Below are 144,179 nucleotides of genomic sequence, written 5' to 3'. Positions count from 1 at the left end.
ATGAATGGGTTCTTATAACACTCTTTTTTAAAGGGTTTTAGAACCTCAATCCACTGTACGTGGTTCATTGCATTTTTAACCAATTTAGGGCCGCATAACAGGTAGGAAGGTGTGGTAAAAACGAGCGCTTACATAGCAGTAAGTCTGTTACTATCACATTATACCACCTCCGTACTACAGATTTAATGGGAGATGGAAGATTTTACTCCAGCTAACGGTTGGAGGAAAATCCACTGCTTTACCGCCATAAAATCAGTAACATTGGCAAAATTACCACTGGCGTAATAAACACTAGTAGTAATGCCATCGAAATCACCATGGAGTCCTATGTACTCCAAAAAATAGGGACTTACACTGCCTACCACCACTTGCAATACAGTGGTAAATCCGCCGGACCAAGTGATGGTAACAGTAATTCCGTTTGGCGGTATTTCAGCAGATTTGCTACCAGATTCCGAACAAATTTGTAATGTGGCCCTTTGTAGTGCTATTTCATACAGCATATCTATTAAATTTGATAAATGTCGTCGCAACGGGGCGTGGCTTGTGCAGCCATGGAGTAGGATGTGCTTTCCTGCAGGGCTCCGGAGGATACGACGAACAATCTGTGGAAGCTACCTTTAAAAAGCTTTAAAGGATTCAAAATTAGCACTACAGGCGTCAGAACATGGGCTCTGCACGCAGCGTGAGGATCGAGTGAATCAGAAGCTTCACGGCGAAAGTATCACTTAATTAAGAATGCGGCTGTGAAGATATATTGAATCCAAAATGGCCGACCACAAAGGAAATATTACGGAAGCCATCGGTGCAGCTTCATGAAGCAGGCAGCGGGGAGCAGAGACGGACGCCGGCGTGCGGGATCCACCGGGAGTCCCTCGGGTGTTGGACAGTCTCCGAGCGCATGTAGGCTGTGCTGAAGCGGGCGGGCCGCCCCCGACAACAAGACGGTGGAAGTGTGTTGCGGGAGACTGGCACACAGTGTTGTGCAGTCCCCGAGTACACGCAGAGCGTGCTGGAGCGGGCCGGCCGGCCCCAGCAGCAAAACAATAGGAGAGCAGGGCGGGAGACTGGCACACAGTGTTGTGCAGTCCCCGAGCGCACGCAGACTGTGCTGGGGCGGCGCACAAACGAAAGAGCGGTGAGCGATCTCGCCAATAAGCAGGCGGTGAGCATCGCGAAACATTTGAGGAGCGAGGTGCGCACCCATACACTAAATAAATGAAAGGCACCCCACGCAGCGCCACTATCATGGAAGGGCCGTGCTGAATTCGTAACATACGGTCCCCAGACACGGATCAATGAACAAATGCCCACAGAGAAAGGTAGTGTGTAACGAAAGCTTGCTGCTCGTGAAGCACATAGTGGCTAGCAAAGGTGGAAGAGGACACATGGAAGCGACGACCACGTGAAGGCACAGGGCAGGAACTTGGAGCTGGCTCTGGTGTGATGCTCTGGTGTTCCGGGCAGCAAAAGATAATACAACATTGGAAGCTGGTGGCGCTCTGGGGGGCTGAAAATATATAGATGACCTCCGAGAAACTAAGGAAGTAATCAGTGGATGCCACCACAAAAGGGCACGGCATGTGGGGCAAACTTAAGTGGATGGGCATACAGACGGTGATGTGCAGAATATAAAGGGCCTGGAAGCAGGAGATCACATTGAATGAGAGCGAGGTTTCTAGGGCATGACAAGACGCTCTGAAACGTGGGAGGACACAGCCCACTTGGAATGAGAGCCCAGCACATACAAACTCATATTGGGGCTGCTCTGGGACAATTGCCCTAGACCCCTATGGACACGCAGGTACCGGGCTAATATAGATAAGCATGGCTGCCACGTCGCAGGCCAAGCAACCCCGGGCACATAACTGAAGTCGCGAGATGACGGGCGAGGGGCCATGAGCAAGAACAAGAACAAGCAGCCTACGATGGAGGCATTCGCCAAAACGCTACAATCTCCTGTGGCCATAGCGTCCAAAGGCTCGACAGCATCAGTGGAGAGCACCGCAGCGTCTGAAAATCATCAAATATTAGCTGCCATCACCAAGCTAAAGGACTCGTGGGGGATGGCAATGTCGGATCTGCACACTTCCCTGGAGGCCAAAATAGACGCAGTAGGCATAGAAGTCACCCTGCTGAGGCAAGATGTCAGGGGGTTGGCGGAGAGAACGAGCAGCCTGGAAAGTTCGGACACTAGTACAAACAACGCAAAGGAGGTTCATGTACTGAAACAACAGGTGGCTAACCTGGAGAATCGGGTGGAGGAAGCGGAAGGGAGTGCTAGGAGAAACACCATCCACGTTGTAGGTGTGCCGGAGGGGGAAGAAGGACAAGACCCGACGGACTACGTTGAGAACCTACTCTTACAAGAAATAGGGGCTGAAAAACTCTTGCAGGGATTTGCAGTGGAACGCGCACACAGGGCCCTCATGAGAAAGCCAAGGCCTGGGGCCCCTCCCCGGGCAATAATCGCAAAAATACTGAACTATAGAGACCGTGAGAAGATTCTGGAGTACTTTCGGAAAGGAGGAACGATCGAAAGGGCCTCAAGCACCATCACAGCGTACCCTGACTATACAATGCTAGTCCAGAGGCAACGGTATAGCTACGTGGCAATTAAAAGGAGGCTTCGCATAACTGGGATTAAATACATGCTTCTGTACCCCGCGAAATTGAAGGTGGTGCACAAGAGCAAAATGTTTTTCTTTGATACTCCGGAGGAAGCAACGACATGGCTGGACCTGCAGGGCTGCCCGGAAAGAGACACGGAGCAGGCTCAAGAGGAACACGATAAGTGACTAGTACATTGTATCCATATTGATATGGCGCAAAGCGAGCACCCCAGCGGTGCCTAGGATAGAGATTGAGATTAAGAAATGCGGCTAAGTAAGGTTGATAGCTGGCTGGGATATTACTGACTGTAACAAACTTTAAGAACTGGAATATAGACATATAACTAAATATATAGCAATGTGTAGCTGAACTGTAGTAAAACAGGAGCGACAGTGCGAAAGTACCTTACCCTCCAAATTATAGTTGTAACTAAATATGGCTAACATTTTGATAGGATACCACTGTCTCGTACGAATCTTAAGGACTGGAATATAGCAATAAGTGAACATGCGTAAATTGTGTAGCAATGTGTAGTTAAACTGAAGCGAATAGGAGCGGCAGGGCAAAGCACCCTACCCCCCAAAGTATAGTTGTAGTAGTAGTAGGTTAGCCACTAGGGCGTACGCACCCTGCGGAGCTTCGAGTACAGGCAAAGGCTGGAAAGTGCTAGATGCGGGGGAGCCTGAGATCCAGGGATGGAGCTGGGCAACAGTTAAGGGGAGTGATGTTGGGGCAGGGACGGGAAGTGGAGGGGGGGATATGCGGAGTTTGGGGCGTTTTTGGTTAAGGAGAGTTTAAAATTGAGTAACGAGTCTATACAGATTGGATTGGAACTTAGAGACAGACTGCACCTGTGGGAGGTGGAATGGAATTCAAATAGACCATGGGAGACCTTAAAATAGTCACATGGAATGTACGGGGGCTCAACAGCTACTTAAAGAGGAACAAAGTTATGCTGTACCTGCGTAGGCAAAAAATAGATGTTGCACTGCTGCAGGAAACTCACCTCACACGAGAGAGAATGGATAAGATAGCTGGGAAATGGAAGGGAGTGATGGTGGGCTCTCATATTCTGCATATGCGAGAGGAGTGCTTATTTGGGTGGCACCACATGTCCCTTTTCAGCGATTGCAAGTGTTAGCTGAGACAGATGGGAGATTGGTTATATTGAGGGGACTGGTCGAAAACAGGGAAATAAGTATAGTCAATACGTACGCCCCGAACCAGAACACAGCGGCGTACTTTAGAACATTGTGTAATAAGTTGAGCGCATGTGTGGGAAGTGCGATGATCTGGGGTGGGGACTTTAACTGCGTACTGAATCCAAGGGTGGACAGATCGGATGGGAAGAGGGACAGACCGGCCCCGGCAGCCAAGGAGCTGCAGGCATTGCTGGTGGACTTCGGCCTGGAAGATGCATGGAGAGTCAGACACCCCCATGAGAGACAATACTCACATTACTCTACCCCACAGCAGTTATCCACGCGGTTAGACTATGTCTTTACCTCGCCTGAAATGATAGCGGAGATCAGGCAAATAGAGTACAAGGCTAGGGTCCTCTCGGACCACTCACCCCTGATTCTTGAATGGCAATACTGCCCCCCGAGAGCGAGGATCCCGACATGGCGTCTACGAGCGAAAGCGCTGAGAGACCCCTTCTTTAGGGAAGACTTGAGGGAGGAGATTGTGAATTATTTTGAAACAAACACTGGGAGTGTGTACTCGGCGGGAACACTATGGGAGGCCTTCAAAGTAGTGATGAAGAGGAGTAGCCATAGCAAAATCCAGGGGCCTACAAGGTGGGATTTTAACTGAACTACGGGAGACTGAGGAGAAACTGGAGGAGACTTTGAGGGGCGGGGATGATACAGCAGAGAAGGTGGAATTGACACTCAAGCTACAGCAAAAATGTGTGGAATACTGGGACAGATTATGTAACCTCAATTATAAAAAATATGTAGAAAGACAGCATACGGATGGTGATAAACCGGGGAGACTTTTGGCGTGGTTATATAAAGGTGAGACTCCCAGAGTCACAATCAGGTCCATAGAGAAGGAGGACGGTAGTGTAGCAGACACCCAAGAGGGAGTCAATCAAGCATTTATGGACTATTATAGGGTATTATATGGAGATGATGGTGGAAGTAGTCGGGCTATGATCATAGAAGCGCTGGAGGACATAGGATTGCCAAAGATAAGTGAGGAAGAGAGAGAGGAACTAGATGCACCAATTACCCTAGAAGAGCTAGGGGAGGTGGTGAGGCAGCTGCCTACTAGCAAGACCCCTGGGACTGATGGACTCCCAAGTGAGTTTTATAAAGTGTACATAGAGGAGGTCCATCCCCCATTGCTAGAAATGCTAAACGAATCATTTGAGACGGGATGCTTACCCGAATCATTGAGAGAAGCCGTCAGAATACCGCTACCCAAGCCCATCAAGCCTGGGCAGAGCTGCGGCTCCTACAGACTCTTGTCGATGCTGAATCAAGACAGCAAGATACTGACTGCTGTCCTAGCAAAGAGACTGAAGAAGGTCATTAACAAACTAATACACCCGGATCAGACGGGCTATGTCCCAAACAGAAATATTACCAATAATCATAGACGGCTCCATAGAATTGTTGAGAGTGGTGGCGAAAATGATGAGGATATGGCGATTGTGTCTTTGGACGCAATAAAGACCTTTGATTCAGTTAAATGGCCATGGCTGCTTGCGTCCCTGGAGTGTTATGGGTTAGGGTCTGGATATGTAAGGTGGGCAAAGATATTGTATAGCGAACCACTGGCCAGGGTTAAGACGGGATCTGTGATATCGGGAAGATGGCAATTTAGCAGAGGTACCAGGCAGGGATGCCCGTGATCCCCAATGCTCTACATATTGGCCCTGGAACCTCTCGCAATATACTTGAGACAGCAATATGACACCATAGGCATTAAGGTAAATGGGAGAGACATTTGATTTCCCTGTACGCTGATGACATGTTACTCTATTTACGATACCCGGAAGAAAATCTCCAGTACATTTTGGAAGTGATGGAGAGATTCGCTGGGTTATCCGGCATAGCGGTGAACCTCCAGAAGTCCAGCATGTTCCCAATGGGAAGGTACATAGGGATCCCAGCGGAGCGATTGCCTGTATTGCGGGTGCCATGGGCGGTCAGTACATTTCGGTATTTAGGGATCAACATATACCATAATGTGGAAGAGGAGCATAGGTGCAACACAGAAGTAGCTATTACAAAAATTGAGAAGTGCATGCAATTCTGGGCCAGGTTACCCTTAGCAATGATGGGCCGGGGAGCAATGCTAAAGATGGTGGTTCTGCCAAAGCTTTTGCACTATTTTGCGAATATACCGTACCTGATCCCTATGAAGTTTTTTACCAAACTGAATAGCATGTATAGAGATTTTTTGTGGCATGGAACACGGAATAGAGTGGCGTTATGGAAGTTACAGAATTTCCACGACAAAGGTGGGATAAAGCTGCCCAATTATGAGGTGTATTATGTGGCAAGCCAATTACAATATGTCGCCAAATGGCTCTCTGATGAGGAAACCTCGGAATCTAGGCTGTTTGGGCGAGACTGTTGATGATGGGGCACCCTAAAATGCTGCTATTAGGTTGGAAAATATGGCGCAGAGCATGCCAGATGATGGAGAATCCGTCCCCGTGCTCACCGCAGGTGCCACTGGTTGTATTAACGGGGGCAGATGTGCAGCTAAGAATGACCATCAGGAGCCACTGGGAACCGGTCAGGGTGGCAACTATGGGAGACATCTGACGGGAGGGCTCTAGTATTACTTTCAAGGAGCTGCAAGAAGGAACTGGGTTGCATAAGGGCCAGTACATTACATATCACAGAATGGTGCAGCGAATTAAGAGAATATGGCCTGAAACAGTGCTGGAGGAGGAACCAGATGCCACCATAGATACGATATATGATATAGCAGAAGGGGGTCACGATATTTCCAGAATATATGAAATGTTGATGTCTAAAGTGGGGAAGGAAGTCACGCAGTTGAGGACGGACTGGGAAATAGAAGTGGGTGCCCCGATGGAGGATGGGATGTGGGAACGGTCGCAGGGGTATCATAAGAAGGTGTCTAGGAATGCGAGACTGAAACAGTTACAACTATATGTCACGCATAGGGCATACATGACCCCTTGTAGGATATCAAGGTTTGAGAATGCAGGACGACAGGCATGCCCCAAATGCGATGAGGAGAACGCAGGCATGGTTCATATGTTCTGGTCATGTCCGGTCATAGAACCACAGCCTAGCCCAGGTCACACTTCGCCGCATCCACGCTGGAGCAGGAGCTCCTCAGCGCCATCGCACACCCATCCAGAAAGCCTATGAGGTAATTTAGCAGGCTCATGGCTAAATGGCCCTGCAGCCCCTCTGTGCCCCTCCGATGATCGCCTTGCACAGCAGCTGTGCCCAAAGATCTGCAGCGGACGCACAAGTCCTCGCATGAATAGCATCTCATGCTATTTTATTAATTAAAATGCCTCTACGAGCGATTCTCCCACGAGGATTACTATATTAAGATGGCCGCCGCCCTGTCACCCACTGCTGCCTGACTTTGTCCCTCGTGCGCCTGACCCTCAGCTCTGCCGATTGGCTGACCACCAACACTCATTTCCACCCACCAATCGCCGGCAGGCATTGCCGGCCAATGAAGTAAGGCCAAGGAAAGAAGGCCATCAGCTGACTGAGCTAACAGAGCGCCACAGGCGCTTAGGAGCCGCCATGCTGCCCGCGCACGCTCCTCCAATTGTTAAAAAACGTAGGTGAGTCTTCTGGACACCATGCCAAAAAATCCTTTCCCTTGCAGCCCCCTGCTAGCTAGCCAACGGCCCCCCTGACCCTTTCTCATCCCAGGCATAGCGCATCACGCCACCTCTCCCACGCTATCCCCAAGCACAAGTCTTACTCTTTAACAACCTTACAAAGATAATGGACCACCATGTTACGCAGCCCTGAGCCATTGTGTACTGCCTGCCCCTAGCGGCCCTGATCTGTTGTGTACTGCCTGTCCCTAGCGGCTATTGTGTACTGCCTGCCCCTAGCGGCTCTGATCTGTTGTGTACTGCCTGCCCCTAGCGGCTATTGTGTACTACCTGCCCCTAGCGGCTATTGAGAGAAGCCGTGTACTGCCTGCCCCTAGCAGCCCTGATCTGTTGTGTACTGCCTGCCCCTAGCGGCCCTGATCTGTTGTGTACTGTCTGCCCCTAGCGGCCCTGATCTGTTGTGTACTGCCTGCCCCGAGCGGCTATTGTGTACTGCCAGCCCCTAGCGGCCCTGATCTGTTGTGTACTGCCTGCCCCTAGCGGCCCTGATCTGTTGTGTACTGCCTGCCCCTAGCGGCTATTGTGTACTGCCTGCCCCTAGCGACCCTGATCTGTTGTGTACTGCCTGCCCCTAGCGGCCCTGATCTGTTGTGTACTGCCTGCCCCTAGCGGCTATTGTGTACTGCCTGCCCCTAGCGACCCTGATCTGTTGTGTACTGCCTGCCCCTAGTGGCTATTGAGTACTGCCTGCTCCTAGCAGCCCTGATCAACAGCGTAATTGCCTACCTGCCTGTACATCTGTTGCCTACAAATGCAGCTCCTTGGCACACACCCCACAGCGCTTACGCATCTCCTTTTCTCATCCTCATCATATCCCTCTCCCTTCTGGCCATCTGCAGCATGCCGCATGCGTATCCAGACCAGCATGCACACCCTTGCCCCACTCCACTACCTGACCTCATACACACCACACCATCGTCTGCACTCCAATCCACACTCAACTACCGCACCAATCCCTCCGGACATCACCCATTCCACCTCAGGCTCTGCAGACTAAGAACATGCACCAAACCCCTCCTAGCTCTCCACAGCACTCCACCTTCCACACTCCTTAGGAACAACAGACTCAACTCTCGCACCCATACGTCTGTCACCCAGCTTCACCTCTCCGACCATGCTCACTACCCTAGCACCCATCACGCCGCATCTATCATGCCCCAGCCTCCCACACCCAAACACGCACCTACCACCTCCAACATCCCCAATGCTAATACACACACTCCTCTACCAGATTTAAAATGCGCACTCATCAATGCGCGTTCTGTCCATGCCCATGCCATCGAAATCAATGACCTTATCACCACCCACAATCTTGACCTACTGGCCATATCTGAAACTGGCTCCATGAAGCTTCCAGCCCTTCCATCCACCTCGCCCTCCCACAGAACTATACCATCATCAGACAGGACCGAAAAAACTATAAAAGTGGCGGCGGCGTTGCCCTCATCTTTAAAGACACCCTTGCAGTGAGAATGTGTAATCAACAATGGGACAACAACGCTGATCTCCTCACCGCTAAACTATCCCTTTCCCCTAATTGCACCATAAACCTCTTCATCACCTACAGTCCACCAGGATCATCTCCCCCCGACTACCAAAAGCAACTCCTCCAAAACATAGGCAACAACCTCAAAAACACCACATAAAGCATCCTTCTAGGGGATATTAACCTTGGCTTATCTGACCCGAAGGACAAAGCAGCCACTAATTTAGCCAAAGAACTATCACACATGGGGTTCGAACACAAAATGACTGCACCCACTCATAACAAAGGCAGATCCATTGACTGGCTAGCGGATCACAACTGCTCATCTACGATCACCTCCATCTCAGCCCTCCCTTGGACGGACCACTCCTTCATTCAATTCTCCATTCCTACCACGCCCACCCATAAAACCTTAATTCATGCCCCCCTGCAAAAGTAAGAAGCTCCAAAACACTCACTGCTTCCAATCTCACCCCTCTCCTCGATATCCCCGAACTCAAGACTCCATTTACCCATGACCCTACCTCCCTCGCCAACACCTACTCCAGTGCTCTCACTCAAGCCATCGAACTCATTGCCCCTCTAGAAGATAAAAAAGGGGAAAAATTCATGCACTGCAACTCTTAGTTCACTGAAGAACTATCTGACCTTTGCACCAAGAAACGCAAAGCTCTATCCAGATGGCAATCAGCGCCCAACCAATCCTCTCTTAACGACATTAAAAAGAGATCTCATTGACCTACAAAAAAGCCATATTTCACGCTAAATCCGAATCTTATAACCGGAAAATCACCAACGCTAGCTCCAAATCTAGAGAAATATTCTCCATATTCAAGGAACCCACCACACCTGCCTCCAGCCCAGATGAAATCATCAAGGATGAAGCATGGTGCACTGACATTCAGTCTGCGCTCCTCAATAAAGTCAACACACTCCAAAACAAAATAGCCTCCCAACGCACAGCTCTCAACACCCCCACCTACTCGCCCACACCTCCTACTAACATCTCTCTCCCACAAACACCCCGTTTTGCCTTCAGAGAAGTCTCAGAGATGGAAGTCAAGGACCTCCTCAAAAAAATCAAACCCTCCAATTGCAAAGGGGATATCTGCACACCCTCCTTAATCAATGAGTGCTCAGAATCCCTCGCCCCCATCATCACGGCTTTCATAAATGCTTCATTCGCATCTGGAACCGTACCACAATGTCTAATAGAAGCTTGGGTTTGCCCGCTCCTGAAAAAACCCTCTCTCGATCCTTCCTCCCCTAATAACTATCGACCCATCACCAGCGTCCCCTTCCTCCTCAAAGTCCCCGACAAAGCAGCGCACAACCAAATCCAACACTACCTGGAAACCAACTCCATACTAGGCAAAAGACAATCAGGTTTCCGCAAAGGCCATGGGAATGAAACTGCCCTTCTAGATCTAAAGAATCAAATTAGCAAGATAATGGACAGAGGCAAACCTGCTCTCCTCCTACTGCTAGACCTCTCTGCAGCATTTGACCTGGTCGACCACAGCATTCTCACATCTCACCTCTCCAATGCTGCACACTTCTCTCACAAGGCAGCCACTTGGATCACATCCTTCCTTGAAGGCAGGGCCATGAAAGTGTACTCAGACCAGGCCAGCGCCCCCCCCCCACCACTATAAGTTGTGGAGTCCCACAAGGGTCCTGCACTGCACCGACCCTTTACAACCTATTCACTAAACCCCTCTTTGACTTACTGGACTCCCTCAACATAGCCTACACAAACTACGTCAATGACACGCGAGTTCTCCTCCCCCTCTCCGGAGACTACGACCTAGACTCAGAAGCCCTCCTCAAAATCTACTCCACTATCCAAACCTGGATGGCGATCAATGGTCTTTGTTTAAACGGAGACAAAACCGAAATCATCATCCTAGCCCCCAGCGAAACACTAACAAAACTCAGCCCTGATTACTCTCACATGATCATTGACAGTATTAGCATACCTGTCACCTCTGCCGTCAAGACCCTAGGAGTCTACTTAGACGCCACACTATCCATGAACAAACTAGCACTATCGCCTCAGCATCTGCTCTGACCACCAAACTCATCTATGCCATAAAACCATACCTTACCACGCCTAACTGCCTCTCCATAGCCAGAGCCACCATAGGAGCCAAATTGGACTACTGCAACGCCCTCTTGGCAAGTACATCAATTAAAAACCTAAGTCGGCTCCAAATAGTACAAAATAATGCACTCCACGCTGCACTACACATCCCCAAAACTGACCATATTTCACAGGCCAGAAGACTCGTCCATTGGCTCCCAGTCAAGGAAAGAATCAACTTTAAATTCTCACTCTCACACACAAGTGCATCAATCACACAGCACCCCCCTACTTATCTGAAATTATAACTAAGAACTCCTCCACCCGTCCTAGAAGAAGCCATCACGCCAAGCAACTCCGAGAACCCACTGTAAGAAGAGCCAAAGCCGGTGGCATTGGCTTCCCACACATAGCACCTAAGCTCTGGAATGCCCTCCCCAATTCACTCAGAGCTGAACCTTTGCTGTACTCCTTTCGCAAATCACTCAAAACTACACTATTCAACTAACATCCTCCCTCCTTCGCCTACACTTGCTCGCATACGTATGCTACGAAATGTGTCCTCTACTGTAAGAAAAATTGCTTTGTAACCATCTTCCTTCCATTGTAACCAGATTATGTATTCATGTAACAGCGCCACGATGCCACCGGGCTGACGTGCGCTTTAAATAAATCAGAATAAATAAATAAATAAATAAATAAACGGTTCTGGAGTGCAGTAAAAGAGAAACTGGAGAGAAAAGGGGTTAAGATCGTAGTGGACACAGCGTGGGCCTGTTTGCTGGGGGGGGTTCCCCAGACCACGTAAGCTCAAGCATGTGACTAAATTGAAGGACCTGGCTTATGTGCTTGCAAAAAGGAGAATTGCCATGGGATGGAAGACCTGCCATATGCCAAATGTGGAGGTGTGGTGGAGAGATTTACAAAAATGGGCCGAGGCAGAAACCATAGTGTGGCAAAAGGCTAGTAACGCTGGGGGGGGGGGGGGGAGACGGAGTCCCTGATAGCCTGGAAACTATTGATAGCCGAGCTGTTTGGATCAATTGAAGTCCTGGCAGACGCTATAGAAGGGGAGACTGTACCACAGGATGCACTAATGGAAGGCTGAAAGAAATAGACTCGTAAAGGGGGGAGGGAAAGGGAAGCAGTGAATAGAAATTATGGATGCATAATGAAGCGGTTGAAGGTTGTACTGCTTGTTTGGTTTGTATTGTTTTGTTGTGTGAATAAATTAATAATTTATTTTTTTTAATAAAAAAATAAAAAAATACAAATGTCATCGCAACCTTCGCTTCTGTATTACTGAACTGTTTTATATTGTTTTTATATCCCTAGATCCTTTGCAGGGCTGAGATTTGAACTTGGCCCCGCTATCCATAGCCCCACATACAAACATGTGCCACGTAGGCGGCCAGTGGCCAATTTGGGCAAGGTTGTGAATGTGAGTGGATGCCAATTGGGAAAGGGACTGCAAGCGTCAAATGACAACAGATCTGGACAGAGACGCAGAGATGCTCACGCAAACCCACCTGAAGAGAACATAGAAGTTTAGAGCCTTGCTTCCAGACAGGGAGGCCAATTAACCAATTGACCAACCCACTAACAAATTCCCCCCTCTGCATACACCCCTCACACTCTAAACAAACACAACCACAAGTCTACAACACAACAATCCGCACAAACCTCACTACACTGCAACAACAAAACAAACCACACAACAGCACATGACGGCTACCGACTGTAAAACACCCCAAGCCCAGCCAACGAACTTCCGGGCCGAGTCCACCAACAGCACATCACTGCTCCCTTGCACTTTTCCAGCCTATTCCCACTAACTCACCTCCCACCCCTCCCTTTTTTTTAGAGCCGGCAGAGCACTAGGGGACCACTGCGGTGATGATAGTGCGCGGTACAAGTATCCTTTCACATTAACATAACATTAACATATTGAAAGGAGACCCCACGGTACTTTAGAAGAGTCTTTGCTCACTGCTCTGAGTAGCTGAGATTGGATGTCGTGGATGCTCTGGCAGCATGCAGGCTTCTCCATCTTCTCCTGCTCCTTTCGCATCTAGGAAGTCCTGACTTCATGACATTTTGCAGACGAATAATGGGAAGCTGCTTCCCTTTTGTCAACCTGCGCTGGTGCTCTAATTGACCATTTCAGTAAGATCATCTTTGGGCGCCATATTTAGTAAGGGCGCCGTACTTGCTTATTGCTAACCACCAATCTGATCAGGCATTTGATCTGCTAAATGTGTGTCAGATCAATGGGGGAATGAGGTTCACTGGTGTACATGTCGGCTCTGAAAACAGAACATTTTAACTGTAATCCCACCTTCCCTATTCAACTAAATCTATGATGACTCAAGGCAAGTGTTGCCCTGACTCTCAGTGCTTTAGCTTCATCATCTGCCAACATCGGAAATGCTTGGAAGCAGGCCAGCCCCCAGCGTGGTGTGCTACGCACATTCACAACAATCATTGCTGGCTTAGTCTATGACATAGTGAACCTATAGGAACTGGCTACATCACATTTCAATGCATGTTACGTTCATTTCAATGGTTGTCAATTTAGGAATTTGGCATTTTAGGGGGGCCGGCTTCCCATACGTTTCCCCCTGTTTAAAAAAGGGCTACATGTACTGATGCCAAAAATAGGCACGTGTAAACACACGCATTAGTACAACAGGAGCAGAGTGCCATTAGCTGTACTTCTTGTTTTTCCCCAGTGGAAGCTGCAAAAACCTATAATGTGGTTTTCCTTACGAGGAATTATGCCGCTGAAATGGGACGGAAATGTATTCTGTTATTGATATTTGAATTTGCTTCGCATCATTTCTTTAATTCCCCAGTAATTTTCCTCTTATGTTTTGTGTAATGTGGCCAAAACGGTTGGGAACTGAGCAGAGTTTTGGACGGCACTACGTTCCTTCTCAGTCACCTCTTTAAGTGGCCTGTGCTGGGGCCTGTTATCACCTCACACTTATCTTCATTGTTTTGAGACCGGGTGTACGAAGGGTCAAGGACAGCGTTATTTGTGTCACGTGCAATGCTGTGCTCTCACAGCTTCAAGGGCGAAATGACCCGGGGAATTGTACGTGCTAAACGTCCTGCATAGTACAAGGCTCCAGCCCGGTCATGTTTAGATTATTGTGTTGAATTCCGGCCAGTGCCTGTGAAAGGGGGTATCAGTTAACTGGAAAATGCTCAAAGACCAGCCACCAAATTAAGTAAGGGATTGAAAGTTATGTCAAGGGGTTGAACTAGTTTTGTTTATTTCCTTTAGAGAAGCGCACTTGATTTAAGAAATAAACCCAGAGGCAGGGTGCTTTCAGTCTGGTAACGGCCTGGCGGCCATGTTGCGCAGGCTTTTAAGAAGGCTCCAAATGCTTAACCAGCAGGTAAAGCTGACACCCACCGTCATCAAGGCGCTTAGAGCTATTAGTTCAACAGGATAACCGGCGTTGGGCGCAGTAGTTTACTTCCCCAAAATTACATCATGAAATGTTCTTTTATTTGGTGGGGGCATAAAACCTTTAGCTACCACCAACCTATCCATCCCCTACCTTTACCCTCTAGCCATCAACATACAATTGCCTATTTTACTGCTGTGAGGTAATTTCGGCAATTACCACAAAGTAATTTACCTCGATGAGACCACGTGTCAGCATTGAATTGACTGATCTGGTACTTAAACTCATACTCAGGCTTGGCCATAGTAAACAGCGACTGTGTCAGCACCCCCCCATCCCTGGTTTGTTTTTGGCAGAAATGTCAATCCTTGCCCGGCTTGCAGCCCATAAGTTAAGTTTGCAGTGTGTATACCTTTGTCGTGTTCAGACCTGACGGGTGAGACCCGCTGTCATTAAATGTGTGCTACATCCCATTGAGGCAGAGAACCTATGAAAGATCCTGAATCCCAGAGTTTTTCTCCGGATGTGTGACAAGGATCTGAAACTCACTTCTGCCAGCACTACACTTCACCCTCCTTCTCCCTCAGGAAAGAACCGAAGGCCGTTCCTGTTGTGTCCTGTCCTGCGCGTCAGTGAAGCGAGGACATGCTCTGTCTTGTCATACGTGTAGTGGAGATGGATGCCTGTGATGAGTGCTGTGCTGTGGTATAATGTTTGGCGGAGTGTGAGGGAGTGTTCCTGGTGTGGATCCCCAAGCTGATTCCTGGAGTGTTTTCTCTCTGTCTACCCGGACTGAGTGGAGAACCCTCACCACTACTACAAAACCTCACTTCAGACGTGGAGTGTCGCGGAGTGTGAGGGAGTGTTCCTGGTATTCCTGGTGGTTGTGGCTGGTTGTTGGCCGTGCACTCTATGGTGCTGAGAGTTATAAACTCGGCTGAAGCACAGAAAGAGACTGAAATGACAGCTGGGACCCGCTCACGGGTGCGCCTTTGGAACTCTGTGACTGGAGAAGGTAACGCATCCTGTAGTACAGAATTATGGCCTGACACAATCACAAAAACTCAAGTAAGTGAGCCGCTCCCCCAAATGACTTTACATGCTGAAAATACTGTAAATGCTACTAATGAAGAAGTGTGCCAACAAATATGCAGAATGCCAGCTTCTGCAGGGCCTGCAAGTGACACGAGAGCCATGGTGGTGGAGCCTAAGGGCATTAACTGTATGAGGGGGAGGAGTGGAGCTGAGGGGGGTGATCTGGCCTCCCGCCACCTATGCAACATGGAGGATCAAAGGAACATTACAACCGAAGTTTTCAGGGGACAAGAGGGTGATGTACACCCAAGTGGCATGTGGCTGCAGCCAAGGCAGAAGGAAGTGCTGCCGTGTGCTAGGCAGCTGGAGGTGGAGGACCAACATTCTGTCGGTGGAAGCGAGGGCCCAGCGAAGAAAGGTCAGCTTACCTCACATTCTGGTCCCCCGTCGCCGAGATTTTTCTCTTGCAGTGAGAGCCTGCCAGGGGCGTCCGGCCGTGTCTCCTCCCCGGCCGCTCTGTTTCTCAGCATGGACGGCAGGGACGGTGTGGAGGCGGAGGCGGAGGCTGGCGTCCTGCCAGGGGCGCATGGCTGCGTTTCCTCCCCGCCCGAGCGACGTCTCGGCGGGGGGGCGCAGAAGCAGGAGCGGGCAGCCCGCCTAGGTCCCCAGGCTGTGTCTCCGCACAGCCTCGGCGGTCTCACGCCAGGGGTGACGTGGGGGCGGGAAGGGGAGGGGAGGAGGCGGTGTCTAATTCGGCCTCCGAGAGGAGAGATGGCCTCGGTGCAGGCTGCTTTGTGACAATGGGCAGAGATCCCTGTCGGCAAGGCAGAGATCCTCCGTATCAACAGGGCAGTGCACTGTGGAGTGAGGAGAGGACAAATGATGAAAGTAATGGCCAAAAAGACGCAATGGGCAAAAATAAAGCAAATGATAACAAAAGGGTTGAGCTAAGAGACAAAGTTTTTAGCCCTTTTGATGTGGAAAGGGATGAATTGGCAATTGTTGAGAAGGAGAAGGAATGGCTAAATACTATCCCAATTAACAGTGAGGCCTTTGCAATACCTGGGAAAAGAAGAGACTCCTTAGCGGTAGCGAACCAACTAATAAAAGACCTTGCTGTAATGAATGGGAAATTAAACTCCCAAAAAAAAATGGGAGAAATAATGGGAGTGTTAAATAAAAGCCAAGAGTGGGGTGAAAAAGGATTAATGAAAATGAAGTTAAAAAGATCTGGAAAAACACAGGAAGTGGAGTCAAGGGAGGCTCAAAAAAGTTTCTGGGAAAGGGAAAAACCACAAAAAAGAAGGAGAGTGGAGTCAAGTCCTCAAAATATAGTGGTGTGTTCCCAAAAAAGAGCCTTGCATAAGGAAACAGAGGAGCTTCTGAGAGACAGAAGTGGAAACAGGATAAGGAGATATTCTCCCGATAGTTCTGACTCCACTGAGTCCTCGGAAGACATTACAACAGACACTTCAACAGACTTCTCCTTTGTTCAAAGAGAGTTTCCGAAGGTTCGGAGACTGAGGCAAAAACAGAAAAAGAGATCTCTTAAGCCCGATGGAGTTGGTGTAAGAGAAACTGAGGAGCTGTTCATTGCTGAAAATGGCCGAAAATATAGCAAAAGAGCCACTGCCTCAAATAATGTCTGTCATTGGTATAACAACGGCCCCCCTAATGAAGCTCTATGAGCAATTTCACGAGACGCATAAGGATCAAAACACAATGTTGGCTCTCATGATAGCCAAAATGGCCAAGATGGAGATAGACCTGAGAGTGTGGGAGCAAGAAGGAAAAAATGAGAAGCAAAAAAATGTCAAGTTAAATAAAATAATAATGGAGCAGCTAAGAAATAACGCAGAGGAAAAGAAACTATTTGCGGAGCTTGCGAGAGAAGCAATGGTGCTACTGAAACAAGCCCACAATAGGGAGGAGGCTTCAAAAAATGATGATGTAGTATCAAAAAGGAAAAGAAGAGGAAAGCAAGCAAACTGAAATCTCGACGGTCCGACTGGACGGAGTAGTAAAGAAGGGAGCACCTGGAGCCAGAAGTGAGGAACAAAGACTTGGAACCCCCCCCTCAAAACAGTCTGAAAATGATTGAAGTAACTACTAGTGAGGTGGTGGATTTAACAAAAGCTCAGGTGAAACAAATATCTCAAAAGAGGCAAACTGAGCTCACCCCTGAAGGAACCAAAAAGGCTGGAGTAGACTTAAACCCAATAGCCTCAAAAGGCGATGTTGAAAAAGAAGATGTAAATAAACTGAGAGATACCAACATAGAAGTGGTGGAAGGGGACCCCCCTAATGGGGCACGGCAAAAGAGTACAACGAACAAGGATGAAATCGCTACGACCTCGAAAGATGCCGAGGGCTTGGATCGAGACCCCAATCAAGAAACGAAGGCGAATGCTCCGGAAAAGAAACCGACAAATGAATTGTACGGAATCTTCAAAAAAGGAAAGATGAGAGAACAAACCTCATTAATAAAGGAAGGACAAAAGAATCAAAAGTGCAGGAAAAAAACAAAGAATATGATACAAAACAAAAACAAAATGACGAGGGGCTCGTGTCAGTTTCTGAGAAACATGAAAGCGCTGAACGTGACCATCTGCACAGGAAAAGCCAATGACGTGATTGTGACAAAAAAAGATGAAAAGAGTACCAAAAATACCATGGAGACAAAATCTCCGGAGGAACCATCAATGGCAACGATGTGGAAGATGAAGAAGAAATAACAACGGAGGAACTACTGGACTTCTCAACCTACGAAAATGAGGAAGCCAGCGAATTAGATCAAAGTGTGCCCAGTGAACAGGGTCACGAGGATAGAAAGATAATACTCCTAGAGTCTGAGATTGAAAATAAGCTAACCTTGGATGAAAAGACGGCAAAAAGAAACCGTAATGAACCAACCAGACGAGTCTTTTTACTCGAATCACCCCAATGGAAGGAGTGGAAGAAGGCAATGCAAATCTTGAGAGGAAAGGAAAACAAAGAAAAACGTGGGACAGTTGGAAATAGAAGGGAAAAAGGGAGGGTGGAGCAGGAATTGATCAAGGACGATTAAAGACAAAAAAACTCTATCTTTGACTTCCACAATAATGAAGGAAGATCGATTAAGGATCAAGAAACTTCAAATGGTAAACGAGAAAACAAAATGACACAGGAAAAACCGAGGACCAAGAATCTCAAAGAAGGAGGCTCGAAGCTAGATGGCATAAGAATAATGCTCAACAGATGTAGCCCAAACAACGAGAGTCTAATCTTGAATAGAAACAATGTGATGAACCTGCTGCACCATATTCCCCATTTAAAAGCAATATCTTCGGATGACCTGAAAATTATCGAATTTGTGGAGGAAGACTCATTTGATAGAGTTCGAATACATCTCCACTCCAAGATTATTAAGGAAATCCTCATGGAATTTAGAAGAGAGATGAATGCCTTAGGGTTTGATGTAAACGAGGATTCAGGGTTTTGTAAAAACAACGCAGAAAAGAGACCGAAAGACAGAAAAGAAACCATCATACCGACATTTGAGAGGGAGAAGGATGGGGAGAAGAGGAAAAATGGAGAACGCTCTAAGGAAAGAGTAGTTGGAAAAAATGAGATGCTAGAAGATGACACTGTCAAAATAGAAGAAGAAAGTGAAAAAAAAAGAATAAGAATTACATTTGCCAGGAGTTTCCAAGATCCAGACCAGAAAAAGATGAAAAAATCAAATGAAGAAGAAGAAAGAAAAGCTGAAGACAGGTCTTGGATTTCGAGAGCTCTGATTGCCCCAAACCAAAGCTAATGCCAAAACAAGGAATCACAGAAAATGGAGTGCGGGTCGTGGAATACAAGAGGGCAGGCACATCTTTTTTCGTGGATAACCTGGAAACACTTTGGAGTCTGGACTTAATTTGTCTGCAGGAAACATGGCTTGCAGATCCCCCGTGTGTGGAAGAGTTTGAGATGGCTTTTAATCCAGCTATCACAAATAAAAAGGGCCGCCCAATGACTGGCTTAATGACCGTAGTAAGAAAAAATAGAGGCATGCGGATTAAAAAAGCCTGGAACATTGACGCATATAGCCAATTTACATATATTTCGTATAGAGAGGATAGTGGCAAGGAAATCCTCAGTCTCCATATACTCAATATATATTGGCAACATCAGAAAGCCAGAGAAACAGCTTTCTTGGACAAAGTCTGTGACACTTTGGACAAAATAAGAATACTGAATCCAAATGACGAGTTAATCGTATGTGGCGATCTGAATATGGAATTGATTACCCTGAGTGGGAAAACCTCACTCAAGAATTCTCGAGTGAAAAAGACACAAGAACTGGCCAAATTGTGGATAGAGGAAATGGATCTGAGACAAATGAGCATGCTGAATGGTGGTCTAAATGGGGACATACCGCCAAAAGTGACTTCCAAAAATCCATTCTGGACTACTTCTTTGTTTGTGAAACCCTATAAAAAAATGCTAAGCCTGGAGGTGATAAGTATGAAGGAAAGTGATCACAACTTAGTTAAAGTTGCATGGGAAGCAAAAGAAAGAATACATTCCAAAATGTGGAAGGAGGAAATTGAGAGTGAGCCTGGTTAAAAAAGAGTGAGGCTGAAAAAAATAAACATCGAGGAGGTCATAAAACGATTGAAAACTGATACTAGAATAAATGACTATAAAGATTACGACACACTGCTACAGAAGTATGCAAAAAAGTCTGGCGGAGGAGCAAAGAACGAATTCAAACGCCACGCGTATGACCGTGGGATAGTGCAGAGAAAGAGGTAACTGAGACAACAAATAAGAGCCCTTGGAGACCTGAAACAAACATCAGCCAGGGAGGCAAAGAAGAAACTAAAATCTCAATATAAGAAGTGGATTCGGGGTCATAAATATAACATGCAGCAACAAGATGCAGAAAAGATGCTAGCAGCATTAAATAGTAAAAACTTGAGAGAGTTCTGGGCATTTATTAACAACGAATGTACACCACAAGGAGCGCTGATGACGAATATGGTCTCTGAACAACAATGGACTGAGCATTACTTGAAGCTCTTCGAAAAGCAAGGAAAAATGACAAAAAATCCAGAGTTAACACCTACTGGTTGGGATATTGAAATTTCAAAAGACGATATTTTGGAAACAATAAAAAACAATAGTTCATCGCGAGCTCCGGGACTCGATGGCATAACAAATGCAATGCTAAAGGAGTATCCGAACGAATGGGCGGAGCTATGTAAAACCTTATTCGACAAAATAATAAAGGAAGATTCCATCCCAACATCATGGAAATCCGCAATAATAGTGCCAATTTTTTAAAAAGGGGAAAGGTCTGACCCCAAAAATTACAGGCCTATTGCCCTGTTTGATGTGATAGGAAAAGTGTTTGCAACCCAGATTCTTTCAAAGCTAACATCATGGATCACTCAAGCAGGGGCCTTTGACAGGCGACAGACGGGCTAAGCAAAAGGAGTTGGCTGCGGGTTGAACTTATTAATAATAAATATATTAAAGATGGAAGCCCTAAGAAAAGTAACAAAAGTTTACGCAGCATTCGTGGATTTAGGCCACGCTTTCAATGGAGTGGATAAGGAGCTCCTATGGGAAAAGATGACAAAGCTAGGATGCCCCCAGAATCTGATGATGACTATAAAAGAATTACATTCTGAGACAAACGTAAGAATCCGCCTGTATGAACGAGGGACCCTGACCAAAAGAATAAAAACCACTAGAAGCGTAAAACAGGGTTGCCCGCTAGGCTCCACCCTATTCAAGCTATTCATCGCGGATGTGGGAGAAACCCAAAAAAAAAATCGCAGCATTCCCCCCAAAAATAAACGGAAATAAGATAAGCTGGTTAATATACGCTGACGACATTGTCTTGCTGGATTTAACTCCAGTGGGTCTTCAAAGGAAACTAAGTGCACTTGCAAACTACATTAAGAACAATGGGCTGGAAATAAATGCAAAAAAAACTGAGATTGTGCAGTTCTCCAACCTAAAAAGTCAAAGAACAAAGAAAAAACTACCAAGTTGGAGCCTGGGGAAAGTGACCCTTAGAAGATCTTTACAAGTCACCTACTTAGGTGTTCAACTAAGTGCTAGTATCTCAGATGATCCAATGATAAAAAGAATAAAAACCAAATGCAAAGCACTAGCAAGGGGCGACGCTTCATAAGAAATTTGGAAAATGTTCATACCAACCAGTGGTAAATTTCTATAAAGCGAAGGTTATACCAGCCTTGAAACACATAGCTGAGGCAATGCTAGGATGCCCTTTCCGCTTGTGGGCCGTATGTGAAAACATATTCTGGAAGAGGATTCTGAATGTGCCTCAAAGCACACCAAATGCATGCATAAAATATGAGTTAGGTCTGTTGTCGATTAATGCCAGAATGACATGGAACACATTGTCCATCTATAGAAAGATCACAGAAACGGATGGTGCGCCTCAATTTGAAATACTAAAACCAGCACAAATGAGCAATCTGAATGAGGTGCTGGAGACTTGGAAAAAAAATTGTGAACAAATCCTGTATCAACTGTCAACGACGAAAGAGATCTTGGAAAAAAATTCCAATGCAGTAAAAAACAAACTTTGGCTGATGGATTGGATCGAAACAGTGGAACAGCGTGACCAACATGTGTGCATGAAAGATTGCACATATGGAAGCAAGGGTCTGAACGTCTTACCAAGGTATCTTAAAAAATGTCCTTGCCCAAGAAGAAGACAAATCTTTCTAAAACTAAGACTAAACCTATACCACACGATGGAGGTAAAACGTATGAGGAATAAACATAATGATAATATCGACACCAAATGCCATTTCTGTAAGAGCGAAACATAGACTTTAAAACATCTGTTGACGGTATGTCCAGACTTGAAAGGCCCAAAAATTCTGGGAACAGAATTAAAGAAATTCTCTACCTATAACGCCGAAGAATGGTGGATTAAGATGCAAGAAGGGGAAGACGAGAAACTAACTGTAGCTTTAACGTTCTTTTTAGAGGACTTGGATAAAAAATTGAAAGAACATGAGGAATAAGTCTAAGTAAGGAAAGGAATGAAGGAGAAATGTGATGTTTTATAAAGTTTGTAAAAAAACTGTAATACATTTTTAAAAAAAATAAAATAAAAATAATGTTTGGAGTCAAGCTTGGTTGAGTGTGACATGTGTATCTCTGCTGCCTGTATCTGAAAGGTGGTGGCTTAACCGGTTGATGTTCCCTTGTGTATCTCCTTCTGTGTAACCTGCACTCTAAAGAACTGAAGAAAGCATGTGAGCTTGAGCATGGTGCTCGAGCATGCTTGCAGCCTTGCTGCTAGGACTTGGGTAGCACACTTCCCTTCAACTAACAGCTCCCATACATGACCTCGTCTAGCATAACACATAGCAATGCGAGAAGCTCTTGCTGCAGAAACCGATAGATGGCTTCATGTACCTATCTGTCTTCTAATACTTGATTGCCTGCTTGTATCTTTATTGCATCCTCCCCACACCCAGTCCTATGCACACTCTTGCTACTTCCTTCTTCTCTCTCACTCCCAACCCAAATTTCCCTACTGCATCCTTTGGGCATAGACTTTTGTTTTAACTTCTAGTCCATGGTGCTACAAATTCAAGCTTGTTTTGCACCTGGCTTAGTTCATGTTGTCTCTTGGGATCCTCATTTGCCCAATCCACTTATTTTGCTAGTGCGTTCACTTGCTGTTTCATTTTGCTTGCACCTCACTCTTCCCACTGGACACCTTGAACCCTCCGGCACCTCACTCTTCTCACTGGACACCTTGAACCCTCCAGGTTTAGGCTGTAGAGTCCACTCCTTTTCTTTGATACCAAATGCACAGTATTAATCTGCCTCTTCCATAATTGTTGTAGGCCCCTTGGAGAGCCCAATGTATCCCCGCATTGCCTTCTGTCAGTCATGGCTGCACTTGTGCCTTCCTCTTGAATGTCTTTGGACCCTTCCCTTCATCAGATGATGCTCGCCCAGCCCACTGAACCATCTACCCAAGGTTTAGTCTCTGCAATCATTCTGTAGAGTTGGGCTTTCAGTCGGTATTTTGAAAAGTGTATTGTGTTTCTTTATTTGAGTATTTTCACTCAAGTATGCTCAATGCAGCTGTAATAGGTTCACTGTAAGTGTGGAATATTTTCAGATGTTGTTATGTTACTGCTGCTCTCCCTGATACACATTTCTGACCTGTGTCATGGCCTGGGCCACTCTGTATATCTTGCTACCTACAGTACTCTTATGTAGTGTATGTTGTTACATTTATGTTCTAGGTGGAGCACCCCATTATGCCCTGAGGGTAGAGTTGCACCTTATAAATACCCAAATATTAAAATAATGATTTGGGAGGGGTGGATCAAGGACAGAGAAGTATATCTATCCTCTCCTTGACAGTTAACTATTGCAACACCTTCTGAATGAACAGATCACATTTGGGGCACAAAGGAAGACAGGGTGAGATTGCTCACACTTCCATGGAGGGCTTAAGACCCTACTCCGTGAACACATCACCTTCCACAAGCACTAAAGCCCAAACTCATGAGGCCAGTTGAATTTGCAGTCACACAGGTTGTAACATGAACACTATTATATGTCACAGTACTTACTCAAACCATACCATGGACTGAGTCAGCCCCCTTCAGGAATCCATGCACAAGAAATCCTGATTCTGACATACATGTTGGGCTCACCACGGGATGGGGCTCACAGAAATACAGACTTTCAAAAACACACAATAATGAAGAGAAGAGGTGATCCTCTGTAGGTGAGGGTGGAGAGATCTGGTCTGGAGGAGGAGAGGAGCCACTGACCCACTTTGACCCGACGAGAGTCTGTAAGACCAGAATTGTCGTAGTAATGAGCTTAGTGAGGGTGCCGAGCAGAAGAGTCTAATGATGGCAGAACAACATAGTAAAAGAAGTGCTTACCGAGAATGCAGACGAGAAGTTGACAAGCACCAGAGTGAGTAGGTAACAAAGAATGGGAGCGGTGTGGAGAAGCTGACATTGGCCAGAGAAGCAAAGCGGCTGTCTGGCACAGAGGAGAGAGAAAGGAATGAGTGAGTAGTGAAAATTCTGGTCTTAGTGCAGATGAAAAGGGAATAATGAAGCAAAAGCTAAGAGGAGGAAGGTAGGAAGGCTTAAGGGGAGGCACACAGAAACAGGCCCAATAGGATCAGGGGAATGATCTGGATTAGTACTGTGAAAAAGCAGTAACACATTGACGTATGGTAAAATTGCCAACGTTCTGAAGCTTGTGAGTGCCAAAAACTGTCAGAGACAGAGATAAATAATACATGCTCAGTCTTCAGTCCAATACCTAGTTGTAAACTAATAGGGAGTAGAAGGAAGAGTTTTGAAAATGTATTCCATGCTGGGAAACAAAGTCCAACAGCCCTAACCAAGACTAACAAGTAGCCGATGAGGGAACATTGTGGCATTCTTGGACATCAAATCAAACACCCAGTGCACAGCAAAAAGGGCATAAGAAAGAGACTAGAACAAATGTTGAATGCTGAAATAAAGTACACTATCTCAGGCGACGTCTAAGAAAAGTTGTGATTGCAAAGTCCAAGGTATGTTAGAACATAAGGTCTATTCAAAGTTCAAGAATAATTGTGTCATAAAAGTCTAAATGCATGTAAGGAAATTAAATCTAAGAATCAATGGCAGAAGAATGTCTAAATTCATGTTGGGAAACTGTTATTTAAAGGCATGGTCTAGTAAAAAATGTTATTGTCCCTACGGGTCGGCCATGTTTTTTTAAGCCTAAGTGGCTCGATTTTAGTAAACTTTCCTATGGACCTTATCCGAGTTTTCGTCCATTAAACGCACGCGAAAACAGGCACCAGGGAGCCGCCATTTTGTGATAATCCTATCACTTGCCGCATCGCCCTGGCTGACCTGCTTCTGCGGCACTAGATCAATTCCCCCGCCCCTGAGCCTTACATTATCCAAACATTCATATTCCCCGCCTCTCTCCGTGACGTTACTGTGCTGCGTAGGCAAAAGCACCCAGTCGTCTTCTACGCGACTCCACACAGAACCCGGAAACGAACACAGACCATCTCACAACACAGCGCGCCACAATTCGGAATATGAAACTGTACTTTAAAATCAAACAGCAACACAGTACATTTGGTAAAGTACATTTATTTGACATTAAATGTTTAGAGAATATTCAGCAATTGCCATATGAACTTCGAAAGCCATTTATTTTCTTTTATCTGTATCCGCAATGGTACACAGGGTGTTGATTTTTGTTAAAAGAAGCACTTTGGAAGCACGGTGAACCGCAAGGCTGTTCCATCAACTAGGCACTAGTCCATCGTAAAGGTTGATATGTTGCTTCTAGCCACTAGTACAGCGTAAGGGCATGTGGGCCCTTGGCGATCGTCCCATAAAATTGTCAGTGTGCTCCAGTTGTTCACACGATGCTGCAGGTGTCTCACGAAGAAACCGTCTGTTGGTGTCTCAAACCGATGGCAGTAGCAGAAGGGGAGCAAATACCTGTTATGAAAACAAAAAAATTATAATTAGTCTCACCAGCCGATCTTCATTAATATTACTCATTTTATTTATTACAGCCGATCAGAAACTATTTGCTTGCAAGGATAGTTCAATGGAGTATGTTCGGCTCTAAAATCAATGCGAAAAGTAATGAAATAAATCGAGGCCAACACACAATGAAAAACGACAGTTAGTCTACATGCGTGAGGAATGATATGATATATGATATTTGTAACGTGCCTATACTCATTTGTAACGTGCCTATACTCAAGTGTTTCAAGGAGCTACGAGGCAGATGGGGAACAAGGGCAGACAGACAATGATCCTACTAGGCCAGGTGTCTTTCTGATCGCGCATGGGGAAGGGGGGAAGGGGGGTAAAAGTGCTGTACATGGTTAGTTGAATACAAATTAAATAATAGGGCCAGCAGGTGGCAAGTGCAATGAAATGCCGGGAGAAGGGGCTGAAGGATACAGAGACAGTCCCGTAGTGCAGGTAGGCAGTGCAGGGAAAAGTGGCTGGGCCAAGGACCGAGATCGGTGAGACCAGTGGACCTGCATGCCCATGTGCCCACTACGAACACATTTTCCTTTCCTAGCTCTTCATTCATTCATTTATTCATGCATCCATTCATTAAATCTTCATTCCGGTATAAAAGCATGTAAAGATTTACTTACATTATATTTGAAATTTCCATTGTGTCTCTTCGTAATGCAGTCTGTAAAATGCACCGTGCTCTTGACAACGATTTTTCGTATACTGAACTAAAATGAAACTCGGTCTAGTTTCTGAATTTTCTGCCTTATCGTCTCTTACGTTATTGCGCACCCCCTTCAAATGTAGTTCTTTTGGCATGGTCCCTGTCTCAAGGTCAAAAAACAATAGACCCTTATACTTCCAGTGCGACTTGTGGGCCTCATCTGGGCGCGAGCTGAAAATCAAAGCCGCTGTCCTTCGCATTCTTTATTTGCAACATCACGTAGTATAGGCATCTGTGAGAACTTGAAGTTTAGAATCCCTCTATGTAGTGCGCCTCAATGTGCAAATGCGAACTGGCTTCTCTCCCAAATGCCACAGCCCGCTTGGCGTGTTCTAAGTGCCCCAATTTTGTCCCCGTTGTCTGCGAGCTTTTCAGCCCAAATTGAGACATTTAATTTTTGGCGGAAGGTCAGGGAAAGTATAAAGTACCACAGGAGTTGAGTTACAAGTGAGATTTATTGTTTGTTTGTTTGTTTTATTATTTGCAATACGCAAGCCTCCCCTCCGTTAACAGTGCGCAACAGTGCGCAGCATTTACATTTACATGAGATGAGACATGAGAAAAATATATACATACACATATATGAGGTGAATAGAGAGAATTCAAAGATGACACCCAGCTTGTTCGCCACCCATGATGGTGAAGGTAGGGGTTAGGGTTACAGGCAATGTTCCCTCTAAGCTGTGCGCATGTGCGCTTGCCCAGCTTCCTTCTGGGTGCCGCTCAGAAGATTTTTAGCAGCGCACTCAGACAATGCTCACCTATTCAAAAAGATTTAATAAGGCACAAGCCACAGCAATTACCTGAAATGTTCTTCCTCTTAAAATAAGCAACTATTCTTGATATTCTGCTCATTTGCATTACACTACTATGGACCTAAAATCTCTAACAGCAAAATACAACACAAGAGGTCAAAAACTGATATGAAAAACTGGATCCATGAACAGGAGAATCTAACCAAGATATGCTTGCACATATTAACCACACATTTTCCCTCCCCATCCATGGCTCCTAAACCTGACTATACCACACTTGCACCTTATGACTAACTTCTGCCATGGAGTACATTAAGATGCTACCGGACAACCTTGACTCTTCCTCTCTTGGTTCTGCAAAAGGTTAGCAGACGTGTAACTACATCCACTTGTTTTATGTTTGTTGTAACATGAATAACGTTCATGCGCCATAATTTCTGTTATTCATTGTGCCTTACCAAAAGCGTCACCCATACTATATAATCTAATGGTATCAGGTAATATTATCCCCACCAATAATATCGCCATAGATATCGTCGTTGGGAACGGCCATAGGTGATATTATTAGTGGGGATAATTTTGGGGGAAAATGGGAGTGGGGGTTGCGGGGGTATGCCCAGCACCCTTTAAAATAATATGGGGGTTGTGGGGGTGTCCCCTGCAGGTTTAATGGGTTAATGTTGCTGCAAAAATATGGCTCCATTCTTGTATGGCAATATTTTTGCAGGGATATTAACACATGGAACCAATCTAACTACCAGCTCAAATATCGGATATTGACTAAGCAGGCTACTTGGATGTGTAACCAAATCCCATACTTTCTCTTCTTTGTACATATGTCACGCAAGTGCTTTGAATGGCCCACTTGTAAGTGAACGCATTATGAAACTCAAATATTAATTTGCCCTCTAAAGATTTTGAAAAGACAAATTTGATGTTCAGCGTCTCCTACTTTAGCATTACTAACATAACCCTATAAGTAGAGCGCAACATTGCAATATCATTTACTTAGCTTACAAGGGATAATGGGTATGGACTATGCCTAGGATTACTCGTCCATAGTATCAGGGCACCGGATATTCAGACAGGAGAAGGCTTTTCACACAATCTGCATCATTTCCAAATGTTGAGAGTTCCTTTGGGCATAGACCTTCACAAATTAACTTGCTTCTATACAAAAACAGTTTCACTGAGCATTTGTGTAATCCTACACAATGATATAAGGGTGGGGAATGTTGCAAACAATCCTGCATTCACTGCAAAAGAATTGTGTACATGCACAGTCATGACATTTTTAAAATGCACATCATATGTTGAGGCATTTAAATATGCCTTGTTTACAAAGTATTGTGGGTCTGCAAGTATCCCAGTGAGTGTTTACTGCTACAATCTCTCACTTTTTACAGTGCTCTATCAACTAGTATTGGAGGCAAACACAGGGGCCGGGGAAGAGTATGGGTGGAAGTATCACTCCTTGCGGGTGATGAACAAAGCAGCACATTTCAAAGACTAAGTCAGACGATTCGCCAGTACACTGAAGGAAATGTGTTGCCTGTTTGCTAAAGGATAGGAAATGCTAGTACCCATCTAGACAACCGCACGTTCCTTTTCTTTCTATGCTCAACTGCTGAGCACTTTTCAATATAACCATGTGTTCTGTGTGTGCAGTCTCTCGCATCTCCCTGCATCTTATTTAACTGATCACAAAGAATTACAGAAGAGTGATCCATAGTTATAGAAGAATGCACTAAATCATTTGTAACTCTTATTAATTGATGCAATTAAATTAAAAAGCATATATGTGTGATTGTCTTCAACAGGGCTCCATAATAAACCTCAGTAAGGCTCTTGTTTAATTTTATCTAGGCTGTGGTGCAGAAGGGTGGGCAAAACTATACACTTTAGTATGTGCCCTGTCATTTCACTCCCTATGTCAGGGATACCAGCAGGGCTCTAATCAGATTTTGCTCCCTACTTGGAGTCAAGTGATTTTTCAGGGATTAAAAAAGTAATTAGCTTTGCCAATAGGGATACTTTCTGCTTATTAAAAGATGTTCTTTCCCCATAGAATTCCTTTTGAGATCAGGCATTAATATTATTAGAGTTCCTTCCTTCCTATGCCACTGTTCTCCTGGTAACTAATTCGAAAAAATATCAATGGAGATTTTTGGGTTGAACCAATGATATGTTCATTGTTTCTCGTTTTTGTTAGGCACATTTTCCTTTTTTAGGGAGTAAAAATGCATGGTGCATATGTCTAAGGCTGGTGTTATCACTACCCCCAGGGGAACGTAATGTGGATAGTAAGCAGAGGCACAAGAATTTTGGATCATGAGATTCTAAGGTGCAGTTAGTCTGATGCAATTATCATCCTTACACAAATTATTAGAAGCATGTTCTCCTGGCCCTTGAATTACTTCATTAAAGTGGCACTTGAACTCCTTTCAGCATGTTTTTGACACATCGCTTTTAATTGCCATTGATCCATCGACAAATGTATTCTGTGTGAATTTCTTGACAGCCACATCAGTTATGGCAAGAGATATTTGAGGGCCACAAACGCCCTGCACGTCGTTCGCAGCAGTAAAAGGCTGACAAGCCATCCTATTCAAGGAGTGGAACCCACCTACATCAACCCATCACCAAGAGCCAACCTACCTAACTGTCAATGAACATTGAACAATAATGCACCATCCTTGCTAAAGACCCCTTGGGTCGAAACACGTGCTGGCTGACCACAAGAGTATCGCATCAAGAATAAAATTCCCTTTTTTTGAAAAACCAGAATACAAAGACACATTTCTTTTAGAATAAATATTGTTTGCATGTTACGCTCACCTGGCTCCCACAGGGGCGTCGATCTGAACTGGACAGCTGCGGTCTCCACCAATGTGACACGTAGTGCCGAGATGACGGACTGGACTGGCCCACCTAGCTTCGTTTGCTTGGCCCGTAGGAATATTCTTCTGCAAATGGAGAAAGGGAATTAACCACCCGTGGAGTTGAGCGTTAACCCCCCCACTCCCGCTGTTCTCCCCACTGATCACCTTTGATGTCCCCTCTTATAGTCTCACCTGATGGTTTGGAAAGATTAGCTCTCCATCCTGCATTGAGCACAGGGGCGCGTAGATAACCAGTTGCTTCACTGGCTCGAAGGAATTGGTGGCTTCCTGACAATATTGACTCTGAGATTCCCAGCAAGACGCCGTAAGTATGTAGTGTGTAGTTCGTAAGCGTTCAAATATCTGACTTTCACTCTGTCCGATTCCTTGCAGGTTGCAACTTGACCCTAGTGAAGAGTTCCTCGTGGCAACCGGTAATATTCAGGTAAGGATTTGTATTATCCAACACAGTTCGATAAAATAATGTCAATATGTAACCTGTTGCTTTCTCCCTTATTCAGGCGCTGAGAGAAAGTATGAAGTCTCGGGGAAGAATGCCTCCGGCGGTAAAATCAGGTAAGCGTATTGTGGTGAGGAGGTTTCCCCTTGTTTGTCCCTTTGTTTCACCTTGCTGTCCTTTTGTTTCCCCTTAGGGGCCGGGGTTCGGCGAGGATGCAGTGGAAGCTGCGCCGACCCGTGAAGAGGAATAGTACCCTTGGTGGTAAAATCAGGTAAATCTATGGGGGGTAACTAATGTTGCCTCTGTGCATTCCCTTGGCTCACCTTGCTGTTCTTGTCTTCCCCTTAGGTGCCGGAGTGCGGCGGGAACATGCAGAAGGATGCGGTGGAATGTGAAGATGCTGCGAAGGCCGGTGAATTCAGCGCGGCGCTGCAGCAGGCGAGGCGACGCGCATAAAATAACTTCTTTCTTCCAGCTCGAAGGCGCGATGGATCGGGAATTCAGGTAAGGATCAAAGGTATTGCTCTTGTTCTAACCTTTTCCCCTTCTTTCTCCCTTTTTCTAGGAGCTCCAGACTCGAGGCGGGCGTGGCAGATGACTGGATGCAGACTTGCAGGCACGGTGAGCGTTACGCTGCTGGATGCAGAAGAATGCGAAGCGTGTGCTGCTCTTCGGGCGTGGTTTAAATAGCCTCCAAAGTAGTCCCCGGTAAGTATTCCTCCCCAGCCCCACCCGAGTAAAAAAATAGTCCCTAGGTAAAGTAGTCCCTTCCAAGCCTCTTTTGGCTTGGAGCTCTTGCAGCATGGTCTGCATCAGGTAAGTTTTAATCTGTGAGCCTGGTGCCTATGGCGCCAGGACTGACTCTCCATATGAGCCTGGCGCCATAGACGCCAGGTCTGCACCCAAATAGCCCCTAGCAGGGGTTGTTGGGCTTGCTTGGAATAACTTGATGCCTGCTTCCGGGGTTGTTGGACTTGGTCTGGGTCCCCGGGGGTAGGCATCATGACATTGCGCGAGATATCTGGGAACACAATTAAGAGATATTTGTGTTTTGTAATACAAATGAGTGAAAACATACAGGGCCTCATTAAGAATTGGGGTGGTATCCTGGCGTAAATCCGCCAGAATACCGCTCAAACAAATTACTGTCACCGCCACTTGGTCCGGAGGAATTTCTGCTGGATTACAACTGGTGTTGGCTGTGTAATTCCCCATTCATATTGACTCTATATTGAGTCCATTGGACTAAATGTGGCTTTATGGCAGAATTACCGCAGTGGACATTCCGATGATTTCGGTGTTGAGTTGGAGGATTTACCTCCAGTATTTTCCTGGAGGCAATCTTCCACTCCAGACATGAAATAGTAATTTGGTGTAGTGGTAAAGTTGGCGGCAATGGAGTTACTTCCAACTTTACCACTTACCACCAAACCCGTAATGAGGCTGACATTTTTCCCTGCGCAGAAGTATGTTTGCAAGGTACTGTTCAGATATTGAAGTCTTGGACTGGTTGATGAGTTTTCTGTATAATCACATATGACACATTTTATTTTAGCCCTTGTTATTTGGAAAAAGTATTGTAAGATTTTAAAAGAATTGTGGTGGCCGGGAAGAGGAAATTCCTTTCCAAACTCTCTTCTGTAACGGTAGCTCACAAAGTGGCTTACCTCATTAGTCAGTGGCGCACATGGAAAATAATGTGCGCACAACAGCCAACCGGTTCTGCACATAGAGAAAAATAATTACAGGGAACATTGGTTACAGGTACACTGTACAATAACATTTATTTACAAAAAGACAATCGTATTGCAATTATTTAAACCGGGATTTGTACTTCACAACCAGCTGTGCTTCGGGTGGGCATGGCACAGTCGCAATGTTCGATGGCAATGGATCACTGCTCTGCACAGAAACGTCAAAAATTCCATATCTGTGCTTCTCTAACACAGCAACAATAAGGCCTTTCACAAAGTCGAACTGCATTTCATCATAGACTGGTTTGATCACCCATTGCTTACTTCGTTTTGAAAACATCTTAGTGTAGCGAGGCATCCTTACTTTACCCCTAGTCCTAGATTGTTCACGTCCGACATTGCTGTTATGGGCCAAAACCGCTAGTAGAGTGTGATGTTTCATGCCCCGAAAGCTAAAATGCAAGCGCTTTGGCCTGTACTTTAGGCACATATTGTGGAACACCTCCAAATCTCCTCTGTGACAGAATTCTGTCAGTCCTCTCAAATCTCTTGATAGAGTTTTGTCAAAAAAAATCTTCTCAAAGGCTTTGTGTGTCGGTGAAGATGGAATCAACCACTTCTTCTTCCGTGCCTCCTCTGGGGACAAAGGGCCATGTTCACATTGGTGGAAATGTTGATTTGCTGTCCAGCGGTGAACGTTGGTACAGTGGTGCATCAGTGACCGCCATTTTTCAAGTAGTATTTCCACTGACCCTTCACAAGTTTTTGAGCTCCACCAAAGATGGTTGGTGATAGAATGGGACCACTGCAAAATACTTTCAAAACCATTTTTTTTTCCTGCAGCCGAGATTTTCCTACTGATTGATTTAGCAGGATGCCATACGTCAAATTGATGATTAATATGTGGGAACTGCTCTCTCATTGTCTTGGCAATTGAAATGTGTCTGTCCGTGGCTATGAGGTCGATGTGCATTCCCCTTGATTTTAGATATCCACTGATTTTATAAATCCTAGTTTCTCCATGGCCACTGACGATGTACATGTGCTACCTGCACGACCACCAAACTCACAATTTTCTTACTATCCATGTCCTGAAAGTGGTAGGTGCAGTACTTGGCAGAAAATCCAGGGCTGTCGCACTGTCCATCGCCGGCTAGCCTGAATCGTTTGCCTTAGAATGTAGTTGCTAGAGACAATTGTTCAATTTTCCAAGCATCACTAATGGCCGGAAACAGATAATCACGTTGGTATATGTAGTACAGCGCTTTAGAAATGAAATGGAGTCCCACAAACTGAAAGAAAGCCTCTAACTTTCTAAAACTGGAGCCACTAAAAAGTGATGCAGCTGCACACAGTAGATTGCCTGCTGGCAGTTTCCCCAGCATCGGTTGTGCAGACCATGAGAACCTATGATTTAATCTACAGGCGGCATTTATTTTGACGTTACTGCCTTTTATTTGACGAGTCACATTAATCAATGGCTTCCCACATACTTTCCCTCTAATGGAATGCACACATTTCAGCATACTTATAATTTCCATCAAACAACTGTCGAATACAATGTATTTGCTCTCTTTCATTAGTCTGTCATCCTGCGTCCACGTTGTTTCGGCCTGTAACGTTGTGGAGATTTCAACACATTGGAAAGTAATATTGCTGATATCAAGTTCTGATGCATCTATGGATGCTGCGGCTGGTTCATTCTCTGTCATTTCGACATCTATTACTTCAACATTGATGGGAGAACACAACAATGTCGACAGGTTTTTGGGTGGCAAATTTTTGGCGGGTGTAGATTGTGTGAATTGATCTGCAACTACTTCAGAGCTATCTTCAATACATTCAATAACATCTTCTTGTGGTGGTGCGGTCGCACTGTAGCAATGGTCCAATGCAACTTTGCTGTAGTCTCCAAACACAGTTAATTCATGTTCTGGCCATTGGACATGAGTATCTCGAGCCTGAACACGCCTCGCCTCAATTAATAGTTCCTCCATAGTGTACATGGTCTGGCAAGCAACATCTCTCATTCGCTTCACTGTCTGTGTATGTATAGTTCTGACACCCACGGGTAACTGGAGGAGAGATTGGAAAAGGGATGTTCAGTTTAAACACAAGATAAAGTGTAGTCCAATTGACTGGAAAAAAACATAAAATAGTCCCCAGCACAAACATTTTTTTAAAATTATGAACTGTTTGTAACTAACCTTTTTTTGTTTTTTTTTCTTTGCAACTTTTTTGACTTGACCTTCAACATCGGCATGCTGTAGATCTGATTCGTTTCCGCATGTCCTCCCTTCCTCTTGCGCTGCAACGACTATATTTTCTGTATCCGCATAGACAGTACGGAATGAGGCTCCATCGTCTCCCTGAAACATAGTACTTTCATTACTATGTATCAAAATATTGTTAGCATAAAACACACGTGAGGGCGAACAGACAGGTACATCTCAATAGCCAAACACGATTTAAACATTGTGTGCAATAATCAAACGACAAGTATTCGACCAGTGATGATCTATTTCGATGGAGCTGTCAGTATCCATACCTCTGGCTCTGCATGGACTGCCATGAATGGTTGTAGTGGAGAGGAGGCATCCGCATCTCCCTGAAACACAGTACTTGCATTAGTATGGTTTTCAATATTGGAAACATAAAACACACACTTGGGGTCGACGGCACAGGTACATATAAAGAGATAACCGCAAATGATGCATTGTCTAAAACAATCAAGGAAAATATAAGTATGCAGATTTAATCGACTTATTTCTCTGATTCCTTTACATCTGCATCATCAAAAGGGGATGTTGTGATCGTAGTGGAAGCTCCGTCGTCTCCCTGAAACACAGTACTTGCATTAGTATGGTTTTCAATATTGGAAACATAACAAACACTTGGGGTCGACGGCACAGGTACATATAAAGAGATAACCACAAATGATGCATTGTCTAAAAGAATCAAGGAAAATCTAAATATGATCACATTTCATCGACTTATTTCTCCGATTTATTTACATCTGCATCATCTAAATTGGATGTTGTGATTGTAGTGGAAGCTTCGTTGTCTCCCTGAAACACAGCACTTGCGTTAATAGGGAAGAAAGTATAGCAAATGGAATCACGTTATATGATCACGCATGATGGAGCTGTCAGTATCCATACCTCGTGCTGCTGAAGAATATCTATGGATGTTGCGAATGTAGTGCGCACTTCCGAAAGCTGTTGCGCCGATTCGTATACGCATGGTCCCGCTTCCACTTCCCCTGGAATTACTTGAATGTCAGGCTCTGCATCAAGTGCAGGGGTTGACACTCCATCAACTGCCTGAAACATAGTATTTGCATTAGTGAGGATTACAATAGTGAAAACATAACACACACCTGGGGTCGACAGCACAGGTACATATCAACGGCTAACCACGAATGAAACATTGTGTAGAACAATCAAACGACAAGAATTCCAGCTCTGATGATGACGCTCGATGGAGCTGTCAGTATCCATACCTCCTGCTGGTGAAGAACATCTAGAAATGTTGTAGATGTGGCAGACGCTTCAGCATCTCCCTCAAAGACAGTACTTGCATTAGTATGGATAACACTAATTATAACTGTAAACAAACACCAGTGGACGATAACTAAGGTGTATATCAATTGGAAAGCACTAACCAAACATTCGGTAAAATAATTAGACGATAGAATAAAACTATTACTTGACATGCATAAAACAAGTATGTAGCGGATTAGCCTAGTAAGATTACCTGATACACGCTAGAAGTGGTTGATAACTGCGACCACGTGATTGGATGTAGAATGTTCTTGCTTCAGATTCAAGGGATAGTCAAGAAGTTGTAAAGGAAAATTAATGATTGATAATGAAATGCCAATATTAAAAATAGCCATGTAAGGCGACAGAATACTTGAAAAATGCTCAATACAGCACAGTTCCCTGTTCCCATATATATATATATACATTGCGTTTGTGGGTTATGAAATCGAAAAAGAATATATGATAAATGTCATTATTCAAAAAACTATACACTCATATCAATATCGAAATTATTACAAGGGATAGAACACCTACAATATCAATTAATCCATTCGGCTACCTACACATTACCGCAAGGCCTAAAGCTAAATCCGGACACTTGACTCACCAGTGGCGGAATGTGGACGAATAGAGTGGGAATAGCGTTTTCGATCAATTTCCGTGTCGTTCACCGTTTATTCTTCTTTGTTACCCAAGATGTTGTGTACATGTCCAAGGAAAAGTGCCGGCTGCAGATGCGGTATCGATCACCCCTCTTGTCCTGTAAGACTTGTTGGACTCTACTTTCCAGCTCATCCAGTGGATATCCGCAATGTCTGACCCATTCTCTTATTCGATCAACAGTTTTTGGGAATACATGCATTGTAGTGCCTTCAGATTTCGCATGGGTCTTCGAAGGGCAACCGCTAATCGAACAGGCAGGCATTGTTGATAAATCTGAAAAGTAAATATCGACATTATTATACAATCTTCATGAATAAAGATTTGATACAAAAGTAAATGAATCATACAATGATCAATGCAAGGTTTGTTTTGGTCGCAGGAACTATACCAGTTCATTATGTGCGGCTAAGTATTTGCATAAATTGCAGAAATGTATAAATGATGTGACTAAAATCTGAACATGTGACTCGTCCCTTGGATGTTCTGTCTTGCACGAGAAGGAAACATGCTTACATTATAGACTGGACCCCCGAAGGATGCAATTCGATGGCAATAGACAAAGATGAAAATAAATAGATCTATTGATAGCATAGCAATGGAAACTCAAGTCAATAGCAATGAGACCAATGAACATAGCACTATTGTGTACTCTACTCGCAAATAGATAGAAATTTAAAAATCTGCGAAATATGACTAGGATACATGGCCTTACCTTGACCAACAAACAGTTGGATTCAGCAAGCAGAGCAGTATGTTGCAGGAGAATAGGTGGGTGGCCGCAGGTAGCACACTGATGGGTTTGCTCTAAGCAGTCACAGAAGTTCACGGATAGCGCGACGACGAGTAGATTAGCGTAGATCTCAGTGGTTGCCAGGTAGCACGTTCAGGAGTTGACTTGCAAAGCACAAAGATGTTCTCATGAGACATATCAAGTGGTTTATAAAGTATTAGAAACAGGGGTGTGTTTGTGAATGAATGACGTATGTATGTCGTGGTATTAGGGGGGTGGCCTGCTTCAAGGGGAGGCCTGGCTGGAGACACGGGGTCTGAGGAGGCCATGTGACCGATGGCCCCTTGGCGTGGGATACCTTTTGAAGTGTACATGTAGTTTGGCACCCTGGCCTTTTGCGCCCCTGACAGCGCGCATCCACTGGCGCAAACCGCCTTTGATAGAGGGGGGTGGGCTGGATGGGCCTGGGGCGTGCAGATAAGGCACAGGAAGACTGCTGAATGGAGACACACTTATGTGGATTGCAGGGGGGCAGCCTGCCTCAGGGGAGGCATGCATGGAGACACGGGGTCTGAGGAGACCATGTGAACGATGGCCCCTGGGCGTAAGATACCTTTTGAAGTGTACATGTTGTTTGGCACCTTGTCCTTTCGCGCCCCTGACAGCGCGCATCCACTGGCGCAAACCGCCTTTGATAGAGGGGGGTGGGCTGGATGGGCCTGGGGCGTGCAGATAAGGCACAGGAAGACTGCTGAATGGAGACACACTTATGTGGATTGCAGGGGGGCGGCCTGCCTCAGGGGAGGCATGCATGGAGACACGGGGTGTGAGGAGACTATGTGAACGATGGCCCCTGGGGGTTAGATACCTTTTGCAGTGTACATGTTGTTTGGCACCTTGGCCTTTCGCGCCCCTGACAGCGCGCATCCACTGGCGCGAACCGCCTTTGATAGAGGGGGGTGGGCTGGATGGGCCTGGGGCGTGCAGATAAGGCACAGGAAGACTGCTGAATGGAGACACACTTATGTGGATTGCAGGGGGGCGGCCTGCCTCAGGGGAGACATGCATGGAGACACGGGGTCTGAGGAGACCATGTGAACGATGGCCCCTGGGCGTAAGATACCTTTTGAAGTGTACATGTTGTTTGGCACCTTGGCCTTTCACGCCCCTGACAGCGTGCATCCACTGGCGCAAACCGCCTTTGATAGAGGAGGGTGGGCTGGATGGGCCTGGATCGTGCAGATAAGGCAGAGGAAGACTGCTGAATGGAGACACACTTATGTGGATTGCAGGGGGGCGGCCTACCTCGGGGGAGGCCTGCCTGGAGACACAGGGTCTGAGGATACCATGTGAACGATGGCCCCTTGGCGTGGGATACCTTTTGAAGTGTACATGTAGTTTGGCCTTTCGCGCCCCAGACAGCCCCACATGCCAGCGCTCATCCACTAGTGCGAACTGCCTTTGATGGGGGGGGGGGTGGATGGATGGGCCGGTGGGCGTGCAGATAAGTGTGTGGGAACAAGGGGCCACCAGGCCCCTCTCGATGGCCCCTCTCATGCTTTACTTCTCAGTAGAAACTCGGACCAAGTGCCACCAGTAGTGGGTTCACCCCTTGCCCTTATGTGATAACTTTGGTTTACAATTGCGTAGATGGGACCACTGAGTATGACTCTTCCTCTGAGATCACTGTCCTGCATGTGAACCAGCCTGAACTAAGCACTTCGCTCGTTCATCTCCATAAACGTGTCCTTGCCCACACACCCTCGCCAGTGGAAACTTACTGCCATTGTGACCCTGTGTACCTGCAAGGTATTCTCTTCAAGTGCCAGACCACTGACCACGACATGAGGCCCACCTAGCAGATCCCCAATTAACATTAGACCCCTACTGCAGTATATCGTTGCTTATCAATTACAAATGCCACATACCAGAGATTCTTGTGAGCACAGACCCACACTTCAACCGGTGTATTACAGTCGTCAAGACCCTTAACCTAAGGCCTGTATAATCCAATGTTAATTGTTAGTATAGATATATGTGTGACTTTTATAGAGACATAACCTACTGAAAGACTTTGAACAAGTGTTATTTAGTGCATGCATTATCGAGAATATTTTATGTTAGCTTAGATAGTGACCACCCTGCTTCACAGCGACCAGACCTTCACCCATTCGGAGCACAGATGTCTGACGTCCATCCTTGAATGGAGACACACTTGATTCATTTAAAAAATCGAAACAACCATTGTTAAAATATATGTGGTGTTTTATTTTGTATCTTATTTTCATGACACAAACATACAAGACTTTAAAGATTATACAGGTCAGGTTGCAGCACAGCGAGAGAAAATCCCCTGTACTGACCGCTGTGACTCGGGAAGGTTTCTCTTATAGCACAAACGGCACAGGCGGGTATCACTCTTCGAACACGGTGTCCAAGCCTCCCGTGGAGCCACCATGTAAAGGAATGATAGGCCACCAGCCTGTACCACCTGTGAAAAGGAATGAAACAAACTGTTTTTAAATGACCAAGATAAGTTTAATAAGCGTTTGTTGTCAATGACAATTCTTGTAACTAATGGCATTCTGCACAGACAAATGCTATCTAGACAATGCACACTATTGAACGACTTACATGCGTTACAATGATATGTAGATGTAATTTTGGATATAGTAGAAGAACATGAAATAGGAGTGGCATGACAAGCAGAGTATACTTACTCATTACTCGGATTACGAGGACAAACAGTTGAGCGAAGTTTGTGCATAAGCACCATCATTATTCTCAACACGGCCCGTGTGAGGCAGGCTGCCCTGAAGTCTGGCAGCTCGGTGATGCATTGCGGTCGTGGCTCGCCTTCCGAAATGTAGGCCAGGCATCCCGAGTTTTCTCGGCAGCAGCAGTTCTCCTCCTCGGTTGGCATTAGCTCGCACCGATTGCATGTGCACCAGGTGGAGACGCCGTCCGTGCGACTAGGCCCAGGCTCTTCATCTGTTGATTCGTCCTGCCAACTGCCATCCGAATCCCCATCGTTTTCGCGTGCTTCCATTTCCAGTAGTTCCTCCTCAGTATACTCGGGCTCGTACATGTAGGGCATTATTGTAGCCATTGTGTGGTAAACAAAGTAAAATAATTTACTGAGATGGTACAGGTGTTCACACGGGCTACAAGCGGCAAAGGTAGCTGACCAGAGCACAGAAACAAGTCACAAAATACTCTAAGTAACACAGAGAGAGGAATGTAATCGGAAATCTGCTGCTGTGTGTTGTGAAACGGTCTGTTTATACTTATTGAGGAAAGAGGCGTCCTGCCATTTCCAAGCCGACACGTCATTAACTGAAGCGCAGCGAATGTTGACACAAGACGTGCTTTGGCGTTAGGAAATGGGCAGTACGAGTCTGCTGATGACAGGCTCAGGGGCGGGGGAATTGATTTAGTGCCGCAGAAGCAGGTCAGCCAAAGCGATTCGGCAAGTGATAGGATTATCACAAGATGGCGGCTCCCTGGTGCCTGTTTTCGCGTGCGTTTAATGGACGAAAACTTGGGTAAGGTCCATAGGAAAGTTTTCTAAAATCGAGCCACTTATGCTTAAAAAAACATGGCCGACCCGTAGGGACAATAACATTTTTTACTAGACCATGCCTTTAAATTCTAAGAATAATTTTGAGAGCAAAGTGTGAAAGCATGTTGGTCAAATAAGTCTAATCACAGACTAAGAGTCAATGAGAACATAGTATAATACATTATGCAAACCAAAGACTAATACAGGTCTAAGAATCATTGTGACATCAAAGCTTAAAACATGTTGGAAAACAAAAGTCTATTCAAGGACCAAAAATAATTAATATGATTCAAGCTTGATATATGCTGAGCAGGGGAACCAAATAACTCAGCTAAATTCCAATACACATTGAATGAACCATTGTTTGTGGAGATTGTTCGAGAAAGAGATATTTGTTTCTAAATTCTGCAAGAAAAATATAACAGTACATCACAATCTATGAGCAGGCTAAACAAATAACTTAGTGAGTCAGGCACGTGCTGTGAATCAGCTCTACTGGAAGTACTACTTCTTACCCGTCATCATGTTCTACCGTGCAAAAGTCATACCTATACTATCCTATGGTTCAGAAGCGATGCCACACATACCAGAAAAAATGTGGACCCTATTTGAGGTTCTCTTCTGGAAAAAAGTCTTAGATCTCCCGCAATCTGTTCCAATCTCAGTCATACGGCGACAGTTAGGTCTATCTTCACTCACATCGATTGTTTTATGGAAGAGTTTCTCCTTGTTCAACAAATGCTTCATGCCTAATCACCCAGAGATTCTTGAAATGTTGCAAAAAGAATTAATGGCATCATCCCCTCCGATGCTACAACAATGGCGAGCGAAAATGTGTTTTACCTTGAAAGAAATCGGTATGCTCGCTTGAAATTTTGTCCACTAACCCTAATCAGTGCAAAATGAAATGAAGAGAATCGGATTGGATCCATACTCTCCAATCTGCGAGAGGGTATCTATCGGTGGCACACATCTTTGAAGAACCACGTCGATTGGACACCACATGTGAGAACCTGAAGCAATGTCCTGACAAGAAAATAAGAGAACAATTGCTGAGAATTCTCTTCAACCGACGAATGAAATAAAGTACATGCATTGCTTATGTCCGAACAATTGTTGTTGTTTCTGTAAAAAGCCTTCTGAGACAGAAAATCTGAAGCATTGGTTTATGTCTTGCCCAGCTCTCATTGAGAGACACACTACTTTTTTTCATCATCCATTCACCGATTTTCTAAAACTGGATATGGATGCATGCTGGGCAGCATTGATTGCAGGGCACAACCGAGCCATGTGATCGCAACAACATTTATAGACCCCTTGTTTGTTGAGGTGTAATGGTGCTCATGCCACACTAGTAATGAATTGAATGTGCAAAAAGACTTGAGCACTTCAGAGAATAAGAATAAGGCATATCACATGCACATTACATCTTGTTTTTCTTCCTCTTACCTTGCTAAAAAAATGTCTATCAATTTGAATGCATATAAAAAAATTAAAAATGATAAACCGGAGGCCACCAGGGGGCGCACAGGCAATGGCAGCCTGAAACTCATGCTCCGCCAACGGCCAGGTCGAACTGGGGATTGATCACCCCCCGAGACCCCCCTGCAGAGAACGAAGGAGCCGACACGAGCAGTTAACTCCCGGGGCCCCCACCGAGAAAAACAGCGGCTTCGGTAGGCCCCGGAAGGCTGAGATCCAGAGCTGCGGCCTCGGCGGCGAAACCGCCTCCGGAGAGTTGGGCGGGGGAGGAGCAGTAGGCCGTCTAATCCAGAGGCCTACCTCCGCGCCGGGACTGGAGCCCCACGCGAGAGACCAGAAGAACAGCAAAGCTGTCTCCCACCGCTGACCGAGTTCAACACCTGCAGGCGCGGCGACGACCCTCTCCTGCGGCCCCCGATCGGGCGGGGTGAACTGCTGCGGATCCGTGGAGGAGGGGTCCCTCCCGCCTTTCCCCGGGCCCGATGACCACCACCACCATAGGCGGATCAGAGCATCGTCCCCCCCGGGGTGAACGAGGTACCCCCCCTGGAGTGCGCAGTGGACCCCGAAGACCCCCGCTCTGGGTGTGAGGCCCCCGCCTGAGGCTGGCGGGGCGTGTGCCCACCCGACAGCATCTGCTCGAGCACCCGGGAGGCCCGGGAAGGGGAGAGTGAGTTATCAGTGGACCCGCCAGGTGCCTCTGTAGCCCCTGCAGGAGCGAGGCACACTTAACGGTAAGCCGGGCAAACGGATGGGCTGGCAGAAGAAGCTACAAAAATACAGTTACCAAGAATCCAGGCCCCGCGCTCTCAGCCCGCCCCACTACAGTGCGATGGCACAGTCTGAAGCCTCGGCGCCCTCGGCGGAGGCAATGGAAAGGAGCTTTGCCTCCATTTTGCAGGAGATAAGAGACATGCGCTCGGACTTTGCCCAAAAGTTCGATAAAATGGGCCAAAGAATAGACAAAGTGGAGGATAGGCTCCTTCAGGTGGAATCCAGCCAGTCATCCTCAGCGACTCTGGAGGTGGAGATGGACATGAGGTTATCTGCCCTTGAAAGACGGGAGGAGGAGAGGTCGAGACAAATGGACGACTTTGAAAACAGGGAACGGAGAAACAACCTCAGATTCTTTGGGGTTCCTGAGGCAGAGGGGGAAACGGAGCGAGAGGTCACTCGTGTGGTGCGAGACATTATAGCCCTCCTCTTCGAAGAGGAGATGACCACCACACTCATATCTGACCGGGTGCACATGGCGGGAGGACGGGCGGGTGGACCTCGATCGATTCTGGTCCGGTTCCACTATTACGCCAACAAGACTCGGGTGCTGGAGGCCGCCAGAAAAGCTCAGGAAGTCACATATAATAATTCCCAGGTCTCCATCTTCCAGGACCTCTCCGCATATACGTTAGCCAAGCGCAGGATGTGCCGCCCCCTTACACACCTGTTAAAAGAGAAGGGGGTACGATACAGATGGGGCTACCCCTTCTCTCTAACCTTCGAATACCTGGGCCAGAGGACGACGTTGACCACCGAAGAGGATATCAGGGGTGCCATCCAGGACTACGTGACGGACCCGGCCCCTCGAGGGGGCCAACGGGTCCCGACCTGGGTAGAGCAAATGGCCAGGTCCCGTCGAGTGAAAGGAGGAAGAAATCCGGCCCAAGGAAATTCAGGAAGATGAACACTCCCTCCCCGGCAAAGGAGGGAGAATGGAATGACTCCGAGGGATGAGCGCAGGGAATCCCAGCCGAGTTCGGCACGGGAGCTCAGACCATGGGGCGTGAAATGGGGCATGACCACCTGGTGGTCTGGAAACGAGAAACTGCAGTCTAAGTAGTGCCCTGAATCCCCGGGCAATGCAAGAAAGGCGGGGCCAACCGGGGGGACGAAGGGAGGGCAGGGCTGAAGAAAATAGGTGCTTGTGAAAAGATTGCCTGGCCGTAGAAGGCGGGCTGGTGGTCTGGCCAAAATGCCAGAAATGGCGGAACTATCTGGCTGAACGCCGGGGTGGGCGGAGGTGGAGTACGAATCAGTTGGGGTTTGTTTGTTGCGGAAAGGGTCTAGGGGGCAGTTGGTGGAAGGCCCCGAAAGTGTCCAAAAGATGAAACAAGGGGAGCAGGAAGGGAGCAATGATGCAATGACAGTGGCAAATAGAGAGGAAAACACAGATCATGGTTGATGTCCGGCCGGCCCTGGGTGTGGGCACCCTCAACGTGCGGGGGCTGAATACCCCCACAAAGAGATCCCTGGTCCATAGGGAGTTCAGGAGGGCGAATCTTGACCTGCTCTTTCTGCAGGAGACACACTGGGCAAAAGGAAAAGACCCAGAATGCGTGGGGGCAGAATTGGAGAAGTCTTTCATGCCTCCCACAAGTCCAACAAAAGAGGGGTGGCCATATTGGTGGCAAGGGATACAGTCTTTGAAAAGGAGGCCATCCAGAGAGACCCCGAGGGTCGGTACTTGATGGTGCGGGGTTCCTTGCAGGGGTCCCCCTTCACACTAGCAGTAGTGTATTGTCCTAACGAAGGCCAGGCCCAATTCTGGGAGGAGATAGGGGACAAATTGAGACTGTTCGTTCAGGGCCCACTGGTGATGGGGGGAGACTTCAACATGGTCCTAGACCCGACTATTGATAGAAGACGGATTGGCCACCAGCACTTCAGACACACTGATGAGGTCATGGCGCAACACCTCCAAAGGGTTAACAGAGACCTGGGACTGACGGATACGATCCCATCTCCCAGGGTGGGGACCCCCTCCTTCTCCTACCACTCAACTATCCACAACTTGTTCTCGAGAATAGACCACATCTTGGTAGACGAGGTCCTCACCCCATATGTAGCGGGCTACCGGATAGACCCAGTCCCCTGGTCGGACCACGACATAGTCCGAATCACCTTAGCGTTGGGTTGGGGTGAAGAACGTAGGGGGCGCTGGAGATGCAATGATGCCCTGTTAAGAGACGAGGCACTGGCCCAGGAAATCCTCGACTCCATAACAGAGTTTTTCGAGTTCAACGACAACGGGGAGGTGGCCATGCACACACTTTGGGACGCCTTTAAGGCAACCCTACGGGGAGTCCTCATAAAAATAGGCTCCATGAAGAAGAAGGAGAGGGAAGCTCAGGAGAAAGCCCTGTGGGGTAAAATAGCCTGTCTCCAGCCAGGGGGCTCCCCGGACCAAGCTGTAGAGCGGGCCCGGGTGGCTGCACTGGAGGACTACAGGCTTCAACTTAAAGATCTGCTCCTACACAAAACCGAGAGGAGCCTCTTAATGGTGAAACAAAAATACTTTGAGAAAGGGGACAAAGCTGATAAAATCCTAGCCTGGAAGCTAAGGGAAGTCCAGAGAAGTAGAAGGGTGAAAGAGGTGAGGGATACCCAGGGACATCTCAGCCGCGACTCCTCCCACATAGGAGAGGCCTTTCGCCAATACTACAAAACCCTCTACTCCTCGGAGTACGAGGGGGACGACTCCCAGATAGAGGATTTCCTAAACTCCATACAAATCCCATCCCTCTCGCGGGAGATGGCAGAGGGGTTAGAGGGCCCAGTGACAGAGGATGAGATTGATAAGGTGATAGGCGGGATGAGGGTGGGAACCTCCCCTTGGGATGACGGCTTCACTGTCTATTTCTATAAAAGATTTCGCTGTACCCAGGCCCCGTTCTTGGCGAGAGTCTTCAATGCTGTCCTGGTAGACGGCATCCTCCCAGAGTCCATGATGGGGGCCATAATAACAGTCCTGCCCAAGGAGGGGAGGCACCCCGCGGAATGCTCCTCGTACCGCCCCATATCTTTGTTAAATATTGACGTTAAGATTCTGGCCAAGGTGGTGGGGAGGCAGATGGAGGGAATTATGCCAAAGCTAATCCGTGGTGACCAAGTGGGCTTTATTACGGGTAGGCAAGGGTCGGATAATATTCGCAAGCCAATAGACCTCCTCCACTTTGCCCAGAGGTCGGGGCTGAACGCGAGTGTCCTCTCCCTGGCCTGGACTCGGAGAAGGCCTTTGACAGGGTTGAGTGGCGATACATGGGGCTCCTCCTCCTCCAGAGGATGGGCTTCGGGCCCCACATTATGAGCTGGATATCCGCCCTCTACAGGGCACCCACGGCAATGGTACAGGTGAATGGGAGCCTGTCCGAACCATTTCCCCTCTCCCGAGGGACAAGGCAGGGCTGCCCTCTCTCCCCCCTGATATACGTCCTCACGATAGAGGCTTTGGCAATAGCAATTAGAGCTCACCCGGACATCAAGGGGATCAGAAGGGGGGACGTTGAGTTCAAACTGTCCCTGTTTGCAGATGACATCCTGGCATACCTGGTGGATCCTGGCGCATCACTTCCCCCCTTCCTGGCGTTGGTAGCTGCGTTTGGTCACTTCTCAGGCTTGAAGATAAACGCCGCTAAATCCGTCCTGCTCCCTATGAGGACAATAGACCCGGGGCTCGACCCTCTAGACTGGTTTCATGGGATCAAAGTGGAGAAGGCCGCTGTACGGTATCTGGGTGTTCTCCTCACCAGAGACATTTCGAAATTGAGCTCTGCAAACTATGACCCCATGATGGCAGAAATCAAGTCAGACTTGAGGAGATGGGACAAGATGACCCTATCGTGGTATGGCCGGATGACTTCAGTAGAAATGAATATTTTACCACGGCTTCTCTACCTTTTCACGGCTCTCCCAACCAACATCCCCGCTCAGACTTTTAGAGAACTACAAAAGGGGGTCCAAGACTTTGTGTGGCAGGGCAAAACCCCGAGAATAAGGAGGACCACTCTGTCTCTGCCTAGGGAGGAGGGGGGATTTGGGCTCCCGGATTTCTACCTCTACTTTTGCGCCGCCCAACTGCGTGTCCTTCTGGAGCATGTGAAAGAGGGAATGTGAACGTATTGGACATACCTGGAAGACATGGACGCCCATCCCCTGAAGGTACGAGACCTCTTGTGGGCCCCTCGCGGGTCGATCCCTCAACACTTAAGGTCCCACCCGACCCTGGGAGTCCTCTGGGACATCTGGAGAGAGGGCCCCTGGACCGCTCACCTCACCACCTGGCCGTCTCCAATGACCTCTCTCTGGGGCCACCCCCTTAGACTGGGAAGCAGGGGGTTCCGGCACTCTCAGGGATGGTCGGACAAGGGAATGGAATGGGCAGGGCAGCTGTTCAGAGAAGGGGAATTCCTAACATATGAGGACCTCAGGGAGGCTCGCGGAAGAGACTCGCTGTCCATCTTCAAATACCTCCGCCTGAAGGGCATCCTCTGCAACCCATCATGGGGCCCGAACTTGAGGAGACAGCTGACCCCCTTCGAAAAACTCCTCGATCTGGCGACCTCAAGGAAAGGGGCGGTGTCCAAAATGTACAAGATCTTAAACACCTTTGACCTTCAAGGCAGAAGAAACTTTCGTACATTTTGGAACAACCTAGCAGGTGAGGAGATCTCCGAGGACGCCTGGGCCAGAATCTTCAAAATAGCATTTCATGGAAATTTGTTCACCTCGGACATGGAGCACAACTTTAAGGTGCTACGGGGGTGGCACAGGGACCCCGAGAAGTTGTCGAGGATGTTCACGGGGGTCTCGCCTAGGTGTCGGAGAGGTTGTGGACAACTGGGCACCAGAGGACACATGTGGTTGCTCTGCCCAAAAATTCAGGACTACTGGGGCTCAGTGCGGGATTGGATGGCAGAGGTAATAGAAGAGCGCTTGCCACTGAATCCCTTAACAATGTTGTTGGGTCTCCCCCCAGAGGAAACAGAGCTATATCGATACCCTAGGATGTGGGAAACCATGCTGAGGGCGGGCAGAGTGGCCCTTGCCCAGAAGTGGAAAAGCCCCGAGCCCCCCTCCAAAGAGGACTGGCAGCTAAAAGTGAAAAACATGTTCTTGATGGACAAACTAACTGCGATGGTGAACAAAGAAAGCAGCATGTTCCTCACAAACTGGTATGGTGTTCAGCAGTCTTGGGGCTGGGACGTTCATTGATATTGACGCCAGGCCTCTGGCCTGAATGAACCAAGACGGACCCCAAAAGGTGAGACTACGTGCCAGGGAGCCCACGACCTAGGGAAAAGCGCCATCTGACCGTCAAATGAAAGGACACAACTTGCATCATCTCCACGGTATAGACGATGGACTGATCATTGACATTCTCCCAAGGCAAATATAGGTTTTTTGGACACAGGGTAAGGGGGAGGGCAGGGGGTTGGGGTAGGGGGCTGGAGGGCTAGGGGGGGGTTTTCTCTTGGGTTCTTGAAAGTGTTTGTTATTTCTAAAAATGCTAATAAAAACTAAAGTTTTAAAAAAAAATGATAAACCACTGGTTACAAACTGCAAAAGACCAATGTACCCATTATTTTTCCACATTCAAGAAATAGTATAAGAAAGAATCAATCATCTGACAAAAGTACTAATGATGAGGCCAAGGAGAACAGTATCCTTGTTTTTAAGTCTGTTGCAGACGAATAGGAAAATGTTCGGCTACAAATCCATGACACCATCAGCCACACAACTTTAATGAAAAGATTTCTAGAATCTCACATTCACAACACTGCAATACAATAGATACAATCCTTCCCCTCTGATAGGTTGTTTTGGTTAAATCAACCTCTTTTTTCCTCAAGAACAAGAATCCACAAACGCAGCATCCCCCAAAGATCAAGTCTCTCACCACTTCTTTTCAACATCTATATGGCCCCTTTCATGAAAGTAATTAAAAAGAACAAGCCAACATGTTTGGACTATGCAGATGACACCCAAATTATTTTCAATATGACAATGGATATCGACTCAAACAAGTCCCTCACTTCCTTCCTTAATGAGATAAACGTCTGAGTGATCAATAACAACTTGAAACTAAATCCAAATGAAACAGAAATCATGGTCGACTTGGACCTCTAATCTTCTAACCCGTGGAAATGGGACTGAGATTGGAAAACTCAAAAGTGATAACATTGTTGGAATTCTCATGAACAGTGGGCTCATGTAAGGACCACAAGTCAACAGCATAGTATGGAAATGCGTCCATCACCCAAAAACCACCAGAATGTGCATAACAACCACATTTTCAGTAAGGATCAACACAACAAAAAATAAATATTGCAGTAACCCAATCGCATTGGGTATGCATGCCATATAGGCAGAGCCTTCTTACACCACCAGCACCAGGAGACCCGGCAACTACACATTGGACTAATTAGACAAAGCTACAGGAAAACCCAAGTCGCAGCCACTCAAAAGCTTTGGATTAATTTATATTTCTATAGAAATAGAAATCTACAGGAACACCCAAATGTCAGCCACTTGAAAGCTTTGGACTAGTATATCCCACACATCAGGATAAAGAACAATTCACAGCCACGCGACAAACGAAACAATTAAAGTGCACAGCCACCCAACACCGGTTCTACCAGAATGAACAAAACGAAAAAACCCTGAAGAAGGAACAACCCTGAAAAAAAATTCCATTAACTCCAATCATTTCGGGATGACATGCCATAAAGGCGCAGCCCATTCAGCATCGCCACCATTGGAAAACCTGACATCCTCCCAACAGGAGAATATCTCTGGTAAGTAAACAAGGAACAACTAGGAATAAACCTGAAGGACTATTCAAATAGAACTTACTCAAAACACCTTTGGACTAGAACACCACTCAGGAACAGTTCATTAAAGCTAAACAAATCATACAATATTCTTTGAAACATGACCCAAAACAAGATCAAAAGGTAAGAACTAAAAGTCTCCCTGAAAATGCTCTCCATCACCGAGACCCAAGAAAAAGATCCATGCATGGCAAAACAAACTTTTTAAAAACATTATAGTCTACATATACTCACAATTACTTTATATGCAACCATATCATCCCTTAAAATACATAACTTATAATTCCTTAATCACATAAATAAATGTCACCACACACTCATATGCTTATCCATTTGATAACTCATTGAACATCCCCATCACGTAATCACACATCTTAACCATATAGAAAATCAAGTAACAATCATATCCATCTAACAAATCCCTCCAGAGCTCTTGACTATTTGAACTTACCGCTATTTGACAATATTAATTCATGAAGCCTTGTTGTATCAAATTTAAACAAAGGCATTCCACTTAGAGGTGCTTAGCGGGTTTAATAACCACCTCACCACATAGGCAGCAGAATCTCATGTGCCATAGAACTTGCTGCCAAGCCCCAACTATTTCAAAAGTCTTCATGCTGTTAAATTTAATTTTCAAATATCTTCTGACAACATCCCTTTGGGGATAGGCTCAAATAAACGTTGGTTCGCCACACTGATTACTTATATAGTCCATAAACAACCCACTATTCACCTTGGTTGCGATCTCAACTTTTGCTCTCTCCAAATCACACAATTTGAAGGTCTGCTTAATAGGTGCTTTATAAACAGAATACATCTTTACAGGGTTAAAATCACCAATTATACCAATGCTTACAGTTGTGACAGAGTTGACCTAAGCAGCAGTTTGTCATGTGAACTGCCGTGCTCAAATAATTGTGTAGTAGATATAAATAATAGAGTTTTGTTCAGTCTCCATAAGCTTCCTATACAAGACCAGACCTTTTATCATCACTGTTGTCTCAATGCTGGGTAATCAAAAAGGAAGCCATAGCAAGCATTAGCAAGCATTTCAATAACCTGCTCTCTAGTCTACTCAATGCTATCAAATGCTTCCATCCCCCTACCTCTACACCATAGAGTAGCCCAGGCAATATGTTAGCGTTAAATATTGTAATCAGGTAGAGCCAGCATTTCTAGCTATGAATTTACTAAGGCACCCTGTCTGTTGCTCTGCTTTTGCACTTGTATAGTTCCAATCATGATTCCATATCAATTTATCATCTACCATAATCCATAGAAACTTGTAAGAACTAACCTGCTCCAACACTTGTTTACTAATGGACCAGCTAAAGCCCTGTGACTTAGATCTCGGGTGGGTGAAAGCCATTACTTTAGTTTTTCCAATATTAACAGTTAAACCATTATGGATAGCATAGTCCCCTAATGCATTTAGCTTTAGCTGTAATGCCCTGGAAGTGTAGTGTACTATTAATAAGGTGCCAGCATAAACAAGGCAAGACAAAAGTGTGTTCCCAAACCCTTGTATTTGAGTGCAGGTTGATTAACATGAGATCTTTAATGCAGCAAATTTCCCCCATAATCGATCCCTCAACACCCTATTGAATGCAGTGCTGAAATCAATGTAAGCCGCATATATAGGCAATGTATACTTGTTCCAAAAGTATGGCACTAGCTGGGTCAAGGTAATCCAGGGACATCATTTGGGGGTCGCAACCCATGGGGACCACCTTGCGAACCCAATTATTTCAAACAATAAAATAACAGAAGCTCCTGATGTAGCGTGGGGGTCCCTGACCCAGTCCTCACCCATCAGAGAGAAGGCACTCAGTAGAGGTTGGCGTTGGAGCTGTCTGTGACATGTGGCACATGTCACGGTCAGCTCCAACCTCTTCTCCCTCGGCTTCCTCGTAGTAAAAAGGATTCCGATAAATTCCTAACTTTCCCTAATCTAAGAGAGAGTTCCCTGCCTAGCAAACTAAGACTAAAGAAAAATTACCTAGTGTCCAAAATACCTCTGGCCCTCACACTAATACATGCAATCACATTATACAAAGAAAATATGGCTGACTTTTGATTCAACAAAAACAGTTCATTAATTCAAACTAAAATGGTTGTGAAAGTACTCCATGTGACTAGGGTTGTATTCCCTTCCCCTGGATGAATTCAGGAATACTTAAATAAAAGTTATGTTTCAACAAAGCTCTGTTCAAGAAAAATAGAAAAGTCTTTTCCAATCACAGTGTCCTTTTTGGAGAAACAACAAAGGTCTTTTTTTTACCACACCTAGTTGACAAATCAATGTCTTCCACAATATTCCTCTTGCAAGGATGACTGAGGTTCTCCCCAAGACACAGGTTCCATAAACTAAATGCAATTTTCCTGTTATCATGTAACACTTTTTCAAAAGAAACTACTTTTTGTCAAGATTGCATATCACTCTTTCTCAATACTTCTTGAAATAGAACACTTTTGTCAGGATAGCAAAAAGCAGCCTGTCTCATTAATTCTATTGCTTGTCTACAAATTATAAAATACCTGAATTTGCTTCATTCATCAGCAGTTCTTTTCATATATCTTTCTGTTACAAAGCTATCAAACCATCATCTTCTTTCCTGGTCCACTCTCCTGCCAGGACTATTACAAGACTCTCCCAACAAATCTCACTTGGAAGGAGGTTTAGCCAACAACTGCCTCTTGTTACATTCTCTGGACTATTGACCTCTTGGGTTCCAGTTTTTCCTAAACTGAGACTGTAAAGTACCAGAGTTATTCTTAAAAGGTTTCTTAATGACTACTTGACAGCCTTCTGACTGATAGCAGTTTGGGTAACAAGATTCCTCCAATTGATATCCTAAAAAGGAAGAGTTGCGCCTTGGTTGCCTTAATCTAGTTTCACAGTTGCTTGGCTGTTGGCAAACTGAGACATATGCTTTCCAAAATGTATATCTCTCGAAAGGGGATTCATGGTTCAACTGCTTTCTTAGGGTTTTCTCACAACTTCTTGGCTGATGGTAATGTTGGTTGTGAGCTTTTACCAGTGGTTGTCTTAATATGGACTTCTCATAGCTTCTTGGCTGTGGGTAGTATGGGTTAGAGGCTTTCCCCAGTAGTAGTTTTCACAAAGTCTTTTTCCAGCATCCTGGCTGTGGGTAGTGTTATTTATCAACTTTCCCCTCTGGTATTTCCTTATGAGGGAATCTTCCTCTTTCCACTTAGTTTTGTTTTCTTTAACTAATTGGTATTCATTAAAGAAGTTCTGCTTTAATTTGTCAATAGTTCGGTATTCAAAATTATGGTTTTGTGTCAGCCTTCATGCATGGACCACTCCAGGTCAGCATTCACTCCCTGCCAACTCACCGGTTCTCTGTGGCAGCTCCCGCTGGCTGTCAAGCTCCTAAGCAATGCTTCTACATTCAGTCAGCTTTCTTTGCTGCCTCTGTGAGCCTCGGGTAAGTTTGCACGGTGGTCTCTGATGGCTACAACAGCTTTGTTGATCTTCCGCTGATGTACCCGTCTGCCACACACTATTCTTGAAGCTGTCTCCTTCTCAGCTGGGCTTATTTTTAGTACGCTGCCTTCCGCTGTGCGTACTCTGCATTTCTTTTTGTTTTCACCTCTCGGCGTGACTCCTGAAAGCGGGCTTCTCTCCAAGTCTGCCTCTGTACCTCTAATGATGGTAGCTTCCTTAGCTACGTCTGCCGCATGGCCATTAACTGATCCATGGCCTTCTTCCGCCGCTTCACCTTCATAACACAGCTGTGTCTCATGTTGGGTTTTAAATATCCCGCTCAGGTGTTTCAATTGGTAACGACTAGACCGCACCTTTAAATATTCACGATTCTTAGTCCTTATTACCTCTGAGTGCCTCTTCATCGTCCCAGTACTTTTAGCATCAAGGGAAACTGAAGTCCATAGCAGAATACATAACATTAAGTTGTTCCATTTTATTAATTCAGATTGTTCTATAAACTGAGAGTTGCTAGAGTAAGGGGAACTTGTGGAAAGAGTTTGCAATTTCACATTAGAGGGAGGACTTCCCATTAAGACAGAATTATGGCAACTCAAGGTTTTCATTTGTAATTTCTGAGTTTCTGATGCACCAACATTGTTCTGTTTAACTGACATTTTATAACAGGTTTTTTGCTCATTGATATTAGAGGGCTTGGTACATTGATAGTAAGCCATTAAATATCTGGGAAGGATTTCATCTTCATCCTCAGAAGAATGTGAATACTGTGTCTATCCTAGTGGAGTCACCACTTCCCTTTGGTAGCCATCTCCTTCCATGTGATCCTTCCCCCTGATACCACCCGGAGAGGTTAGGATCAGGTAGCAGCTGCCTTCCGCTGGCCACATGGGCGGAGACTTTAGGCTAGGGTTTGGTGATGACTCCACAGAGTTCATCACATACCCTTCCATCTAAAGACCTGGCCTCCCACTCCATGTTCTTTCACATGACCTGCCCCATTAGCTTCCCCCATATTAAAAGAAGATTTTTGGGTTTCCCAATCCCAAAGAGAATCTCTTGGTGGAATGTCCTCCTTTTCCCTTGAATGGATTAGGGAACAAGGAGTTTGCCAAAATATGGAACTTCACTACCCAATACCAACTGAGTTGGAAGATCACTAATAATGATACTTCCTTTCCTAATATGGTAACATTTATATGGGTTAATGGATGTCCTTTGGTTCGACCGCGAACACAGCCTACTGTTCTCTGGGTTTCCAATCTGGAGGAAGAAGATCTGCCTTAATGGCACAACCCCTACAGTATCTAATTGGGCCCAGGTTGTTCTTCCCTGTATTACCAATGGATTTGATCCCTACTCTTCTCTCCTGTACACAGCATAACATTGGTTTCGTCAAAAGACATAGATTCTTTAGAATTTTAAGAGATAGTGCTTTCACAAGATGCTCTAACCTCTAGCTTTTACCTTCTTTCTTTATGCGGTTGAGGATAGTGTAGGGGACATTGATGTATTAAATGCTTATAGCTTCCACAACAAAAAAAAGAAAACATGCCTATCGGAGAAAGTTTCTTGCAGGGTCTAGGACTTCTCAGTGAAATTTCTAATTCCTCAAAATATGAATCCTCAAAGTGGTTATAGTCTGTTTTAGGGGGTTATATGATGCTCCATCTATTGGATGTATTATACCAAGGTATGTAGTCTTTGATTCTGAAAGATGATTTTTAGGTATATGACATGTTTCTTCCACCTTTCCAGGAAGTGAATCTTTTTCCATGGCATAACTCCTGGCCACATAGGAGTCTTTAAGCTGGGGTTTGGTGTTGACTCCACAAGATTCATCATCATTCCCATCTATCCATGTCCTCACTATTAACTGAATTCTCAATACTTAGAGACCCTAGATTTTCGCTTATGAAATGCTGCCAGTTCACAGAGGAGATCCCATTGTTTGCCATATTTACACCCCTACTAGAATTCATAATGCCCCAAAATCTCCTAGAATAACTTTTAAGAGCACTGTCTGGCAGAGCCATCCATTAAGTCTGGCAGAGCCATCCATATCTCTCTGTCCTTAGAATTAAAGAATAGAAAATAATCCCATAACCACCATTGATATGCACCATTCCTACATTCTAATGCCAGCACACGCTCTGGATTACATAACTTAACATCACCCTTACCCCCATATGTGTGGGAATTGGAGTTTTGATATCATCCCTCAAGATTATTTTTGCCATATTAATGTTCTTAGCAGAGAAGTACCTTCCCTTCTTCTCAGTATTTCTCCTTTGGCTAAAACCTGCCTGCCTCCTAGGAATTGTAATTTGAATCTGTATATCCTCCAAAATATTTATACTTTTCTCAATCAATCCTGCCCACTCATAACTGCCACCTGTATACAATAATCGCACATACGTCTCCAATTCACGTTTGGCAATATTGTTTGCTTGTTCTAGGTTCAGGCGCGTGGGGGGTCCATTTTATTCTATTATACGTTGAGTTCCTCTCAAGCTCACCACAGTTATCATACGTCCTTGGAGGAGTTCAAAGATTCAATGGGGTATAAAGTGACAGATGGTCACTTTCCTAGCGCACACCAATAGCCATATCAATGACCAATGGACCAGCCTTTTTATTCACAAAGATATAATCAATCGTTGATGAACTTCTATTGGTGATTCTTGTGAGACCGCCCACCGCGTCTCCCATACAAAGGACGTTAAGCATATGAATTCCATTTTGATGGAGAAGTTTAGCCCAGGAAAGGCCCTTCCAATCTGACTGAAAAATCCCTGTTGGCGCGTAACCTCTATCCTCAACAATGGCCGCTGTACATGAGGGGATCCTTGCATTAAAGTCAGCCCCAATTACTAACAGTAATATCTTGCCTCATCTAGTTAGAAGCCCCTGCATAACCGCTGTAATCTCTCTGTGGCCAGTCCTATATAGTAGGTCATATATAGTCAATATCAAGATCCTGTTGTCAACATCACCCTTTTGTTTTTATAATTCCTGATAAAACATTTTCGGTTGAACAATCAAGCTTCTGGACTGACTGTATATCAATAGCGGATATATGTAGCCCGCTCTTCGGTCTGCCCTTTGCCCCGTTCAGAGCAAGGAAGTATATGGTACCCTTCCATCCAGTAGTATTGGATACGTACAACATGTATCTTGGAGCAACAAAAGTGAAAATAAATGGCTATATTCAAATAGCCTTCCTTCTGCAGTATAATGCTCAAAGCACCTCGTGTTGCAGGAGCAGACCGTGAAGCAGTCATTAGGGTTTTTTAAAAAGTGGGGCAAAAAGGTCCACGGTAACCATTGCCAGAAACCATCCAGATCACCCTTTCCATCCACCCAATATGGGGGGCACCCTTCCCCACCCTGGTTTGATCATTCATAGTTGTAGGGTCTTCACTGCACACATTGCCCATCCTAGGTTTGCCATTTGCCACATTGCCATAACCTTCTCCCTGGATGTTAGCATATGTAATTATGGGAATTTTAACCGTGCTACATACATCACCTCTTTTGTACAGATCATTCTCATATTCCATTACAATATCCATGCATTCTTTTGTTTGGAAAACCACCTTAGATGAGGGCAGCCTTGACTCTTCCACTATACACACAAGTACAACATCATCACTAGTGACTCCTCGTAATGGTAAGATACTATGAATGATATTCAAACAATTTGCCCAATTAATCAAGGGTCGAGTGCCCTGTGACAACACACTAGATTATTTAAGGGCACATTGCTTGTCATCATCACTTCCTATGATGTTATTAGTCATTGTGCCAACAGAGGCTTGACTTATTCCATGCCTGCTCTCTTTTATGGAGTGATCGTATGACTTATCGACATTAGTGGTTGATATTTGCATTTGGTGATTCAGTGTTTTCACCGTCAAAGAGCCGTTCCAAACCAATAATCACAGTTTGCTATTCAGCATTCACTGAGACTTTCTTACCCTTTTCAACCTGTCTAGGTTTCAGGTTTGACCTTGTTGATCTAACATGAGATGGCTTGTCAATTACTTGCTATATAAAGAACTCCCTTGTATGTTTACCCTTCGAGCCCTGTGTATCATCATCGTTACCCAAAGATGTGCCTCCCTCATTATTTAGAGTTTTCACTCCAAGCCCAGTTGTCTCCTTTGCATGCTTTTGTTGCCCTTGTTACAATTCTTATAACCATATTTAGGCTGCGGGTCCATCAGCACAAACATTCCCTTATCAGTTTTAATCAATGTAACAGTTTCTGAGTCAGATAATATGATGATCCTCTTTTGTCGGCCCTTTGTCTTAGGTATGTAGCCGCTTCACGAAGCAGTGTGTGTTTGTTCTTCCTTCCCCTCCTTTTCCTACTATCATACCCATCTAGAGTCACTACACTATCATCAATCACACACTCCACATTATCATGTGCCACAGCACTCAGCTCCTCCTGAGACAGATTATTAGTGTGGTATGACCTCTCCTCGCCCAAACCCTGCACACCTAAACTGGAGCCCACATTCATATTAGTGAGAATGAGTGGCTCTACAGTGTTTACTTCCTCCATATTCTGTATCGCCATATTGATATCACACACAACATTCGTTTTCTTACTTGCTACTGCGCTGTTAGTCAGCACCTGTTTAAATAATAGTGTGTGGCCCTCTAGTTGTCTTTCAATTGCCTCACACTGCTTGATTATCAACATAACCATATTGTGTGTATGAGCAGACACTGACCTCCTGGACCATGCAGGGAGAAGGAGGCTGCAGGCCCTCTGTGTCCACTGTTCCCCCATCAGCTAAACCAGACAGATGGGCCATCTGGTCTTGGTCCAAAGCGATTAACCTCCGATAATTCGGTAGCCAGAGGCCCTATGTATGTCAATTGGTAATACTTTTCTAATATTGTAGTTTTCTCCATTGGTAGCGTGTGTCTCCTCGATGCTTGTGAGAGGTACTATGAAGTCTGTATTACCACCAATGCGATGATCCAAGGAAATGCCTTACACAAGGCTCACCTCTTGAAGGAGTCTCTCCTCCTCAACACCTAGGCCATCACGTCCCCCACTGCCATACCACCTGACTCACGAGATGCCGTCCGCCCCTCTCCTCCCCTCCACCCTGTACAGCTGTACCCCTCCTCTGAGCCTCTTGGTATCCTACCCCCCACGGAATGTGTTGGTGTTACCTCTGAAAAGTGCTCTGTTATGCATCTGTACTATTGTACACCTCCGTAAAGCTCTCTGTTTCTTCTCAAAGCTCGATCTGTGCTCAATAAATACAGCAATAATAACAATAACTATGGCAGGTGTTGACGCCATCTCTATATGGACAATTTGATTGCTAGTAGCTTTATGGGCGAGTAGGTCCGAATTCACTATATACTTGCTGAATGTCGACATGATGCTGGTCGTTAGCTTAGGGCTGAAGCAAGCCAATGGTGCTGTAAGATCGAAGCTCTGTGAGGGTGGCACACAGTTACGTGACGATTCGCACACAGTAAAGAAAACTAGTAATTTCCGTCATCACACCAGTTTTAGACTCATTAGGAACTTCTATCGAGGCTTTAATTACTTTTAATGGGCATGCACATAGATTTCTTAAACAGTAGGTGCAGCTCAATAAGGGGTGTTCTGGTCCTTTACTTACCCCAGTCTCCATTACTGTCTCCTGGGGATCGAGGATCACCAGTCCATCTGGCACAGATTATATTCCATCCATCATTGGAACGCCACCCGCCTCCATTGCCTGCATGCCTTACGGCATGACGGCGATGCGTGCATCGCTGTCGTGCTGCTCACATGCCTCTTGCCTCCCGCTAAAGCACCGGTGTCTTGATTATATAGCCCAGCAGAGTTTTTAAAGGGCAAAGAGCCCTCAGTGACCCTCAGAAATGCTGGTTAGTGTAGTCTTCACAATGCAGTTTTACTCCGACTAACCAGGATGCAGTAATTCACCACAAAGGATTGCCGAAACGCACTGCTTTAGCACAGATGTCTTGATCATATAGCCGAGCTGAGGTGTCTAAGGGCAGAGCGCACCGCAGTCGCCCTCAGATATGCTGGTAAGTGTAGTCTTCACAATGCAGTTTGTACCCTGAGTAACTGATGCACTAATTCGCCACCACTGATTGTAGACTTTCCTCAAAACGAACTTCTTGCACACAGAACATAACCTACTAAATACCTCAGGTTGTATCCACTGTGTTAGGCAGAATCCTGTGCAGTTCCCTTAGGGAGCACTACAGAAGATTAAGACTACAGGTATGAGCAATAAATCCCCTTTGGTATCAGTCTGTACCACAAAGATTTAGTTGGTAGCTGTGGCTAAGCAGTCAGACTTATCTCAAGAGGGAGATTAGCAGTATTCAGGGTTTACACAATAGGGTTACAGCACTATGCCACAAGGAAACACTGACCAAAGTTTTGTATTAAAAAGAATATATATTTTTATTTTACACACTTCAAGTTCAACACATTAATCACAGTTAATAAAGCAAGTTAAAATCAGTGAAGAAAAGTATACACAACTCCCTAGTTAAATTGTAGACAAGTTTGAGCAAGAGTGAAAACTGAGCAAAATGGCACAGTGAAAACCAAACACAAATGGCAGTCTAGCAATTTCTCACAAGGGAGGGGAAGCACAAGTTATACAGAAATAGATTCTTAGGCACCCTAGCAACCCTTCCCAATAAGTGTGTGAACAAGTTAGGCAAGGCAGTACTTTAGCATATAGAATACTTAAATGAAAACCGAGCAAAATGGCACTTCACAAGTTTTAAAAGTGGTAAGGAAAGGGTGGTTATAAGAATTAGGTGCGCCAACACAGTTCTAGTTGAGAAGCAATCTAGAGAAGGCAGTTCTAACAAATTCAGCCAGAGTCAATAGGCCTGTGCCAGAGTCAGTGGTACAGAGCAAAGAGCCCAGGAGCAAAATGTTCTTGTAGCTGCAGTCAAGTCTTTGGTTAACGATTTCGAAAAGGTGGATGCAGAAGGTGAAAGACAATCTTAGACGATAAGGGCGGCCAATCCAACAGGTAGGTAAAGGATTTAAAACACCTTTAGCACAACTGCACGAAAAGGGAGGCCTGGCGGAACAAAGTACCTTAAAATGAAGAAGAGGCTCCTGCGGTGGCGGTTGTTCCTGGTAGTTCCTGCAGTTTGGGGATCCAGCAGAGGAAGAGAGGCTCTCGTCGTGGAGGAAGGTTCGAGTTACTGCACTACCCAGGGATGAAACCAGCCAAACGTAATAAAAGTTACGCTCCTTTAAGTCGCGATCCGGGTGGATGGCTGCCTGGCTATCCGGCCTCCAAGTGCAGGGCACTGGCGATTCGACAAAGGCAGGTCCGGGAAGGCGATTGGCAAACTGGTTGGCCCCACCAGCTCAAGGGAAGAAGGCTCTTGTAGATGAAGATCTCCTCTCGTCGTGTGGAGAAAAGTGGTGAGACGCTGCAGCAGGGCTTCACCGGTGGTTCAGTCGTTGCAGATGTCTTTGGCTTCTCTCCTCTTCGGCTTCTTAGTTCCAGTGACAACGTCTTGCTCTTCCAGTCCTCAGGACCCTGCTTTTATGCAAAAAGGTCCCCATTCATACAGCCTAGCTGTCACTCACACAGTGGAGTGGTCAACTTGGCGGGAGACCATCCAGCCTATCAGGGCAGAGTGCGACATGGGTTGCGGAAGCAACCCTGTCCAGGGGTCCTACTCCCCCTCCCACACAATGGATCCACCCCAGACTCAGTGGTGCCGAAAGGAGGGCTTCTTGGCAGAAGCCCGCCAAAAGGACGAACAAAGGATCCCCAACCTGGGTTAGGAGTTAAAATAAAACCTACCGGAGTAAAGTTAATAATAAAATAAACCAGCGGTATGTTAGAGGCTGTCAGTAAAAGTGGTAGCCTCGAACAATGGGAAAATCCCATAGGGAAATATTTGCGTCGAATATTTTTGGTAGTAACCACTGCCACCAGCCAGAAACTTTTGAGAGAGGGACTGTACGGTACCCTCTCGAAAATGAACACCACGGAAAAACTATTAACCCTTCCCAGTACCTCCATAGTAAGATGGGTTGTACTGGTTTAGTTCATAAAAATGTGCTAGTGAAGTCAATGGGGACTTTACATACCCTGGGAGACAGTAGTCAGTCCCAAGGTATGGAGTCTATGGGCCTCATTACACGGATGGTGGTAAGGGTTTACTGGTACTGGTATTTTACCAGTACCGGTAAATCCTTACCGCCTTACTACGAGTTCCCTTTGCGGGTTGGGGAATTTAACGCCTGCTTTTTGCAGGCATTAAAAACCAACCCGCAAAGGGACCAAGGAGCTAATTACGGTACCGCAATTTGCGGTACCGTAATTAGCGCCTTCCCCATTCCCATAGAGCCCTATGGGGCAAAAATGGGAATGGGGAAGGGCAATGGTGGAAGGGGGAATTACCGCCCCGCCAACCTTGGAATAGGGTGGTAATTCCCCTTTCCACCAAGGCGGTGCCGGTATTTTACCGGCATGAACCATGGCGCTAATTTTAGTTAGCGCCATGGTTCATTGTAGGGCCTCATTACACCACCATTCGTGTAATGAGGCCCTATGTTTGGGGGTCACTACGACACCCCTGTGTCACTGCACTGAGGGTGCTATGTAACACATGTGCATAAAGATGGTTCCTATGAGGGTGAGATAAACCCCATAGACATTAAACACAAAAAATAGCCTAGAACGCGCATAGCAATTATGCCCAAGAGTGGGAAAAAGAGTCACCCCCTTAGCAGGAGAAGAAAAAAAAACTTCAAATCCAGCAAAGCTGCTGGGGGACTCTATAGATAAGGGAAATTAGCCATAAAATGAGAATTCTCCCTAACACTCGCCCCCCACCCCCAGACTAAGGGACAGGAGGATCTAATCCACTCCTGGATGAGTCTCTTACCTCTAGTCGGTTATAAACATCCTAGAGAGACCATCAGCATTTTGGTGGTGACATCCTGACCTGTGCTCAATGGTAAAATCAAATCCTTGGAGGCAGATTGACCATTTTAGCAGATTTGGGTTTTACCCTTTCATTTGCATCAACCATCTCAAGGGTTGGTGGTCTGTTTGAATAATGAAAGTAGATCCATACAAGTATGGTCTTAACTTCTTCAAAGACCACACAATGGCAAAACATTCTCTCTCAATAGTTTCCCACCTTGTTTCAGGTTCCTTCCGTTTCCTACTGATGAAGCAAATGGGGTGCTCCCTACCTTTCACATCCAGTTGACTGAGGACTGCACCTATACCTATATTAGAAGCATCTGTCTTCACAATGAAGGGTTGGTGATAGTCAGGAGCTCTGAGACCTGGAGCTTGACAAAGGGCTTTCTTCAGGCTTTCAAAGGCCTGATTGCACTCTTCATTCCATTTGACCTTTTTAGGGAATTTTGGAGAGGAGATTACATTCAGAGGAGAAGCCATAGATCCATAGTTCTCAATGAAATTCCTGTAGTACCCAGTGAGGCCTAGGAAGGTTCTCACTTGGGTTTGAGTAGAAGGGGTTGTCCAATTTTGTACAGCTTCAATCTTGCTGAGCAAAGGCCTTATTTCACCTCCTCCTACCTCATGCCCAAGGTAGACCACTTTACTCTGACCAATTTGACATTTGCTTGCCTTTATGGTCAGGTGGGCCTGTGCAAGAGCCTGCAAAACATATCCTAAGTGGTCAACATGTTCTTTCCAAGTAGGGCTGAGCACTGCAATGTCATCCAAGTATGCCATGCAAAAGTCCTCCATTCCATTCAGAACCTGATTAACCATTCTTTGGAATGTAGCAGGTGCATTATTTAGTCCAAAAGGCATAACCTTAAACTGGTATAAACCAATGGGGGTGGAGAATGCAGTTTTCTCCTTGGCATGATCAGTCAGGGCTATTTGCCAATAGCCTGACGTGAGATCAAATGTGCTGAGGAACTTGGCTGAACCAAGTCTATCCACCAGCTCATCTGTCCTTGGCAAAGGATGGGCATCAGTCTTAGTGACTGCATTTAGAGCTCTATAGTCCACACGGAATCTCAACTCCTTGGATCCTGCCTTTGGTACTAACACAACTGGGCTAGACCATGGACTAGTAGAGGGCTCTATGACTCCGAGATCAAGCATCTTGTTGACCTCTCCTTTGATGTGAGTTGGGTTCTTACATTCTCGGACATCCTGTAACCCCTGCTTTTGACAAGTAAACAGTCATCAGTATTGATATCATGCTGGCCCCAAGGGGTCAAGCCTGGTGCTAGAGAAAACAGAGGGGCAAATTGATTTAACAAAACTTTGCACTCCTCCTGTTGCTCAGGTGTCAGATTAGAAGAGAGATTAACTCCTTCTACTTTCTCATCTAAAGATTTGCCTCTGAGGAGGTCAGGTAGAGGTTCACTCTCCTCCTCCTCTTGAGCTGAAGCTTGAAGCAAAGCTCCCAGTTCTGGTCTCGAGACATAAGCTTTTAGACGGTTGGTGTGAAAGACTCTAGGCTACTCCTTAGGATTGCCTAAGTCCACCAGATAGTTCACCTCTCGAAGTTTTCCCACAATCTTGAAGGGTCCCATCCATTTGTCCTGCAAGGCCCTCTGCCTTGTTGGTACCATAACAGGAACTAGCTTGTCTTGAGCGAACTCAACCATGTTGGGCTTCTGGTCATGCCATTGCTTCACCAGAGCCTGTGTAACGCTCACCTGATTCCCGCAGAGGCGCCGGTCTTGACTATGTGAATGCCGTATCTTCAAAGGTGATGTGTAACACACGGTTGGCTCTTTGGGCTGGACCTCTGTGCACTGTATGTCTGACTCGAAGAGTAAGATGTCTGCAGATAGAAAATATGGGATTAATGAACTGGGGTTATTGGGTGCCTCTCTCCTCTTCCCTTTCTCTTCTCCTGTAGAACCCCAAAGGTTAACACCCTCACCTTAGGTAAGTGAACGCCGAGCTCTCCATCTGCCTCGGGACAGGGTGCCGTAACCAGTTTCTTCACTGGATAAGGGTGCAGGCCTCTTGACCTCAGAGGACTGCTGTCCGTCGTTAACTGCACGAACGGTAAGTTCTGGGCACTTCAAATGTCTTAAAAGTCTTTTGTAATGATATCTCTTGTTTTGCAGGGTTCCGGTGATGGCGGATGGCGGGCTGATGAGAGTTGAGGATCGAACCCGCGTGAGGAATAGAAGCGCCTGGAAGCACGTAAGTAAGCGTTTGTAGCCTGCTTCACGATGCGCACTAACTGTCCCTTTTAGCTTGCAGGTACAAGTTCGGAGCTTTAGAGAAGCTGAAGGGTGCTGGAATACCCACTGGATTCGGCGTGGGAAGGAGTAATGGCACGTGAGTAATAAAGTTGCCCAATGTCTTTAAACGCACCTTCTTTTGTCTTTCAGATGCGGGATGCAGCGCCGAAGGCCTCCGGAGCGTGCAAAGAGCTGGTAAGCTTTTGTCTTTCAGATGCCGGAATGCAGTGCGAAGACCTCCGGAGCATGCGAAGAGTAGGTAAGCCTTTGTCTTTCAGATGCCGGAATGCAGCGCGAGGCGTTGGTGACAGCCGATGGACCAGGTAAGAGATGCGCTGCCACTGAAGACCGTAGTGCTAACCTGTTCTTTCTTTGTCTTTACAGGTGCTGCTGAAGACTGGATTCCAGGATGGTAAGCCTTTGTTCCCTTAGGCCCAGGATCAGAAGCAGAAGACACGATGAGCGTTCTGCTGCAGAGAATGCAGAATAACGCAAAGCAAGATTCATCCATCGGGTGTGGTTTAAATAGCCTCCTGTAGTGCTTAGATGTCTCCTTCCACAGCCACGCCTAAGAAAAGAGTTCCTGCTTTCCAGAAGAGTTCCAGTGTTCTGAACCTAGGGAGTGGCTCCTGCCCCACCCAACAGGAAAAGTAGTCCAAAACAGAAGAGGATCAGGGGTTCAACTGGCAGGTAAGTAAGCAGCATGGTCTGCTGCAGGTAAGTCCACCCAAGCATTATGAGCCCGGCGCTTCCAGCGCTGGGACTGGGCATCTTTATGAGCCTGGTGCCACTGGCGCCAGGACAGGGTCCAAAAGGTCCCAATTGGGACTGGCTGGCATTCGGAACCGGGGTTATGGGTCTGCTTCCAAGGGAGTCGGGCAAGTCCTGATCTTTTGGAAGCAGAGATCATGACAGCCTGACCTGCTTTCAAGTAATCACTTGCTTCAGCCATCATGTGTGACATTTTCCTCCAGAGTCCTATCACATAGTCAGTAACTCTGACTGGTGTGGGGGAAGGAGCACTCTCCAACCCCTCCTTGATCAGGGCCAATGGAACTCTGACCGGATGGCCATAGAGAAGTTTGAAGGGACTGTAACCCACTCCCTCCTGAGGGACTTCTCTATATGCAAAGAGAAGGCATGGCAGTAGGAGATCCCACTTTTTCTTAAGGGGATCCTCTAAAGCTCCTATCATGCTCTGAATGGTTCTGTTAAACCTTTCTACCAACCCATTTGTCTGTGGGTGGTATGCTGTTGAGAACGTGTAGGTAACTCCACAGTTTTTCCACATGGCCTTCATGTAGTGGGACATAAAATGTGACCCCCTGTCGGATATTACCTCCTTAGGAAACCCAACCCTGGTAAAAATGCCAAGGAGGCCCTTAGCTACAGCCTGAGCTGTAACAGTTCTCATAGGAATTGCTTCAGGGTACCTAGTAGCATGGTCTACTACAACAAGGATAAACCTGTTGCCTGAAGATGTTGGAGGATCAAGGGGACCAACAATGTTGATTCCTACCCTCTCAAATGGTACTCCCACCACAGGGAGAGGCACTAAGGGTGCCACGTTCTTGGAAGCACTTTTACCAGAGTGTTGGCAAGTGTGGCAACTCTTGCAATACTTATCTTCTTCAGCCCCTATTTTAGGCCAATACAAGTAGAAAGAGAGCCTTTCCTTGGTCTTCCTGAAACTCAAGTGACCAGCCAAAGGTATCTCATGGGCTAGTTGCAAGAATTGGAGTCTGTTTTCTTTGGGCACTACAAGTCTTTTGCAGTCTCCAGGGATTGACTCTGTCGGTTCACTATAGAAGAGGCCATCTTCCCAGTGTAACCAATACTTCCCAGGCTCTTGCCCTTCAAGCTGAGAATCTGCCTGATGGTGAGGACCTTCCAGAGTTGGACATTATCTTTGTCCCCTACTGAAGTCTGCCCTGTTGGGGCAACCTTCTGCCAGTAAAGACTGCAGCTCAGGATGTTCCACAGGGTCAAGATCTCCAATGAGTTCCTGGCCTTCTACTAGATCTGAGTCCTCAGGCTCTAGTTCAACCACACAGGGTTGTACCTCACTCTCAGCCTCAGCTTGAGGAGGAATCACAGGTGTGATTTTTGACAACCTAGGAAATTTCCTGGTTGGAATCACTGGAGTGCTTTCTGCTGGTTTCTGCTTTGAAGTTTTGGGTTTCCCCTTGCAGCTCTGGTGAGCTCCTGCAATCTCTTGCTGGGAGGCCTGGGAGCACTTGATACTACCCCCAGTTCCTTAAGGTCATTCCCTAAAAGAACCCTTCCAGGCACTTCAGATTGCACACTAACAGGTATCCTCACAGTCATGTCATTGCACTGGATGAGAGCTGGTAATTGGGGAAGCATCTGCACAGGCACTCCAGCTAACTTGGTGAGGCATTTGGGTGCCCTAGCAACATCCTCCACCTTGAAAAAAGATTCATCCACCACAGTTATGCTGGCTCCAGTGTCTCTAATGGCAGGGGTCTACTGACCATTTACTAGGACACTGTCTTTACAATACTCTTTAGTATTAGGAGGGATAGAAATATACACATCTAAATTCTGTTGTTCCCACAACCCTAGGGATACTAAAGATACACTAGCTGAGACTCGGATGGGGTCTTCAGCTAGTAGTTGAAAGATTCCACTGGCCATATGTACTTCCTCCTCTGGAGCGAAGGCTAAGGAGACAGTGTGGACCCCTGAAGGTTTACCCTTACATCTGGGATCCCGTTTCACATGATCAGTAGATCCACAAACATAACATTTCCCAAATGTCTTTATGAATGGTGGCTTGTTCTGACCTCCTTCTGGTCTGGGACCAGAAGGCACACTGGCCTGATTAGGTTTCCCTTGGGGCTTACCCTTAGAATTTTGTTTGGGGGCCTCTTTGGAATTAGAATTATTTGAATTCTCTATGTTGTCTTTCTTAGGCTGCTTTCCCTCATCCTTTTTCTGAGTGACCCCTGAATCCTTGTGAGTAGCCCTGTTGGCCACCCACAGTCAGCAGCCTTAGCCAGTTTCTTAGAATCTAGTTCTTCTGAATCAGCCAAGTGCTGTCTAAGCTCAGTAGAGCAGGCATCATAGATAGACTCCAACATTACAAGATTTCTCATTCCTTCATAAGTGTTAACTCTGTAACCCTTAATCCATCCCTCTAAGTTCTTCAAACACTCATTCACCCAAGTAGCCTACGGGGTACTATCATGCTTTTTGAGGGTCCTAAACCTCTTAAGGTACTGGGAAGGAGTCTTCCCAAATCTAGCTATTAAAGCTAGTTTCACACATTCATAACCCATCCTATCCACCTCCCCCAACTCCATTACCACATCAGATGCAACAGGGGTGAGCCTAGAGAATAACATGGGGATCAACTGATTCCCTGTGATATCCTGGAGCCCATGATTGTATTCAAACATAGCTAACCAATCTAATACATCCAACATAGGTTCATACATACCCACAATCTCTTTAGGCATCCGGGGTCTTTTTGGACTGGAAGATCTAGAGGATTCAGGGAGAGAAGCATTTTCCAAAGGCAATTTCGTCTTCTCAAGCTCATGATTGAGCTCTAATTCTTTAAGCCTTATTTCTTGATGTCTCTGTTCAGTTTGAGCTATAATTCTTTTGAATTCTAGGTCAAGTCTCATTTTTTCTAGAGTGTTAAATTCAGGACTTAATGTGGGACCTGACAATGGTCCAGTAGCCACAGGTAGAGGCCTTTGAGCAGGCAGCGGGCCAAAGGGTGTGACATTGTTATACTCCTCTTCCTCATCTGTTTCAACAATAACATTTTCAACATTATCATCCTCAATGTTTGCTACATTTGCTGGAGTAGTAGGCACTACAGCACCACTATCCAGACTTGGTTTTTCTAACAGTCTATCAATCATTTCTGATTTCTTGCCTTTGTCAGGAAGACCTTTCTGTCTACACAGATCCCTTAAATAATCAGCACTATCAGTAAGGAGGGACTCCTGGCTGTAACTTTCCATACTTTGACTTAGTTTAAAATAAACTTTTTGTGATTGTTAGCCTTGTGGTTAATTGAACCAAGGTACTAGCAGCACACTAAAATGTAAATCCAATACTTTTATCCTCACCGCTGTACACCAGTGTTAGGCAGAATCCTGTGCAGTTCCCTTAGGGAGCACTACAGAAGATTAAGACTACATGTATGAGCAATAAATCCCCTTTGGCATCAGTCTGTACCACAAAGATTTAGTTGGTAGCCGTGGCTAAACAGTCAGACTTATCTCAAGAGGGAGATGAGCAGTATTCTGGGTTTACACAATAGGGTTACTGCACTATGCCACAAGGAAACACTGACCAAAGCTTTTATTAAAAAGAAAATATATTTTTATTTTACACACTTCTAGTTCAACACATTAATCACAGTTAATAAAGAAAGTTAAAATCAGTCAAGAAAAGTATACACAACTCCCTATTTAAATTGTAGACAAGTTTGAGCAAGAGTGAAAACTGAGGAAAATGGCACAGTGAAAACCAAACACAAATGGCACTTTAGCAATTTCTCACAAGGGAGGGAAAGCACAAGTTATACAGGAATAGATTCTTAGGCACCCTAGCAACCCTTCCCAATAAGTTTGTGAACAAGTTAGGCAAGGCAGTACTTTAGCATATAGAATACATAAATGGAAACCGAGCAAAATGGCACTTCACAAGTTTTAAAAGTGGGAAGGAAAGTGTGGTTATAAGAATTAGGTGCACCAACACAGTTCTAGTTTTGAAGCAATCTAGAGAAGGCAGTTCTAACAAATTCAGCCAGAGTCAATAGGCCTGTGCCAGAGTCAGTGGTACAGGGCAAAGAGCCCAGGAGCAAAATGTTCTTGTAGCTGCAGTCAAGTCTTTGGTTAACGATTTCGAAAAGGTGGATGCAGAAGGTGAAAGACAATGTTAGACGATAGGGGCGGCCAACCCAACAGGTAGGTAAAGGATTTAAAACACCTTCAGCACTACCGCACGAAAAGGGAGACCTGGCGGAACAAAGTACCTTAAAATGAAGAAGAGGCTCCTGCGGTGGAAGTTGTTCCTGGTAGTTCCTGCAGTTCGGAGATCCAGCAGCGGAAGAGAGGCTCTCGTCGTGAAGGAAGGTTGGAGTTACTGCACTACCCAGGGATGAAACCAGCCGCGGTGCTGCCAAACAAAATAAAAGGTACCCTCCTTTAAATCGCGGTCCGGGTGGATGGCTGCCTGGCTATCCGGCCTCTAAGTGCAGGGCAATGGGGATTCGACCAAGGCAGGTCCGGGAAGGCGATTGGCAAACTGGTTGGCCCCACCAGCTCAAGGGAAGAAGGTTCTTGCAGATGAAGATCTCCTCTCATCGTGTGGAGAAAAGTGGTGAGACACTGCAGCAGTGGTGAGGCACTGGTTCAGTCATTGCAGATGTCTTTGGCTTCTCTCCTCTTCGGCTTCTTAGTTTCAGTGGCGACGTCTTGCTCTTCCAGTCCTCAGGACCCTGCTTTTATGCAAAAAGATCCCCATTCATACAGCCTAGCTGTCACTCAGACAGTGGAGTGGTCATCTTGGCGGGAGACCCTCCAGCCTATCAGAGCAGAGTGCGACATGGGTTGCTGAGGCAACCCTGTCCAGGGGTCCTACTCCCCCCCCACACAATGGATCCACCCCAGACTCAGTGGCGCCAAAAGGAGGGCTTCTTTGCAGAAGCCCGCCAAAAGGATGAACAAAGGATCCCCGACCTGGGTTAGGAGTTTAGAGAAAGACACGAGAAAGAATTTATATTGAAGTTCTGGCAAATAAAACCTACCGGAGTAAAGTTAATAATAAAATAAACCGGCGGTATGTTAGAGGTTGTCAGTAAAAGTGATAGCCTCGAACAATGGGAAAATCCCATAGGGAAATATTTGCGGTCGAATATTTTTGGTAGTAACCACTGCCACCAGCCAGAAACATTTGAGAGAGGGACTGTACGCTACCCTCTCGAAAATGAACACCAGGGAAAAACTATTAACCCCTCCCAGTACCTCCATAGTAAGATGGGTTGTACTGGTTTAGTTCATAAAAATGTACTAGTGAAGTCAATGGGGACTTTACATGCCCTGAGAGACAGTAGTCAGTCCCAGGGTATGGAGTCTATGTTTGGGGGTCACTACGACATCCCTGTGTCACTGCATTGAGGGTGCTGCGTAACACATGTGTATAAAGATGGTTCCTATGAGGGTGAGACAAACCCCATAGACATTAAACACAAAAAATTGCCTAGAACACACATAGCAATTATGCCTAAGAGTGGGAAAAAGAGTCACTCATTAGCAGGAGAAAAAAAAAAACTTTAAAATCCAGCAAAGCTGCTGGGGGAATCTATAGGTAAGGGAAATTAGCCATAAGATGAGAATGCTCCCTAACACACTGTCACTCATCACATGCTCACCCAACTTGCCAGCACAACTAGCTAAACAAAACCCTTAACCCACACCAAAACAGTCCCAACTCTACACCTCTCAAATAAACTTCCAAAATCACCCACTGGCATGGCGGTAACGCCGGTGGTATTACCGCCGGTGGTATTAGCCCTACCGCTGAACTCCCCGGTGCTAATAGCGCCGGATCACAAGTTTGGCGGTAATGTAATTCCCCATTGCCCATTGAGCCCATTCCCCATTGGGCTCAATGGGGAAAATTTGCGCTCTTACCGCCGGCGGATTTCCCGCCGGCGGTAATAGCGCGAATTTTCGGCAGATTTCCCCCCAGCCAAGAGCTGGGGTGAAATCCACCGAAGTCCTGATTTGGCGGACCCTTAAATCCGGCGGTAATAGCGCGACCGCCGGATTTAAGTGTTACTGCCAAAGTTATGATGAGGCCCACAGACACTTGAGGTCTCTCATCTGGAAACAAAAAGCCTTCAGTGTACAAATCACAATGCGCCTACAAAATACATCCACACAAATGCCAGATGTTCTTGGTTCTACACGCACCAGCACTTAAGCACTACATCCTGCCTTTTCCTTCTCCAAGTGAGTATTGTCTGGCAGGGGTTGTTCACAGCTGAATTATACGCTCTCACTGTCTGTAATTTCCACGAGGTTATATTTTCAACACAATAGAATCAGGTAATGCTCTACTGGAGCAGAAAGCACTCCAATCGCCACGTCTTAGTGCAGCCCACACTCCCAACATAAATCCTGTGATACTTGTGAAGATTGTCCTTCATTGTCTGTTATGTCTAAGCAAAATTCACAGGAACATCTATCTACTTCCAGCTTCTTTACTAGCCAAATTGTAGAGCATGCTATGTTGCATTTGGGGCTGCTAAGCCGTTTGTATGACCCCCTCCACACCCCCCGGCCCCCTTCCCGCACATGTATAATTATTGCATAGCCATAAAGGTGAGGTTACATAATATATTTGATTCAGAGGTATTAACTCTCCAAACTAAGTGCCAAATATTGCCAGAGGGTGAATCATCCTTATGTGTGTCAATGAGAGCACTGTAATGCGGGTCTTGATGCTCAAGGTGGCAGGCCACTTAGATCCCAGCACGAGCCTGTTACAGTGCGATGCATCATTTGGTGAGAGGAGGATGAAAATGCAGCCTATGGAGAGAGAGTGTTCCTCATCCAGATACAGCCTAAGACAAATTTAGACCTGATGCTGTATGCCCTTCTAATACCAGACTAAGGTTTCAAGTAAGTGTGTGTGTGGGGCAGGGGGAGTGTGTCTGTGTATTGGGGTAGTATGGGAGGAGGGTTGGGGTAAGGGGATAGAACCGAGTGTATGAGGGGCAACACCCATTTTAAAACAAAGTTGACGTTCAAGTGTCAAACTAGTAGAACACAAACTAACTGGTCGATGGAAACACATAGCACCTCCAAGGTCTATTATACATGGCGTAACAATGTCACTTATTCTGTGTCGAAATGTGCTTGGTTGTAAGGTTATCTATTTGTTTTATGTTCCACTGGTGTTTCAAATAGCCGGTGTTCCAAGTAGGCAATGCCAAAGTGAGTGAAAGCTGGGGGTCTAGCCTGAATTCATGAGGTAGGTAGCATTAGTACCCTGCGAGAGTCAAGCAGAATGCAACACACATTCTGATTAGCTCTCGCCGGGTCATTACCCTCGATTCTCGGCTGGGATTCCAGCCGCCTTGTCCACAGCGGGGGGCGTGTCAGCCCCTCAGCCATGTGGAGGCTCGAAGCGGGGCCATCCCCACTCCGCGCCTCCACACGGCTGGAGGCTACCATCGTCCCGCGCCGGGGAAACTGGTGCGTCTTTTCTTTTTTTTCTTTTCCCTCCCCCACCCCCGAATCCCACTTACCTTCTTCTCTGTCTTCTTTTGGGAGCGGAAGCGCTAGGAACAATTCTGTTCCCAGTGCGTCTGCTCCCGATGGCTGCCATAGAAAGGGAAAACGTACTCCGTTTTCCCTTTCCCGGTGGCCATTTTCTTGGTAATTTTTGTTTTCTGTCTCGAAAAGATGCAGCGTTTCGGGGCAGAAAAAAATGCTTTTCGTGCCCCGGTCACGCAGATCTTGCGAGCCGGGGTACTAATAGCAATATGCCCCTTGCGGCGGGGGCATTACCAAGTCAGGTAATGCCCTGGGGCCTCCGTTATAACCATGGGCCCCGCATTACCTGACTCAGTAATGCCCCCACCACTTGGGGCATATTGCTTAAATAATGATTCGTTTTTATCCTCTCTCTATTGCTGCTTACTGGTTTTAAACTCACTTATTTCCTTTAAGGTGTCAGTTGTTTGGATGAGTGGAACGCAGGAGGGAATGGAGGGGCAATATGCTTCTGATAAAAATGGTCGGAGCATCCAGGTAAGTCGGAACGAAGGTTGGCTCTCATAGACGGTCCTGAAGATGAGCGCATCTGGTACTTCAACGCTGAGTAACTTGAATCTTTTCGGCATGGTTTACATAGTGCTGCTGAGATTTCCTGAGTCTCGCAAGAACATGCAGACTCGTAGGAGTTGTAGTTCCAGTCTCCTTTTCTTACAAAGCCACTTCATTACCCCTTAGAGGAGCCCAGAAAGATGCATCAAGACCAGATAGTAATGGGAGCTCTAATGATAAGGAGCAGGAAGTGCTTCAGAGCGATTAGAGCTCGACAGTTCCATGACATAATCTAGGAACATCTGGTCCAACTCTGGGTGGCATCTCTCAGGAGCACTCAACCCAAAAGGCACTAGGCTGGCCCATATTCCTACAGGTTCTCCCTGCTGCCTAACCCCTTTGGTTTTGTGGAGCACATGCCTCCAGTTTAATGTAGGACCCACTAAGACATACCCAAAGGTTGGGTGGAAACCTTCAACACAAGAAAATGCAATGTGTTTCCCAGGATGAACATAATAGAGCATGAGTGATATATAGCTACTTTCTGTGTTGCAGGCAACCCACCAACTCCAGACTACGCCCATGGTTGTATCACTGGCCCTTCACAGGAAACACAAGACGGCCCTACCCTTCAGCAGGTAGGCATGAACCAACATGTGTTACTCCCTCTGGTCCCCCTGTGATGTTTCCTTGTGCCCCCCCCCCCATTCTCGCACACAGGTGTTGCCTGTTTTGCTTGATTCTTCTACCCTGCTCCCCCTCACCCCACTCAAGCCTACTTCTGCAGGAGTCTGTCCTGATACATTCTGGTTTCACCATCACCGTCTTGTGGACAATGCTGGATTTGACTTCTATGGACTTCATTCAGGGTGCGTCACCCTTTCTCAACTCTCATGTTGGACTTCCTTTGCATCTTGTACTCATGGTGGCCCTGAATCATGCTGTTCCCATCTTCATCTTGTATCCTGGCTTGCAACATTATATGTTACTACTGACTTCTGCAATTGTATTAACTCTCCCCTCTTGCTTCTCCACTCTTTTGACTGCTAACTCTCTGTTCTCTCCTCCTTTCCCTTCTCCCTTTTCCTATCTCCTCCCATTACTTTCTTCTATGCACTTACTCTATCAGAATTGTCCCTGGACCTAGTATAATAGCAACCTCGTCTGTCTCCTCCTCCCTCCCCTTACTGGTTTTTTCCTCCCCAAACCCCCTCCTGCACTATCTGAAATGTCGTCAGGCCTAATATGATAGTCGTTTGTTTTGTTCCTCCCCTACCTTTCTGCACCCCTCTCCTTCACCTCTTGTTCTTTTTCCGGTTCTACCAGAAATGTCATCAGGCCGAGTACGATAGTTAATTTCACATCCTTACTGTTCATGGCCTGTAAGAATGTCATTGTTTTTTCCCTTGTTCCCTCCCTTGCCTTGAAGCGCTTTGAAACACATAGGCCCTCATTACGACCCTGGCGGTAAGCGAAAAACGATGGCGGTAAATGATTACCGGCATCGTTTTCCACTAGGTCCGATCATGACCCGTGACCGTTAACTACGATGCCATTAGCGGCATCGTAGTTAACGCTGCCGCTAACTGCAACAAGGTCGCGCGCACGCGACCCGCCACCCCGTAAATACCGGCATGGCGCAAAGCTGCGCGGATCACGACCCAAGCGGACATGCACCTAACGCCATCACTAAGCCCGTTAAGTACCTTACCGCCATAGTGCTAATTACGCCATCGCGAACCAACCGTAAATGGCCATGTGCAGTGAATCCAGCTGCCACAGGTGCACAGAATCAGCACAGGTAGAGGCAATACAGACTCAGGAAGTACAAAATGAGCACACCCCACCCCTTCCCACACCCAGTCACACTCCACAATGATACCAATAGGACTAGCAATGTTGGGCTGGAGGACCTGATAGCAATGCAAGTGCTACAACAACAACAACAACAACAGCAACAACAACAACAACAACAGGCTGCACAGAGGAGACGCAGGAGGAGAAGGAGGGCAAGGCAGGGCCAGCAAGCCCCACCAGCACAGACAGTGGCACCACGCAGGCAGCCCACAATCCCACGCATCAGAGCCAGTCCATTTAACCTCACCGCTGAGCAGATCCACACCCTGTACCGTTTGGACCGGGACACCATCACCTCCATCGTAGACATGACAAACAACGACATCGTCAGCATGATAGAAACACCAACCGCCATCCCACCCCTACTGAAGGTAGTGTCTGTACTCCACTTCCTGGCCACAGGCACCTACCAGCACACAGTGGGGCACTTGCATGGCATTTCACAACCATTATTCTCTCATACGCTGATCCAAGTGCTCGATGCCCTCCTCAAGCACACAGACGACCACATCTCATTACCACGGACTGCCCAGGAGATTGCAAACACCAAAGTGGGTTTCCATGCACCAGCCGGCATACCTGGTTGCATTGGTGCCATCGACTGCACCCATGTGGAATTGGTGGTCCCACATGCCATGGAGGCACCGTACCGCAACCGTAAACTATTTCACTCAATCAACGTGCAAATGGTCTGTGACTCCAACAGGATCTTCACACATTGTTGTACCTGATTCCCCGGAGCAACCCATGATTCAAGGGTCCTGAGGAACTCCACAATAGCACGCCACATGGAGCGACATGCAGGCCCAAGATCCTGTCTACTCGGTGAGTCTAATGTCATGACCATGGAATTGCGAAGTGGGTAGGCGAACGACGTACCAATGCATACTCCACCTGGCTGTGAGTAGCAAAGACAACGGAGCCAGATCATACCCTAATGCATCACAAACCTCAGCTGACACCAGTAAACCTAAGGCCTTATGTATGCAGCCCTACCATGTGAATGAAGGTGTGTCCCAACCATAACACAACCATCTGCAAGTGCATTGAACCAATTCAGACCAAAATGACTTCAACAAAATGCACCTACATGCACGTCACCAAACACCATCAACTGAAAGGCTTGTCCCGCATAACTGCGCACGAAGGAGGCACATGACCCCCCTGCATACATTGGTTGATGGCATGCACAACAGTCCATAAGAGCCATGAGCATATTCCTGTTGCATAGTGTGAATCAATTAGTGCATTTCAAAGTGGTCCGAAGTAACAGTTGGATGCAAGCCATGGTGGCACGTCAAGTTTTGAGTTTGACGTCATGACTGACACATACATTCTCGCCCACATACAGGTGATGCAGGCTATCCCCTGAAGAGGTGGCTACTTACACCTGTCCGGAACCCACAGAACCAGCACGAGGAGGACTTCAACCGTGCACATACACGTACCTGTGTGGTGATTGAGCAGGCATTTGGCCTATTGAAGGCATGGTTTCGCTGCCTCAGCAGGTCTTTTGGGGCACTCCTGTTCCGCCATGAGAAGGTGGCAAAGATCGTCATGGCATGTGTCATGCCACACAATATGTGCGTCAGACGAAATGTGGCCCTGCCCCCTGACGCTGAACTGCAACCACCTGACGCTGAGGATGAGGAGGGTGTGGATGGGGCAGCACCTCATGGAGGCAGCGATGCACAGGAGGGGCGTGAAATGCGTCAAAATATCATTGACCAATGCTTCTAGCACACACGGCTGGTGTGTGTAACATGGAGACGGCACTTGGGGCACTGTGTGTGTCTGGGACATGCACATTGTGGACTGTACACCAATAAAGCACACATACGAAATGAGCAATGTCCACACATTTGATTTGTGCAAAAGGAAAAAGTGTATTATGAATGTGAATAGGTTTGACATGCCCAATCCCCCCTCCCCCCTGAACTCCCCAACACACCCAATCACCCCTCCCCCCTGAACTCCCCAACACACCCAATCCCCCCTCCCACCTCCCCCTGAACTCCCTGCAAAGGTGTGACGGTGCCCGTGATGAAGTGGGTAATGTTCCATTCGTCCACTGGGCGGCCACTATTGGCAGCCCCCTCTCCCGGCCCCTGGGGCCCTCCTGCCTGTATTCTGCAGGTTCCTGGCTGACCTGCGGACGGGGCTGGTTGCGGCAGAACTGGCAGCAGAGGAGGTCCTGGGTTGCTTGGTACGCTGTGTGTCCCTTATTGTCTGTACAAGCTCACCGAGCACATTCCGCACCGCGGCTAGTTCCGCACATATGTCTTTGCTTGCCGATTGGATGGCTGCCTTGACAGTCTCAGAACATCTTTCCATGTGTGCACTGGCACCTCCACAATCAGCCACATGCTGCGTGAGTAGTGAGGACAGTTGTTGTTGCCTCGTCATTATTTGGTCCAGCGACTGTTGGAAATCTGGGGCATTGGATGTTGCAATTGCCGGGGTAATTGGGCTACTCCCCTCCTCCCCTCCTCCCACTGGGCTGGAAGTGGCTGGCCATGACTCTTCAGGGGATAGCCCCTGTGTGCCGTCTCCATGCAGGCTACTTAGGGACAGGTGGGGGGAATGAAGTTGGGCAGTGGGGGGACATTCTTTGTCATCCTCCTCATTCCCCACATCGCTGTCAGAGCAGGCTGCGATGGCAGCAGTCTACCCAATTGTACTGCTCCCGCAGACACATTCCCCTCAGTGGGCAGCAGTTGTTGTGTGTCTCCTGTGGGTGGTGCCATGCTGCTTGCCTCGGGGATCATTGCTGCCCTGGGCTGTTTTGTGACAGGCAATTTTGCCTGCTGTGGTTGGTCTTTGGGTCCAGCAGAGGTGGATGGTTGGTGGGCTCTTGCCTCTGGCATGGCCTTCTTGGCAGGTGTGGTGCCACTCTCGTCCCTGCCGGTGTCCGATTGGGAGCCTGTGGTGGAGCAGAGGAGGGAAAGTGTTATTGATGAGTCAGCGGACATTGATCAGGCATTGTGATGACTGCCATGAATTTGATGGATAGATGGTGCACTTTGTAGGCTGTGACATACAGGTTGTCTCCCTTTTGGGTGGGTTGAACATGCAGGAATGTGGGTGCCTGCTGTGGAGTGTGCATGCTGCATGTGTGCAGGGTGTAGGTCTTCTGCTGATGTGTTGCGTTAACCCTATAGGGCAACATTGTGATGCACATGTAAGTGGAATTCAGGGGGTTTCGCATTGGCTAAATTAGAGGCACCTACCTGTGTCTCCTAATGTTGGGGCTCCTCTCTCCATTCCACCGACCCCCTCAATGCTCTCCATGCCGATCGTCGAGGCACATATCTCCTCCCATGGCTGCATCTTAATTGGGGAGTCTGCTCCTCCGCCAGTTGCCATGGCCATGTTGCGGTTGGCCGAGAGTATGCTCCTTACTCGGAGCCGGAGGTCATCCCACCTTTTGCGGCACTGTTTTGAGGTGCGTGGGGTGGTTCCTACAGCGCTGACCCGTTGTGATATGAGTTCCCATATGGCCTTTTTGTGGGCCATGGCTGGTCTTGTCATTTCTGCGGAGAAGACGATGTCCGCCTTTTCCTGTAGCGTTTCAGCCAACATTGTTAGTTCCTCCCTGCTGAAGCGGTCCTGCCGCTGCCGATCGCAGGCTTTTTTAACAACTTTTGGCACTGTGGGGATGTGTGGATGTGGCTGTAGCTTTCTGCAAGGTCTCGGGGTCAGATGTGCAGTGGTAGTGGAGGATTACAATGGATTGTGTTTTTAAAGATGGCCGCCGTGCTCTTTCCCGTTCCGCCGCGATGACGCCACTTCCGGTTCCGCTTACTGGCGGTCACCGCTAATTACGGTGACCGCTAATTACGGTCAGTGCTAAGATCGGTGGCCGGGATGGCGGCAGTACACCTTACGCGGCATGCGATGCCGGTAGGTGCCGTTTTGGGGGCATTTACGCCATGGCGCTGTTTACATTATCGCCATGGCGCAATGCTCGTGCCCGATGGGTGTAATGTCACGCTTTTTACGGCTTCGACCCAGCACAGAAACGTTAATTACGCCATGGCGGTAATGTACGTTACTTACCGCCAGGGTCGTAATGAGGGCCATAGTGTATGGGCGCTATATAAATGAACTATCATATATCATATCATTTGTGTCCCTGGACCTCCTCTAACATGATTCCTGACACAGCTCCTTTCTCTGGGGGCAAACCTTTTCAGGCTCTAAACTTTATAGCAAACTCAGCATTGTTTAGCTTTCTGAAAAGTGGATGACCAGTTGCTGCTGTCTCCTTTCTCTTTCTGAAAGTCTTTGTAGGTCTAGTGAATATTCTCCCTGTGAAACAGAATTAGGGACTCAGGACAGGGTAAACCTGTCAAAATTCCTAGTTCAGTCATTTAAGTCAGGGAAGACACCAGAAAACCTGTCTCAGGGCCCAAACATCGAAATTGTACTGGCAAAACACCCTCAGGTGGACTACATCTCCCACAATGCCCTTCTCTCCCAACCAGAAAACCAGAAATATATCAGGGAAATTAAATTATTCCTTCCACAACATGGAAGCCATAGGAAAACACTTCAAGGACAGGAAGAGCTTAGGGAAACATAAACACCCCTTGATCCCCCTAAGACACTTGCCATCCCAATAGCAGAGCATCAGGATATCCTCCACTGGACAGTCTCTCCATGCACACACAGTTTCAAAATGTCCACAAGGCTCTTATAGGTTTAGCTCAGCCCCTTTATCCTCATTCTGACCATCAGGAAGTAAATAACCCAGCCAATTGTCACACACTTTAGGCTCAAGGATGCAGGCAATCAGCCCTGGTTCTAATCTGGGTAGGTGGCATGGTAATACACCTTCGATGTCTCACATTGTGCCAAAAGAGAAACATGCTGAATTCACTTTCTCCCCTATTACCTCCTCTGACATGATGAATACTTTATCTTCACTAGGGCCCTCCCAGTGCCTAAAAAACATAATCCCACCTAGTCTTATCCTTGAGCACAAACAAATCTTTGCCCCTTTCCTTCTCAGGTTTGTTAACTCCTCATTTGTGACCAATCAGGACCCTGGCTCTATATAAAAAGTCACTATTACACCCTTGACTAAGAAACCTGGCCTCGATCCAAAACATCGTAATGAATTGTAACTTTTTGTTAAAAATTCTAGAGAAAAGTGCCACCATCCAATTTCAGTAATTTGCAGAACAGCTAGCATCCTATACTCGAGACAATCTGATTTTTGTCCCTGCCACAGTACCGAGACTGCTCTACTGGACCTCCAAACTGATATGCTGAACATCACAGACAAGGGTAAATCTGGAATGCTCGTATTATTAGATCTATCAGCAGCATTTGACCTTTTAGATCATGATCGTCTACTTACTTTAAAAGATGCAGGACTATGCAGCTCAGATACTGTTACTTGAGTACAGTCATTTCTACCTCATCAGATTGCTAGAGTCTGCTGGGGGGATTCCACCTCACCCCCGGCTCCCATTACCTGTGGTGTTCGACAGGGGGCATGTATGTCCCCTTTGATCTTCAATCTTTACATTAGGCCCCTTTGATGAGCTGAAAGTTTTTCTTTACTAATTACGCTGATGATACTCTGCTGGCACTCGAGTTTACATGCAACTACAACCTTTATCCCACCAAGCTGTAAACCATTTACAGCTGCATTAATACTTGGATGAACTCAAATTGTATATGTCTCAATGGGAATTAGACTGAGCTGTTGATATTTGGCTCTGCTGGTAGTAGATCTAAGCTTGATTTTAAATATCAGTCTTTTGACATCCAGGACCGTAATATCCAAGTCTCTAAAAAGGTCAAAACCATGAGTGTCCACTTAGACTCCCTGGTGAACTCCAACGCCCATGTTAACTAAGCTGAAAAATTAGTTTGATCGATGTCCTAGGTCCTGTGGATATGGGAGGAGGTCAAGGGAAATTCATAGTGGTGTTCATGGATCTATTTTCACACTGTTTCAAGCTTAAATGTATGTAAAAGACGAGTGCTGGTTTCCTCATTGCCTTTTTGGAGGAAGTATTCAGTAGTGAAGGTTCTCCAAGTAGCATTTTGACTGACAACAGTACCCAATTTGTAGGAAGAATGATTGATGAATACTTGGTGTGGCATGGGATCCGGCAAAAAGAGATGGCCTTGTACCATCCTGATGCCAATGGTGCAGTTGAGAAGGTGAATGGAAGTATAAAGGGTGCCATAGTAATGGTGAGAGTGTGTGGTACAGTGAAAAGAGAAGTGGTGATAGGATGATTGCATTCAGGTCATCTCTGCATGCTGCAGTACCATTTGAGTTGATGAAAGTGGGGAAGGGTTATACTCAAGTGTGCCCTCCCTGTATGAGACATGCGACCGGGGTGAGTGTGGACATGGACAATGTCAGGAAAAGAATTGTGGATGGGAACGTGAAGGCAAAGTTTGAAGGGGGTAGCAAGAGGGGTGCCAAGAAGGTAGTAGTGAATGTGCTATAATAAGGAAGGCATTGAAAAAGAGAAATGGTGAACCGTTATTTAGTGAGCCTGTAAGAGCAGCAGGGGTCCTAAGAGGAGCTGTCGAGATTGAAGGCGGTCACGTGTGGAACTTGAGCAGGGTGCTCAAGGTAATGCCACCTTCCTGTAGGTGGTCATGAGGGAAAGGGGGTGTGTTGTGATGGTGTACTTGCTGGGCTGATGAGTGTGCAGGAAGACTATGGAATGCTTCGGGACTTCACTGGGGATGATACAGGAAAGTTCTAGGAGAGGTAGTTGGTGAAGCCAGGTGTGACGGAGCTTTCTGCCTGTTCAATCTCTATCTGTCTGATTTGGGGATAACCTGAGAGGAGCTGGATTTGCTACACCTAGAATAAACACTCTGCCTGCCTGCTGGTTAACCTATGCGGGCGACGTTGTGCTGCTTGACCACACACAGATTGGTCTTCAACGTCTCCTAATGGGCATCAGAAATTATGCTAGTAATAACGAGCTGGTAATAAATGAAAAGGAAACAAACATGATTCAGTTTACCAGCAATGTAAGAGAACCATGTCATTACATATGGAAAATTGATAAAGTAAAACTAATTGCAATTGAGCACATCACTTGCCTAGGCGTTGTGCTGTTGCTCCCAGCAAAAGTGGGCTGGTAGCAAGGTTAAAGGAAAAGGCGGACCAAATGGCAGCACAAATGAAAAAAGTGTGCTACAAATACTGTATGTTTTCCATTACAACGCTTATCGTCTTTTATAAGATGAAAGTCATACCTACTTTATTGTATGTATCAGTGATAAATCCTTTAGCAAGGCGGGTGGATTGGGGGAGTATTGAAGGTAGATCTGGAGAGCTGTCCTGAACCTCACTGATTTGTTACAAATATCTGCCTTAAGATATGAATTAGGGCTACCATCTTTGAAAGGCTGGTTCCAATAAATTATATTTTCTCTATACAGGAACATTTTAGATCCCCAACATGATTCATTTTATGTTGATTTAAGACACATTGGGCCTCATTGTGAGTATGGAGGCAGCCATGCCCTTAATAAGGGCATGGCTGCCTCCATACCGGGTTCCAGTACCGGGTTCCTTCAATGAGGAATTACCAGGTCATTCCAACCTTGGAGGACCCAGTATTTCCTCATTGAAAAAACACATCCCCATTCCCATTTAAGCCCCCATAGGGCTCAATGGGAATGAGGAGGGAGCTAATAATGGCCCCGTCAATAACGGGCCCGTTATTAGCTCCCTGGTCCCCTTGCAGGACCTGCTAAGGACAGCTGGGCCCTCATTTCAAGATTGGAGGTAGTCATGGCGCTATTTGCGCAATGACTACCTCCAATAATGGGTCCGGCACCGGTCTAGTTCAATGGGGACTTACCGGTGTAGTCCGACCTTTGCGGGACTGGTAAATCCCTATTGAAAAAGCCATTCCCCAATCCCATTTGAGCCCCCATAGGCCTCAATGGGAATGGGGAAGTCGCTAATAACGGTACCGCAAATTGCGGTACCGTTATTAGCTCTGAAGTCCCTTAGCGGGTCCCATCCATAACGCCTGGTCAGACCAGGCGTTAAAGGAGGGACACACTAAGGGACATTGTAGTAGGGCAGTAAGGGATTACCGGCACCGGTCTCTTTACCGGTGCCCGGTATCCCTTACCGCCCTACTCGGAATGAGGCCCCTGGTTTTATCAGACGTCCTTACCAGGTCCCGCAAAGGGAACCTCGTAATAGGACGTCCCGTAATGAACGGTGCCGGTCCCGTACCGGCACCCTTCATTACGGGAGCGCCAGGGTCGTAATGAGGTCCATTATGTTTTCTAATATGTGCAGGCCTGTATACAAGTTTAAGAATCATGCAGATGCAATTCTGAATGAAAGCCAGCTGACTACTGATATATTGGTACAAAACCCACTATGGGCCTCATTACGAGTTTGGAGGCAGCCATGGAGCTAGTAGCTCCATGGCTGTCTCCAAACCGGGCTCCTTTTCCAGGTTCCTGCAATGATGACTTACCGGGTCACTCCGATATAGGAGGACCGGGTAAGTCCTCCTTGCAGGAACCATTCCCCATTCCCATTTGAGCCCCGATAGTGCTCAAATGGGAATGGGGATGGAGGCAACAACGGGCACATTATAAGTGTCCCGTTGATATGTCCCGCTTCCCCTCGCGGGACCCGGAAAGGACGGCTGGTTTTACCAGGCGTCCGATGCCGGTCCCGCGATGGGAAGCTTGTAATCAGCCCTGACGGAATGAAGGGGGCCGGTCCAGTACCGGTCCCCTTCATTCCATCAGCGCAGGCCTCGTAATGAGGCCCAATGTATGGAAACAGTATGCTCATATAGATTGTACAAAACTCTATCGAAAGGAGATACACTGACCAGCGTCATCCTATCATACTTACAAAACAAATAACAAATTCTTATTGGCGGGTACACATTTTGTGATTTGGGCTTAATTTATTATTAACTGGGGACATTTTGATCATCCGATCTAAGAATAAAACTGTACAGGTGGGGTGTGTCCTTTGCAATAAGTATGATGTGATACAATTGGGAGAGCATTTGCTAAACCAGTGTGCTGTGTTAAAAGAAACAAGCAGGTGCTATTTGGAAGTTTTGTACATGATGATACTAGGTTAACGACTGTGGAATTTCAGGATAGGCTTGTGTCTTGTCATGAGATCTTGCTTACTGTTGCGGTTGTGAAATTTCAGAACCAAGCTGGCCCAATGAACCTTACTTAGATGCTAAACTACACTTTCATAAACTTGAGTTGATGGTCTCTATTTTCTACAATGTTTTTTGGATGAATCATGTTTTATTGATAGATGAATTGTGTTTTTACGAAGTGTGGAATATATGCAATTTCAATATTGTTTAATACTGTTTGATCATTTTTAAGGCTTACTTGTTTGTGTAAGGTTGACTAGTTTTAACCATATCAAAAATAGGGGGAGACATTTTGAGCTGCATATCTTGAAGGAGTCTTTTGGAAGCTACCTGTATCCTAGTGGACATTGTAAAAGAACAGAGAGATGGGGGGGGGCTCCATTTGTGGAGGCAGAGCTCACACCTTGGAAGGAGAAAGTGGGTCCATCTCCTCCAGTTCTATTATTCTCTAAGCTGCCAAATCCACTGGATTCATCCACCCTGTAATATAATATATGTATGCCACTATCAAGTACCATCACCATTCTGGCTTGGACAAACCACCTTCCAGTTTACAAAGTTTCAGAATTGTGGCATTTAAGCTGTTTTTGTGTTGCCAAATGAATTTCACAAATGCTGAATGTACTTCTCAAAATGCCACATAAGCTTCCAAAGGGAGCATCTTAGCCAGATATACGACTTTCAGGATTGCCTCGCCTTCATAGCATTTATTCTGCCAGCAATAGACACAAGGAGAATGTTCACCTAGCGAGATGCGTTTTTGCTTGGCTAATTAAAGGTGTGTAATGTATTGAGTATTGTTTAGAGAAGACATTCAAGATGTTAACTCACACATAAAGAATGCAAAATGGTTGCAATTTAAACAGCAGCTCAGCTACAGGATCCTAGTTGTGTCTGTTATTGCCAGCTTTAGCTCTGACTTCTCACTATTAATTTTATAGAGGTCTATAAGCAGACGCGTAGACAGGGTAGGGCCTGAGCGTGCAAGGCCCACTCAAAATCTGTAAATGCCCACTCAGCAGCACTGTGTGGGCCTTTACAAATGTTAATGTCACTGCGGCAGGCCCAACTGCATTAGCTTCAGGCCCGCTTTTTAGACAATCCTGCCTATGCCTTTGGCTACACAACCATATTCAGGTGGTATGGCAAGACTTTTTTCTGTATCTGCAAGGTGCATAAGTACATGGTTAGTGTATAATGGAATGATCCTTCTGCCTTTCTCGTGGCTGACTCCAATGTCATCTGAGAGAACACTGAGGGTCCTGCTGAACATCTAGGACTGGCTTAGTCTTGCAGTACGGGACCCCGGAAAGCCAGCACCTAGGCTCAAAGGATGAGAAGACGAGCTTGACTCATCCTGGAGCCTTTGTCAGTAGGGAGCAGTGATTGGGGAAGCCATCATAACAGAGATTGGTGGAAAAAAGCCCAACCTACTCAACGCCCCTACTCCCCCATCTATGGGAAGTTAATAATTGCATAATTAGGGGGAGCAAGAAGAGCGTTTCAGTATAGAATTTCTCCTGTATCCCAACATCACTGAGTCGGAAGCGGCTGTATACGAGAACTGTTCCTGTTTTCCCGAGACACAGTGCGGCTTGACTCAGATTGCAGGATCTTTCCTCTAATCGTCCGAGAGGAAGTCGAGAGGAAGTAGACGAGCTCTGCTGGTGCGATGGGCTCTGCTGGTGCGTGGGACGCCCCTGCTTCTGCTGCTCCCAGGGAATCTGGGGGCCTGTGCACATGAGCTATACTCTGTTCTGAGACAATTTCCGGTACCGTTATTAGCGCCTTGGTGAAGGCCCTGGTGAATGGGGAATTACCGATCCCTCCGACCTCGGAATGGACCGGTAATTGCTCCATTCACCAGGGCAGAGTCGGAACGGTTTTGGAGGCAGCCATGGAGCTAATAGCTCCATGGCTGCCTCCAACCTCATAATGAGGCCCAATATCTACTGGAACCCCGCTTGTTGTAGCCTCCAGATCTTCCATGATACGCTGTCTTCACTGCTGGAAAGAATTTAAATCAGTGATGAGAGTGCCCGAGTAAATTTAGCAGGAGACTTTAATGCCCAATTCGTACCATTGGAAAAAACAATGGTAAATATGGGTCGCAAATGACCACAGGCATCGGTAAAATTTGGGTGGAATTCTTAGCAGGATGGGGACTCAAGATGGTGAATGGAAGTTTGCCAGGAGATATTCCAGCAGCCCCAACCTGGTTTCGAGGGAGTTCAGCCTCAATAATAGACTACATATTTATGCGGATCTTTTTACACTAGACATCATACTGAAGATAGAGCAAGGGGACGGAAGCGATCACTCCAGATTAGAATTGTTTTTTTCAAACATCACTCCGGATCAACGGGATAAGCAGGCCCAATCCTACTCGCTGAGAAACGGTAGGTTGCGCATGTGTAAATATAAAAAAGAAGGGGATGTTCTCAATGAAAAATTGTTAGAGATCCCAGATGACATTCAACAGGGTTTCTGCAAACCTGAGGAATTGATGGCATATATTTGGCAGATCTGTCCACCAAGTATGGGAAGGAGCAGTGGAAGCAAACAAGTGAATCGACACTCATATGATGAGGTGACAGGACAGGAGAAAAAGCTACTCAACCAGAAATTGAGACAGCTAAAAAAAGCGGGCATCTGCAGAGAGGATTATCTAAGGGAGTCTAAGAAAGCCTTGCAGAGATACAAGCAGTGGTCGGTAGACAGGAGGATGTGGCGTCTCCAGCAAGACGGTGAGCGAATGTTGAATCTAGTAGGAAGTAAGGATACCAGTGAATTTTGGTCAGTGATGCGTCACCTAGAAGGGAATCCAGATTCAGCATTATGTAATTTGGAGCCAGAAAAATGCTGGATAGAATATCTGTCAGCAAGCTTCAAGAAGCCGGTGGAATCAGAAACTCCTCTAGACTCTTCTGCCCGCTGGCATCTGCTCCTGGGGGTGCAGTCTATAGTAGACCTGATTACCAAATCCTTCAACTCCAAAGCGGCAGGGCCAAATGGCCTTACTTACCAAGTGCTGAAAAAACAGCCTTTACTTTGGGCCAATATACTATCCTGGCTATTTGGAGACATTTTGGAAAGCCGACAATTCCCTGTATCGTGGAAATCGTTGATTATCATCCCGCTATTTAAAGGGGGCCATCAGTTGCAACCTACAAACTATCGGCCCATCGCCCTCCTAGACATCGAGAGCAAACTTTTAAAGAAGATTTTATTGGAGGAGCTACAAATCTGGGTAAAGGAAAAGAACATTCTTTCAAAACATCAAACGTGCTTCAGAGGCGGACACTCGACAGCATTAAATGGTCTAATACTAAACATCGTAAGTGAAAAGACAATGGCCAAAGGTGAACAACAGTTATATGGAGCTTGGGTAGACTTCTTGAAGGCGTTCGACCATGTGAATAGAACACGCCTTTGAGTAAAATTGAAGAAATGGGGCGTCCCGGAAGGTCTCTTGTCTATGCTGGTAGAATTGCATAAGGGCACATCCATTAGAGTTCTGATAGACAATGAAGGACACTTGTCAGAACCAATAAAGGTAGAAAGAGGAGTATGTCAGGGCTGTCTGGGTGCTCCCCTATTCCTCGATTCCTACCTTGCTGACATGGGAGAGGCATTGGAAGAATCAGCACTAGCCAGCCCGAAAATAAATGGGCGTAAGATCCACTGGCTAGCTTACGCTGATGGCGTGGTCCTCCTAGACAAGACCCCGATAGGGTTGCAGCACCTTCTGGATAGTTTGGATACCTATGCAAAGGATAACGATCTTGCGATCAATCCAAAGAAATCGAGGATTGTAGTCTTCAAACATCCACTCAAGAAGATAAACTTTCCAGATTGGCAACTTGAGGGACAGAGCATCCTAAGAGTAGAAGAGCTAACCTATCTGGGCTACAAGGTTTATGCTGCACCATCACAGAGTAAGGTTGAACAGGATGTGCAACTAAAGATCTCACAACTTGTTCCTCAAATGAAAAATATCTCATTAAAATTCTGTAAGTTCTCACTCATGTCACTAATCAAATTCTATATTGCCAAAGCAGTTCCAGTAATCCTATATGGGTTAGAAGAAAAAACATGTCTATGGAACGTAGATTGGCAAAGGTTGGAGGGGCTAGTCTGGAAGAGAGTATTGTGCCTTCCATCAAGCCTTTCAATGTCCTCTCTTAGATTTGAACTGGGCCTAAGATCACTCAAAGCCCAGGCTGAATGGAAGCTAATCTCCCTCTATCGACTAATAATTACTGCTCAGAAGGATACCCTGTATTTTGATATCAAAGTCCATCTTGAAGCAAAAAAATCAAAAACTCTCTCAGACTTGGAAGAAAGAACCCTGCATGGCTTGGAAAAAGCAGGAACTGATTTAGAGACGCTTATACCCAACCCTTTAAAGGCAAAAAAGCTTCTAGAAGAAACAGACTGGATATTGACAATTGAAGAGATGCGATCCCACACCCCAGGAAATCTCTTCCTAAAAGCAGAAAAAAACAGGGAACTCTGGCCCAATATCTTCTCAAATTCCCAGATTGGAGGATCAGAACAAACTTCCTTAGAATAAGGCTTAATATAGCACATGCAGGAGAGATTCTCTCAATTAGGGGAAAAGGGGAAGAGGCAATCGCTTTATGCAATATCTGCAAAACACCCTCCAACCAGTCGTTGAAACACCTATTGTTGGACTGTGAAGGGACCTGCCCGTGAGACTCTTATTCTTCGCAAAATTCTGAGTTGGTGGGGAAGACTTGTTCTGGAAAAGATTTATTGCTGGACATTCAAGCTCTCTAACAATAGCGGTGGTGAAAGTCCTCGAGAAATTGTTAAGAAAAAGAAGATCATACAGGCCTCTTAGAAAAATTGGTATCCCTAAGAAAACTGCTGACAGTGGACCAACATTATGAGGGACCAATACATTTGTATTCGTATAAGCCATTAGATCAAACAGGCTTGTTCTTCTTTTTTTATATGATTTTATTTCTATGCGATTTCAGAACAAAATATAAAGTATGAAGAGCTTATTATTTTAATTTTGCTGGTTAGGCATGGCGTCAGATAGCTATGCCTAGGGCTTGGAAAAGGAAGTCTGTTTCTTGGAAAAAAGTTCTTTCTTTTCTTTATTTTATTATTTGATTGTTTTAAAATGAAATTTGAATTAGAAAGTTTTGTAAAAGGTTTTCATTTAGCCAAATACAAATAAATAAATAAAATAATAATAATTGCATAATTTTACTTTTTATTTTTTTATTTTATTGATTCAGCTGAAGTTTTCAACTTTTCAATACAAGTTTACAAAGGTTCAATACAAACTCACATAATAATTTCAAATATAAGACGAATTAATATCTTTACATAACATAGATACAAATGACATATAAAATCAAAATCATTTACAACTCATATTCATACAAAAATGTACTAAAATGCTAGCAGCAAATGATATTTCAACTGTGCAAGGTAATTTTCATCTCTACATAATGTTCAGCTGTACAATTCATTGGGTATTCACCAACTTCATGATCTATCCTGATTATCTAGTGCATCAGTTACCACAATCCAGCAATGTGATTTCTAGTGATCTGGCATATTCAACTTATCAAAGGAGCAATCATTATATCTCAACAATTAAGTCCTTACTCGTAGTTCAAACATCATGCTAACAAAGTCAAATCATATTGTGTACACAACACTCTATTGAGTTGTGTGGATAGCAGCATAGCCAACAGTCAGGTCAAATAATTTCTCCACATCTGCTTTTGTTATTGAGTGCAATTCTTTCCTTGAAACATTTACATTCACAAACCCTTTTTAAACTGATTCTTCATGTTGCACATCTTCTATCTTAGACAAATCAAGTGCAGATAAGAAGTTCACATTGGCTATCTTAATGCCAATATAGGGAGTAGCTAAAATTACTCGCCACCTCAGATCTGGGTTCAGATCTCTCAAATATTAATAATGATTGACAAAATGTTTCTGTCTCTTAGGTACCAAATTTGGACAATATATAATTAAATGTTGTAATGTTTCCTTGGTAGATGGTTCACAGCAAAAGCGACAGAAATTTCTGTCAGCCTTTATGATTATTCTCGCGTTGGCCACAGGTTTAATCGTAGGCGCATAATCGTGGATCTAATGGCTGGAAAAAGACTTTTCACTAGATATGGTTCAATAACTCGAAACTTTTTTTTGCCAAAGGGATTCCCTGCAAAGTGTTTGTACTGTAAACAGAGTCTTCTTGTCTCTACCCAGTCTGCCAAGTATATTTTTCGCTTTGCTCGTTCCGGATCAGCGACAAGTACCTCAATTGTAATATCCGCTTTGACCAACATACTGCAGATATTTCCTAAAAACTCCCTGGCAAAAGTATGATTGGAGGAGAACATGTAGCGAGACAATGTTTTTAACACAGTATTGGGATTGTCAGACATGAGACATTTCCTGAATAGGGAACATAGGCGTCAATGATATAAAGCACTCAAGGAAATCAACCCCAACTTTTATTGTAGCCACTTAACTGGTGTGCATTGTGGGAGTTGCAAAACCTGTCTCCAAAATTTTGCCTCCAATTTTTCAAAGAAAGTGTTCGGTAATATCTTCATGGCTCCCATTCCATATAGCAAAACAGGGGTACATTTCTGGGTATAATTGCATAATTGTATGTTTGTTCATCTCTACTAGGTTGGATAATCGAAGCCCCATTAACCATCAACAATGTTCATGTACAACTTGAATGAGATTTTTCAGCTCTGCTTGTTGCGCTGAGCATTTTCAGCTATTGCATTTTGTGCAAAGAAACCATGATTGGTGAAGTGTTGTTGGGATCAGAGGTTGTGTGCATCCGTTTCTCTTGCAAATCCTATTTGAATTTACATTTTCTGGGGCACTTTGTGTTTTTCTTTCAGGGTGAGCATGCCAACTAACCTGAAGAAGACTGAACTCCTGATGTTAGCATCAGGACAAAGACTAAAAACTTTGTCTCCAGAGTATACAAGCTTTGCCATAGCTGGAAATCAAATTCAAGTTTCTAGGAAGGTGAAAACATTGGGTGTGGTACTGGATGCAGAAATTTCTATGAAACGCCGCTTTGCCACTGCCCGGGCCTCATATGGATATGTTTCGAAACTACTCAATCATATTTGTCCACATATTTCATTAAAAAACAGATCTATCCTAGCTACTGCCCTAATCAATTCTCGCCTGGATTATTGGAACAGCTTGTTGGTTGGGACATCCAAGGCGAATCTTCAGGCCTTGCAAGTCGCACAGAATAGAGCAGTTGGAGCCGTTCATGGGCTCTCTCGAAGGAAACACATCACAAGTGCCAGACGCAGTCTCCACTGGCTCCCTGTTAAACAACGTGTCACTCACAAGCTTCTTTCCTTGACCTATAAATGTTGCCACAATGAAGCCCCTCAATACTTAATGAACCGCCTTACCACCCTTCCATCCGGTAGCAATCTGCAGTGTTATGACCTTCTAAAACCCATTTAGCCAAGTTATAACCTCAAAACCATTGGTGGCTCTACTTTCGATGTTCAAGTTCCTCTATCCTAGAACAAACTCCCGTTTGGAAATCTAACTCTTGCTATGAGTTCAAAAAAAGCCTTAAAACTCTTCTGTTCAACCTTGATCCAGATTAGGCCACAAGACAACTGATCAGAATAGCCTACACCAGGTACATCCGCACCACGTGCTACAATTTGTTCTGTAAATCTTGTTCTGTTTTGTGTGCGTTTTGAGGCCTATGGGCGAGTAGTGCTTTATAAAAACTACAAATAAATAAATAAATCTCTGAAAAAGGCCAAGTGAAAGGCACGCAGGACTTACCCCTGGGCTTCTTCAGGAAACCCCACTATGCGGCGATAGTTGCACACTGAGTAGGTCTCCTGTCCCTGAACCTCAATGCACAGCATTTCTTTAATCACAGAAGTCAAAGTCTCGTGGTTGTCTTCAGAGGTTCCTTTTGGACATTCATTATCTTCCAATCAGACTTTTTGCTGCATCATGCGAGCATTCATATTTTGTATCTCAACCATGTTGTGTCGGATGGATTGATTTATTGTATGTTCTTTTTCGTCGCTTTTTCGTCGCTTTAATTTCTGACAAGATGGTTTGTAGTTGTAAGGATTGGCCATCTGCTAAAAGTCTTTTCGTGGTCCAGCCACTAACCCCTTGCTGACATCGAACTACTGACTCCTCAAAACGATTCCGAGGTGGACAGAGGCATTCCTAAAAAATCATAATCACCACAGTGTGTAAGATTATTAGGGCACTGTGCAACAAAGCCCTAAGAGAAACATGTGCCACTTTGGGGTGACCCTCAAGGTCTGTCATTATCATATAAGAAGCTCTGCATGGCCTGTACCTCATGACAGAAAGAGAGAGTGGTATTGCAGGCTGGTCCAATCGTCCAGCCTTGTGGACTCAGAAGTTTGTATTATCAGTAACTGAAGCATAGTAGATCCAATGAGTTCCTGTTGAAGAGTGCTTTCCAACTGCTGAAAAACAGGACAGATTTGTATGCTTAAGTCCAAACGTGTAATAGGTTTTGCGTTTTGTTTGTGTACATCTTGTTTCATTGTTTTGTGCAATAGAGAAAAGAATATGCCTGTCTTTGTATGTTGAAGCCCATAACAAGGGTGACCACTTCCATGAAGGCTCTAGTGCTGCAGCGTAGAGTTAAACGTGGCCTCACTTGCCCACAGAGTCACGGAAGCACTACCCTGATCCATCCATGTACAACAGTCCAGACCTGGGAAGTACATATGCTGGCCTCCTGACCTGCCTCGACTTGTAGCAGCAGCCGCAAAAGAGCCTGGAGGAGGAACTCGTCTTTACAGCCCAGGCCATTCCATAGCTTGGTGTGGCTCTTGAGAGGGGGATGTCCACAGCTCACAGTCAGCACACAGGGCACTGACGGTAAACCTGTACACTTCTGGAGTTGCCCATGCTCATGATAATGTTACACAGGTAGGGGGAGGGGGGCAGGTTGGAGGGGCGCTGCCAGTTACTCTGCCTAACTACCTTTCTCCACCAGAGCCTCAACCATCAAGACAGGCTCAATTTGCTCGCTGCTTGCAGCTATAAGCATCACAGTCATCCCTGTTGCTTCACTCCCTGGGCACCTTACCCAGTTAATGGGCCCAGAGAACTAGTTAGACTGAATTATTAGGTCACCGCCTCCTGGGAGGTTCACAGAGGAGCAGCAAGCTTCTCCTCTCTGTGGAATTCTGATGGTTTTTGGTAAGGGGTGTACTTAATGCATGCTTAAAGTACACCCCTTCCCAGAAACAATCATAGATTCTTCCAGCCATGTGCAGGCATTGCAGATGGCACGTACATGAATCACTAAGGATGTCACCTGGACTTTGAAGGTGCAAACAACAGGTGGAAAGTCATACAGATTCTACAATCTCTGCTGGCATTAAAATTCAATATGGGTCAAGATGCAGGCAAATGTGACTCAGAGAACTAAGGGGTCGCATGCCTAGCCCTTGTGCCTCTGTGTGTGTGAGGGGAGGTGGCCATTTCTGACCACTGTATGCCTGGGGGCTGGAGGCTGTGATCAGCAAGAAAGCAGTCCTGACTGACATATGCAGATTCCCGCCTTGGATAGTGTGGATATACCTCCTTTGTGTGAGTGCCCTTTTTGAGGGCATGTGTGGGAGGGATGATATTTCAGTGGCTAACTAACCCTCAATTTTAAATTATGTTTGATGTGTGATGGAGTGTCGTGTTCACTCATTGCCTCCAATGGGGGATAAGAGCAGACTTCATTACCGACTTACCTTGACTACTGCTGGAACTCTGTACCTGCAGTCCTGGGAGGTGCTTAAGGAAGAAGCAAAGCTCTACACCAGCATCCTTTCACAGTCCACCAGATCTGTGATCAAAGGTAAAGCTCTACCTCTCCGCCAGACCAGAAGGAACAGACTGTGGCGCTCCTTTCTCCTGATCTGGTGGAGACAACTGGATTACAACTCCTGCTTGTGGATGGTCTTGGATCACAAGATCCAGAAATGGGTCTCCTTTGCTGCCACAGCCCTGGAGATGCCCTGTGCCACACCTACAGGAGTTTCTTCATCCCACAGCATCAAACAAGTGACCTTGTCCAACTCTTCGATCTGAGATGGTTCAGGGCCATGTGCTCCCTTCGATCTATTAATCACATAAACTTTCCTGCAGGTCCTTCTTAAATGGCTGACCCCTCTCCTGTGTAAATTCACAAAAGTGTGTTGAATAATTGTTCTTCCCTCAAGTCTCCCCAAGCCGACCCCATTCTCAGAAGCCAAATCCTGTGCACAAGGATTACAGAATAACCCTGCAGAAACAACTAGTGCTGGATGCAGCTTTTTTTCCTTACAGCGCCTTTGCCTCTTACCCTTGACCATTGAACCACTGAATCATCAATAATCTCTCTTCCCAAGGGTGTTGGGGTCCCTCCTTCAGTTGTCATCGCTAGAACTTAAAGTGGATGCCATACCAAGTGCAAAGTGACTGCCCCTGGAACCTGAAACACGCCTGCTCCAGTTTTGCTTTTTTCGAGACAGGGTATTGTTGTTATCTTGACTCTGCTGCACTTCTGGTGAGTCCTTTATTCACTTGTTTATACATCTCTGGACCTCCTATTCATCACCAGGGTCCTCTGTGGGCTTCCCTCTACTGGAACCCCAGAAACCCTTGATTGGCACTCTTTCGAAGAAGTCATTCTTTCCTGCCACAATCTGCCCACAAATCTACACAAATGGTCTCCCTTAGTCTCTTTCCAAACTGCCTGGCCTAGAAAGTCAAAGTGCTTTACTTGCCTGTTCGGGCATTTTCCCCTCTAGGAAAGACTCTTTACTGATTTCCTAAGAACTCTTTTGAAATGGGTTTTACAAAGTTTATTTGCCTGTTAACCACCCTTCTGCACCCCCTGAGAGTAAGGCCTGGTTTCCTCTGCCACACTACCACTAAGAAAGCCTGGTGAGCTAGATGGAATCACTAATACCCCTAATTCAGGAAAACATACCTAAAGACCCTGACCACAAGGCTCATGGAAAACCTCACTAGCAAAGAATACTGTACTCTATACAACCTGAAAAGCTGTACATGTTTGACTCTCAATGTTATTATCGTTATTAGCTCCTCAAATGCATCTTCCCACTCTTAACTCCTTCACCATCTGGTATACCTCACCAAACCCTACAATGCTCGTCTTTAAAGTGACTTTACCCAAGTACCGCCTCTGCCCTCTCTGATCAAAATGTCACCCTGCTCTCCAATAAATACAAATACATGTAGCAAACGAATCCTCATGGTTGGTTTTGTGAAGGAACAAAATATTCTACGAGGCAACAATTCCCAAACAATCTATTGTTTTAGCACGGTTTCTATGGAAACTTGACTTCATATGTCGAATGATTGCTCATATTTCTCATTCAATTTCCTGTCACCTTGTTTGTGTTGGTGAGGGTTATAATGTTTCTCAATGACAACATCAAAAGCATAACGTACGTTTTTATTGTCATACAATAGATAGCCGTAGAATTGCAAGTTATTTGTTGAGACATATAGAATGTGTTGCAACAGAAAGTGACCTCTCTCTCTCTCTCACACACGTGCACACACACAGAACAAATGGTACTGTTCCGCAATCACTGGAGAAAGCAGCAATATTAAGTTTACCTCACAACTGAAAACTAACGGGCTAATTTCCATGTTCGTCACAGAAAAATACATATACACCACATTGATGTAGGGTCAGAGCTATTTTGTTTGTCATTGTTTGCCTTTCCACCCTATCGCTCCAGTGAAATTGTTTCCACTGCTACCATTTTTATCAGTCATGTTTAGTAGGTGTTATCGGTTTTCTGCCGCTTGACTATTACATAACATGACAGGAACGTGCAAAGAGACACACAGCAGTTTTCAGTCAAACGAGGTGTAAATATTTCTGCTTTCCTTTCTTAACACTTCCTATACTTCTGTGCTGTTGCTCAGGTATTTTTTTGTTATTATGATTTTTTTTGGTGTGATTTCGGTTGTATATACCCAACATTGCACAATAACAGAAAATAATCAAAAAACATGTTTCACACAATAACAGGTTAAAAGATAAACCACAATTTAAATTAAAGAAAAGCACAAACTAAAAGCAGCACCTACAATAAACAAATGTAAATAAAATGTTATCACTATGCCAAACTAATTATAAGAAAGAATGAACCACGACTCCAACTTAGGATCCCAACTTGATCAACCCTGCTACCTTGAGTAGCTGAATAACAGCAATAGTCACAGATGTTTCCTCGCCACTCAATATCCTTTCAAAGAAGAGTGCAGGGTTAAGTGATGCATAGTTGTGAGCAAATCTGCCCAGCCAGCTAGTTCTCTCATTTATCAGGGCAGGACAGTCTAGGAGAATATGCCCTCTATTCTGGGTGACTGTAACGTTTTCACAAAGGGGGCATCCTCTTATAAGATTTTAATGTGTACTTAGATTACGAATTTCCCCTGTTGCAAGAAGGTTGAACCTGCATGGAAGAAACTGCCCTGCCCAAAACCCATTGGGAAATGTCCTGACATATCTAGGGATTACAACCTGGAGGTTATTAAGGGAAGACAAGCTATTATATAGTCTGTATCCCCTCATTTGCCCCAGAGTGTTAATCCAGTCCCGCCTGACCAAGATGTTTTTAGTCTGGTCGGGCTGTTCAGCTAGATCTTGAATAGACAATTCTGATAAGACCAAAATACCATAAGCCCTTATCCTCAGGTTGGTCATTGTAGGTGATGTTACTCTCGACAGTACTTCAGATAAGTCCTCATAAAGAGAATCCTTTAGAGGAGCCAGCAATTTTCTGTAGCGCTGTAATTGTACTGTAATTGGTTATTTATAACACACTTAATACCTGGACGTTTCTAAGCTTATACCCGGCGATGTGTTGCTCCCCGTCGTCTTGCATCCAAGGTGAGCAGGTGGCCCCTGAGCTATCCTCTAGAGAGTTGTAGTATTTTGAGGTTTACCATACAACTCAATGATGCCAGCCCTAACTCAAATCTGCGTGCGGCTATCGGTACACATTCAGGTAATCCTGGTGCCCTCTTCCAGACGCGGGTTTCCACTCTGTCATATGCAAGGTTTCTAGAAGCATGATCCATCTCAATAACACAAAGTAGACAAGGTACAACCTTCACCCTATAGTATGCTATGATAGAAGAAATAGTAAAGCTACAATGTCGTTCTCTAATTTTTTTCATCTCAATACCTCCCTGTGGTGCTTTATTCATGTGTCTCTCCATTACAGAACCAGCAATATTCTTTGTGTGGAGTTGGAAGCCCAGATATGTAAGAGAGCGTGATGGCTCTAATTGATGTTCATCAACCCTCCAAATATAGCCCATCGGTGACCTACTATTACTTGTAAATCTGATGATGTTCAATTTTTTGCTGTTAATAATTAACTAATTTAGCAGTGCATATTCAGATATGGCATTCCGCTGTTTCAATGGTGTTTTGTCTAGCAGAACAACATCAGCTGCATATGTTAGGTAAGGCACCATCTTTGTGGCAATGCGGGGAGTAGCACACACAAAACCAGACAAATAATCGCCCAGATAAGATAGGTAGAGATAGAAAAGGCAGGGAGCCAAAACGCAGGCCTGACGAGTCCTCTATCCACCTTAAAGGTCTCTGTCAAGGAACCCTACCCATTCAATCCCACCTGTAAAAATGTTTGGTCACGAATACAGACAATAATAGATAAGAGTGATTCAGGATCCTCCAGTTCCTCAGTTTGGTCCACAACAGATTGTGGTTAACGCTATCAAAGGCCTGACTAAAATCCACAGTCGCCACTTATAGTGGCAATGCTCCCACTATCTCAGAATCCTCCTTTAACAAGTTAATCCTTGGCCTATTCAGGTCAGTTCCCAGACCCCTCCTAAAGCAAGTCTAGTATCTTGCAGTTTGCCCACACTCATAGCCCAGTCAACCAGATCACCAAGGACAAGAGATGCAAAGATTTTGCTTTCAATATCCAGAAGCGAGATAGGGTGTAATTGTTAGGATCGGCCCTATCTCCCTTCTTGTAAATCAGGACAATGACTGCACAATTCCACGAGACTGGTGTGGCTCGTATAAGCAGGATTTTTCAGAAGAGGATATAGAGTATGGAAGACCACATATTAGGGTCCGCCTGTAAGATCACATTTGATAGACCATTCGGGCCAGCTGCCCTAGAATTAGAAGTTTTCTTTATAAGTCTCTCAATGCGTTCTACTGAAATAGACAAGTTCCATGGAAGATTCAGATTATCAAACAGGATCGGTCGTATAGATTTATAAACTTGACCAAAGTGTGCCACCCATTCCTCTTCCTGAATACTATTGCTCTGCATGGAACCCTTTTCATCGAATTGGTCTTCTCCCAAAAATTCCTAGAGTTATGTTTAGTTACAATAGCAGGCATTTTGAGGCACTCCTTATGTTATGTTATGATTTTTCGTACCGAGGTACAGCGCAACCAACACCCAAAGGCAATCTGGCGCTATGACTGAGAACAGAAAGGATTAGAAGAGAGACATGCTAAAAGAGTAGCGTTTTCAGAGCCTTCCTAAATTGCAGGTGAACAGACACAGCACGAAAGGCAGCCGGGAGGGCATTCCACAGAATGGCAGCTTTGACCGTAATAGAGCGGCCTCTGATTCTCGCGCAATGGACTCTAGGGACAGCCAAAAGAGAGCGATCTGCAGCGCTTGTGGCTCCACGCATTCCTATAACCCTTCAGCCAATTTTTGAATCTCTGTTTCGAGCTTCTAATTTTTTCAAGGTAGAGACTCCCATTGCCACAATTTATTTTATTTTATTTATTTGGATTTGTATAGCGCACATCTACCCATGGGCATGTACAGGCGTACATGGAGTAAATACAGATACAGTGCAGAGCATTCATGCATATATACTTACAGTTGTGCTTAATTAAGTACAGTAGGATAGGATGGAGTTAGTTAAACAGCGTGGTTTTAAGTACTTTACAGAAGGCTTGGTATGAGTTTTCGTTCCTTAGCGCGGTAGGGAGTGTGTTCCAATTTTTAGGTGCTAGGTGTTGAAAGCTAGATCCACCGGCTTTGCTTCTTTTGAATGTGGGTACATATATCTGGTTCATCAAATGTGACCTGGTGGGTCTGATGGATGAGTTAAGAGTGATTCTTTCAGAAAGATAGGGGGGAGCCTTGGCGGAGAGGCATCTGTGGGTGATGGCCATGGATTTGAATAGTATCCTTTCTTTTATGGGTAGCCAGTGAGCTTCTTTCCTGGCTTGAGAGATGTGCTCCCTTTTAGGGATGCTTAGGGCTGCTCTTAGGGCATTGTTTTGTGTTACTTGCATTTTGTTTTAGGTTTTGTGCAGACGTACCTAGGAAGAGAGCGTTGCAGTAATCCAATTTGGTGCCTACTGTGGCTCTGGCCAGGCAGTTTTTAGTGGATAGGAAGGGTTTGACAGCGTTGATTACTTTGGTGGTAAGTGCAGCAGAGGAGGCTATGGCATTGACTTGTCGTGTCATGGAAAGAGTGGAGTCAAGGTATACTCCTAACGTTTTAACTGCAGTGGAGACTGTGATGGTGGAGTTGTCTATGTTGAAGGATTTGTACCACGGTGGGAGTTTGTTTAGAGTTTCTTTGGTGCCAACTAGTAGGATCTCTGTTTGTCCCCGTTTAGGCAGAGGCCGTTGGCTGCCATCCAGGTTTGGATGGCTGTATAGATCTTGGTTAATGCTGCTGCGTCATGTTCATAGATCCCTGTGAGAGGGAGCAGGACTTGCGTGTCGTCAGCATAATTTGTGTAAGCTATGTGACGACGGTCCAGGTCATTGAACAGTGGGAGGGTGAAGATGTTGTATAAGGTAGGGGCGGTGCAGGACCCTTGTGGGACGCCACAATGGATAGTGGTAGGGTTAGCGCTGGCCGAGTCAGAAGAGACCTTCATGAGTCGACCCTCGAGGAATGATTTGACCCATGAGATGGCTTCTGGTGAGAAGTGGGCTTCATTTTTGAGTTGCGTGCCTAGAATATCGTGATTGACCAAGTCAAAGGCGGCAGATAGGTCTAGCAGGAGCAGGAGTGCAGGTTTGCCTTTGTCCATGATGTCATTTAGTTGGATTTTCAGATCTAGTAGGGCCGATTCGGTCCCATGTCCCGGGCGGAAATCCGATTGCCTTTTTCCTAATATGCCATTTTCTTCCAGGTATTGCTGTATTTGTGTGTACGCAATTTTGTCGAGGATCTTAAGCAGGAAGGGAACGGTTGTGATGGGTCTATAGTTGTTGGCCTTTTCAGGATCTAGAGTGGGTTTTTTGAGAAGAGGGCGCACCCAGGCTTCTTTTAGTATTGTATTGAAGGATGCATTGATGAAGGTTTTGAGAAATGGGGCTAATGTTTCTACGCAGTCTTTAATTAGTTTAGCGGGGCAGGCGTCGCCTTTGCAGTTAGAGGGTTTGATTCTGTTAACAATATCGACTACCTCTTTTTCTGAGACTTCTCTAAATTTGAATGGAGTAAAGGGATTTGTCTTTTTATTCTCAACCATAGTTTCCGTATGGGAAGCTAATAAGATATGCTGAGTGAGATTTGTGTGATGGTCTAGGATGAGGTCTCAATGCTCTTAACCCCCTTCTCAGTTCTTCCTTTTTAGTTTGGACCAGGGCATCATAAGTGTGGGTCAATTGTCGCTCTGAAAACCTTCTTCTAGGAGTCTGCGCATCAAAGCCATCCAAAAAATGGCCGAAGATACCCCAGAGTGATAATGGCCAGATTTTGCTCTAGTGATGTGTCATATATGAAGTCCCAGATCTTCCCATTGTAGTTATTATGATTGTGAATATTCCTGGAAATTCTATTTCCTTCCTGGTTTATAGAGAAATTAGCAAATCCAGGTTTAAGAGTCTTATTAACGGTACCTCTTATTTCTAATCTCAGTTGTCAGATTTTGTAAAGATTTCACTACCCAGAAAATAGGGTGATAATTGTTAGGATCTGCCCCATCTCCTTTCTTGTAAATCAGGACAATGACTGATAATTTAGCTCAGTGGCAACGTGCTCGTTATGGAAGAAAGATGACGCAGAGCAACATAGGTTTGAGACCCGGGTCCGCGCTTAGAAACCTCTTCGGTATTAACTACCTACTGTTTAGCACATTTTTTGCTGATTTTGCTATATGGATCCCCTCGTCTCCCTATTGAGATTAGACTTCCACTTTACGTGTCTTCCTCTGTACTGTCTTGTCTGTTTTCTTGTTATTTGTCTGTGCCCTTAAGCCTCCGGGTAACGTGGTGCGAAATATAAATTATTGAAAAAAACTAAAAAATAAATAATTATGCGCCTTATAAATAACCAATTATAAATGGTCGCCAAGATCTGTCTAAGATTTGTCTCCTTTACCTGCATGTCTACACACGAACCAAACACATGAACCAAACAGCTCTGAGGACAAGGCAAAATAGTCCAACCTAGCGGACTTATTCCCCGGCCTCCAGGTATGATTCGCAGGACTATCACCCCTAGTAGTACAACTCATTAGTTCCCAGTTCTCGAAAAAAAACTCAACCCATATTTTTCCTTCAACTTTTGCTCTTGACTTGTGGCCTCCTCAATACGTTCTATTTTTTCATTCTCTCCCCATTAGTTGTGAACAGTCTGCATTTAAATACCCAACCATCATTATATGGGTCCCATCGTTCTCACACAGGAAATTACCCAAAACCTCACCCAATTTTTCCATTAAAGGTAACAGATAACTCTGACAGGGATTGCTATAGATAATAACTAGCAGGAGTGGTCTTTGTTGCTGAAAACCCTTTAACGACCCTAATCACCATCATGCCATATATAGACTCTGATATTACCTGCGATTCAACCAAAAAAGCGTTATGTACCAGAATCGCAAATCCTCCCGAGGGTCTCCCACCTTGTCCCTTTAACGCCCCTTGCTGATGAGTAGAGAAGCCATCAACAATGAATGAATCCGTCAGCCACGCCTCCTGCAGGAACAAAGGTTTCTCTGGTATGCGAAGCACCGGAATCATAGTAACAAATCTCACACAACAAATTTGCCTCAACTGGTATATAACAGGGTTTAAAAAGTTCTACGGCCAGTGATAGTTACGAGTTTAGCAGTACTCTAAAGTAAGTGTCCACGTGCACTAATCGCCATTAGCGTACACAGTTGCATCATCCGACGACAAGATTACCGCTGCAAAAGCAGAGCAAGCACTGTCAAAAACCAATAGTTGTGGCTGTTGTATAGTGAAAACATTCTCTGAGGTTATAGACATAGGGCCTCATTACACTGTAGGTGGTAGCCATGGCGCTATTAGCGCCATGGCTCCTCCCTTACCGCATTCTGGGTCCGTGTTCCCGGAATACGGAGTTACCGGGTCATTCCGACCTTGGAGGACCCAGTAAGTCCCCATTCCGGTAGCCATTCCCATTTGAGCCCCCATAGGGCTCAATGGGAATGGGGATGGAGCTAATAATGGGCCTGCTATTAGCGGGCCCGTTATTAGCTCTGAAGTCCCTCGACGGGTCCCTTCCTTAACACCTGGTAAAACCAGGCGTTAGGGAAGGGACTAAGGGACCTCGTAGTAGGGCAGTAAGGGATTACCGGCACCGGTGCCCTTACCGGTGCCGGTAATCCCTTACCGCCTACCGTGTAATGAGGCCCATAGACACACGTAGTGCCCGATTACAAGTTTGGTGGTAGTTATGAAATATTGGCTATTTTAGAATACTGATGTTTTACCACTCCACCAAACTACGATTTTCGGTACGTTCAAGCTAGCTTTTGAGTGGGGATGATTACCTCCACACAAAATCACTACTGCATGCAGTAATATGAAATCCCCACGGAGCTCCATGAGACTCCGAAATAGGGAATACCGGAAGAGTACTGTGATGTGAGAAGTCCTGGATGTTCAAGGATGACAGGAGGCAGGCTGTAGGATAAGTGTCCTCCGTTGGAGAGACTAGGATGATGTGGGTAGGCAGGTACAGTGAGGTATGAGGAGGGCAGGGACGCATGGAAAGCTGACTCTCACTAGCTGACAAACACGGACCACTCAGGGCAGAAGACTCAAGGTTCCATTCACCCACACACAGGCGGGGGCGACTGGACATAGCATAGTCAGATGGGGAGCTAGGGGGATATATGGAGGAGATGGCAGACAGAAAGCGGGAGGGGATGCAGGAAAAGTGGGTGAAGGAATATGAATTTGAGGCTCGATGAATGAATAAGAGGAAAGGTGGACGTGTGAAGGAGTGATTACGATGGTAGAGGAGTTTGTAAGGGTATGGTGCTGGAGGAGCGAAAAGAATATTTTGAATAGTGATGAATGAATGATGCTGTAGCGCTGTAGCGTAAGGGTGAATGGGCATATACATTCATAAATCTGACATGGATGAATGGATTATTAAATAAGCATGCAAAGATGGATACATACGTGTGAGGATAAGTTACGTGTTTTTCTCCACTTTTTCTCTTCTTTACCTCCTATTTTGTTTGGCATATATGTATTGGATTATTATATTTCGCACACCTGTCTGTGAAGCAACAGAGCACCGTACAACAAGGGACACAGCAGCAGGTTAAAGTACTATGAAAGAATTAGGAGTAATACATAGTAAGGGGTCACCTAGGAGAATATGAGAATGGGGATCCAGAAGGTTACAAGGAGGAGATAAATGGGGGCGGGGGGGCACGCACCGATTCTTGGTTGGGGGACTTCTGCAGATTATCAATCTACCTACAAGATCTTCATCTCTTTTCCCAATTGCAGGAGAGAGTAGGCTAGTATTATGTCTGTTAAATGTTGTTCCATATTCTCAGTGAGTATCTGCAGAAGGCCCACTCCCTGTTTTTTTCTCCTTTTGGCAGTCCTTGGTTTGCAATCTGGCCATGGCCAGGCTCCTGACGCTGAATTTGAGTACAGAGATGGTAGGTTTGTTGGCAGAATAAGTAGAGCCATTCATGGTTAGTGCCCTGTATGTGATCTGGACAGTCTTGAGCTAGTGTGTCTCCCTCAGCGCTAGGGCGATATGCTCATACGTCCTGAGTCCTTGAAAGAGATTGGCTGCAACAGGCAGGATGCTCCGGAGGGGTGCCAGGTTGCTGCTGGGTACACCAGAATGAAGGGCATTGACAGCACCTCGGTGTGAGATCAATAGTCCTTGGAAAAAGGTCCTAAATCCACTTCAGGAAGTGGTTGTTTGGCGGAGGAGGAAGCGTTTGCACCATGTGCAATCTTAATCTTTCTGTTGATGTCAGTCTTGAAGGAGATCCCTCAGTCGATGTAGCATTATATTTATTTGGCATGGATGTTAAGGTGAGGTGTGAAGACGTTCAGTTTTATGTCATCAAGCTAGTTCTGAATCTGTGCCTCTTTTATATTGTTACAGAGAGGAAGAACTAAGTCTTTATCGGGTTGAGTTTCAGGTACAAAGTAGACACGCCATCATGGATGAGGGTGAGGTAGTGTCTGTGTTGTGTATGGTTTGGTGGGGTGAGTTATTCAAAGACCTCGATATCTGGTTCGCCCTGTGGCCCCAAGTAGAGTTTATGAATGGATGAAATGGTGAAAGCTTGGAGAACTGCAGTGGTCAGCGTTGTTATCTGTTGATGCATAGCTGGAACATCTGCTAAAGTGTGATGGGAACTAGTTATGATGGTATTGTCGAAGCTCATGAATGTAGAATGTTGATCTCTATCTGGTGGTCGGTTGCTGCTGAGGTGGATAAGGACTAGAGTCATTGGTCTCCCTTATCCAATATTATGAGGACATCATTGATGAAATACTACACTTTTTTTCTTTCTGAAGCAAAAATCCAGCGGAACATACAAACTTTTCAAGTACTAACCCAACATTCATCGGAAACTCCTCCACCATTAACCAACATCCATCACAACCTCCAAAATGGATTCCTTTGTGGCTGTTTTCTGCAGCATCTTGGAGTGGAAGTCCTGTTCCCCTTGGCAAGTGCCTAGTGGGTCTGCTACTAAAAGAAGAGTCAAAGGGGACTGTGCAACCTGGGTGGAGGCATTCTCCAGCCACTCTAGAATGCCTCCCTATTCCCCTCAGTGGTCTTTTTAATGTTTTATGCATCTGAGTTAGACTGCAAGCAGCCAGTGATTTCCAGCCCCACAGAGGGCCTTCTTTATCCTCCCATCCTTCAGCTTCAGTTTGTGGATGGCAGAAATGCATCTTATATCTGGATGCCACATTGTCCATGACCTTTGGCCAACGTCCTGCATGGCGACCGCCTACAGCAGTCCTCATTTCCTCCTCGCCAGCAGTGGAACATCTCAGCTGCCTGCACGGGGCACCAGGAAGCTGAATAACATCTCTGCAGGCACGGCAGACATAAGGTAAGCCCCGTTGGGCTGTGGAGCAATATTTTCTTTATTTTGGAAAGCACAGCAAAGAGCACTGTATTCTGCTCCACTTCCCTTGACTGGGCCCACTTTACAGACAAGGCACTCCCCCCGGCCCTCCACCTCGCTTGAGGTACTCATTTGTACTCATTTTTGCACTACCTGGCCACGAAGTGCTTTGCTTTGTGCACCTTCCAACATGGCGCCCTTCTTCTCAGAGCACTGAAGTGCTGAAATGCCTGCCCAGCCCGCCCTTTGATTGGTCCCCCCAGTCCTCATCAGGGCAATCGGGTGCTGGCAGGCGTTAGCAAACAAAGGCCCAGTCTGTGTCTAGGAGGGCCACTACTCTTTCACCACCACCACAAACTATGCTACAGTCTGCTGGGTACATCCTGCTCTCCCATGAACTTGGGCCTCCGCACCCCTAGGAACTGCTGAACCTCCAGTGAGTGATGGCTGAACTTTTTTATTTTGCCTCCTGAACTAGCACCCTGTACTCTATCTGTGAATATCCCACTTGCTTATCCTGTTCACCTTCTCTACTCTCTCTCTGCTCTGTTTTCAATGCCTTTTCCAGATACATCCTGGACCCTAATCTGCCTGCATTTGTGCCTTTTCCTTGGAAACCGAATTTTGCAGTGTGTATTTTACATCCGGCACCCTAATCTCACTGCATTTGTGCCTTTTCCTTGGTCACCGAATTTAGCAGTGTGTCTTTTACATTCTGCACCCTAAGTTCACTGTATCTGTGCCTTTTTGCATCCTGCGCTCACACTTGCATTGCTTTTTGTTCTCCCTTTGTTACTACTAGACCACCTGTGAGAATAAGCCAGAACTGTGCAGAGCAGTCACCCATCTCCTTTCAACTTCCTCCCCCACCCCAATAGCACTCACCATTTCTCCTTATTTCTCTAATTGCTACTCTGGCCTTCCCATCGCAGACACTTATGTTAGCGCAACCTCTAGAGAGATTTTCACTGATATCCTTTTCTCTGTCCCTTCGACAGATCTATGGACCCCTCATCTTATCTCTACTCTCTCCCCTTTCCCTTCATCTCCCATTAACAGTGGCACCAAATGGGAAGTCCTCTTGGCTGGCTTTTCATCCTCAAGTTGCATCGTTAATGTCTACCACACTGGCACTATCCTGGTTCAGGGTCTTCAACCCAACCTCCTTCTCTTTGACCGGATCCTGCCTTCCCGCATTAACTTCCTTCCTTCTGCTGTCTGTCACCACCTCCACTCTGCCCATTGCTACCATTTGCCGGCCTGCTGGTTTTACCACTCTGCTCCTTTCTGAATGGGCTGATTTCTGCTCCTCTCTTCTTTCAACCACCTCTAACCACCTCCTCTTGGGTGACTTCATATCCAATTGGATTCCTCTACCGCAGCAGCCACTCTCTTCATTGACCTCTGTGCCTCTCTTTCCCCCTCCATTCTCCCCTCTGACCCTACCCACTTGGCTGGACACATCCTGGACGCCATCATCCACTCTGACCTTTCCCTAGCTCCCCCTCTGTTCACCCCTCTTCTTTGGTCAGACCATTCTTTCCTCTCCTCCCACTTGGTTCCCTTTGGCCCTCCTACCAGACCCCCTAAAGCCCTGCCAACCTCATTCTCGTACATCCGCCTGATGAAACGAGTGTCAGCTGCTGCCTTTGCTTCTACCTTCATCCCCTGTTCCTCCCACCCACAGACTCTACCACTTACTCTGCTCTCAGCAACCTTCACTCAGCCATCACCAATACTCTTTACATCCTTGCCCCAGTCATGAGGATCCGCCTGAAACCTGCCTCTAAGCCTAACACCTGGTATGACTCCAAACTTGCAGCCCTGAAACGAAAGTGCAGAGCAGCGGAACGGAAGTGGCAAACCTCAGGTTCACCCTCTAACAAACAAGTCTGCTGCCTGCCGCCTGCTTCAAAGGCAATACAGACTCTCCATCTGTGACAAGAAAAAGGCCCACATTCAGGCACGGGTATCTGGTACATCCATTAACACCACTGAACTTTTCAAAATCTGCAGGGAGCTAGCTAAACCTTCCACAGTCTCCTCCTCCCCTCTTCCTTCCCAGGCCTTCTGCAATGCACTGGCCCAACACTTTATCACCAAAACTCAGGACATCCTGAACACCCTTGTTCCTCACCCGCCAAACCCATCCCACACCCCCTTTCCTCCCTTAGCCACTCACCCCCTCCTTCTGTCTTCTACTCTTTCACCGCTGTCACACCTGAAGAAGTTACAGAGTTGTCCGCTCTATGTAGACCGCTTCCAAACTGGTTCCCGCCTGCTTGTCCAGAACAATCAAGAACAACATTGGCTCTCTTTCCGCTGCTCTCGCTGATTTCTGCAACCACTCTTTCACCACTGGTTCTTTCCCCTCCTCCCTCAAGCACTCCCTTGTGTGCCTGCTCCTGAAACAAACAGCAGACCCTACCTGTTCATCCAACTACCGCCCAATTTCAATCACCCCCTTCCTGGGGAAACTGCTGGAGTAGCTGGTCTTGCCCCAACTCAACTCGCACACTGAACTTGTCAGTGGTCTGCACGACCATCAACTTGGATTCCAAGCATCCAGAGGCATGGAAATTGCCCTTCTGAACACCCATGAAGAACTGCTCACATCCCTGGACTCCAGCTTCCCTGCTGTCCTCATCCTACTTGATCTCTCCTCTGCCTTTGACACTGTCAGCCATTCCATCCTCATACAAAGGCTACACAATACTGTTGGTATCTCAGAACAGGCACTGGAATGGCTGACCTCTTTCCTAACTGACCGCTCTTCCCAAGTCATCTTGGGCACCTTCTCCTCTCCTACCTGTGGTGTTCCGCAGGGATCTATCCTCTCGCCCTGGCTCTTTAACATCTACCTTGCTCAGCTGGCACTCCTCATCTCCTCCTTCTCCCCCAACTTCCAGTGTTATGCAGACAGTACTCAACTCTTTTTCAGACTTCCTGCTGACTCACTCGCACCTTCTTTCATCCCTGACTGCCTATCTGCCATCCAGGCCTGGTGCACATCCAACATAGAATGGAGATGTAGGGGAGCATTCGCACCATGACGCTTGTGACGATTTTATGAAGGTGGTGTGTTTTCCCATCTTTTGGTGTAGACAATTCACTCGGCAATACACTTGCCACGGACAAGAACGCATTGCAGCTTGATAAGTGAAAGCGATGTTAACAATAAAAAGAGCTGCGAATGTACGAAGTAAGACCGATCAACGGGAGGCTTAAGTTCCGTTGACAAAAGGTATGTGAGTGTGCCCCTTGCTGGCATTTTGTACATCAGAGAATTCAGCACGTAGAAGGTGTGGTGCACACGATGTAGAAGGTGGAAGATGGTGACCGACTCGCCATGTAGAGGTGGTTCCAGTAGTTAATGGCACAAATACAGTAAGCACCCTTAAGTCGCAGTTCAAGCACTAGGAACAAACTTACGGCGTTTTCTTAATGGTAATTTTGGCTAGGAGGTGTTATGAATAGCGAACACACCGCGTTTGAAAAGTGATTGTAAGTAGTTTCGCATGGAGATTTTTCACCACATGGAAGTGCTTTTTTGTTTGTGTTTCTCTAGGTTTTGAGTGGTCTGACATATATGTTGGGACCCTCCCCTATGGTACCGTGGTTAATTGACACTTTTGGAGTGACATGGTAAGCCTTAGTTTGATAAACTTAGGTATCAACTAGGAAGTACAACAGCTACTGAAGTACTAATGACTGTTGTTTCCTGTTATTTTTTCCTACTCTGTGTTTCCCCAGGTCAAGAACTGTGTTTGAAGTATATTCTGAATTGTAATTTTTGAGTGTCACTGATGGTGAAATGTTGAAAAGGGATGTAACAACCATATAGGCATTAAGAGAGCTAAAGGGTACAGATGGTCCCCCTGATGAAGTTCTTAAGCACTATATTCAACTGAATTGTTGGACGAAACATGTTGGGCAATTGAGTAGTATTGTGAGTTAGTGACAATACACAAACAACATTGTAAATTCAGTTGTGACTAAACCCTTGAGTAGCATTATGAAGGGTATTAATATACAGAGTAGAAAACACAAGGTATCCAGTATTTAAAAGGGAACCTGTGGGCTACCGACCATTGTGCTTTCTTTAGGAAAGGTAATGTTCTTGTAGGCACTATACACTATTCAGTTCTGTATAGGCAGGAGGTTACAAGGTTGAAATACAACACTGGGTTTTGTATGATATTGTATGGTTTTGTAATTGTATTTTAGATTTGTATAAGGTTTTAGGATTTTTTTACAATTTTACATGTTTTAGATATTGCGTGATGTATATGTAATAAAATTATGAATTACTGTTTTGTGGTTTAGTTTTGTCAAAGTGTTTTGAAACTTAGTACCTATTTGTTCAAAGTACTAAGATATAGCGACCTGGGTAGGACAAAGAAAGGTAACAAGTGGACGTGATTGATCCTTTGTCAAAGGACTGTCCAGCATTTTTTGTGTAAAGAGTCAGGTCAACACGTCGATAAATGGCTTAATGTCTCTGTTTGGTTGATATATGCACCTCCAACAATATCTGCCTCAATGCCAGCAAACCTGAGATCCTTCCAATTGGGACCCTTGGCCCCTCCTCCCTTTCTCTCTGGCCTCCCACCTTGGGCTCTCCCCCTGCTCCTTCTTCTGAAGCCAAAACCTGGGAGTCCTCTTTGACTCCTCTCTCTCCTTCCTCCCTCACACTCAGGACATTGCCAAGAAGACCCCCTTTCAACTTTTCCTTCTCAAAGGAATTCTCCCCTTTCTCACTTTCACCCAGAAGCTCAATGTTTCCCGAGCCCTGGTTGTCTCTAGGTTTGACTATTGCAACAGCCTCCTTCTCAATCTACCTTCTTCAATTTGGCAATCCCTTCAGCTAATCCAGAATGGAGCAGCAAGATTTAGCCTTGGCCTTAAGCCCAGGGACTGTCTCTCTCCTCCCCTTAAAGTCGCCACTGGATCTCGGTTACTGCACGGATCAAATTAAAATTCCTCTGCATCATCCACAAGGCTGTCTGGGGCCAGGGACCACATTATCTGCAACTCTCTCTTACTAAATATTCCCTCTCTAGACCCCTGCTCTCCTCTGGCACCAACTCCCTGTGTGTAAAGCGTTTCCCTAACAGGGAGCAGTAGATTGTTCTCTTTTCTCAGCTGGATCCCTCCTATGGAACAGCCTCCCCCTCGCTGTGCGTATTGAGCAAGAACATCTTAAGTTCTAAAAGCACCTGAAGACTTTCCTCTTTTACTCTTTCTTCCCTTCTTCCCTCCTCTTCTAATTTCACAGTTGCTGTGATTGGTGTCTTGGACCTGTATGCATCCTCGGGCCCCTGATCACTCAGATGCAATCTCCCCAGCTTCTGTCTACTTTCAGCATTTGCCTCAGCACATCCTCTGCACTGGAGACTCACACTTTTCCACCCAACACAGCTCCTGGCTGCATAGCACTTACCATACCTTACAATCATCTATAGCTCAGGCTCGAGCATGGACACCCCAGCAAATACAGCACTGCCATTTTCCTTGCTACACTTGCACGTTCTGAATACACACAAGGCATAGTAGATTTGTCTGTCCCCCCCACTGTGTTTTTTTAAACATTTTATATGTACTTCAATCCCATGTTTATTTATGTATTTATATTAGTTATACTGCGCACTGAGACAGGACCGTCGGCATGGAGGCACCAACAATACATACAACACACAACAGAGAGCATCCCCAGGGGGTGGAGAATGAAAAGAGAAGGTCATGGGAGGCACAGGGCTAAATCGTTGGCATGAGGTTACTCAAATAGATATGTTTTCAGCCTGCTCTTAAAGAGCTGCAAATTAGTGCATGACCTCAGATCCAGAGGAAGGGAGTTCCATAACCATGGCGCAGCATGAGGAAAAGATCTATGCGCCACATAAGAAAGATGCGCTCTTGGTGTTTCTAGCATGCCAGTGTGCTGATAGGTGCGAGATGCGGCTGGCCAGATACTTGGGGGCTTGCCCTGAAATACAATTGTGCGTAATTCACAACAGCCGGTAGATAATGCGGCTGTGAATGGGGAGCCAATGTAATTCTCTCCTAGCCGTTGTGACGTGTTCTCTCCTTTGCAGACCTGCAATGGTGCGCACTGCATTTTCCTAGATTCCTAGCAGTAGGCTAGAGCAGTAGTCTATTTTAGCTCCAGTAATGGCTCGTGCCAGTATGGCACGATTGTCTGATGGCAGAAAGGGCTGTAGCTGAGCTAGGAGCTTCAAATAGTAGCACATACTGGAAACAAGAAGATTGACCTTATGTTTCAGAGACAATTCTTGGTCAAAAAGAACACCAAGGGCCTCATTACACGGATGGCGGTAAGGATGTACCGGTATTTTACCGGTACCGGTAAATCCTTACCGCCTTACTACGAGGTCCCTTTGCGGGTTGGGGAATTTAACGCCTGCTTTTTGCAGGGTTTAAAAACCAACCCGCAAAGGGACCCATGGAGCTAATTACGGTTCCGCAATTTGCGGTACCGTAATTAGCGCCTTCCCCATTCCCATTATGCCCTATGGGGTGAAAATCGGAATGGGGAAGGAGGAATTACCGCCCCGCCAACCTTGGAATGGGGCGGTAATTCCCCTTTCCACCAAGGCGGTGCCGGTATTTTACCGGCATGAACCATGGCGCTAATAGCGCCATGGTTCTCCGCCATCCGTGTAATGAGGCCCCAAGTTTCTTAACCTTATTCTGGGTATTTATATTGAAATCTGCAATTTTGAAGGAAAGGTATTCCGCATTAAGCTTCTTCAGTTGCGTTGCAGTGCCTATCATCATGAGCTCTGTCTTCGAGCTATTTAGGGCCAGCTAATCGACTTGCATCCAGGTTTGAAAGAGTTCATAGGTGGCATTTAACATGACACGAGAATGTAGTCCCCTGTCAGAGGCACAAGGAACTGCGTATCATCTGCATAATTCACATACACCACACCAAGTTTGTCTAATTGCTCGAATAAAGGGAGCATAAAGATGTTAAAAAGAGTGGGTGCAACGCATCAACCCTGTGGAACCCCACACATGACAGTGAACTCCTCAGCCATGACATCATCGAAAAAGACCCTCGCTCTATGGTCTGTCAGGAATGATTTAACCCACTCAATCGCTACTCCGGAAAAATGTGCTGATGTCCGCAGCCTCTCTGCCAAAATAACGTGATCCACAAGATCAAATGCAGCAGAGAGATCCAGAAGCAGAAGCATGGTAATTTTGCCCCCTGCCATGGCCTGCATTATGTTGGTCTTAAGCTCCAGAAGAGTGGATTCCAAACTGTGAGCTTTTCTGAAACCAGATTGTTTAGGCCCCAAGATGTCATGTTCAGCCAAGTATGCTTCGACCTGAAGATGAGCTACTTTATCTATAAGGAACATCTGTAATTGGGTGATAGTTGCCCGCTATGCAAGGGTCAAGCGAGTGCTTTTTTGTAAGTGGAGAGATCCATGCTTGTTTTATAATGCTCGGGACAGTATTTTCCCTGAAAGATGCATTGACAAATGTTGTTATCAAGGGCACCAGATGAGGAGTACAGGCTTCAACAGTGAGAGCCGGGCAGATATCATCCTTACAGTTAGTAGGCTTGAGTTTGACCATGATCTTGGACAGGTACTGCTCTCATATGGGCTTGAAAGCAAACTCTGGAAACAATTTGGGAGCTGCCTGTTCTGCAGTGTCTTTCACATCCACCGGGCAGTCCCTATTTTTCCAGCTGATACTTTCCTGTGTCTTTTCTAATTTGTCCAGGAGTGCCACCTGTATATCATTACACCATTTGGAGTTTTTGACCACCTGACTAGATGGAGAGCATGGAGTTTCCAGCTCTTTGAGGATACTAAAAAGCTCCTTCGAGCTGGAAGATGCTCCAGAGATGCGAAGCTCATAGTAATTCCTTTTATGCGCAGGTAATGGATGATTTACAGGAATAAACCATTTATAGGCCTTAACCACTTGCAGACAGAGGAATTTACTCTCACTACGCTTATTTTTATCCCATTGTTTAAGTGCCGTCGTACCATATTTCTCAGAGCCTGAATCTCTGGAGTGTACAATTTGTTGTCGGGCTGCTTCGTGAATACGGGTGACTTCACTAATGCTAAACATTCGACAGCTGTTTGCAGTGTCTTATGATAGACATTGGATCATTCTTTGGCCGATTTCAGGTTGGACAAGTCATTTGTCATGGGCGTGATAAAGGGGGGCCATTGCTGGCGGGGTAAGTTTGCGGGTATTTCTAAATGCAACCCTACGACCCTGTCTAGGGATTTTCTCCCTTTTACCCTGTGGGTGCTTAGAAACAGAATTCATTTGCTGTATAAGCACCTAACAAGCAAAGAATAAATAAATAAATAAATAAATAAATAAATAAATGTCACTTAATAGCTGCAGGTAGCGCATGAGAGGCTGAATTGCCGCTGCACACGAGGAGGATATTTGTTCTGTGAGGCCAATGTCAGGGTGAAATTTCAGGGACTGTCTGCAGGGGTGCAGTCTGTCACTTTCATCCTCACATGTTCTCTGACAACATTGACGGTACAGGTTGCTGAATCCAGGGGTGTGCTCATCAGTGGCACCCCAGTGCAGAGTCTTGCAGTCAGACATCCTGAATAGCCTGATCATCCTCCATGTTTCCATCATCCTATAGACACACACCAGCAAGCTAAAAACAAGCACTGCAGCTGTCTGTGAACTTGCTCAGCATCCTGCCTATAGACGCAGAGACAACGATCTCTGCACTTCACTGACCAACCCACCACAGTACAACCCACATGACACCACATTACTATCCATGCTTGCATGGTAAAACTCATTAGCAAGCAACAAAGCAAGATAAGAACACTTGGGTGTCCCATTAACTCGCATGCCATGCACTTTCGTCCAACTCAACTAGGATAATAATAGCAAACCGAGAAGGAGCGCTTCCAATCTGTATGTCAATACCTAAGGTTCCACATCTTGCCCCTCTCTCTTCCTAAATGGCCTAGCTGCAACAGGACCTCCAAAAGGCAGCAGTTGAACCACACAAGACCCAGTTACATTACATTGGGCCTTTATACGGCCATGCCAGTCCCGAAAAAAGTGCTGTTAACAACACCTTTCCAGACTGGCATACTCTGATACTCTGGTAGGGGCAGAGAACTACCGGCAGGCCTGACCTTCCAGTAGTTCAGGCCCCTACTGGCAGAAAAATCTCAGAAACACCGGCACCGTTAAGAGCGGTGCCGGTGCTTCAGTGTTCCCATTCCCGTGGAGTCCAATGGGAATAGGGTATTACCAGGGTCTCGGGTGGCAGAAATGATAAGCCGAGGTTGCTGGTAAGCCACCAGTAATGAGCGCCATTATATTACATTAACATTGCATCATTATTTTCATCGGTGGCATAATATTCGGGATCATCCTCTCAGCATCATCATCCTCTATTGTTTCACTTGGTGTTTTGGGTGGGCATGGCATCCCCTACCACACTGCTTCTCAACGACACATGAAGAAAGAATATTGTCGGGCACCTCTCGTGGTGCCTGTGCAGCCAGGGAACCTGACATTTAATGGCTTGATGCTGGGCCACGCCCGACAGCTGCCTTGGTGGTCTGGCATCTTAATGGTAGGCTATACTGGGCCTTGCAAGTAGCTGCAGTCGCTGGTGATACAGAAAACATTAGAGTGCTGCCGGCTGCGCTGGTGGCACTGGTGATGGCAGAGATGATTCACTTGGGATGGTGGTTCTGATGGTGGCAGGTGCTGGGTTGATGGTTGTGCAGATAGCTCCTCCTTTTTGCCACCACCCCCTGGTACAATGTCCCATCCTCTGGGGAGGAGACGGTGGGAATACTACTCAATGTAAGAAACGGTCATGATTGTTAATTAAGCTTATGGTCTTGTGGCTTCAATGATTGGGGCATGATTAGACCAGATAAGGAAATGGTAATTTCTGCAAACTGAACTGTATCACAATTTGATTCAAATTTGTCAATTTTGATATCAGCCTTTGTGTTTAAATCATTAGCTGATGTGGGATCAGACAGGTACGTTGCTCTACACAGGGCCTCTTTTCATGTGTGCACTTCAGTTGCACATTCAAAACAGTATTAGGTTGTATGTGTACTAGCCTCCAACTAGAGAAGAGTCAACTGTGACTTCCTGTCTGCAAACCCCCTCCAAGACAGCCAGGTCCAGCATGGAGGAAGCCTTCTCCTACCAGAGGCACATTACAAAGGAAGGATTTCTCCTGCCTCCCATGGTCACCCTCTCCCCCAGGTGCCATAATCCCTGACTTCATCGACTAGACGGTGTTGCACTGTTTTGTAAACTCATCCACTTTCTTAGGTTAAGTGGGGAAGGAAGCCTCCCTGTCCTGTATCTATTTCCACAGTGCAATCTTCTAGGGGGGGAGCAGTTTTGTCTATTTGATTAACCAGCCAGAAAGCTTCTTTTGCTGCCTCATTTTCAATGTAACCCTCCTTTGACAGCCGTGCTGCATGCTTCCACTTGCCTGCCATTTCTGATAGATGCTTGTTGGCTGTGTTGTGGATTCCAAATCTATTGAAATGTGTCGTTATAAATTGGAGGATTTACCTCAACTGGCCATACACTCTATTGATAACTGCCACATCCCAGGTTTTTACTGCATGTGTATGTGTGGGTCTGGCTAGAGAGAGCTTGCTCACTGCTAGAGATGTTGCAGGCAAATATTTAATTTAGAGGGTTACTAGTGTCTCTGGCAAACTTAACAAATGAAGAAGGCACATTCCTATATAAAAGCCCAGCATCAAATATAAACAGGCATTGGCAAAGTCAACAGTTTGGGCTTTTGTGTAGGTATGGAATAGGCATTTAGTAGGCACTGATATAAGGGTCCTACCTGGCCATCAAATCTCAACAGCTGGAAAATAGTGTGAGTAACTGGGCATATCATGCCAGTACCTGACACATGCCTATATAGGACTTCAAGCCAAAACATTTAGCTTTGTCATTGCTTTTAACAGGGTTCCAATGCACAGAAGAAATATGAATCAAGTGAATGAAGGCACACTTGGTTAATACATTTTTATATTACAAATAGCCATTTGCAGTTTCAATTAAGCCATTCATTCTCAGCACAATGCTTAGAAATCTCTAGCAAGCCAATGTTTGATTTTACTGTGTGATACAGCAAGCTCAAAGAGATCCCAGAAGGATGTGTTTTGGGTGGGGAAGGGCAGCTAGTGGGTGTGATTGGCAATAGAGATCAGCATGACCATGGGTAGTCAATGGGTGGGTAAATAACCAAACAACACGCACAAACTGTGTGTTCCTCCTAACATGTCATCCTCCTACCTGTACTTCAATGCAATACTTTCGGTTTATAGGTAGCGCTTAAATGCCACGTAATAGCTCAAACTAAACAGGGGGTACCACGTCATCAACAAAGCATTCTCTACAACATGTTTGCAGAAGGCTGGTTTACACCAAATCTATTAGAACACCTAGCACTGTTTATTGTGAAATGCATTGTGTGCCAGAAATTAACAGCAGGGCACACCTTGCGAGCAGTGAGAGGAGCAATCCCTAGACCCAATGGTCCTTTTCAGCATCTACATATAGATTATGTGGATATGTTGCAAACATGCAATGGCTACAGACACATGTTAGTGGTAGTATGTCCCTTTTCCAGATGGATTGAGGTAGGTCCATGTACGCACCCTGATGCCATATGTGTGCCAAGTTTCTCATACATGAGGTGTTTCCTAGATTGGGTTTGTGCGAAGTCCTGCAGTCTGTTAATGGCTGCATTTTGTAAATGAGATGTTCGAACAAATCACTCTTTTGTTAGGCATAAAACACAAGTTTTCATCCACCTATCACCCACAGGCGATTGGTATCTGTAAGAGGCTAAACAGACTGCTTAAAGAAAGGATAGCTAAAATTAAGATTACTTTGAAGAAGGGGTGGCTTCATTGCCTACCCCTTGCATTATTTGCACTGAGGAACCAGCCTGGCTCAGATCACCACCTGACTCGTCATGAGTTGGTGACTGGATGCCGCATGAGAGTACCCATTGCTCCTCCCACTTGAATAGAAACTGATGCCCATAGTGTAGCAAAAATATTAGGGGATGAGATGCATGGTTATTTGACAAATATGCCTGTTAGTGTTTCTTTTATTTCCCAACAGCTCAAAAATTGGAGGGAAGGGTCGAAGAAGATTGAAGAAGACAGCCACACAGTTGATCCTATAGACTTGCTGAAGCAACCTAGTTTGTAACCTGTTGACCAAGTGCTTGTAAAGAATTTTGTCTGCACTTGGAATAAGCCCCGTTTTAAAGAACCGTACCTATTAGAGTGAGTCACTCCCACCGCAGTGTAGATCAAAGGAAGAAGAGCTTGGTTACACCTGAATGACATAAAACCTTTCACAGGAGAGACCCTTACCCCTCCTGCATCTGCTGACCGTGAAGCAAGAGAACAAGTTCAGCGAATGGAGATGAGATCAGTTACAAAGAGCCAAAACAAAGAACAGATGAAGTAAAAAAACGATTTGAACTGTTGACTATTGACCATTCCATTCCAAGTTTAAAGGGAAAACAAATTACCTTTGCAAAGTATACACTGAACAATTTCATTGAGGCTAAAGAGACAAATCTTTGAAGATAAAACACAACCTTTGCACAGGACACTTTATGTTGTCTATAACGTTAAAAACATTTCTGCATGCTGTTTTTGTATACATACTTTGATCTTATCCAGCTTTAGTTGATATTGTCACATTTTTGGGAAATCCTAAAATCAGTCCTATTATTTGCACGATCATCATTGAAATAACATTATAATTTCTATTATAAAAGAGTGTGGTTGTTATAAAGAGTAACAAGAATTACACGTTGATAAAAAGAGAATGGGAATTTTCTAATTTGTAAGAGAAACATTGCCAGCAAGAAGATCAATGAATTCTTTTGCAATACTTCTGGTAACTTCATTCTGCACAATGAGTTGTCTTTTCTTCCTTATTATTATATCAGATATCACTTTTGTCAGATAATGTTCTATAACACAGTTGGAGTGTCTAGCAATAAAACATCTATTTTATCTGTAACAAAAGTACAAGTGATATTCCAAGCAAATTAAGAGAGATATCAAACAAGATCATGAGGATCTAAATACATACCTTGATAATTTAGCCCATTTCAAGAATAACATGTGGTATCAGCACATGAACAAGGTGGGGAGAAGACGTCAGATGAGAGCTGCTATGTGTGTTCTCTCTTCCCTTGTGCCATGAGCACAGCCAGAACATTTATCGCAAGAGAAATACCTATATGTGGTGCAAAGTGCCTCAGCCATCTAGCAGCATTAACAAGAGAACAATTTGAAAGAAGATGGGCAACCCTACGATGAAGGTCAAAAAGACATTCCCATATGAAGATGCATACGTAAAAATGCAGAAAATGGAACAGGACCCAGATTGGAAAAGCAGAATGCTCCTATATTCATTCAGTTGTATGACTGGAGAACAGATAAGGAGCGTTGAACAAAAGAGATTGGGTTATGTAGACACATGGGAAACAAAAGGATTTCCAGGATGCTGGGAGAGACCTCAGCTATTGGTATATGGACGAGTAGCCATCAGTACAGGATGGGAAGAAAGAATGTTAGCATGCAGTGCACATGTATTGATGACAACACCAGTCCAGATAGTGCAAATAGTGAATGATGAATGCCTGAAAGAATGGGCCAAGTATTCAAAATTATTAACATGGGTTGAAAATGGGTGTCCGGTCAAAGGATCGAATGCAATAGGGTCGAGTCAATAGGACCTAGAACAAAAGGGTCAAATTTCTTTTTTAAATTTATCTTTTTTTTTGGGTTTCCCTATAGGAAAAAAAATGTATAGCAAACACGGGGGTTTGGGGTAGGACCCCCCCAAAATAAAAAGTGACCCTTTTGTTTTCGGTCCTTTTGATTCAACCCTATTGTATTTAGATCCTTTTGATTCGATCCTTTGACCTATAACCTTGAAAATGAAGCAGGAAATGTATCCATACTACTAATGAGGAATGAGAGACTGTGCTTCAGAAACAGGGGTGTGACCAAAGTTGGAGAAAACAAAGAATGCAAGCAAATAATTGATGTACTAGGAATGAAAGGAGGAACTGCCATGCTAATGGACCACTATTGGGCTTGTGGATCCAAAGTTTATATGCATCTACCTACAAATTGGGGAGGAATATATTTGATAGTAATCATACATGTTTCTGCATTGGTGAGGCTTATCACGACATTCCAGATGAGCATACATTGTCCAGTAGAATGGCAGTGATATTTACAGCTATATTCATGCCAGGAATTCAGACTGCAGTAAATGCCAAGTTGTTACAAATAACCAGGTGGGAGCTGCTACAAACAATTAATGCAACAATAAAGAACTTAAGGTGATTAGGGAAGAATTGAGGGCCATCAGAGTTATGACTCTACAGAACAGGTATGTTCTGGGCTTAATTACAGCAATGGAGGGATGCTTGTGCACCAAGGCCAGGCCTTCTTGCTGTACATTCAATCCTGCCCATGATGGGAAAAATTGAACCATGACAGAAGCAATACCTATGCTGTCAACTCTGCATACGCAAATGGTGGAAAAAGTGGATAAGACCAAAAATCAAGACTGTTTTTTGTCTCTTTTCTCGTGGGTTCCAACCAGGCTGGCGAATGCCTTCAAACTGCTTGGAGCAATACTAGTATTAGTGTTGCTGAAATTCTGTCTTATAGGAATAGTCATAGGGCAGTGCAAGAAAACTACAAAGAAAGCTATTGCGATAAAGATAATGATTGTTGTAAATGCTGTAACTAGCGAGCACACACAGACTGAAAGCACCACCCATAAGCACCTGAAAGGAAGTACTCTGGCACCCCCAGGAACAAAGTTTCACTAACCCAAGGATCATAAGAACTATGTGGGACGTTGGGTGTTCTGCCAACTAACTGGGGAGTGTTGCCATATGACCTGCAGTGTTGATGAACACATATAGAATGCAGGTGACCTGAGGGGGTGACAAAGATATGGATTCAGAAGAAACCACACTGTGAAGAAAGGTGAAGAAAATTGAGGAGGTGGTCAAGGACTCGACCGGAGGAGGGAATGTAGAGAGGCAGGTGTACACGTCATCTATAGTGCCCGCCCCCTCACCACCATCTTATTGGAAGAACAACAAAAAGACACTTTGTGTGACACCAGATAACATCCCAATACCGCATCAAAGATATGAGATACGTTATGGCTCAGACAACCGTATCGAATGTACCCTCGAACTGACATGGTAGAAGGATGTCTGCAGAAACCACTGAACATAGAAGAGCTGTAAGTGAAACCTGAAAAATGTAATATGATGTCATAAAGAGAAGACACAAGGATGCACTGAAACGATATGTAAATACTTAAAGAATAAAGATATGACTGAAGTGACAAAGTGAGCATTCACGCAAATATGAAGAAATCTTATATACTGAGAAGATAAGTGAGTAGAGATGTAGTAGATGTATATACGCAGAAACGTAAGGTGGATGAGATACACAGAAGCTTGCTGCAGTACAAAATATAACATGGTTGAAGCACCTATGATGAAAAAATGGCTGTCGATTCTGTATAAATAGTAATCGAGAAGCCTGAAGGAGAGAGACCAAGGCTGCAGAGCTGACAGGCACTGGAATACAGCTCTGTGCAAGAACAAATAATATTTGGTTGGGTTGGGATCAAGAATGCTGCAGCAAGAAGTCACTGCAAGGCACAAAAGGAGTCAAAGAGGATAAGCTATGTACATAGGACATATTTCTCATAGATTAAGCGAAGGAGTGAACATTTGCAAGTGCCAAGTATTGAACAATCAAAGATGCAGAAAGCATATGCAAGACAGATTAACCAAGTCTCCAGAGGCCAAGATAATTGAATTAAATAGAACTAAATAGAAGGTCAGAATGGACAAAATCGTGGTCTCCTCAAATGTGGTGAAAGACCAGGTAACAAGGCATATGCATAAAGCTTCAGACGAAGATAGCAATGTACCTCCACTCACTTTAAAGTTCTGAGGAAAAGAACAGTCAGCAAGGTCAATCACAAAGAAGAACCTTTCGCTTAGGGCATAACTGATGAGAGATGGTAGGCTAATTGGCCAAGTGGGCATTTTTCTGACATTGTTCCCCGCACCTGGGTTTAATTTTGCTTACGTGCTGCTAACGAGCCGAATGTCCAAGGTTGGAAATGAAAGGCCAACCAATCATGAGGGCCTACGTAATGATGATTATACATTGTAGCAGAAGCCAATCTGCTGCTGTTATTCTGCTATTATCTGTATTAAGTGAGTTTAAGGTGTGCCTACCAGATAAGGGGAAGCCAATGAGGTTACTAACACCTAAATAGGTTATAGGTATATATGTTCCCTTAACCAATCTTTCCGTTCGATAGGTTTTTACTGTTTGCCACCTGGGATGACTTCAAGCTGACACACATTGAGGTATAAAGCCTTTTTTGTAATGCAAATGCTTTAAGAGTGTGTAAACTACAATCTGTTCGTCAGGTTTCCCTACTTTATTGAGCTGATAATAAAGTAGTATGTTGTCTTTTTCTTTGAGTCTGTCTGGTTATTTGTGCCTGAGATCATTCATTGGTAATCCCATCTGGTACTTGGAATTCTCCAGGTGCTATGGCGCAGATTAATCTAGATTCCCCTGTATCACAGTTCAGAATACGAGATTTAACAGTTTAATTGATCTAACAACAAAATTCCTACAAAAACACAGATAGCCAACTATTCCTTAGAGAAGGTGGAAAAAGGAATTCAACACCTCACGGGAGTCGATTGATGCCACAAGGTTCTCGATGAGCAGCATCCACACCTTAGGATGCAAGGGGTCAAGAATTATGCAGAAACTCTCCACAACCTACACAAGTTAAGGAGATGATATGACTCCCTACAAAGAACTAATGGCCCGCTCTGAAGACGGTTACTCCCAAAGGAGAATACTATATTAGAATGACAGACTTCTACACCATGGCACAACTTCCCGATGAAAGCATCAATGAGTATGTCCCATCCCTACAAATGATACTAGTCAACTGCAACTTTGGACAGTTTCTTGATGAAAATAATGGTGCTCACCAAGGATGATCAAATAAATGAAGGTCTCTGTGAAGAGTCAGAATCTTCCCTGTAAATGCATGCAAGGCAAGGTGGAAGAATGAATGCAAGTCTCTCTCACAGTGTGGGGTCGCTAATCATGTGGCTACCTCCAAAGAATGATTGGCGCAAAGAAAAATGGGCAAGACCTGTGGACCTATGGGACACTTTGAAAAGTATTGCATCTAAATAGTAAATTAAACTTCATCGGATAGGTAGATGGTGACAGGAACAATTAAGATGATGCAGTGTCACAAGAGACTCTTTCACTCATGGATAACATGTTAAAGGGGAAGTAAGCTGACTATAACTTAAAGATAAAAGAATGTTCCTACATCAAGTGTTCTGTGTGCAGAATCACCATTGCAGGCAAGGAACTGGAACTCTTGGCAAACTCGGGATCATTCCAAAACACCAATCCTACGGCAACAAACAAGAACCATTGAAATGTAGTGTCAGACCGTTGCAACCAATCTATATATATTTAACAGTCAAAAACATTTTGTTTGTGGCTTGGCGAAGCATTGGCATATGGGAGGCGAAGGCATATGAGAGGCGTAAGGCAAAGGCAGGTAGCATTCCAGAAGTTTCCAAGTTGTTGCTATATAAAGAAGTGTGACAGACATTTCTGTTACTCTCTTAGGAATAGCACTAAAGTGTTATTTCATGAGTAGATGTGTGAATGAGCCATCCTTGCTGCTAAAAATTATCCTGTCAATGAAATGAATAATCAGATTCTGGATATGCTTCCGGGCACAGTTACTGAGTACAACTCAATTGATACAGTAGTGGAGTGGATTCCGACAAAGCCGTAAACTATCCAACAGAATTCCTCAACTGTGATGACCGAGAAGGGAAAAGGACAAGAAGGATTCATCCCACGCCTTCCACTTATTCAGACAGACATGTTGTTCAGTTTCAAGCCGCCACAGTTCCTAATTAGGCTGGTATTTAGTATCACGATCAACCAGGCACAAAGCCAGTCAATCAAGTTCACTGGTACCAACTTGGAATCTCCATGTTTTTTCCACAGGCTGTTATTTGTCGCGTGTTCTACAGTGGTTTCCCTTAATCAGTTGTATATCTTTGCTCCAACTGGCAAAACAAAACATGTTCTTCATAAGCAAGCCTTACAATGAACATGTACTTTGGTAATGTTTAAGTTTAGGTCTATAGTTGTTGGCAACGTTGGCATCATGTCACCGATCATGCTGCTCAGGTACCTCCATGTTGTTCTCATGTACAGTTATACATTTCGGAATGAGCTTTTAAGAAGAACAACAAATTTTGTTGTGTAGCCTTTCTAAGAAAACATTTTTATAATATCAAATAATCGAAAGATTTAGTGAATTTTTAGTTTTCACCTTTCTTATGGACATGGGGGTAATTTTAGAGGGTACGGGGGTGTTTGTCCCCCCTCAACTTTCATGGCACACCATTTTCTCACCATTCATTTGGCTGGGGCACCTTTTCTTCAGATGTCATGTCCCCCCCAACATTTTCAGCAAAGTTACTCCACTGCTTACAGAGCCTTTCCGAAAAAGTGTAAGGATACCTTAAGGGATTTGTAACAAATAGTACCTATGAGGAAATGAAATCCCGGGCAACGCCGGGTATATCAGCTAGTGGAATATATTTGAGAGGCACTGTTGGGACACAAAATTAACCTAGTGGGCTGTTTCATGTTTACAAGACAATATAAATAAAAGAGGTCAAATGAAAATATGTTTTGGGATTAAAGGGCCCCCATTGGTGAGCTTGAGGTGCCATGCAGAATTTGGAAGCGATCTGAAACCGGGCATGCTCAACCAAGTGCAACTGGTGGAGAACGCTGATGCAGCATGGGACATAATTGGCAAATTCCCAGAGGTTTTATCAACAAGGCTAGGCACAATTAAAACATTTCAATGCCAAATATAGCTCAAGAAAGGCACAAGGCCAAACAGAAGCAAAGTAACAAAATGTCCTCTTTGACTGCTTGACCTGCTGGAAAAGCTGATCTGAGGTATGGCACATGATGAAAACTGAAACTGCTGAAGGGTATCTCTGAGAATATTAGCACTGAACCTTGATCAGAGCATAACAATTTGGGCATTATTAAAAGTCTGGCGGTCTGGAAAGAAGGGTGCCAGTAGCTACGTACCAGCACCCTTTCCAGACTGCCAGACTACAAGAATGGCTGCAGGGGAAGGTGCTCCCGGCAGGTCTAAGCTGCCGGGAACACCGGCCCTTGCAGGCATGGTTTTCACAAAAAGCACCGGCACCGTTAGTAATGGTGCAAATGCTTCTGTGTCCCCATTTCTGTGGGGTCCTATAGGACCTCACGGCATGGCAACATACACTTTCTGCCACCTGCCATCCAGGCCCGTCGCCACCTAGAATATCCCGGTGTCACCGGGATATCAGGCAGCGGAACAGTGTTACGAGGCCGGCAGACAACCTGCCACTAGCACCAGAGGGTTACCGCCAACCTCGTAATGAGGCCCAATGTGTGTCAATCTCAGGGTTCTAAATCTGCATATCACAGCGTATTGTCAGCCGCTTCCAAATTAGGAGAAACAATCAATAAAGTAGGGGCGTCACATTGTACTGCTTTACAGTTACAAAGCACCTATAACAAGATCATGTCAATGGTAGACCGCAAGGACCTCATATCTTTCATAACCCCTTATAGACTGCAGACTTATGAGAATCCCTTTGAGTGTAGCCACTACTGCCTCTGTATTTTGAAGAATGCTTAAAAGGATGCCAGGAGGGATTTATTTTCAGGATTATATACTAATCCCCAGTTATAATTCCACAATTTAGACATGCTCTAGAAACTGTGCTGTACATTCTTATGGAGAACAACATGACCGATCAGCCTACCAAGATCTTAATATTGTAATAATAAAAAAGTTGTGATATATTGGTACTTTTGCAGAAGGTACATAGGGTCAAACGGAATAAGAAATATACCATTAAATGGTCAAACACATATACAGCCCCAACAGCTCATGCATACACCTATTCACCCAGGTAGGACACAACAAATAATTTAATTAATAATAATTTTGCATTTATATAGCGCTACGAACCCTCAAGTATCTGAGCGCTGCTTATTATTAGCCACGGTGTGTGGTGCGCATTTATCAACCTCGGAAGGATGAAAGGCTGGGTTTGGCACTGCCGGGATTCGAAACTGCCCCGGATGTCAATGCGAGGGCTCTACTCGCTATGCCACTTGACCGGCTGCCAAAATAAAAAATATGTTCTAATATGTAATATATTCCCCACAACTAACACAAGATGATCTGCCACAGAATATCCAGAGTAGGCAATCGTTCATGCACACTATGGTCTGAGGGACCAGATAAAATCAAACTACACTGTTCCAAAATGACTTCTGCCCTGCAAGTGTACAAGGGTGAGCAGTGGCTAAACCACCTACATAGCCGTCAAACTACTACAAACCAACAGTGATCCCACTCATAAAGGTGAAACTGTCACAGTAAAGAGATATACCTCCTTTGCCTTTTGTGGTAACACAGGCGAAGGGCAGGCTATACTCCTAAGAGGGATGTGTAAATGATAACAGTTGCAACCTAAGCAGCAAAGGTACAACAGTCTAAAATAAAGGAATGTCCATTCAAGGTTTAATAAAACAATAGAACCCGAGGAGGAAGGCATTTCACGGTCTGGTAATGTCACGGGGCATCAGTTACAAGCCCGAGAAAAAAAAAGCAAAAGAAAAAAAGCAAAAGAAATGGCCACCATGGATACACGTAATCCCTTCTCTCTTTCCGTGGTGGTATCACCTTTCTGTATCCTGTTGAAATGTTATTTGATCTATAACACTTGTTTGGTATTGTATGTGTTCTTTCAAAAATTTAATAAAATCAAATAAAAATAAAAATAAAAATGCTAAACAAAGAAAATGGCTGCCAGGGAATAGGAGAAAGGACTACACATACACGTTGGTGTAGGGGGGAGTAGATATGTGTAAAAGGGGCATGGGGTGGGAGTGGAGGCAAGGGGCACACTTACCTTTGTTCCCGGCGTGGGAATTTGGTGGCCTCCTGCTCTGAGGAGGCTCGGATCGGGGTCTTTTCCTGTGTGGTAAAGACCCTGTTCCAAGCCTCCTCATTGGATGGGAGGCCAACACACCCCCCTTGCCGGGTACTAATAAAGAATTCATATACTTCAATTAAACACAACAATATGCCATATAACTGTAGTATAAAAACAATAACAAATAATCCACCCCTGTGGAAAAAACACAGAATATGCAGAATGTAAGCACTCTGGGTATTGCAGCAGGGGTGAAAGGTAATACACCACAAACAATGTCACCAAAAAGGATTTGTCTTGTTGAAAAAGGTGCAAACGTGTTGCTTAGCAGTCTCTACGGTACCAAAAGTGCTGCTTCCTCTAAACAGTTCCTTTTTCAGTTTTAGATGGTTTGACAGCACAAATCCAGCCTCTGGGAGGCTGTCTTTGTGAGTCAAACCAGGTTCAAATGAGGGGAGTCAAGCTGCTCCATGTGGTGAGCTGGTGTCAAGTTGATTCAAAGCAGTAGTTCAAAGGCGGCATTCAAACGATGCAGTTCTGAGGGATCACCAGGGTCGGTCGGAAGGTTAATCGGTTTGAGACATTGGTGACCACTGGGTTGGGTCATCGAGTAATGCAATGCTTACAGTGGTTCGAGTCGAGGTCCAGACAGTGGGCCTCATTACGACCCAGGCGGTAAGTTACCGCCTGGGCCGTGACTTTACCACCATGGCGTAAACTACGTTTACGCCATGGTGGTTGGCGGACTTACCGCCCCATTCCGACCTTGGCGGGGCGGTAAGTCCCCAATCCCCATTTACCCTTCCCCATTCCCATTTTTGCCCCATAGGGCATAATGGGAGTGGGGAAGGCGTTAATTACGCCACCGTAAATTACGGTGGCGTAATTAACTCCATGGTCCCTTAGCGCCATGGATTTTAACACCTGCTAAAAGCAGGTGTTAAATCCGCCATGGCGCTAAGGGACCTCGTACTCAGGCGGTAAGGGTCGGCGCTGTTTACGCTGCCGTAAACCCCTTACCGCCTGGGTCGTAATGAGGCCCAGTTCAAGGCTGTAACCTTGATGGTCCATGGTATTGGAATGGAGGTGCAGATCTAAATGCAACCTTTTACTACAGTGACTTTGCTGCCGCAGAAGCTGTCAAACTGGGCCTCTCTGAATCTGCTCTGTGTCACTCGAGAGAAGGAGTGCAGGTCCAGGGACTGATGCAGTAGGGAACAGGTGTTCACTGTACATGGGGTTTATTGAAAGGGGAACTGTTTAGCAAACCACCCTTTCTGAGATGGATTACCCACATCATTGTATTGTTAATACAAATCAAAAAGGCTAGGGCTTCTACACCCTTGCCAGGTGGCAGTCCTTCACATATACAGTGAAAATAAACATATTTCACAAAACAGATGCCTCTTTGCATACACACACACCCCTATTCAGCCATAGACATTAGGATCGGTGGGACAGAAATTAATGAAAAACATTTTGCTAAATTAAATAATTTCTGCAAAACTCACATAAAACATCTGCAAACCCCATCACATACACATACACACACATAACCCTATTAAGAAATGGCAAGTTTGGTCAGAGGAACAAAATGGAACAAAAACTATACAGCGAGCGGTAATATATTCTCTGAAACACACAAGATGATCTGCCACACCAACTATGTAGTTGGGCCACTGTAGATGTACAGTACGATCTGAGGGAAGAAACAAAATTAAAAATATACTGTAACATGGACACTATTCCACATAACACACAAAAACAGCTGAGTTCAGGTCTCTGAAACAGGAATGCCCACATAGAAATGTGGGGGCCATGTCAGGGTCCAATCAACCAGAAGCACTCACAGTTAGGCCCACACAACTGACAACAGTTTTCTTAGCAGGTGCTCAGTCAGAAACCAGAACGGAGTGCGCAGTAGCACATTGAAGCATATTTCATGCACAGAATGGAATTACCATAATAACTGACCTCAGACCCAAATAACTGAACGGACTCAAACAATATGGCGAAGTACTACTTTATTGTCAGCTGAAATAAAGTATGGAAATCTGGTGGCCATACGAAATGCAGCTCACTCTCTCTCAGCTAAGTTTTGATTAAAGAAAAGATTTATACTTCGATGTAAGTCAGCTATGACATGATCCTATGTTGCAAACCGTAAAACCTATTGAGGGAAGGGATCAGTTGGGGGAACATACATACCTATTGTATGTATAAGTGTTAGTACATAATTGGCTGCCCCTTATCTGGTAGGCACGCCTCAAACTACCTCCAAATGCGTTTAATACTGATTATAGAAAAATAATAACAGCGGATTGGCTTCTGAAACATTGTATAAAATTCTGCTACATGGCCACTCATGATTGGTTGGCATACTCTCCCAACCTTGGACATTCGGCTCGCCAGCAGCATGTGAAATGAACAAAACCCAAGTGCAGAGAACAACGTCAGACCACTGCCCACTTTGGTCAATTAGCCTACAATCTCTCATCAGTTAGAACATGCGCCAAGGCTTCTCTTTTGTAGTTGACCTTGATGATTGTTTTCTTCTCTGGGATCTCTAAGGGAGTCAGGGTACATCACTATCTTCGTCTGAGGCTTAATGAATAGACCTTATTTTTGAGTCTTGCACAACGTGCCAATAGACCACGGATTTGTCAATTTTGACCTGTTATTTACTGCTATTTGATTTGATTATGCTTGGTGTTATTACCTCTCCCGGCCTCTGGAGAATTGGTTGCTCCATCTTACCTGTGCTTTCTTCACCCTTGATTTTTCAATACTTGGCACTTGCAAATGTTTTTGGTTCCGCTTAATCTAAGAGAAATGTGCCTCCTTTGCAGAGCTTCATGTCATTCAGATGCAGCCAGGCTCTTCTGTTTTCAATTTCACATCAGTGGGTGTTACCTCCTCTGCTAGGTGTGGTCCTTCATAATGGGGCTTAATCAAAAAGTGTGCACAAGGCTTCACGCTAGCAACTGGTCCCCTGGGTACAAACTAGGCTTCTGTAACACTTTACTGGGATCACTGGTTTGGCTGTCTTCCTCAATCTCCTTTGACCCTTCCCTGCACTGCTTCACCTGTTCAGAAATAAAAGAAACACTAGCAGTCATATTCGTCAAATAATCATGCATCTCATCACCTAAAGCCCTTGCTACACTGTGGGAATCAGTTTCTATTTGAGTGGGAGGAGCAAGGGGTATTCTCATGCGACATCCAGTCAACAACTCGTGGGGAGTCAGGTGGTGTTCTGAACCAGACTGATTTCTAAGTGGGAACAAAGCAAGGGGTAGACAATGCATCCACCCCTTTTTGAAAGTCATCTTCAATTTCCCTATCCTTTCTTTGAGAAGTCTGTTTAATCACTCACAGATACCATTGGCCTGTGGGTGATAAGCAGACATAAACGTGTGTTTTATGCCTAATAAAAAAACTATCTGTTCAAATAACTAATTTACAAAATGCGGGCCATTGTCAGACAGAAAGCCTTCGCACACGCCCCATCCAGGGAACACTTCATCCATGAGGAGCTTGGCATCGCATGTAGCATAGGGGTGTGTGCATGGGCCTGTCTTGATCCATCTGGAAAAAAGGACATACTAGAACCAGCATGTACCTATATACATTGCATACTTGCAACATATGCACATAATCTATATGTAGATGCTGAAACAGACCACTAGGCACTGGTATTGCTCCTTTAACTGTTCTTAACGTATGTCCTGCTGTGAACTTCTGACATACAATACAGTTCACAATAAACTATGTCACATGTTCTAATTCACAATAAACTATGTCACATGTTCTAATAGATTTAGTGAAAAACAGTCTTCTGCCATCGTAGCAGCAAGACTCTGTTGTTGTGTGGAAGGTAGTGAAGCTGCTCCAGCACCGCCTTCAATAATGATAAAGGCATAACTGTCTTTCCAGTGCTATCCTTCCTCCATACAGCCTCATTGAGGGATAAGGAACACCCCCGCCTCTTCCATAAATCCTGCTCTTCCTGTGGAGCTCCATCTTGTAGCTCAATCAAATGTATGATGGATAACCTATTAAATCCTTCCCTCACCACCAAGCACCATCCTGACAATTGGTTAACACCCTCTACATCAAAATTAGATTTGTTTGGGAAATATGCTGCCCTTTTGGCTTCTGCGTCTGTGGCTTCGTTACTGCGGGAAATCAAATCTGGCCTTTTTTTATGGGCTGAGCATTTCACGACTGCGATAGCCAGTGAAAGCTTCAATACTTTAATAAGCTTGTTCAATAGCTGTGCATGTTGCACGGGTGAGCCGTCTGCACAGGGTTAAACCCCTCCTTTTCCAACGTGACAATCCAGTGTGTACGGTTAACATCACATAGGTGGAGTCAGAGTAACTGTCACTTCCTCATCCTCTTGTCTTCGGAGGGCAGCGATAGGCGCCACTAATTTTGTGGCCTGTGCTGAACAATGCGAAGGCAAACTCACACTTGTCACTACCACAAATTCACCATTCTTTTTTTAAATATTTTTTTTATTTATTTGTGTGTAATCAAAGAAAAATAATGATTTTTACAAGAAGGGAGTCATGAAATGTACAAGTCTTTGTTTCCAAAGTTTCAAGTTTACAAGATTACACCTTGTAGTAAACGATTAGTGAATCAAGGCAAATCAGTGGCACAACACGTGGGAGTCATTGATGGATTTCCGTGCCAGTCGTCGCCTATTAGGGGGGGTGTCTGCAAAGGACCGCGCCCACGAGATGAACAAGGCCACCCAGACAGGGTTTGGGCTTGTCGATATGGGGTACGATTAAACTGAAGATTCAGTGACGGTGGGTTGATGCCCGTTGGCATTCATTTTGGTAAAGGCTGCTTCCATTAATTTAGACATGGCTACAGCCCAGTGAGATTTTTCCCCCGAAATAAGGCGACACCACCATGTGTCTTCTTCTACCAACACGGAATCAACCCATAGAGGTGCCAGAAAAGCTGTGCGTTTTTGGTTTAGTGAAGGGCAGTTTAACAAAAGGTGAAAAACTGTCTCAATTGAATTGGGATTTTGCACAGTCTGCACATTTTTGCAGTGGATTGACTTCTTATCCCCAGGATTTCTCTGGTGTGGAGCAGATTGAGTCGTGCTCTTAAGAATATGCAGCGTAACTTTTTATCCGAACTTTTGTGCAGTACGCCAAAGGAGTTTTTAGCTTATTGTACGTGGGTGGCAAGTGTTTCAAAAACTTGATCGCTGCTGTTTGTTCGATAGTTGTTTGTTATCCAGTCTTCAATTTTCAGTTTTTCAGTTACACTTTGTGGGTTAGTAATTAGGTCGTCTGCAGGGGTCAAGGCCTAAAAATTAAAGTGGGGTACTCCTCAACAAATGCAATCGGATGGGACGTCAGCAGAAATTAGCATATCATGGTGAAATATGCACATTTCATTAAATTGGCTTTGCATAACCAGTCAAATTGCACAGGACGAATGGAATTTGCCTTTTATAAAATCAACTCAAACACAAAACCAAGAGAGGATATTTTCCTCCAATAGTGTTTTTGAAAACTTTAAAAGATGTGCATGTTTTAAACTCCAAGAATCAATACAAATGTTTTCGCTGGGACTTGCAGTACCGGAAGGCGACATTTCACCTTTACTTGTTTGCTATTTTTCATCAGGTTATGTAGTGCAGTGTCCGGCCTACGAACCTGACGACTGCGGTTTGATCCCTGAGGTCATCTTTAATTCATAAATTCAAAGAGGTCAATCAAGGTTTCCCATTTTAGCTGGGGGGACTGAGTCCACCCTTTGAATAAAGTGGGTGGACTCCGTCCCCCTGCGTGTACCCTCGACTTGAGCCCTGGTCGTCTGTTGAACATACTAGGTCTTGCAATTTGTTTTTTTAATGGTGTTTCCAGTTCTGAAGTACCTTGCAATTTGTTGAGGCCAGCTCCTAACCGATGATGTTAAAAATTGGGAGGCCGTCTTGCATGAGAGTCTTCCGGAAGAGGGCCAATGAGGACGTGCTGACAGTGGCATTCAGTGACAGAAGCCCCAGCTCTCTTCTAACAGCCGCAATGGGGGTGTAGTTCGGAAGGCCTAGGACTGTTTTCCAAATGTATCCCTCCAATTTCTGCCAAAACATGTTTGGCATGGTGATCGTGGCGTCCATGACGTAAGTGAAAGCAGGTACCATTTTGCCCTTGTAGAAATTGATACTTGGAATCAGCGAACATTTTCCAAACTTTCGATCGATCGTTCTCAGTTGAGATGTCAAATGTTTGGGTTTGGTCCAGAGATGTTGTTGCATTTTAGACTCTTGAGGCGTCCCGTCGATGATAACTCCGAGGTATTTGAAGTGAGGAACAACTTCAATTCTGGTTTTGTTCACTGACCAAGAGCTGGTGTTTTTCAGGGACAGTCGGTTTTTGGAGAAGATCATGATTTTAGTTTTGGTCTAATTTATGCATAGGTTATTGGTATCCATACACTCTGCCAAGTTGTCCAGCTGATGTTGTAAGCCAATAGGCGTCTGGTCAAGAAGGATCATATCGTCGGCATAAAGAATGCGGGACGGCTCAGTGTTTCCAAACTTCAGGGGAAAGCATCGAACGGTGGCTTCCGAGTCTTTAAAGTCCCCCAGAAAGGCAACAAAGAGGCGGGGCCAGCGGACAGCCTTGCTTGACTCCTCTATCTGCTTGGATTTCCTTGGAAAGAGTCCCTAGCCTGTTCAACCGGACACTGAGCGTGGTGTTGGTGTGTAGCGCAATTATGGGATTTAGAATAGCATCCGGGCAACTCCAGTGTTTCAGCTTTCCCCATAAAAGCATTCTGTCGACTTTGTCGAACGCCTGCGAGAGGTCAATAAACGCCTCGTAGACTGTCGGAGCGCCCTGCTTTATTTTTGCCTTTAAAATACTGAGTATGAAAATGTTAACCGTAGTGCTACCATTCTTCTTGAAGCCGAGCTGGAAGGGGTCACTGCAGGGGGCCATTTTCGCCTAGCGTTGAAAGTGATCCAGGAGGAGGGTTGCGAACAGTTTGCCCATAATGTCCACAAGAGCTATTGGGTGATAATTGCCCGGGTCTTCCCTGCATCCTTTTTTGAAGATTGGAATACCAATAGCTTTGGACCATGATGATGGGATCTGTCTGCTAGCTCTACAGTGTTCGAACAAGAGGCTGATAAAGGCTGTCCATTCGTTGATATGTTTTTTAGATCGATTTAGATCTTTTTTAACTTCACCACTGCCATCCCAGTATGCCATCCAAGTATGCCTTTCGCCAGTTGTTTGATCGATTTTTGAAGATCCATCAATAAAGAGAACTCCCCCCCCCCTCCGAGGGAATTTTCTCTAGCATGGGGAATATCATCATAGAACTCAGTATACATGGTGCAGTCATGTACATAGTCATCTTGCGCTACTAATTCTGCTACAAATGTCGCTGGATTCACTGTTCTACATCAAACAATTTTGATTGCTGGATTTGAAATAATCGCTCATATCCTGATGCTCTTTGTGTAGTCAATTTGTTTTTGGGTTTCTCTAGAATAGCAAATGAGGAGTGCTCGACAAATAATGTCATTGGGCACCCCATTGTAATGCTTGCAGCTTTTTCAATTGCAAAAGCGCAGCAGCTAAAGCTTGTTCGCAAGGATAATGTCCTTTCATTGCTCAATCTAAAATCCTACTATTATAAGCTAATGGTTTGTGTCCATGTCCTATAGTCATTTTCTGTGTGAGAACTGCTGTCATTACCTCTCCATTTGAGTGTGAAAACAAATACAATTCTTCATTGTAATCTGGAATTCCCGACAGAGGGGCTGTGAAAATGCTCTTTTTAATTCTTCAAATCCCTCGGTCATTTCCTTTGTCCATATTATTTTTATTCTTGTCCACCTGTGAGTACTTTTAAAATTGGTCGAATGTATGTGCTGTAATCAAAAACCCAGGCCGTACAGTAATTACATAGGCATAAGAATTGTTGCATCTCCCTTACTCTTACTGTCTCTGGTTCAGGAGTGTTTTGAATTGTCTCTGCTCTTTCACGTGTCACTTTCCTCCCATCTTGAGGGATCAACTTTCCTATATGCAGGACATCTTCCTGACAATATTGTAGATTCTCCTTGTCTACCTTGTATCCTTTCCCTGATAGTATGGTCATGAGTCAAACTGAGTCTTTTCTGCATCTTTCTTCTGTCTCGCTGCACACTAATATGTCATCTACGTACTGAATTATTGCACTTTCAAGCTGTACATTACCTAGGTCCATCTGGAGGACCCTGTTAAATATTGAGGGGGACTCACATTTCCCATTAGGCAAATGAGTATGTTTTAGGCACGTATTTCTATATGAAATTGAAGTCAAATCTTGTGAGTCCTCATGAAGGGGAATTGAGAAGAATGTGTTTTTTAAATCTATGACTGTAAAATATTTTGCTGTGGCTGAACTATTGCATAATATTGTAGCTGGATTTGGAAATAGAGGACATTCTACTTCAACAATATTATTAAGAGGGTGGATATCCTGAATAAATCTCCATTTCAATTCCTTGCTGCATTAAAGCGGGAATGGTTTCAAATATACCCTCATCCGCTTCTCTGGACATTGGGTACTGCTTTTATTGTGGAAACATATCTCCAGGCTTGAGCTTGATTGTAACTGCTTCTACTCCTTTCAGTAGATCTATACCATAAGGACTACTAGTCCACAAGATGCTTGGCACCTTTTCTAAATCGTCCCGAAAAATGTTGGTTTCTTTCTCACTAATACCATTCCCTGTGGTATTTCTCTGCTCTCTATTTTAATCCAATAAATAAGACTTATAAAAAATACTAATTCATCATCTGAATAGTCATCTCTAAACAACTCCTCATCTGTCAAGTCTGTCAGTCTTTATCCTTCACCAAGGGCTATCGCTGCTTTCCATCCTCTTCCCTCATCATCTGTCCCATGGACAACTACCCTTTCTTCTCTGACTGCTGTTGCTTCTAACTCTATGGGAATTATCTGTCCGTCTTCACCATCCATAGATATGTCTGGTCTAAACAAAAATTCATCAGGTATTGTCAATATTTTATCTACTAATCTGGGAATCCATGTTAACAAAATAGTCACTCCATATAAGAATACTTCTGGGTCTAGAGGAACCCCTCATTTTACCTTCTCCCATTGTTGTTAAAGATATTTTCATGTTTGATTTTTTCATCAAATCTCGTCCTAGTATGTTAACTGGTGGCTGTCGAGAAAACAATAGTGGCATAGACACATCATGTTCTCTTATGGAAATTGGTAATTCATCAGTAAAAGGACCTAAACTCATCACCCCAGAGAATCCCTGAGCATTCATGGCAATGCCAGACATTGGGTATTTGCCCTCTTGAGCACAGGAACGAGTCGCTCCAGTGTCTACAAGAAACACAAATAGCTTGCCTCCTATTGTTACCCTTACCTTCGGTTCCTCTTGGGGGTCTGTTGTTACTGATAGAACTGAACACATCAGGTCACTCTGTGAGCTATCCTATTGTGGATATAAATACATACCGGTATCCGTGAAAGGATTTCCTCCTACCACGGTCACACTCCCTGTCCTATTTGTAGATGTTTGTGGGGCTCCTGTATTTGTGTTCCATTGTGGTGCTCATGCTTGTTGTGTCGGCACTTCATGTGCTGTTATAGGCGCTTGCTGAAGATACCCTTGTGGCATCTGTTCTTGTGTTGAGGCTCTGTTGTGCCTGCTGTATTTGCGGTGCATGTGTCTGATTCTCTGTGTGATCTTGGGCATAATACTCCTGTGGTTCTGTATTGTACTGCAGAGAATAGCCCATCCCCCCTCTTGGAGCCTGCCAGTTCTGCTGCATGCCCCCTCTAATACTGCGCTTTTGGCCCTTGTGTCCCATTCTCCCACAATTCCAACATTGATGCAGCTATCCTCCACTTAAGCCTCCTTCTCCTTGGGGGTTCTGAAATCCCCCTCATCCTTCTCAAGGCACATTCCCCCGGCCTTGTGGCCAAAAAGTGTATCCATCTTGATCTGTAGGATACCCTACATTGCTTGACTGCAGTGACTGTACTCCTTGTGTTACCACGCATTCACCGGTTGTCAATATCACTCCTTCTAAAGCAAATTTTGAAATATATTTCTGTACTAACTTCATTTCCTCTTGCTTTCTGCCTTCTGCTTTTTTCTTGTTCTTCTCTTGCAACAATCATTAATAATGTACAATAGTCAACTATATTTCTGGCCATGGCTTTGCTTCCATTCCTACCGGTTTCTTCATCTGCTGTTGCACTGGCTCGGGCAGTCCCTAACACATAATGTGGTAAAATAATGGCACTGTTTTTTCCCATGGTTCTCTCGTCTCAAGCCTCCAATGCACTTCAATCTCTTGAATAAAGGCAACAGGGTCTTCATCGTCCCCCATTTTCCTAGTCATAATAGCACCTATATCTCATGTATCAGGATATTGTACCCTGAGTGCCTGCCATACATCTGTTCTGCAATTATTAAATGTTGTCGCTCTGTCGTGTTTTGTGCAGTCACACTTGCATACCCTGCTTGTGTCCAAATGTCATCAGCCGTCTAATCCTAGAATGGCTGCTAGCAGGCCTTTTATGTTGCCTAATGCTAACGTCATTCCTGATGTCATTCTGTCTAACTCATTAATCTCCTTTTTCCCACACCTGAAGTCAAACTATGTCATTTACATTTCAAATTATCCTTGTCCAAAGTGGCCACAGTATATATTGTGGTCGTCCTCACCTTTTCTCTAATAATGGCAATTGTGTAAATCCTGCTCCATAATCATACCCACCTACACTTCGGTGTCAGTTCTGGTGTTTTTTCTTTAGGGTCCTCTAAGTCTGACAATTTTAGCACCTTTTTCTACACTTGAGCCTTTTGAAAAACCGCATGTGCCATCTCTTCTCTCTTTCTCATTTTCTTACCTTTTTTCATCTGACATCAATATGTCCCAACTTGTATGGCTTTCATCCCTTTCCCCATCATCAAGATCTAATCTATTTAAAGACAGTGTTCTATGTTCATTTGTTATTATGTCATTTGACCTTTCTCCTGTTTCCCTTGATAGAGAACCTTAGACATTCTCTTTGGTTTTATACCCATTTGTACTGCTTATTTGCCTATATAAATCCCCAATCCTTTTTCCTATGTTTTCTGCTCCATGCTCATCAGCCCATGTGTGTATTCTCGGTATCCCTTGTAGCTCCCTGCAAGGCTGTTGTGACCCTCTCTCTTCCCATTTTTCTCGTGCTTCAATCAGCAGCATGCCTCTATTGGCTTGATGATCTATTTCGTCATCCCTTTCTCCCCTACTCCCCTACTCCTGTTCATCTCTTCCCTTCTCCTCATCCCTCTCATCTCTTCCTCCTCTTGCCTTCTTTGCAACCTACGTACTTTCAATCTCGGTGTTTCTATTTCCTCTAATTTCTTCTAGTCTATTCTCTCCTTTCCTTTCCTCAAACCTGCTTTGTTCTTTCTTTCGCTTACTCTCTTTTTCCTTCTCTTCCTTGTATGTGTTTTCTCATTCTCTTTCTAAAAGCTTTCCTTGTTACTCTATGGGAGCGCCTCGACCCTCCGTTGAGTGTTCCGCACTACTCGCCGCCCAAGACCTGTGTGATGTAATTACAAACCACCACCGGGTTTAGGGTGGAAGGAATGGGAATGTTGAGTGCTGCAACCCCAGGAAAGGACTGGTACCTTGCTAGTAAAGTGGCACCTATGCCCAAAACATAAGTGTCATTTGTGTTTCCCTCCTTTTCCCTAACTCTTCCACTAACATTCCAACCCCCGGGAAGACTGGACTCACCTGTTGGATGCTGCACATGGAAGTCTGGTTCCTGGACACATACGTTGCAAATTACTTCATTAGCATGCTGCTCGCGCAAAGCGGATGTAGCTTGCCAGATGTGGAGTTATTCCCTTAATGTCTCTCAGTATCTTGCTTTGCTTTTGCTTTCAGTCTCTTGCTTTTGCCTAGTTTCTTTCTGTCTCTACTCTCGTTGTTTTGGCCTGTGTGGTCCTTAAGGCTCTTCTCTGTTGTCCAGGGTGCGTTCTGGATGCTGGAGGGAAACCCTGGCCACTGCGGATATGGCAGAGTAAGTATGAGTGCTCAGAGAATGTCTTTCTTGTCCAAACGGGAATTGCTGTGACTGCGGCGTTCCCACACTGCTGTTGTCTTTGTCTTTCCTGTAGATGCTGTCCGCTACAGCTGGGGGACCTAGGAATGAAATCTGCGATGCTGGAGAGCAGGTTGGTAGGCGCTGAGCTGCAAGTGCAGGATAACACGAAGTAGAGAGGAAGGGCACAGGCGTGGTGTATATAGCCAGCGCCACCCTGTACACTGGAGCATGTATGTTCTTGACTGGCTGGTTGTGGGTCTTCTCAGCAGCCATGTTGGGTATGAAAAACTGTGGCAAATATGGAAGCCATATTGGGAGAAGCTGTTGGGGAATACTGGTGCTACGGAATAGCACCTCACAACAGTTTGGCTTGGTGAGAGCGCCAGGAGCGCATCACTGCAGTCCAGCCTTCCCCTTCCTTGCCCTCACGTTCTAACTTAGGGTATTGGATAAAATATATAAATGTCTCAAAAGAATATCAGTTTCTTGTCAACTCCCTTCACCAAGCTTAAGTCACTCGGGATCTCCAAAAGTTCAATTAGTTCCAAACAGTTCACAAAAAGGCAGTTCAATAGTTTTCTTATTCGGCACAGTTCATTTACTTCTCTCAGGCTTCCCTCATCTCATTCAAAGCTCTCTAGTATAACATAGATCTGCTGTAACAATGTTCTCGTTCTCAGGCTTCCCTCGCCTGGTCCAATACTTTCTACCATAACACAATTCTACTTTAAAAATGTTCCTGGTTGGATCTTTCTGACTTTCCTCACTGGAATTTAGACCCTCTGTACTCGTTACTTTCAACTCTTAAATATTTTACATTACATTATTTCATCAACTTGATACACAGGGTTTAATTCCCCAATCTTCCTGCTTTCCTCATGAGGTTTACATTGAAGACTTTCAAAATGGCACAGCTTTACTTATTCCCAAGCCTGACCACTCCGACACTGTTACATTTGGGTTATCGTATTCCTTATACTCTGGTAGCACCACGACAAGTTCGACTTCCTTGTTTATGACTCAAACGTGCTCCTTAGCACCCCGACAAGTTCCTCTTTCTTGTCAATTCATTTAATCACTCAGTTCTGTTTCATCTGATCTCCATCAGGATTTTGTTTCACTCAATATTCTCTTCCATAATCTTTCCCGTCGGCTTTCACTTTCATTAACTTTATTCAAGACGCTTTTTACCTCAGTGATACTTTGATTAAATGGTGCAGTTCACAGAGACTTTCGACAGTGCAGTATTGCACAGAGCCACTCTGTTACTTAGTTTCATCAAAGTTCAAAACAATTGAAGCTTTCTTTCAACGCGTCTCGCTTCTTACGTGTAACCTTGCTTGCAACTTGGTAATCATTCCGGTTCTTACAAACTGGACTCTCTCATCACTTTGAACTCACTGGCTGTACTTTAACAACGCTTTCTTCATGATTCTTTTATCCAAGGTCAGGGTCTATCAAGTGATCTGTAACCACTTGGCATTCATGTATGTCTGTATTCCTGGTATTATTGATGCAAAGAACATATGTGTCCTGTTAAACAGCCTGTGCTCTGCTGGAATCTCATCCAGCCATTACTGATGCCTCCGAGAAGTTATTCCCCCCTCTTTTCACTCTGCTCAATCCCTCCCGCTTCTCTTCCTTCTCTACCTGGGCTGTTGGTGCCACCTCGTCCGATCTCTTCCTTCTTTTTTGTTGTTCATTTTCGGGAATTCATCGAGCTTTACATCCTTCTTGGGTTCAACCAACGAAGACATGTTGATATGTACCAATGAGCAAACTCCTCCCCATTCAGGTGGCAGTTTCTCATATGCCTTCGATCCACAAGCCCAGTAGTTATCCATTAGCACTGATGTTCCTGCTCTCATCGCTGCAAGCTGTTCATTTGTTTTGCATCCAACATTCTCACCAACTTCAACATCGCCATTGTTCTGATTGCACAAGGCTGGCATCTTCAGAGGGATTATCGGCATCGGTCCAGCTTCATTTTCTACCCATGTCAGCAGTTTTGTGCTCACATCCCATTCCTTCAGGCACTTGTCGTTCTCTTCCTGCACCTTGTTCACGGACGACTGAGCTAGTGTCAGTGCCTTGCTCTCCACCCCTCCATCCTGCCATCCATCGTTAGTGTACACTCGTCTTCCCCTTTAGTGTGGGCCTGGCACTTCACTAGTGCTACCTTTCTTGGGTGCTACCTTTCTTGGATATGCAATCACCTCGATCAGTCTGTCCAATAATAGTGCATGCTGCACTGGGGTCCCGTCTGCTCGCCTGAAACCTCTCCTGAGCCATCGCACCAGTCCTGAGTATGCCTGATCCCATCAGTTTGATCAATTGTCGATGAACCATTAATGTACAGCACGTCTCCCCACTCAAGTGCGTCCTCCTCCATTTTGCAAGTCTCACTGAACATTTCTTTGTTCTTAATGCAGTCATGTGCACAGTCTCCTGCCTTGAGAACATCTGCCAATAATGTCGCTGGGTTCACTGTCTTGCATCTTACTATCCTCAGTCCGACATTCGATAGTATCACATTGTACCCTGATGCTCTCTGTGTGGTCAGTGTGCTATTTGGCTAATGCAGTATCACAAAGAGGGTGTGCTCCACGTACAAGGTGGTGGTGCACCCCATTGTCACTGCTGATGATTTCTCCACTGCGAAGGTGGCAGCTGCCAAAGCTTGTTCGCATGGATAATGTCCTCTCATCACTGGGTGAAGTTGCCCACTACAATAAGCAATTGGATTATGGCCCAGGCCTTGTCCACTTTGTACCCTTTGTCAGCTAACACTGTCAGCATGTGCACTGAGTCCCTCCTGCACTGTTCCTCTGTCTCACTGCAAATCAAAATTGTGTGTACGTACTGTAAAACTGCACTTTCTGTCTGTATGTTACTTAGATTCATCTGTATCAATCTGTTAAAGATAGATGGTGACTCGCAATACCCTTTGACAAACAGGTAGGTTTCCACTTCTGGTTTTGGTAAATAAATCTGGTCAAGTCTTGTGAGTCTGGGTGTAGTGGCACTGAGAAGAATGCATTCTTTAAATCAATGACCGTTAAACAGGCAGCTTCCGCTGGAATGCTGCACAAAATTGTGGCTGGGTTTGCTGCTAGAGGATACTCTGCTTCTACAATATGGTTAAGAGGTCTTAAATCCTGAATAAAAAGCCATTATCCCCCGTTTGCCTTGTGCACAGGGGTATACTGCTGTGTTACATGGAGATTCTGATGGTACCAGAATGCCTCTCTCAATCAGGGCTGTAATTGTCTCATAATTGCCTTGATCTGCTTCCTTGCAATGGTAATATCAGTACCATATTGAAATATCTCTGGGTCCACTAGCACCCCCTTCTGTACTGTGCGTCCACAATGTGCTTGAAAGATCTGCTTTACATTTAACATGTGTATGCCTGGTGTTGAGCACACTATGCCCTTGTCTGTGAATGAGATGGTCACATTTAGTCAGCTCATGATGTCTCATCCCAATATGTTTTCAGATGTCTGTCGAGAGTAAAGTAGAGGTAGTGATAAGTTGTGATCTCCTATAGATAGTGAGAAATTATCAGTAAAAGGAACCACTTCTCGAGCCCCAGAGAATCCTTGAGTGTTCATGGCATCGCCTGACAACATAAATGTTCCTTCCCTAATGCATGACCTAGTTGCCCCAGTGTCAACAAGAAAGAACAACATTTTGTCAGCTATCGTCACCACTATGCGAGGTTCCTCCACAGGGTTGGGTGTGATAGACAGGATGGGACATATCAAATTCATCTGTGGGCTGTTCTATTGAGGGTACTTGGACAATCCATTTGCTGTGAAGGGGTTGTTCCCTACCAACCTTCTAAACATTCCACCCTGAGAGTAGAACTACAGCGTGTACCTGTCAGGAATTCTGGCACATTTGCCCAAGTCATTCCACATTCCACACCCATTTGTACTCCACCCTCCATGTCATTTCCTGTTCCAACCTCTTTGACATTTCCTACCCACCACTATCCTTCGCCCCACACTACTGGAAATCTGCAGCCTTCACATACCTCTCGGTATGCACCCCCTGATACCAGCTGGTTGTGACTGGCCTGACTTTTGGGCATTGCTTGTCTACACTGACTATTCCACACACCAATCATAGGATACATACTCTAGCCGTGTAATGCCGGCAACTACTAAACCATCAGGGTGCCTTCAACTAAACTGTGCATGCACGCCATGACGGCTTCCTCTGTATAGGTCTACATTGAAAATGCCACAGCACAGCTATTCCATCTGCTTACCCCTGCACCAGACCTTTAATATAGCAATTCGATCAGAGCCATAAACAACACTATGAACACAGTTTACTGCGTTCCCTTGGCATCCAGCTTAATAACGCAACTGCACATGCCCAGGTTCCAGACACAATGATCTCCAGCGCGTGAGCAGTGTACAACGCTACAATGCTCCAGGAACCCAGGATTTGCAGGCATATTGAACCGCGGCTCCGAGATGATATCTACCGCAGCGCTACCACTTCATTAAGGTAACCACACACTCTGGCTAATATATACGCTCAGAATGTATGAACCTCCGATCTATGTACGCGACAGTTCACCACAAGTTCCATGATCTCTCCAGCCACGTAAATATATTCCCATTCTCTCCTCTTTTTAGTGGATGCCACCATGGAAAGTCGCACACTGAGGCAATAGTCAGCCGATACCTTGCCAGCCGCATTTTGGAAATTACATCCACTAACATCCCAGCTCAGCTG

Source organism: Ambystoma mexicanum, chromosome 1q, assembly GCF_040938575.1.
Source record: "Ambystoma mexicanum isolate Mex_15411 chromosome 1q, UKY_AmexF1_1, whole genome shotgun sequence".
Lineage (NCBI taxonomy): Eukaryota > Metazoa > Chordata > Amphibia > Caudata > Ambystomatidae > Ambystoma > Ambystoma mexicanum.
The sequence above is the reverse complement of the archived record's forward strand: the minus strand, read 5'-3'. Positions refer to the sequence as shown.